This window comes from Tenrec ecaudatus, chromosome 2 (genome assembly GCF_050624435.1).
Source record: "Tenrec ecaudatus isolate mTenEca1 chromosome 2, mTenEca1.hap1, whole genome shotgun sequence".
NCBI lineage: Eukaryota > Metazoa > Chordata > Mammalia > Afrosoricida > Tenrecidae > Tenrec > Tenrec ecaudatus.
The window spans coordinates 154,314,571-154,458,749 of NC_134531.1; the positions used below are offsets into that span (position 1 = coordinate 154,314,571).

General features: G+C 42.2%; 2 protein-coding genes and 1 pseudogene across 9 annotated transcripts; 1 reads left to right on the top strand and 2 right to left on the bottom strand.

Moving 5' to 3' along the window:
• Positions 1-24,558: 24,558 nt before the first annotated feature.
• On the bottom strand, positions 24,559-25,883 carry LOC142440151 (heterogeneous nuclear ribonucleoprotein A1-like; annotated as a pseudogene).
• Positions 25,884-31,793: 5,910 nt separating this feature from the next.
• On the top strand, positions 31,794-89,722 carry TCERG1 (transcription elongation regulator 1). 8 transcript variants are annotated; one of them, XR_012782856.1, is made up of 25 exons: positions 31,794-31,898; positions 37,630-37,855; positions 40,979-41,131; positions 42,034-42,565; positions 47,622-47,864; positions 52,469-52,531; positions 53,791-53,991; positions 54,650-54,762; positions 55,797-55,885; positions 66,721-66,881; positions 67,606-67,692; positions 68,287-68,343; positions 68,466-68,532; positions 69,536-69,586; positions 70,943-71,078; positions 71,878-71,967; positions 75,823-75,941; positions 78,607-78,757; positions 83,577-83,741; positions 84,001-84,183; positions 85,490-85,669; positions 86,566-86,649; positions 88,239-88,339; positions 89,145-89,238; positions 89,512-89,722. XR_012782856.1 is itself a non-coding variant. In XM_075541773.1 (24 exons), exons 1-24 carry the CDS (start codon positions 31,840-31,842, stop codon positions 89,711-89,713), a joined length of 3,513 nt encoding a protein of 1,170 aa, XP_075397888.1. In that variant the 5' UTR covers positions 31,794-31,839; the 3' UTR covers positions 89,714-89,722. The 8 variants fall into 8 exon arrangements, 7 of the variants coding, with proteins under 7 accessions (XP_075397888.1, XP_075397890.1, XP_075397892.1 ...); XM_075541773.1 differs by lacking the exon at positions 89,145-89,238; XM_075541775.1 differs by lacking the exons at positions 69,536-69,586; positions 89,145-89,238.
• A 3,932-nt stretch (positions 89,723-93,654) lies between these two features.
• On the bottom strand, positions 93,655-94,923 carry GPR151 (G protein-coupled receptor 151). The gene has a single exon (XM_075543148.1). The coding sequence runs from the start codon at positions 94,921-94,923 to the stop codon at positions 93,655-93,657; it is 1,269 nt and encodes a 422-aa protein (XP_075399263.1).
• Positions 94,924-144,179: the final 49,256 nt, after the last annotated feature.

The window sequence follows — 144,179 nt, forward strand, 5'->3', positions numbered from 1 at the left end:
TCTGATTCATCATGGCCAAATATAGTTCATTTCAGCTCACTGACATGTAGAATATTGATCTTTATGTGTTCTATTTCTTTCTTTGGCAAATTCCAATTTTCCTAGATTCATACTTCTTGCATTCTATATTCTAATTGTTAATTGAGGTTAGCAGCTATTACTTCTCATCTTGAGTTGGGTCCCTTCAGGAAATGAAGATCCTGAAGCCTTTCCTCCACCCATGCCATTATGGTCAACTCTGCTTTCAGAAAGCAGCTCTTCCTCAGTGCTGTTTGGACGGCCGTCTGACCTGAGGGGCTCAGCTTCTGGCTCTATCTCTGACAAGGTTCTGCTTCTGTTCATGAGGCTTTCTGCATAGGACAACGTTCCAATGCCATCCACAAGGTTTGCAGGGCTCATTCGGGAGACGTGGAGTGTTTATTCCTTCTTTGTAGTCTATCATTGGTCTGGAAGCTCTGCTGCTTCTTTTAAATGACCCTGCTGTGATTTGAAAAACCCAGTGACAGAGCTTCCAGCATGACAGCAACATACAAGCCATCACAGAACAACAAACTGATGGACAAGTGGGGGGGGGGGGGTAGATCCTAAAGATTTAAAAAACTGAAAAAACAATGTTGAGCTTAATGGATTTATTGTCTATGGTGGTATTAATGTAGTAATCCTTAAATTGTTGGTAAGAAGCAAATGAGTAAACATGCTGTGTTTGTGAGAACCAGGATTCTTAATGTGGGAGAAAGAAGACACAAGCACGTAATTGGAGGCAGAAGGTTGTGGGGAAGATGTGTGTCACCTCTGGTGTTATAGTGGAGGTGGGGAGCAAGATAAATCTGTTCCTTTTAGTTAAATGTGTGGTCTGTCTATTGAAAGGGAGAAAGATGAGGCTTTCTCATCCGCAAAAGAGTTATAGTCTCAGCAAGCCACGAGGACAGTTCTATTCTGTCCTGTATGGTTACTCTAAGTCAGAATTGACTGACTAAGAGTAAATCCACTGAAATGGCAGAAACAATGAGCACATCCCCCCCCCCCCCGATGCAGACGCTTAAGAACTATTTACCGCTCAAAGGGAAAAAAAATTCTTGGAGAAATGGCTGATCTCAGGTCTGTGTCCAGGAAGGTGTAAGATTAGTCTCAAGTTCCTTCTGCTAGAGGACAAAACTCTGAAGCTAAATGCACTGCCATGGAGTAGAGTTTGCTCTATAGGAAATAGCTGGGAACGCTCTAAAGAAACCCAAGGAATGAATCAGACACAGGTATACTGAACTCTTTAAGTGGGGTTTTAAAATATGAAATAAAAATTAAAAGATACAATAAAATGAAGGTGAGAACGGTCGTAGCAAGAACACTTTGTTCTAATAACCTGGCACTCTGTCGATCTCACCTTCCCGACACGATCTCTGAAGATATGGGTGCATAAGCAAATATGGTGAAGATAGCTGATGGTGCCCAGCTATCAAAAGATATTGTGTCTAGGGTCTTAAAGGCTTGAAGATAAGCAAGCGGCCATCTAGCTGGAAAGCAAAAACCCCACATGAAAGAAGCACACCAGCCTGTGTGATCATGAGGGGTGCATGTGATCAGGTATCAGGCATCAGAAAACCCAGAACAAACAATCATATCAATGTGAATGAGGAGGAGGGCAGAGTGGAGACCCAAAGCCCACCTGTAGAAAATTGGACATTCCCTCACAGAAGGGTCACAAGGAAAGGACCAGGGTGCAGTATAGCATCAATGGAAATATAACATTCCTCTAGTTCTCTAATACTTCCCCACCTCTCACTATCATGACCCCAATTCAACCTTAAAAATCCGGACAGATAAACCCCTCAGGAACAAAAATGGGAGTAGTGATACCATGAGGATAGGGGGGAAGGTGGGGGGAGAAAGGGGGAACTAAGCACAATGATCGTCCCCCAAGGGGGACGAACAACAGAAAAGTGGGTGAAGGGAGACAGTGGTCAGGGTAAGATGAGAAAATAATTATGTTATAAATGATCAAGGGTTCATGAGGAGGGAGGATGGGTGGAGAAGGGAACAAATGAGGAGCTGATACCAAGAGCTCAATATAAAGAAAATGTTTTGAACAGAATCATGGCAACAAGTGTCCAAATATGCTTGACACATGGATGGATGGATGGTTATAAGAGCCGTCAAAGGCAAAAACCAGGGCAAAACAAAATAGACAGGGCATCACTCTTCTTTCAACTTTCCTGTAGGTTTACATTTTTTAAAAACAATACTTGATGGAGTCAGGTGGGTGCCCATCTCCAGGACAACCCTTCTATAGGCGGACCCAGGACCCGAGTGACCTGGCCTGGGAAGATGAGCTGTACTGTATCAGTCGGACGGCTTCATGTAACAGGATACCTGAGTCAAAGTGGCTTCAGCAGTAAGGACACCGAATTATCTCATGTAACAAGAAGTCCAGAGGTAGATGACTCCTGGGGCTCAAGGATGTCAACGTTCCCTTCTTTCAGTTTCTCTGTGGTTCTCTTGGCTTTACCGCACGGTTGTAAAATGGCTACAGAAATCTCTTGTATAATGTCCTCATATGACACATTCATATGGGTAGGGGACGGGCTCAGGCTTTTCCCTTGTGTGTTAAGACCACAGAAGGCTCCCCTGCCATCTCATTGCCCTTGCAAAACAACTGTTCATCACCTGAGGTTGTTCACCTGAACAGAAATGATAAGGAAAAGGAGCTGGTCAAGGATCAGCCAGCAGCAGTTGCAGAGTGAGCCAACCACGCTCACTTGCTCAGGCATTTGAGCCAGGAATCCTGGTCTGAGTTTACTGTTAACCATTAAGCCGGGGATGAAAGGGTTAACACGAAGCTGAGTCAGGGCCATGGTAAGGCAAGGTTAAGTACAAGCCAAAGTTATAATAAGGAAGAAATTCTGTAGAGTGGGAGAAGAAGCCATTTGCTGCAGCAGAGGTTCCCACACTGATTTAGCCCACTCCCTTTCAGAAAAAAACTACTCAGAGCCTCCCTGTCAATTAAAACCTTTGGTGAGTGTCAGCCAACCCAGGAACAAGGGAACAAGTGATCTAAAATTGATGGTGAGGAGGGTATAGGATGCCTGGTGGGGCTTGATCCAGGGCAATGTAGCCGAGAGGAATTACTGAAAACCTTTTGTACTATAGTCCATCTGCTTTTGCAGCCCCCAACCCCCAACCCCCAACCCCCACCCTCACCCACCGTTAGTTCTGGATTGTTCCACCATCACCCACTTTGGGAAACAATATGCTAGAGAGAGAAGAATGGAAGACAATTGAGGAGATAAGTGAGGTTCTTGATTGTCGGAGCCCCTGATGGGGCCTGGTCATGACTTCAGTGCCAGGCAGCCCATAAGTTATAAGTTACAGGAACTCCTTATTTGCCATCATCATCATCATCATCGTCGTCGTCGTCATCACTTGACATCATCTTACTGCTCTGCACAAACGGAATTAACTCTAAGTGTATAGGAATGGTGTAAACAATACAAGGCAGGAAGTTCAGCTCGGTCAGCGGTACTGGAAAAAGAAAGTCTTGGGAGCCAGGTGGTTTCTTTCTAAACTTGTATCGTTTGCAGAAGACTGTCTCAGCTTCCCGGTCCCCATGTTTTTCTACATGGATTCGTTTGCTTTGAAGTCGTGGCCCCACAAAGCACCTGCATGCCCTTTAGTTCCCAAGTGTCCGTTTCAAATTCCAGAGAAGAGAAACTGAGAGGCCTCAATTGGGTCAGGTGTCCAATCTACCAAGTCCACAGACTCAAGGTCACAAGCAGACAAGCAAGAAGTGGACAGGGGAAGCACTCCTGAGAAAGGAGTCGTAGAAACAGGGCTGCTAAGATCCTCCACCAGGTTCTACCACCATCTCCGTGACTCAGTGGTTCTCAAGAGAGATTTTGCTCTCTTGCCCCCAAAGGAAATTTGGCAATGTCTGAAGATTTTGGGTTATCATAGCTTTTGGGGCAGGGTTGGAGGGTTTTCGGGGAGAGTGTTGCTCCTTTTTAATGCGTAGGGGCCATGGATGGTGCTAAGTACCCTGCAGTGCACAGGGCAGCCCCACACAATGATTAATTTTCTCACTTTTATTACCATCAGGTTGATTCCAACTCATAGTGGCCATTTAGGACAGAGTAGAACTTCCCCTTTGGGTTTCTGAGGAAACACTGCAAATCCTTATGGCAGAAAGAGCTCTCCTCTCTTCTTCAATGCAGCTAGTGGGTTTGAACCTGCATTTGTAGCACAATGCAAGGGGATAAGCCACCATATCCCCTTACAGCGAAGAATTATCTTGCCCTAAATATCCATAGCATCATGTTGAGAAACTCTGCCCTTATTTTAAAGTCTACTAACTGTTCTGTCCCTGGTGTATAGAGGTTATATGTTGGGCTGCTAACTTCAAGGTCAGCAGTTCAAAACCAGCAGCTATTCCTCAGGAGAAAGACGAGGCTTTCTACTCCCATAAAAAGCTACAGTCTCGTATACCCATGGGGACAGTCCTGTCCTGTCCTAAGGAATCATCTCATGACAGTGATCTTAATTTGTTGTTGTTGTTGTTCTTTAGACAACTTGGAACATCTATGCCCCTGGATCATAAACTTGAATCTGATACATTGTGGGATTTGTCTGATCGAAGGTGAATGAAAATAGCCTTGTAAGGCTGAGTGGACAGTTTCCCTGGGTGATTACCTGGGCCAGTGAACCCTCCTGTTGAAGACGCCAGGGGAACATGAGGTGGCAGAAGTTAAGTTTCTTACCCTCGGGCGGGCGCTTGTTGAATACAAAGAGAAGATGGAATAAGCAGAAACAGATACACACAGAAGGCAAAACCATAAACATGCCCCCAACCTGCCCTGACAAACGCCAGAGACACAAACAGCAGCTGCGTAGCTGGTACCTGCTCCTCCTCTCACGCCAGAAGGGAAGGCTGTAAATCCTCAAGTCCCAAGCAGCTGTTGGACTTGATCCGGCAGCCTTCTCTGCCCACACGAACTCAGGTAGGAGGGCATGGGCTCCAGGCCATTGGCTTTCTTCTTGCTTTAGTCTGTACAACATCTGCTTGCATTTCCTAAGGAGTTTTTCCGCCTGAAACGTTTTTGTTGGTTTGTTAGATAACCTGTAAAGGTTCCAGGTTGAAGCCGGCTTTAGGAAGGAGGAGGGCGAGCGTGTTATGGTTGATTCCCCACCCTACCCCTTCCCTCAAATTCCCCCAAACCTGGAGTTCGCTACTGGCAAAGGGGGGTAGCAAGTCTTTCTGAAGTTTTCTTGAGAACAAAACCCAAGCAAAGTCAGAGGCAGTAACTCAGAGCCTCTGCTGCCCTCTACCGATCACATGAAGACTAGCAGGTGTTTTGAGAATGAGCGAGACATCCTTCATTAAATGTTTCCGTTCAGCTTACTGAAACTATACTGTGTGCAGGCTCTTTGCTAGGCATTCCGTAGAGTGGTGCAAAGCACAGACGAGGCCTCTCTTCTCACGAATCGTACAGTCAATGACAAGCTAAAACAACTTTAAGGTTTTCCAAAATGATCTGAAAATTGGTCCCCTCACCCATCTCCAGAGCAAAGAAGACAGACAAAATCAGAGACACAGGGAAAGCATCAGCCCAGAGGACTGGTGGACCACTGGGACATCCGTTTGCAGGCCGAGACCAGACCTAGAGGGCTCTCGACTAACACTGGCATTGCTTTGAAAGGGATCATATTAGAAGGTCGTGGGTGGAAGAAAATGGGGAGCAAAAGTTAAAATTACTAAAAAGAAAAAAAAACTACCAGGCTCACTGGTCAGATAGAGACTTGTGGGACCTCTGAGCCCCTGGCCCTTAGTCACCCCTCAGGAACTGAACTCAGCCCCATCGATCAACCCTCAAACAATTGACAGGTGAGCAGTAACACCAGCGAGGTATGTCCTCCTCAGGCTAGCCAACCAACCATCTGAGAGCAAAGGGCAGCATGTGCCCTGGGGCCAGGTTCAAAGGACGGGCAAGAAGAGCCAATGTACCAGGGGAAGCACAGGAAGGAACTGGGATGCGTGCTGCTGCTTGGTGCGGACTGCAATCGATGGCATGAAGCCAACTGTGTCTGAATTGTTGAATGGAAAGCGGATTTGTTCAAGGTTATGTGGAGTAGGGGCAATTGAAGACTTAGTCCGGGGTGCAGGCCAGAGGAGGGGTGTGGAAATGACGTGGGAGCAAAGACTAGGAGGATGAGACAAAGCCAGCAAGTGCTAAGTGCAAGCCGAAGACTTTTGCAGGCAGCAGGAAAGCCTGTGGAGCCCTGGTGTGTCCGGGCAGGGCTGCACTCTGCAGTGCTTTCCGAGGCTGGTTGTTCCGCAGCTGACCACCGGGTCTTTGTTCTGAGGCGCCTCTGGGTGGGCTTGAACCTCCAACCTTTCAGTTAGCAGCCGAGACCGCTGCAGGAAGTGAGGTGGCTTGTTAGCTCCGGAAACAGAGCCGAGCTTGGTGGGGGCACAGGAGTAAGCGCGAGAGCCGAGGGCAGTGTGGGGAGCAGGTCAGAGAGGTGACAGGGGTCAGGCCACCGAGGGCTCACATGCAGCCAAGGCGTTTGCCGTCCTGGGAAATGTTCTTCGGCGCAGGGAGCTACTGAAGAAGTAAATTTTGTTGGGGTGTGTCTCTGAAAGACTTCTCCACAGGACGTAGGTGCTCTAGAGTATCAAGAACATCTCGCTCACAGGTATCAGGAAGCTTAAAGAGTCGGTGGAATAAGTCACCTTGTGCTGGCTCACTCCTTCAGCCGTGCCCACAGTGGGATGGTGTAGGAGGTCTGCTGGTCAAGGTTTCTTGATGGGTGACTAATTAGTCTCCCGTGCCTCTGTTTACCTTGCAGCTGAAAGCATTGCTAGCTAGCTGAGTTCTTTATGACTCTGTAACCCTGCGTGTCATTGTGCTTATCTTAGAATATAGTGCTGGTATTAGTCAAGTGTTCAGACAGTATGCCGAGTTAAGCAATGTTTACATAGCTAAAAGGTTCAAATGTTTTTTGGAATTTAGTGCTTTAAGATTTACTTTGTAATCATTCCCTTGTAAGATAAGTATAAAAGCCAAGCTTTGAATATACTCGGTACTTCCGTCCATCAGATTGAAGTCCTCCCAATCCCACGCTTTGTGTGTCTCTTTCTTTCCCTTTCATCCGCACGCCTCAGTTCGGAGCCAGCTTGATGCGGGAGAGCTGGTCTAATCCCCCGCCGGCTGGAGGGCGGGAGGCGAGAGGACACGGAGCCACAGGGATGGGCAGGCCGGCCGGCCGGAGCGATGCTGGGGACTGAAGCACTGGACGCCCCTTGATGCCTAGCACAGGGCAGATGAGCCAGCAGGAGCTCCCCGGTCTATGGGGCCAAACCCACCATTTCAAGTCAGCTCTGAGAGGAGAAGGGCCATCTGAGGACACCTGGGCTTCTCACGCCGGCAGGCAAGGGCCTCCCTGTCCTCGTCAGCGGGAGTACACCTGCCCCAGAATACCCAGAATACATAACCTTGTGCTAATGTGAAGCAGCCCATAAACGTCAGGTGAGGAGAATTACAGCCCCACAGGCCCATCAAACTGTGTGCAAGCCGCGGCTTGAGGAAGCCGCAGTGACCGTGAGGACACCGAGCTTGCTGTCGCAGTTGCATTTCATTCTGTTGGAGGACGGCAAGGCTGGAGGAAGGGCCATGCTCCCTGAGGCCAACGCGGCTCAGAAGCGTTTGAGAAAGCCCAGGCACCAAACCTCTCAGCCAAGCTTCCCTTCACCTGGCTGGGCGTTTCTTCCAGGTGAAGTGGAGCGGCTTCCTTCTTATAAGAACGCTGTTTGGGATCTGGAAACACGGGGAATCTAGGACGGATGAACCCCTCAAGACCAGCGGTGAGAGTGGCGACACCGGGAGGGAAGGGGGTGTAGAAAGGGAGAACCGATCTGGGGATCTATGTGTGACCTCCTCTCTGGGGGATGGGCAGCAGGAAGGTGGGTGAGGGGAGATGAAAGGCAGTGTAAGATAAGATGAAATAATAATTTATACACTATTAAGGGTTTTGGGGGAAGGGGGGAGCGGGAGGGAGGGGGAGGGAAAAAAGGAAAATGAACTGATTCCAGGAACCCAAGTGGAAGGCGGATTTTGAGAATGACGAGGGCAACGAATGTATAAGGGTGCTTTACTCAATTGATGTATGTATGGATTGTGATAAGAGTTGTATGAACCCCAATAAAATGATTCATTAAAAAAAAGAACGCTGTTAGGAGGAGGTGATGGCTAGAGTATTGGGGAAGGTGACCCGGGGACCCTCTATTTCAGAAAGGGAAAAAATGCATATTGTGCTCCACCTTTTCTAATTTCAAACCCACCTGACAGCTCCTTGCTACACAGCATACAGGTGTTCCTAGCCGTTCAAGCTGCTCCCTGCTCACCATCTGTCTGGCAGCCTTTGATGTACCCCATATGTCTAACAGCCCCGGCCTCAGCTCACTCGCCTTCTTTCTTTCTTTCCCACTACTGAACACTCCACGCACAGTTAAAAAGTCCCTGGGATCTTATGATAAACATAGCATTGTGTTAGACTCCAGAAACAAGGAGGGGGAAGCACAGGAATATGATATGAAGCGCCATTCAGAAGAAATTACTAATCCAGCTGACTGCCAGCACATGAGCACTGAAAAAGACAATACTCAACACTTGCAGCTAATGTCGATTGCCGGCTGACTGGATGTTCTCGTGGCAGGCTGTGAGGTGGGTGCCATGGTGATTCTCATTTCCAGGTGAGGAAGTGGACGCTGCAGGAAAGGATGAACGTGTGCAGGGTCATACAGCTAGGAATTTCCCAAGTCAGCGGGACCCTGAAACTGACAGCTCTTTCTCTGGCCCGGCAGGCAGGATGACCAGGGATTCCAAATGCCATGGGAATGATCCACATGTTAATCCACTTCTGAGCTCATTCGGCCTCCTGTCTCTAACTTCACATTCTGCCCCTAAACTCTCTTCTTCTGACACATGCACTCACACACACATATCTTGATCCATTCCTGCTTCTCATTCTGAGTCTTTGAACCCTAACAACTATTGTTTTATCATTGTAAATGTATACGCAATGCAAAATTTGACAATCAGCCATTTTTCACAGGGGTCGTTTGGTGGCATCAATTACACCGATGTGCTCTGCAGCCTTTACCAGCAGCATTGCCAAAGTTTCTATCACCATAAGGAGGAACGCAATGCTTCCTCACAATGTGTAAGACGTTGACGCTGAACCTAAAGTAGACCAACATCTTTGCATACTCCTGGAGAAAGCATTTCCAGGTGCAAATGACAATCACTTAAAGTAATTCCTTGGTCAATTTTTAATTTGCATTTCCCACCAACCTCCCTTGCCACAACCCTATGAAACTATTAATCCAGTTACTGTCTCTATAGATTTACCTATTTGAATTTCATATAAAGAAAAATATACTTCCCCCCTTAAAAAAAACCCACAACCATAACAAAATATAACCGAGAAAAACCTCAACGGGAAAAAAAAAACCAAGAGCAGAAAATAATAAAAATTAAAAAATATATACAGTGGGTCAAAAGGATTGGAATCCATATAATCTGAAGTCGAAGGAGGGAGCAGTATCAGAGCCTCAGCTGTGAGCATCCGGTGTGCAGAAGGCGATGGACGTCAGTGGGAGCCCGATTCATTGGTGGAACTAGCTAGGAAATAGGCCTGTAGAGAACTGCCCTGTCTGCCACTGAGGGCAGGGAGGAAAGGGGCCACGTTAGAGAGTGCTGGAGAGAGAGCAGTACAGAAGATCAAAGGCATACATCTGACCTGATAGTTAAAACTTTGTCAGCAGACACACACACACACACCATGATGCAGGGGCTGAACCTGATTTCCAAAATGTTCTGTACTTTTGGTTTGTATTGTTTTCTTTGGTTTTTGTTTGTTCATATTAGAGTGTATCTCAGAGGTGTTATGTCACCTTCATGAAGCTGTGTTTCCATTATTCAGTATAGGAAACCCAGGATCAAGGAACTAGAGGAACAGTAAGTAGAATAAGGGGTTCAAGTGGGGGGGGGGGACACCGGGATGGAGTGGGGCAAAAGGGAGATGATGTCAAGGAGTCCCTGTAGAAAAGGAATGTTTAGAAACTCATTGTGGTAGCAATTGTACATTCTACTTGACGTGATTGAAATTTGAAATGACTTGATATAGTTGTTAAATCCCTAGTAATAATAATGATAATAATTTTAAAGGAAGAACAAATGATTAGGTGTTAAGATTTAACCTAGCTACTCTGCATTCTTCTAACTTCTGCCGCACTCTGTCTGATAGCAAGGCTGTTCACATCCCTAGCCAATGACCAGAGGGGATTTTCTGAATCCACGTGGGGACCCTGCAAATGAATTTTGGGCATTCACTTTCATCCATACCCTTCTGTAAACCAGGTAGTCAGAATTCAAACTCTACTACTGTTGTGTACTTCGGTTTGGGATTTAATTACTTACATATGAGTGTATGTCAATATAACTGTTTAAAAATTTTTAAGGAAAAGAAAACCTAATATCAAAAATGTGAAATAAACTTCAGATTTGGTACAGATCTAGATCTTATAATGTTATCACTACAAATTTGATACAACTTCATATATGTAATTACAAGAAAATGTTGCATGTGCGCTAAGAAAGAAAGAAGGTATTATATTGCTTTAAACAAAGTGGCACAGAATATTTCAAAGGTCATCTCAGGAAGAGAAAGTAAAGCATCATATGGAAATATGCAAAGATATAGAGTTAGAAAACCAACAGGGAAGAACATCCTTGGAATTTTCAAGGTAAAAGAAATGAAGAGAAAATCCAAGTCTCAAGGTGAGATAGTACAGGAATCTTTGGGCAAATAGTTGAATGGTGTAGGGAAGAAAGGAATATAGTGTCACAGTACCAAAAAGAATAGGTCAATATTCAACCAGTTCAGGAGTTGGCATGTGACTGAGAACTGATGGCCCCGAAGGAATAAGTTCAAGGCACAATAAAGGCATTGGTGACAAACAAAGTTCCAGGAATTGATGAAATATCAATTGACATGAATCAATAAACAGATATAATATTGGAAGTGCTTACTTGTTGATATCATGAAGCTCACCGGCCACCCTCCTGGAAGATATCCATATTTGTACTTCTTCTAGTGAAAGGTGAAGCAATGGAATGTCAACAATATCATTTATATTATCAACAATATCATTTATATTACATCCAAACAAAATTTTGCTGAATATAATAAGTGAAGGCAGCTGTACATTGATAGGAAACTGCCAGGAATTCAAGCTGGATGCAGAAGAGTCATCACGACTGACATCACGTGGATCGTAGTTGACAGCAGGGAAGGCCAGGAAAATGCTTACTGTGCTTGATTAACTGCACAGAAGCACTTGACTGTGTGGCTCCTAAGGGATTATGGTGATGTGAAGAATGGGATTTGCAGAGCACTGAATTGAGGTAGTCATTCAGACAGCAAGGGAATGCTGCGCTGCTTAAAATCAGCAAAGCTGTGTGCCAGGATTGGACCCTGTCACCATAGTTATTCAGTTTGTAATTCAAGAAACCGGACCATCTGAAGGACGTGGCACCAGTGCAGGAGGAAGACTCATCAGCTACCTCTGATTCGCACATGGCACAACCACCTCGCTTAAAGAGAACTTGAAGCACTTGCTGATAACGAGCAAAGACTACGGTCTCCAATATGGATTATACTTCACAACTGACCAATAAGTAACATCATGATAAATGGAAAAAATATTGAGGTTGTCAAGGAATTCATTTTACTTATATCTACAATCTGCCCATAGAAGCATCAGTCAAGAAATCAAATGATGTATTGCATTGGGCAAATCAGTTGCCAAAGACCTCTTTAAAATATTAAAAAGCAAACACATTCTTAGACGACTAAAGTGCATCAGACCCAAGCAAGCCATGGTCCTTCCAATTGCCTCATATGCATTTGAAAGCTAAACAATAAAAAAATTGAAGACTGAAGAATTGATGCACTTGAATCATGGTGTTTGCAAAGAATATGAAGGATACAATATCACGGAGGGTCAGAACCACTAACAAGTGTGTTCCGAGAGAACACAGACAGAAGGTTCCTTAGAAATGAAGAGGATGAGCCTGGTCGTGTTTACTTTGAACAAGTGATTAGTAAAGAGCAATCCCCGGAAAAAGATATCGTGCGTGATGAAGTCAGTGAGAAAGAGCCCCAAGTGGCTACAACAACAAGCTCAAGCATACCTACTGTGAGGCCGGCACAGGGCTCTGCAGTGTGCTGGGCTGTAGAATTTGCTGGAAATGGTCAAATATCTGTTACGTCTGGGGCTTCTGTCTGTGGCACACCCTTGCTCTCTCCTGGATGACGCATGCTGGAAGAACCACACTGCCATGCTGCATGTAGGGCAAGAAACGGATACACTCCGTTCCCAACTCACTGAGGAACTGACATCTGCCAATCATCATGTGTGTAAAATTGGAAGCACATCCTTCAGCCCGGTGAACTCTTCAGCCCTGGCCAACAGGTTGACTGCAATCCCATGAGAAACCCTGTGCCAGAGGCACCCAGCTAAACTACACCTGAATCCCTGACTCTAGACACTGTGAGATAGTACGCTTTGCTGTTTTAAGCCAAGTTGGTGTTCATTTGTTGTGCAGAAATAGGTAGTTCATACAGACGGGAAAGGAAAGGTGGAAGATGGCAGGAAGAGCACTGTAGGAGGCCAGAACCCCACAGGGGTCAGTGCCCGAGTGCGGAAGAAGGACTGTGGAAGACCCGGAAGAGATGGAAACTGAATGTGGGAGGTGAAATCGTAGGTATGGGTAAGATGTAGATTTTGAAGACTGCACCAGACCAAAAGATTGTTGTTCATCTTACGTGTAGTGTAGAGCCACTGCAAGGATTTAGGAAGGGAGAGCTTACCTTTCACCGAGAATAGATAAAGGGAGCAGGGTGGAAGCCAACATGGGCAAAGAGCTGAATCATCAAGGTGTGGTTTTCGAAAATAAGTGTTAGTGCCATTCTCAGCTCAGGCTCCAAAGGAGGTCAGCACTACTCTGTGGCAAAAACAAAACAACAGCAAAACTTCCACAAAACGTGGGGGAAAACTTCCACTCTAGTTACAAAAGAATTGGCGCCACACTCTTTTGCCTAATTAGCAATCAATCTCTGAAGAATTTGTATGTGCAGATAGCGAGAGACGTGGCGGAGACACTGGGAGCTGGAACGTGCACAAGGCACTGACGTAAGTCAGCATGTTACTTTAATGTCCATGTTGAACAGAATGAGTCAGAGCAGGACGCTGGTTTGCAGAAGAGACTGGAGCAAGTTTGCAAAGATAACTGAAGGCAAGAAGCCATTTGGCACCAACTGGAGAAGGAAGAGGGGCGGGGAGCATTTAGTTCCGCAAGTCCTGGCAACTCCCTAGATCCTAAAGGGCTCAGGCAATTAGTCTTCTTGACAGATTTTGGAAGGTCAAAGTTTCCCCTTCAATTTTCACTTCGCCTGTGCTCATTTAAATGGGTTTAATTTTATCTCCTAATAACAACAACAAAGTCTTGGCTAGAAGAGATTTCTGTACCACTCCTAAATAGATAATACGATCTCTATAGAGTGAGTGGGGAGATGGAGTGCACATGTCTCTCTTCTCTCGTGTCTAGCACGTGCATGCCGCTCAGAACATAACTTTGGACTCAGAGGGGTGACAAGCACAAGCTTGAGCATAACAAGCGTGCTCAGCAGTTTTCAGCTCTTCCTAGACAACCCAAATACTGAAACCATTGAAGGGTTGACAATACGAACACGATTCCTAGGACTCTTACCACTCTGAGATCCAAAGGAGACGGGGCGATAGATGAGAACCCCTTCGTCTAAATTCCTAAATTAGGTCTCAGGTCAATGAAGTTGGAAGGCATGAACTGAGATGCCACCCGAGACACCTCTAAGGGTGGCAGTAGTCTACGGAGACTTGATACTCTGATTGGTGAGTAGAAGGAGAGTGGTTATAAACGTGGGCTTTGAGGGTTAGGGGTAGGGGTAGGGCAGGGGTAGAGTTAGGGTTAAGGGTAGGGGTAGGGGTAGAGGTAGGGAAAGAAAAAAAGAGAAAAAATCAAGGAAAAAATTTTTTTAATTAAAAAAACCACGTGGGCTTTGTGGCTGATTGGGCTACACTTGACTTCTCCTTTTGTCACCCATGAACTGCGTGGCTCCCACTGCTTATCTGCCAGCTTGCCATAGTGTGGTGACGTGGTATCACTGTGATGCTGGAAGCTACACCAACAGTGTTTCACGTACCAACAGGATCCCCCACGGCGGACAGGGCTCAACGGGGCTTCTAGACTGAAATGCATTTGAATTACAGCGAAGAACACGGAATTGCCCATGGGCGGCCAGCAGGAAAAACTCAGATCTGTCTCAGGAGAAGTACAACCGGCATGCTCCTTGGAAGTGAGGATGGCAAGTCTTCCATACTTTAGATAAGGGGGGAAGGGGACCATTGCTTGGAGAAGGACATGCACTTGGTAAAGTAGAGGGAGGCCCTCAACAAAATGACTTGACACAGTGGGTTTTTAAATCATTTTATTGGGGGCTCATACAACTCATCACAATCCATACATCCATCCATTGTGTAAAGCACATTTGGACATTCACTGCCCTCATCATTCTCAAAACATTTGCTTTCCACTTAAGCCCCTGGCAGCAGCTCCTCAGTTTGCCTCCTCCCTCCCCACTCCCCCTTCCCTCATGATCCCTTGATAATTTATAAATTATTATTTTGTCATATCTTGTACTGTCTGCTAACTGAAAGGTTGGTGCTTTGAACTCTTCGGGAGAAAGAGTGCTAGTTTGCTTCCCTAAAGATTTACGACCTAGGAAACCTTTTGGGACAGTTCTACTTTGTTCCCTAGGGTTTCCTTGAGTCAGAATCTCCTCGGACTGTCGGCTTGTTCTCTTGCGGAGCAGCTGGTAGGTTCCGACCCAACCGACTGGTGAGCAGCCCAGGGCTTCCCCGCCGCAGCACCAGGACTTCGGAGTTGAAACCAAAGCAAACAAGCGGAAACCTCACTGCCATGGAGCCGATTCTAACTCAGTGCAACCCAGCTGTACGGTTTCCAACGGTAAAATGTTGTATGGGAGCAAACTGCTTCATTTCTCTCTCTCTTGGCACCTGGTGGGTGTAAACTAACAACTTGCAGCTACTAGTCCGGAATGCATCCCATGGCGTCACAGGATTTGTTTATTTGCTACCTGGGCCATGGTAATCAGTGTATGATAAAATTGCATTACAAATAAAAACCGAAAAACCACTGCACCAAGTCACCTCCAGAAACTCCATGTGTGTGAAAGTACATCTGTATTATATATGATTTTCTTTTTGTTGACAATTTTATTAGCTTCCCATGTCATACATTTCAAAAATTCAAACATATCAAAAAAGTTGTACAATTGTTGCTGTACTCAATTCTAGAACATTTTCTTCTACCTTATACTCATCGTTATTCATGGAATTTTTTTCTAACTGTGCCAATAACATACCCAACAAAACGTTCTTCAGTTCAACAACTTCTGCATGTACAATTCAGTGTACTCTTCATATACAACCACTCTTCATGTACAACCACCACGGAGAGCCTTTTCCAAATTTTTCACCACCATTGACAGAAAGTCAATGCCCCCTAAGCAATAACTCTTTCCCCTTTACCTATGGTAACGATTGGTCAATTTGGGTTTGTTTGTTTTTAGTAATTTTCTTGATATAGTGTTCACATATCATATACTTCCATGGTTAAATCGCTTTTAAAAATGAATTTATATATAGATATATATCATCACAATCAGTTCTAGTACTCCCTCCCTCCTTCCCTCCCAAGTTCATTGTTTGCTCTCCACATCCCCTCACCCCCTCCCCACCTCCCATCCCCCTCCACCTCTCGGATAAACCATTGCATCAGTTATTGGCTCTATACATCCACTCCTCTGTACTCCACAAACTGGGAAACCCAGCAGAAACAAAAACAAAACATCAAGAAGAAAATAATAGTGATCATATAAAGATAAAAATACAAATAGAGAGTAAGAAAGGAAAGACCACCATCAATATTTTAAAAGCCAGAGAAGAAATTTCTGTCATGGAACAAGCAAGAAAGACTTGAGCCTAGAACAAATTCAGGTTGGGACAACTGACCAAGTATCTTTTTCTTTCTTCAGTTCAAGTTTAATAAAACTACAAAAGATCAATGGACTTATGGCCTACTACTAGTACTCCTAGATCAATGGGCTCATGCCCGACTACATCAGCTGCCCTGCCCCAACCAGCTCAGAGGTTACTTTTTGCAGGGTGTAGAAAGACTGGTCTCTCCAGCCCCTGCCAATAAGCCTGTCATATTATCAAATACCATGTTCTCAGCAGAGTCTAAGGCCTTATGTTCAAAACAGGAAGAAGAATACAAAAGAGGATTGTTTGTTTCTAAACCTTACCATTTGCAGCCTCATACCGAAATGGTCCAGGGCTCACGTCTGCTTGTAGAAGTGCTCTTTGCTCTTGTGGACATCAGGCTCGATAGCATCACTGCCAGGCTTCCAGCCAGCTGGACACACTTGCCCATGTTTGTCTGTGAGCTGGAAGGCCTGAACTGGTCTCAGAGTCTCTTCCGCAGAGCGGCCAACAGGGAGGTCATTGATGGTGATCTGCTGAAGGCTGCCTTTATCATTAATGATAAAGAAGCCCCTAAACGAGATGCCTTTATCCACCTTTAAGACCCCATAGCCCTGAGCAATAGTGTGCTTGGGGTCTGATACCAAAAAACGTTCATGGGTTTTGGGGACTTGAACAGCTTGACTATCAGGCAGAGATTATTGTAAACTTGGGTTATGGTGGATCGAACATGGCATACTTTGGGCATTTTCTTCCTGGCTTGTATTCACGCTTTCAGCATGCAACTGCTGATAACAAGATGTCTTCAGGAACTGCCAAAACTGGGCATCCTGCCTCCAACTTCAAAGCTACGGCTATTATGCCCGAAGGTCAGTCCAAAGACATCAGCCTGACTGACTTCAATGATTTCACCATTGTCTGTCCCACGGAGATCACTGCTTTCAGAGAGCAGAAGAGTGTAAGAAACTCAACTGCCAAGTGCTTGGTGCTTCTCTGGATGCTCACCTCTGCCAACTGGCTCAGATGAACACACTGAAGAAGCAGGGAGGCCTAGGGCATTCTGGGGGCCCTTTCCCCTGGGCACCCACCGAGCAAGGGGAGCCACCCAAGATCTAATGACACCACTTCCATAGTCCCAGCACAGCCACCCTCTGTGTCCTTTTCCATAAGAGTATCCCAGTCCCCAGTCCAAGGGTATGGGCAGCTTTGAGACGGGGCTCAGATGGCTCATTCGGGCCTCTTCCAGGAGTCCCTCTCTTGGGGGCCCTGGCAGATGCCATGTTGCCTGCAAGGCCAGTGTCCAAGGTCATCATGGCGTTTAGTCCATGGCATGGTTCTCCAAGGTAGAAACATATTCATAGGGTCTACCCAGGAACATGAAATCTGGTCTACATGGGGGGTACCACCCTCAAAAACAAAACAAAAATAAACGGAAAAAGCTCTGCTGGGCAGAGCTTTTATGGTGCACATTTTTCCTGCTAGGCAAGCACTTCAGAGTAAAACTGATCTTTCAGCTTCTTCCATTTTTGGAGTTGTACTGTTACTGTAAGAGGTGGGCACAACCTCTGTGTGTATTTTTCCCCATGGACATGCTAATAGGCCTTGGAAATCCACATCTTGGCTTTTTTCAACAACAAGAAAAATAATGTGAGAAAGAAATGAATTTTGGGAGGTAGAGAAGATGACCATCGGGTATTTGAAGAACCATAGGTACATAGTGCATATTTTAAATATTCTTCAGGAAAACGTTCTCAACGTGTCTGTGAGGGCTCTGGAGCCCTGATCCTTGGCCACCACTGGGGCATGTGTGGACCAGAAGCCTCGTGATATGCTGGAATGTGGCCATCCCAGTTCTGAAGATTCCGCAACCCTCAGACCTGAGTCCAGGGGAGCGTACATCATGGAATAAGGCCAATGTGACATTGCAAGCCAATGCCTCGTAGGGAAGCAAAACACAAAAACACCTTCAACGGGTAGACATTCTACCTGTTAAGTAGGAAGTACATGAAGCGAAGGATCCCGCTGAGGACTTTCTGCCATAAAATAAAATACATAAAACTATTCACAGAATGGAGGAAAGATGCAGAAACAATATGCTAGCTACTTTCTAGGGTAGGTGAGACTTTGGCTTTACTGTGCCTGAATCCTGGCTCCTCTCTTTCTTTTTTTCTAGCTTCACCCTTATTAGCTATCTGAATATCACCTGGAGCCAGTCTGGTAATTTCTGTAAGCCTCAATTTCCCTATCGTAAAATGGGACAAAACATTACCTTCTGGAACTGTTAGTAAGATTAGAGATAATGTAGCTAGTGTATACAAAATACTTACCACGGATTTATCATAGGCATTCAAGAAACGCCAATGGTTTCACAAATGCCTTCTTGATTCTGCATGGAACTCAGTTCTCAAGAGTCGCTTCGGAAGAGTGACTTTACCACCAGGGCTTAGAGTCATGATATAGTCTTAAGCCACCCTTGTCTCTTCATCTTACTTCAGTTCACTACTTTTTTTGGCCTATCATTCGGTTGTGCCTAACTGCTTTTCTGTCTCCGATTGTTATGTACATGATCAGTATCCCGAGAGTTATCAATCTTGGCCTTAGGAAAATGTATTTCTTGTCATTTTCCATTAGTCATGCTATATATTAGCCAGGAGCTTGGCTGGCAGAGTGGCTCCGTGCTTAGCTGCTGCCTAAAACGTTGGTGGTTGAACCTATTGACCAAGATTACAGCTTTGAAAACCCTACAAACCAATTCTTCTACCTGTCCTTTAACAGGTTCACTATGAGGCAGAATAGACTCCATGTCAATGGGTTTGGTTTTGGTTTATAACTTAGCCATGGTTGGGTGTTATATTGTTGTTGTTTATTTATTTATTTATTTTTATATTTTTAAACATTTTATTAGGGGCTCATACAGCTCTTATCACAATCCATACATATACATACATCAAATGTATAAAGCACATCCACACATTCTTTGCCCTAATCATCTTCTTTTTATTCTCTTTTCTTTTTTTACATTTTATTAGGGGCTCATACAACTCTTATCACAGTCCATACATATACATACATCAATTGTATAAAGCACATCCATACATTCCCTGCCCCAATCATTCTCAAGGCATTTGCTCTCCACTTAAGCCCTTTGCATCAGGTCCTCTTTTTTTTCCCCCTCCCTCCCCGTTCCCCCCTCCCTCATGTGCCCTTGGTAATTTATACATCGTTATTTTGTCATATCTTGCCCTATCTGGAGTCTCCCTTCCCCCCTTCTCTGCTGTCCCTCTCCCAGGGAAGAGGTCACATGTGGATCCTTGTAATCAGTTCCCCCTTTCCAACCCACTCCCCCTCCACTCTCCCAGCATCGTCCCTCACACCCTTGGTCCTGAAGGTATCATCCACCATATTGTTGTTGTTATATGTCTTTGATGAGTTGTTGCTATATGTTTTTGGGCTTCTGACTCATTGTGACCCGATGCACAATAAAATAAAACACTGCCTGGTCCTGTGCTAACCTCTCAATTGCTATGTTTGAGCCCATGGTTGCAGCTATTGTGTTAATTCATCTCATTAGGGGCCTTCCTCTTTTTGATGACCCTTACTTTACCAAGCAGGATGTTCTTTTTCCAGGAAGAAGTCCTTTTAATAGCATGTCCAAAGTACATGAGCTGAAGTCTTGCCATGTGTGTTAGTCTGGGTTGACTATAGAATGAGAACAATGAACACCCATATGTGTATAAGAAAGAGCTTTATACAAAAGAGCAATTGTATATTGAGAAAACATCTCAGCCCAGTCTACATCAAGTCCATAAGACTGATATTACCTATATGTCCGATACCAATCTAAAAATTCCTTTTCAGACTCACTAAACACATGCAATGACATTAAATGCAGGACGATCTCAGGCCAGTGGTAGAAATTCTTGTGGATCCAGTGGTGGTGGAAGCATCTCAGTACTGGCATGGGTCTCCACATGGCTCCTTCAGCACCAGGGCTCTAGCGTAGCTCCATGTGTCTTGTCAGCAGGAAGATAAAACAGAGAGTGTGTCTCCCACCTGCAGGGATGAAGACCAGAGTTCCCAGAATCCTCAGGAGAAGACCATGCCCACACAGAGGCCTCATTGGCTATGATCTGATTGAGAGGCCAGATTCCACCCCTTCGCAAATTGGCGGGAGATTATGTGACTGCCATAGACCACTCCTTGTCAATTTGAGACTCTTACACAACTCTTTAGCCATATATAATTTAAAAACAGAACAATAAGAAAATGATATCTGTACCTAATAGGATAAAACTAAAATGCACACAATTAAACAATGTGCCACCCTCATTTAAACATAACATTCTATAAATGAACAAAAAAATATACTTATGTGAACACCTACACCATAATCCTATGAACATATTACCCCACCTATGAAAGTTTGTAAGATAGCCACTTCATGCTTTTATCCACTCCACTTGGGGTATCTAATTTCTGTACTGCCCACTTACATCAACCCAGTGCTCTGAGGAGACAATCATATTCTTTCACATGAAGAATCTTCATTCCAGTTGGAACTTTGTGAAGTCTGCATCCATAAACAAAGTCAAATCAGAACAGGTCATCCATAAAGTCAGTAGCAATATGCACCAGTTCAGAGACTCAAAAATCTTCTCTTCATCTGCACGGGTTCTGGTCAGCTCAATATGGGGTGCCTCACTTAGCCTCACCAAGGTGACCATTGTTGCTATGCCTTTAGACCACGAGCCCCATCACAAATTCTCAACCACCTTAGCCCCTTTGCGCTAGGTCATGAACTTCAGACCAGTCAACCCTCTCTTGTCTTCCCCTCTAGTCCTTGTGAACCATGTCCATGGGTGTGGCCAGGCTCAACCTGTCTCTTTATTGCTGAATTTCTCTCACTTCCACACAACAGGTAGATCCAGGTGGACACCTAGCAAGAATTTCAGGCTGCCCACTGGCTCCCTTTAACAGTCAGTCCTAGAGAGGAGAGTTTCTTCATGGCTCCAGATTTATCCAGTTTCCAAACCACTAGTTCAAACTTCAAAAAGCCAAAGTGTTTCATTTTTCTTCAGTCTGTCAACAACCCACGAGGCAAGTCTCAAGACACTGGGTGGGGTTTATCCTTTACAGCCTTCTTTGCAGGCATGTCCTAAATCCATTTAAGGATCCAATTTTAATGGCTGAAGACAAGTGGGCTAACATGCTCTCATTTTCATACTTCCCAATAATCATTTATATCAATAATAATAATAAGCAGAAGAAATCAGTATAAACAAAGTAGAATCAGATCCTAATCTCAATTCTTAAAACAGTCAAGGTCCTTATCTATTCCATTGATACAAAATATTGCCTTAGACCTCTGACTTCATTGTTTCAAGCCAGGGTCAGGCCTTCTATCAGCCATTTTCATTAAGTAGCACTGTCAAGTCTCTGAGAAATTCAAACGGTGATTTTGCCCCCTGAGCTCAAAATATACATTAGTCACATCCATTTTTGCCATTTCAAAAAGGAATAACCAAAGACAAAAACCAAACAAAATAATCAAAACTTTAACTTCCCATATTCTTTCCAGAAAACAACCCCGTAAACCACATGGATATATCTGACCTCTGGCTAGCCAAAGAAGAAAACTACCATGAGGCAGAAGGCAAGCAAGCCTCCACTCTCCATCTTTACTATTTGTTTCTCTAGAACCCCACTCCCAAGGTACCATAATGTGTTAGTCTGGGTTGACTAGACAAACAAATTCATGAACACTCATATGTGTATAAGAAAGGGCCTTACAGTGTAAGATATGACAAAATAATAATAATTTATAAATTATCAAGGGTTCATGAGGGAGGGGGGAGAGGAGAGGGATGAGGTATAAATGAGGAGCTGATTCCAAGGGCTCAAGTGGAGAGCAAATGTTTTGAGAATGATGAGGGCAACAAATGTACAAATGTGCTTGACCCACAACAGATGTATGTATGTATGTATGGATTGTGATAAGAGCTGTACAAGCCCCCAATAAAATTATTTGAAAATAAAAAGAAAGAACGAGTCTTATATAAAAGAGCAATTGTGTGGTAGCTACATAATCTGGTGTCAATTTGAGAGACTTAGGAGTGAAGGGGTAGAGTCTAGCCTGTCAACCAAGCTGTAACCAATGAGGCCTCTGTGTGGGCATGGCCTTCTCTTGAGAATTCTGGGAACTCCTGTATTTTTTTTCCTCCTTGGAGGCAGAATACATTTTCTCTCTCTGCTCATTCCCTAAGATGGTGTTCTACACTCCTACCAGCACCGAGATGCTTACAATACCACTGAATCCAAGGACTTTCTATCCATTGGCCTGAGATCGTCCTGTATTCGGCATCATTCCATGTGTTTCCTGAGTCTGAAGAGGACTTTATAGATTGGTATTGGACACATGGGTTAATATTGGATTTATGGGCTTGGACTGGATTGGGTTGGGATACTTTCTTAATGTACAATTACTTTTTATATAAAACTCGTTCTTACACACATATGCGCTTCTATGGATTTGCTTCTCTATTCTACCTGGACTAACATAAATTGTATATTGAGAAATCATCCCAGTCCAGATCAAGTCCTTAAGTCCAATTTTAACCCATATGTTTGATACCGATCTATAAATTCCTCTTCAGACTCACTAAACACATGCGATGACACTAAATGCAGGAAGATCACAGGTCAGTGGTGGAAATTCTTGTAGATCCAGTGGTGGTGGAAGCATCTCAGTGATGTTTGGGTCTCCATGTGGCTCCTCCAGCACCAGGGCTCTAGAGAAGCCAGCAGGAAGATGAAGCAGAGAGTCTGTATCCTACCTCCAGGGATGAAGATCAGAGTTCCCAGAATCCTCAGGAGAAGGCCATGCCCACACAGAAGCCTCGCTGGCAATAACCTGATTGGCAGGCAATGCGCTACCCCTTCACAAGTTGACGGGAGATGATGTAACTGCCACACCGTTCTCACTTCTCAGGAGCATTCTGGCCATATTTTTTCTAAGAAAGATTTGTTTGTTTTTCTAGAAGTCCATGGTAGTTGCTTGTTTGTATGTTAGGGATCCTACCCATAGTGGCCCTGTGCACAACAGCCTGAAACACTGCCTGGTCCCTCGCCATTTTCCCAATTGGTCCTGTGCTTGAGCCCACTGTTGATGCCACTGTGTCAATCCATCTTGTTAAGGGTGTTCCTCTTTTTCACAGCCCCTCCACTTTACCAAGCATGGTGGCCTTCTCCAGGGACTGGGCTCTCCTGAAAATATGTCCAAAGTATGCGAGATGAAGTCTTGTCATCCTTATCTCTAAGGACCACTCTGGCTGTACCTCTTCCATGGCATATTCAATATTATCTGCCAACCCCATAATTTAAAACACACTACACTGATCTTCTTTATTCATTGCCCAGCTTTCCCATGTTTGTGAGGTGATTGAAAATACCATGCCTTGAGACAGGTACACCTTAGTCCTCAAAGTGACTCTTTAAATAAACTTGTGCAGAATATTTGTCCAATTCAATATGCAGTTAGACTTCTTGACTGATACTTATATGAGTGTTGATTAGGGAACAAAGTAAAATGAGATGATTGATGACTTCAATCTTTTCTCTGCTTATTGAGATTTTATCTATTTGTCCAATTGTGAGGATTTTTGGTCATTTTGTTTTTTACATTGAAGTAAAGCTTTATTATACTGCAGGCTGGAATTTTATTTTTTTCAAGATTAAATCATCCATTGATTACACATGACAATGGATGAAACATACGTTCCAACTCCATCTATAAGTTTGTTTGCTACCATTACTCAATTTAGATGTATGGTACAGGATGTGCCAACAACTATTTTTTATAACCCAATGAACTCTGGTAACTTGCCTGGGTGACCATTTTAATAGTGAGCTACAGGGTGCACATCCGTAACGGGCAGTTCAAGCACCACCATGGTTTCTGCCAACGATGGCGCCTCTGCCCCCGCAGCCGAAGGTTACATATAAGCATATTTCACATCAATCCAGCATCACCTTGGACGAATTCTACACTTCCCACTTGACAGAGATGTTTTAAGAGTAGACTAATTTTACACAGCACATTTAAAAAAGACATATATTCAGCAACACGATCAGACTGTTACATGTAGCGATCAACAGCATGGGTGTACAAAACCAAATCAAACAAACAAAAAACCTACACATTAAAACCCTTTGTTGGAATGCTTTACGTGTTCCAAAGAACAGAAACTAAAATGACCTCTTATACCATTAGTCACAAATACAGTCCTCGGGTTCTTTTGCCCATACACATGAGCATTGTCTAAAACATGTTTTCTTTGTAGCAGCTGGGCCCTGCCACCACTGTGTTTGGCCGAGTTCACAAATCTGTTGTAGCTGTAGCTTCCCTGTCACTCCGCATGCTCTCCTCTCCTGCTTAGCTTTGTTTTCTGGGAGTGCTGAAAAGCCCGGCTACTGGCACAGCTACTGCTACAGCTTGAACCAACATAGCCCCTCTGCTCTTGTGGTTTGAAACGGGATTGACCTCCACTACCGTAAAGGCCAGAGCTTCTGCCTCCACTGTTTCCTCCCTTCCTCGGTCTAAAATTGGAAGATTAATTGTTGTAATTGCCAAAACCATTTCAGCTTCTGCCCCCTCCAAAATGACCAAATCCAGTTTAACCATCCCCACTGCCGCCATCCCCCCCACCACCCTGGCTGCCACCAAAGTTGTCACATCCACGGAAGTTTCCGCCGCCACCAAAGTTGTCATTCCCACCAAACCCACCTCCGTGGCCACCACCGAAGTTTCCAGAACTGCTTCGACCTCTTTGGCCGAAAGAGGCAATGGCCATCCTTACTTGACGGTTGCAGCCATTCACAGTCTGGTATTTCTGAATGACAATCTTGTCTACGGAGTCATCGTCATCAAAGTCACGAAAGCAAAGCTCCTCTTCTTGCCACAGCCTTGATCAATCACGATTTCAATTACTTCAATTTTCCCGTATTGCTCAAAATAATCTTGTAGGTGGTGTACTCTTCAGTGTCTTCTTTGATGCCACCGACAGAGATCATTTTCACAGTTAAATGGGCACCTGGTCTTTGAGGGTCTTCTTGTGAGACAGCCCTGTTGGCTCCACAACTCTTCCATCGACCTTGTGTGGCTCGCATTCATGGCTGTGTCCCCCTCCTCCAAGGTAGAGGAAGTGACAAACCCAGAACCTCGGGAGCACTGGGTGCTTGGATCTCTCATTTTCACACAGTCCATGGCGCCCCCCATTGCTCACAATGGCTCTACAGGGCTCATCTGTCCTTTCAAAAATCAGCCCTCCGATGAAGAGTTTCCACAGCTGTTCCGGCCTTTATGAGACTCTGGGAAATGGGGCGGAGAGCCCTAGGGATGCTTCCTCCGTGGCTTCCACAGGCAGAAAAGGCCAGGCTGTATGAAGTCTTTGAACTTCTGCAATAAGTGCTTTCAGTCCTGTTAGCTCTCCACACACACCACATTGCAGGCTGCACACCTGCAACCGTTTCCAATGATCTTCAGCAACATTTTACTTGAAAATAATATTAAGGATATAATTGGACTATTGCCAGCCTGTTGGGTCAATTTCGGGGGGATGGGCCCAAATTGGATCTCTTCCAGTCAGTTGGCCGGATAGCTGTCTTTCACACTTCCTGGCACAGACGAGCACTTGCCGCACTGCAGTGGGCTGTGCTTCACTTCAATGGGCATGCTATCGATTCCTGAAGCCTGGTTATTTGTCTATTTCCTTCACTGCAGAGTTCTTCCTTAGATACCTATGGTGCTTGATCACGTTATTCCTTGACACCGTTGAAGTGTTGACTTTTTTTGTTGCAGTGACTGTGTATTTCTTCCATCTATTGATGTTTCCTGCATCGTTTAATATTTTGCCATAAGATCCTTCAACATTGCAACTGAGGCTTACATTTTTCTTCAGTTCTCTTAGCTCGAGGAATGCTGAATGTGCCCTTTTTTCCCCCGCCCTGCCTTTAGGTCTTTGTGCATTTTTGAGTAGTGCTTTACTTTGCTTTCTTCAGCTGCCCTGTGACATTTTCTGTTCAGCTCTTTCACTGCATAATTTCTTTCATTTGCTTTGGCTAGTGTACATTGGAGAGCAAGTTTCAGAGTCTCTTCTGACATCCACATTGCCTTTCCTTTTTTTTAAATTAATAAATCTTTTTATTGGGGCTCATACAACTCTTATCACAATCCATACATACATCAATTGAGCAAACCACCCTTATACATTCGTTGCACTCGTCATTCTCAAAATTCCCCTTCCACTTGGGTTCCTGGAATCAGCTCGGTTTCCTTTTTCCCCCCTCCCCCTCCCTCCCCGCTCCCCCCTTCCCCCTGGTCCCTTAATAGTTTATAAATAATTATTTTATCTTGTCTTACACTGTCCCGCATCTCCCCTCACCCACCTCCCCATTGCCCATCTCCCAGAGAGGAGGTTACACATAGATCTCCAAGATCGGTTCTCCCCTTTTACACCCCCTTCCATCCTGGTGTCGCCACTCCTAACGCGGGTGTTGAGGGGTTCATCTGTCCTAGATTCCCTGTGTTTCCAGATCCCCACTGCATCGCGGTACATCCTCTGGTATAACCAGGTCTGCAAGGTAGAATTGGGGTCATGATAACTGGGAGGGGAGGAAGTGTTCAGGAACTAGAGGAAGATTTTGAGTTTCATTGTTGCTACACTGAACCCTGAGTGACTCATCTCCTCCCCACTACCCCTCTGGAAGGGATGTCCAGCTGTCTACAGATGGCATTGGGTCCCCATCACGCACTCCCCCTTATTCACCAACATGGGTGATCGTAAAGGGCAGAGGAGACCAGGTCTCAAACAACAAAGGCGGGGGTGGGGGGTGGGAATCACATCGCCTTTCCTTTCTTGTAATGCTCTTTTGCTTTCTTTGTGGACGATGCTCTGAATGTTGCCCCACAATCATTGTCTTCAGTGTTTCGTGTCCAATGAGTCAAATTTGTCTGAGCCGTTCTCTAAATTCAGGCTGAATTTTGGCTGTCAGGCACTTGTCTTAATCTTCTCCATCTCCACTCTGAACGTGCATATGAGCAATCGATGAGCGGTTCCACAGTTGGCCCTTTGTTTTGTTTGGGTTGTTGATGTTGAGCTTTTCCATCTTCTCTTCCCCCAAATGTCGTCAATTTGATTCCTGTGTATTCCATTTGGTGATGTCTGCATGCAGTGCTGCCATTGATGTTGTTGAAAAAAGTTATGTGCAATGGAGAAGTCATGATCCTGCAAAATTCTAACCTGCCATCTCCAGAGCTGTGTCAATAAGCAAGGCCATATTTTCCAACTGTCACATGCTCTAATCAACAGCAATTATCTATGCTGCTTGATTGAATTTCAGGTTGAAGAATTTGGTAGAATTCTTTAATTTCTTTCTTTGTGTTTGGTGCAGAAATTTGAATTATAGTTACATTAACTAGTCTGTCTTGTAGACATCTAGGATATTAACCTATCACAGATAGCTTGCATTTCGAGATGAATTGTGAAATGCTCTTTTTTACAACAAATCTGATGTAATTTCTCTTCAATTTGTCATTCTTGGTGTGGTAGACTGGGTTGACCAGGGAAACAAATCCTGAGACACTCATATATATGTAAGAAATAGCTTTATATCAAAGAGTAATATATACTAAGGAAACATCCCAATCCAGTCCGGATCAAGTCCATAAGTCCAATATTAGCCCATAAGTCTGGCACTAGCTCATAAATCCCTATTTAGACTAACACAGCACTTGCAATGATGTAAAATGAAGGAATATCACAGGCCAGTGGGTGCAAAGTCTTGTGGATCCAGTGGCAACCATCTCTGTGCTTACATGGGTCTGCACATGGCTGCTCCAGCTCTTGAGCGTAACTCTTCAACAGGAAGGTAAAACACAGAGAGAGGAAGTTCCCAGAATCCTCATGAGAAAGCCACATCCCCAAGGAGGCATCTTCAGGTGGTGAACTGATGACAGGCTTCACTTATCAAGTTGACATGAAATTATGTAACTGCCACACCTGGCATAGTAAACCATATGGTTGTCCAACTAATAATGGCCAATACCAATCTATTTCAGATTATGATGTTTAGGATATATATTTTAATATGCTGCATTGTATTTTGATTGTGAGGGGAGCCAGCCCCTACTAAGTCACGGGTCCAGTAGGCGCAATTGTATGGCTATAATATATAAAGATTATAGTAAAGTCATAGAGTTTAAGAGAGATAGAAGAGAGAGTAAAATAAAGGAGTCAGACACATTTCATGGTAGCATGCTCACCTCAGCCTCTCTTGATGGTCCAAGGTGGAGGTGTGGAAGGAGGAGAGCGAGGGAGAGGGAGTGGGGAAGGAGGGAAGGAGGGAAAGGGAAGGAGGACCGGAGGAGAGAGTGTCTATTGTTTTGGGGCTTTTATAGGTGGCCATTAGTCATGCATATTCAGGAGTTACATATGTCACAAGGTGCGTGGTAATAACAGTAAAGTCCCTGAGCTCACAGGTGAGGAAACCTAATACCTGCATTGGGAGAAAGCATTAGGGGGGATGGGTACCTCGGCAGGAGGAGATCTACAGGGAGGCAGAATCAACCATGTGCTTTAAAGCAGCATAGCTGTTAGGGGATAATCTGTGGGAATTACATTTGTTAGTTTCCCACATTTCCCCCTTTTGTTTTATGTATTAAATTCAAAAGAGCTACAGGGGCAACATGGTTATTTTCTATACATTGAAAGCTCTCAAGCCAAACTTAAAGACAAAATTAATGTAGCCAAGCCAAAAATTCAGGCTTATGGCAAACATTTTGAATCCAGGCTCTGGGGATAAAATCCCCCTAGGTTCATCTACAATTGGGAGAAGGTATGAAAGGGATTGGATACCTCGGCGGGAAGAGATGAAGCTAATAGAAATGTCTGCTTCTACAGGGAGACAGAGTCAACCATGCGCTCACTTTAAGGCAGCACAGCCTTAAGGGGCGAATCTGTGCAAATGATGGTTAATGCAGGAAAATGTGCTTGGACTTTATCTCTAACTTACCAAAGTGGTGGCTTTCCTCCCATGGAATACTAGCTTTCCAGATTCCCTCTGTACAAGTCAGGGAATAAGTGCCAGTCATATTTCCCTCAGGGTTAGTTTCCTACATTTGATGACTTCCAACTTTTCTAGCTTCAGACTTCATACATTACAGCTCTTCTTTCTCATTTTGAATCATGCCCCAACAGCAAAGAAGGTCGAAAAAGCTTTGCTTCATCCACAGCACCAAGGTCGACTACACATTCAGGAGACAGCCCTTCTCCAGGCTTCTTTTGAGTGCTTTCCAACCCGAAGGGCGCATCTTCTGGCACCGTATCAAAGAGTGTTCCATTTCCTTTCATAAGGTTTTCAGCGACTAATCCCTGCAAAGTGGACCACTATTCTTTCTTCCTAGTCTGTGTTAGTCTGGAAGCTCTGCTGAACTCTAACCACCATTAGTGACATTTCTACTTTTTGAAATACTGATGACACGGCTTCCAGGATCACAAGATGCAGTGAGCACAATATGACAAACGAACAGGTACAGAATAACCATGTATTTCATTCACTAGTTCATAACCATGTGATTATGAGGAGCCTGGATGGCATAGTGGTTGTGCATTGGGCTGCTCACCATAAAGGCAGCCATTTACAACCACCAACTTGTCCATGAGAGATAGACAGGGCTTTCTACACCAGCAAAGAATTACTATCTCAGAAACTCACAGAGGCAGTTCTACCCTGTCCTGTGGGGGTATCTTTGAATTGGCATCTACTTGATGGTAGTGAGGTTTAATTTTTTGGTTGTAATTATATAATATTTTTCATGTAAGTAAAAAAGTCATGGGTTAGATGGGTTCTAGTTTACCTGCATGGGTTCAATGTTTTAAGAATGAGATTTTGCTATCAGAATGCCTTGGGTTTAAGTGCTTTAGGATTTACCTACCTTTTTAGCATTTTGTAAAGTTTTGAAGATATAATATCCAAACCCAATCCACTGTTATGAGTTGGTTCCAGAAATATTTATAAAAGTGACTGGCATATATGGTTAGGACAGGGTACATTCTAACTATTATTGTTTATAAAATATTCTGAGTTCCTTAATGATAGTTTATCTTTATGGTGCCATGGGAACTCTAGAGTTCAACATTTTTTTTTCTTAAATAAGCAACAACAATTACCAAAACCCCACTGAAATAAATGTTCAGAAGTCTGGTATCAAAGTGCTAGCTTCTTTTATTTTCCAACAGTTTTATTGGCATGCATTTCATATCCATACAATTCAGTCGCTCAATCATAAAAAAGTGTTGTACCAATTGGCTTTGGAACATTTTCTTCGATCTTGTGCTCACTGTTATTAGCTCTCAACATGTCTCCCCAACTTCCCCGCCATACCAAGGGGCCATTAATCCAGTTACTGTCTCCACCGATTTACCTATCCAGGATTTCATGTACAGAAAAACATGAAAAACCAACCAAACAAAAACCTAAAAAGACCTGATGCAAAGGGCTTGAGTGGAGAGCAAATGCTTTGAGAATGATTGGGGCAGGGAATGGGCGGATGTGCTTTATATAATTGATATATGTATATGTATGGATTGTGATAAGAGTTGTATGAGCCCCTAATAAAATGTTTTTAAAAAAACCCTAAAAAGATTAACAAAGTAAAACAGATTAAAAATCTCAAATGAAAAGAAAGCAGCAATTGTTAAAAACTAGAACAAATTTAAATGCATCATAAGGAAGAGAAAATGATAGGGTGCTAAATTTTTGCCTAACTGCATGAACAACAATCCATTTTCCAAAGCATTATTCTGCATGTTAACAAGGCTGTTCGCGTCTCTGGTCCATGGTCAGAGGGGATTCCCCAGGGGCTTAATTCACGTGTATTTCCCCATCACTTAAGAAACAGCTTTATTATGGGTCTAAAGGGAGATCAAATGATAAGATATTGCATTTTGACTTAATTACGTTCTAACAGGTCCATGAGATTGAAGGATGCCTCAAACTCTAAGCTGCCTTCCCCACCTACCTTAATGCAGCTACCTGCAAAGATATTATTTAGTATAATTTGGCGGAGGTCTGCTTTAGTTAATAATGTATTATTTAATAATAAGGGCATAACCGGCTTGGTAATTTAAGATTTTCTCTTCCCGTAAAACAGGAAAATAGCTTATTTCCGCAACAACTATGTGATTCGTTCAGGTGCTCCTCTGGCCGAAGTGTGATTGGCTCAATCAATAGAGAAGGTCCCGGCCTGAGCCACTACTGACCAATGTGGGCCCGCTGCTGGCTCGCCGGGATGCCAGCAGACACGTGGCTAGCGCAGGCCCGGCCTGTGGACGGGAGGACCTAATTTTACTCACCGCGAGAGGGCGCCGGCGGCCCCTCGTTGCCACAGTCGCGTTTCCCATAAAGCCTCTGACCACCAATCAACAAGCTGTCTCCATACCGCTTTCAAAGTCGGCGGGTCCTTTGTCCAATAGAAACGCGGATATCGTTTTCAGCTCAAAGATTGATGCGAACGTTCTCCAATCAGCTGTTAGGTATTGGTTATCTCCGCCTTTCTCGCATGGGATTGACGCGTCTTCCGGCCAATAGAGGACGCTGGGTCGGCGGGTGGATGAACGCTGCTCTCTGTAATGGCGGAGCGTGGCGGGGACGGGGGGGACGGTGAAAGATTCAACCCGGGGGAGCTCAGGTAAAGGGCGCTGCCTTCCTTCACGTTTCGGCGTCCGGACTCTGAGAGGCTAGGCCTGCCTTCCAGGGATCCGGGACGGAGGGCGGGCAGCGCGGCGCCTCGGGGGCAGGACCGCATGGGGCTGGAGAAGGGGGAAGGGGACGGCTGCTGAATGAGAGCCGGGCCGCGGCCTCCAGCTCGCTCTCGGGGCGCTCCCTGCGGCTTTCGTGGGGCTCCGCCGCCCTCGTGATCCGCGGTCGGCGCTCGCCCTGTGGGGGCCCCGCCTCAGCCGCGTGCCACCTCAGCCGCCCCGGGCCGCCTCCGGCTTCCCGCGCCGCGGGCTCGCTTTCCTCCTCCGGCGCCTCGGCTCCGCAGTGAATTCCTGGCGCCCATGGCCTCCGCGGGGCCTTCAGGCTCGCCTCAACCCTGTGGGTCCTCACGTTCGTCCTTCCCGTCGTCCCCTAACCTTTGCCTCGCTCAACTTCGTGTGGCGTCTTTTTGGCTCTCCTTTCTTTAGTCCCTAGCCTGTCGCTGTGAATCATAACAATAGCTGCGACCGTTTGTCGGGGTTTCCTGTATGTCCGTAAGCCCATAGAAATCGGGTGTCCCACGTAAGCCGCACAACCTCTCCACGGAGTTGTTGCCACCCGCTCCCTCCTTCCCCTCCCCTCTCCTGTCCCCCTTTTTGCTCGCCACAAATCCGAGGCATCTTCAGTTCACCTGCCCATTTTACAGGCAGAGAAACTGAGTTCCAGAGAGGTTGCATAGGTGCAGTTGTGGCTCCAGGAAGTGGCCTGAACTCCTGCCGCCGAAGAGCTTGATGACTGCCACTCTTTGCCCGCTGCCTTTGCCCTAAGGGGTGCAATGTGGTACCCCCAACCTCTTGGCTTACTGAATATTCAGTAAAATTCGTTAGCGCTAAACCCAACTTGGGTGGGCAGGGGGGGGGCAAGAGGGGGAGAGAACTTTGTCAGTGGTTTTTGATGAAAGAGGCACTCTGCATTGCATACATTTTATTCTAGCATAGCTAAACGGTATTCCGTTTTGAATCGTAATGTCGCCAGCATTTAAGATTGAAAACGAGCAGTGGACGTTATGAGGGGGGCCGTGTAATAACGATGAAATTGTGGAAGGACATGGGAATTGTTATCCAAGGTTTTTGAAGAAAATACTTAAGATTCTGAATGGTCACACTCCCAAATCCTAATTTTGCCTGAGCCTCTTTAGAGATGTACCTCAAGTCCGCTATGCCCCACATAGACACTTGAGTAAAGGAAGAGTCCAAGTAAGCTTCGTTGTTAGGGCTGTTCTGTTTGCATGATGGAAAATTTAGTTTGGATTCCGATGGCAAGACTTAGGCTTTGTTAATAGTAGTTGGTCATTGTTGCAAAACTAAATTGAGTAGGGTTTTAAGGAAACGACAGCCTGCAAACTGGGACAGCTCCACTCGGCCCGGTAGGGTTACTGTGCATTGCAATCTACTCAGGACAACAGATTTGGTGTGAGTGTTGTTTGCTTTTGCTAGTCCCATGGACTGGAAATTGCTTCTAGAGAATATTGTACAGACTTTGATTTTAGTATCTGTCATGATTTATGTGAAACTAGCTATTTGCACGGTTTCTTTGATGGCAACATTTGGAGTTTAGTGTTCTGATGGTTTTCATGCTCACCCCCACCCCCAAACCACCCCCCCCTACAAACCAACCACCAAACTTGCTGTCATCCAGGTGATTCCAATGTATAGTGTCCCTATATAGGGTTCCTGAGATTAGATCTGTATGGGAGCAGGCTCTCAAGGAGCAGTTGGTGGATTTGAATGACTGATCTTTGGGTTACCTTAACCCACAACACCTCTAGGGCTCCTTGTGCCCATCTTAATGCCTGATAAATAAGATGTTCAGATATATAAACAAGACGTTCAGTCGATAAATGGTAAATAAATGAACATAGAGGTAAGGAATGGGGTAAATTTTAAATCAGAATTTATGGAGTGTGTACTATGATACTCATTGACCTAGGTAGGTGCTGACATAATAACCTTGAACCAGACCAAAAAAGCCCTTGTTCTAAAGGCTTCCATTCTAAATAAGATTGGTTTACATTCTAAATTAACCACCCACATAAATTGAAGAAATTATTTGGTTCTTTTGGTGACTTCACAAAGTTATCGTGTAGTTGGTAGGGTTTGGCCTAAAACCTAGATTTCCTCATAGTGTACTATGTAATTTACTTCTGCCTCCCATATAGCAGTAGATGAAACTAGAGGATCATATCTTTCAAACCCACCCCCCAATTAAAGTGTTTGCAGTCTTGCCTTTACTGTGTGGTGGGGAGATTGTATATCTGGACAGAGAATTATGTTACATTTGTATTTTCATGGTGTTTCTGCGATGACCCCAGCCCTGCAATGTTTGTGCTTCTGTTCCTGAATGTAGGGTTTTGTTTTTGGAAAAGGTTATGACCATTGAGTTGAGAACCAAATGCCATCCATATCTTCATGGTCGAGCACTGTTATGTTAACTTTTAGAATTAGATTTCTATAGATAAAGTACCTTTTTCTCTGAATCCTTAATAACTTATGATAAAGTACTTTTAGTAAGTACCTAGTGTGTGCTATTATTGTCAAAACACCATTTTAACATCTACAACCAGGCATTCAGGTGCAAGACTACACTGAGGAGAAACAATGAGTGGTTAGAGATACCCGAGTATAAACAAGTGAGTTACTTATTTATAGTTGTCATGCTAGCTAACATTGCATAGTGTGACAGAGAAGGGCTTGAGGTTAGGTGTTTGAGATGTGTAAAATGAGGCTGAGTAATGAGGCGCCAGCCTTGTGAAGAAGGGAATAATAGCATGCCAGACAGAGGGAACTACAAGTGCTGAGTCTTTGAGGGGGTTAGGAACTTGAAGCATCTGAACATCAAAGAGGGGGCTAAAGCCCTTAGGGCCGATATTAATGATTATGCAAACACTTAAACTCTGCCATCAAGTTGATTCTACCTCATGGCCCTATAGTAAAAGTAATAATAGCAAATTATAATATTAATAGGGTATTGGGATCCCTAGTGGTGTAGTGGGTTACTCATTGTGCTGCTAAACCCAAGGTCAGCAGTTCGAAACTACCAGCTGCTCTGAGGGATAAAGGTGAAGTTTTCTACTTTTGTAAAGATTTAGTCTGGGAAGCTAACAGGCATTTCTACTCTGCCCCAGGGTCATGGAGTCTGAGTCAACTCGATGGCAATGAGTTTGGGGTTTTATTTGTTTCTGTATTAAAATTATTGACATTATAAAAAATAATAATGTTATAAAACATGATGTAACTCAAGTCTATTCTGGCTCCATGACCTCAAGCGCAAACAGAACAAAATTCTGTGCCATCCTCTCAGTCACAGCTTAGGTTCAGGCCCATTGTTGTCACTGCTGTGTCAGTCTTCTCTGGGGATCTTCCCCTTTTTTTACTGACCCAGGTATGATGTAATACAATAATAGAAGACCTTGGTATGCTCAGTGTTCTTTCAAGTACTTGAGGCAAACTCATGGAATCATCATTGCAGGTGGTGTAAGGATGTGACAATGCAGTGTATATTAAAGAGCCAGCACTTAGTCCAAGTAACTGGCATCAGGAAACAGCAACTTTTGGCTTTAGAGCAGGAAGTCTATGAAATTTTGTCATCATCTTAGTGGCAGACTTTAAAAGACATGCAATTAAATTTACATAGTCCCTTTTACAGGTAAAGTACTAGGTTTTGTTGGGAATGAAAGTAAGAATAGTTGAAAGTTTACTGTGCCCCAGGTACAATCTTAAATGTCTCATGATTACTCCTTGAACACAGTCAAAGTAGCTTTATTTCTATTCCCCCTCATTTGCATCTGAGTTCACCGTCTTGACATCAAGTGACAGAGTCCTTACTTGGATTTTATTTATTTACTGAGCCCAGACTCCCAAGATATAAGCCAACCCAATGCTACAACAAAGCTACTGCTTGGAGTTGATTCGGACTCAGCCCCCCTGTAGAACAGAGTAGAACTGTTCAAGAGGCTGTAATCTTTACGGAGGCAGTCTGCCACATCTTTCTCCTGTGGAGTAACTGGTGGCCTCGAAATCTTTTCCTTTAGTAGCCAAGTACTTTACTCTTCCACTAGGCTCTATGAATTCCAAAGAAAGAAATTCTATCGTATTTTTTTAAGGGAGAGTCAGTTAAAGAAATCTAAAATTAAGGCACATTACAAACTCAGGACAAATCAATAACTTTAGTTAGTGGTTAACTCCTTTTTTGTCCTCCAAATTAGGACATGCCTTTCTTTAACAATGGCAGTGTATCTTTCAGGGGTGCATATAATTGGACAGAGACACTGTACTTATTTTGATACAATTAGTATCCATTTTTGCCAGTTGATAATAGTGTCTACCTTAGGGTTATGATGAAATGTTTTAATATTTAGAAAGCATTTAAGAGCACTGTCTTGCACATAGTAAGCACCTTAAAGGGTTATTACCGTTGCTTTCAATGCATTAGTGGAGGAGATAACAAGCCCCGAGCCCACTGCTATCTACTTGATTCCCACTCATTGTGACCCTGTGTAGGGTTGCGGAGGCTGCACATCCATATTGGATATGCAGATGGCCTCAGCTTTTCCCCTGGGAGTGACTGGTGCTTTGATCAACCAACCATATGCTTAGTATTCCAATGCTTACTTGATAGTGCCACTGGGGCTTCTCAAACCCAAGACAATACATACCATGTGATGTAATATTGCTTAATTGCTAAAATGCCATCGATATTTAGCTATAGAGTTAGGGTAGGGTGGAGGGTAACATTTCCCCTTGAGGGAATACTACTAATCTCTTAAACTGCTATTTTAAAATACTGAATTTGAGATCATTTTAAATTATAAAAAGTTGTAAAAATACAGTGCACTTTCTAACAATTTACCTCATTTGCTTTATCGTTTTCATGTATGCTGTCTGTTGTTCTTAATCACTTGAGGGTGAGGTATGTAAACCATGGCCCTTAAATACTTTTTGTGTTTTTGAAGAATAAAATTACTTTTATTTAGCCACAGCACAGATGTCAACTTCATAAATTTACACTGATACACTACTTTCATTTCATCTGTCCATAATCCATTCTCATCAGTTCATCTAATCTGCAATGGGACCCCTTGCCCCTGTTTTAGGATCTAGTTTAGAGTTTTTATATTGTCATGTCTGTCTCTTTAATTTCGAACATTTCCATGTTTCCCTGTAGTCTTTCATGACATCAGACTTCTGGGAGCTCAGCCCCATCCCTTTGGAAAAGATCCTTCTTTTGTAGTCATCAAACATTTTTTATTGCCAGATTAAGATGATGTATGCTTGTCTGGGGTACTACATAGGTGATATTATGACCTTCTCAGGTAACAGTGTCCATCTGGCCTTCTTAACATTATAGTAATTTTGATCACCTAACCATAGTGCTGTCCTGTTTCTTGTTAAGCACGTAGTGCTTTTTCTCTGATCCCTCCTTGCAACTAACAAACACCATGTGGGGAGATACTGCAGACAATTCAGATAGCCGCCTCATCAAAACTTCCTCAGATTAAGCAACCGTAGGTCATTCTGATTCAGATTTTGCCATTATGACTTCAAAATGATGGCTTTCCAACTATTAAATCATACGGGCTTTTATGGTGTAATGTAATTGGAGCCCAAGAACTGTATCTTTGGAACTTTGAGAAAGAAAAATTTCTTCAATTCTTTATCTCACAGGATGGCTCAACAGCAGGCTTTGCGGTTCCGAGGACCGGCTCCCCCACCAAATGCAGTTATGCGAGGCCCACCTCCTCTCATGAGACCTCCTCCACCTTTTGGGATGATGAGAGGACCTCCTCCACCACCTCGGCCTCCCTTTGGGCGTCCTCCTTTTGACCCTAGTATGCCACCCATGCCACCTCCAGGGGGGATTCCACCACCTATGGGCCCTCCACACCTCCAGGTAAAGAAATGTAGACGTTATTTCTTTGTTGACATCAGCATCACTGCTATAAATGAGTTTTGCATTAAAAATGTGTGTTCTGTCAATGTTTTAAGGGGGGGTGATGAACAACAGAAAAGTGGGTGAAGTGAGATAGCAGTCGGTGTAAGACATGGAAAAAAAAGATAAATTATCAAGGGTTCATGAGGGTGGGAAGGAGGGTAGGGAGGGAGAAAAAACATGAGAAACTGATAGCAAAGGCTCAAATAGAAAATGTTCTGAAAATGATGATGGCCACATATGTACAAATGTGCATGACACAACGGATGAATGTATAGGTTGTTATAAGAGCTGTAAGAGCCCCCAATAAAATGATTTAAAATTTGTTCTGAAACAATTTTAGCTTAAAGAAAAAACAGGAACAAAAGGAAAGCAGTAACATATTGCTCCCAAAGTGGTGGTAGCATTAATTGCTACAGACATTCAGGTTTTAGATGGTGCATGCATATAAAATAAAATTAGGTCATTTTTACCTGACTTTAGTAATTTGCTTTCTTTATGGGAGGTAAAGTTTGAAATGCTAAGGTCGTGTGTGTGAAATGTATTTTTTGTGACATGTTACCAATAAGTATAAATGTGTGTGCTCATGTGTATTCTGGCTTTCTACTCCTGTAAACAATTACAGTCACAGAAACTCACAGGGGCAGTTCTGCTTGTCACTGTGAGTTGACATTGACTCGGTGGCTATGAGTTTGGGCTTCCTTTCCCCGGGGGCAAGAGGGGAACAGAAAGTAGGATTATCTTACTACTTTAGAAAACTTTCTCATGTAATTTCTTTAAATAGAAAACTTACCTAGTGTTACAAATGGGGCATTTTACTCTCTACTGAATTTAGATTTACTGCTAGAAATGAGGCCATAGAGGTATCGGTTGACTTTGCAGTGTTTACTTCTGGGATTGTATTTTTTTAATATCTATGAAGGGGATATCTCAAAAAACCCGAATCACCCCACCCCACCAAAGCTATGTATTAAAAATTTTTTTTTACAAAGCAACTTTACCACCTTCAAAGTACTCTCCATTACACTTAGTACATTTGTCAAACATGCAATTCCATTCTTGGAAACATTTTTCATACTCCTCTGTTTCACAGCGCCTCCTTTGTTTTTTTCTTCACCTCTTTTATGTCATCAAATCGTTGTCCTTCCATGTCCCTCTTCATTTGCATAAACAAAAAAGTCACATGGAGCAAGGTTTAGGTGAGTCATGTGCGTGGGGCAAGAGAGACATGTTTTTTTTGCCAAAAACTGGTCACTGAGATGGCTGCGTGAGCAGGTACATTGTAGTGGCAAAACCAATCCCCCCCGCCTGCCACAAATCAGGCCTTTTTGTCACACACTGTTAACGCAATCTTTTCAGACTTTTTGAATAGAAAGTTTGATTAATTTGGGGAACGAACCCCAAATTAACACTCCCTTTCACATAAAAAAAACAAACAAATGAGCCTCATTTTGATCTGTGATTTCACTTGATGAGGTTCTTTTGGGCCAGGGGCAGACGACCATCTTCCACTGGCTCGATTGATGTTTGGTTTCAGGGTCGTAAGGATAGCACCGTGTCTCGTCACTATTAATGACCTTGGGAAAAAGTCGGGGTCAGCTTGGAGCTGTCTGGGTCAGCTCGGAGCCGTTCTTTCAAAGCACAGCATGTTTCCACTCGATGCTCATTTTCTTGGTCAGTCAGAATCCAAGTCACAGATTTCGCAGTGACCCTTCTTATTCCCAGATCTTCAGTGAAAGTCTCCTGAACCGAGCTCCAAGATAGTCCAGATAACTTCCCCACGTCTTCAATGGTCATTCGTCGGTCTTTGAGCACAAGTGCATGGATTTTGTTGACATTTTTGTCTGGGAAGTTGACGGAAGTCCAGAGCGAGGTTTGATATCAGTTGACATTTCTTTTTTTGAAACAAGAAAGCCACTCGTACACTTGAGCTTTTCCCATGTTTCTGTGGCATTTTTCCCAAGCAGGAAACAAATTTTCACAGCTGCATGCTATTAAATCAGCCATTACAAAAAAACAAGGTTGGAGTGAAACTTTAAGAAAAAATGTACTGTGACCAGAGAGTACTTTCATAAGGCGATGCCACTGGGTGCACTGACTCAGAGTGAGTTGCTCCATGCTCGCCTAGTGGGGAAATTGCCTACTGCAAATGATCCACCCAGTGGAGCTTTTTACATAGGTGTGTGTGTACACACACACACACACACACACACACACACACACACACACACACACGGTTATCTGCCTACCTAGCTTAGATAATTAAGAATTAACTGTGCTGAAGATAGAAGATGATAGTGATGTGCTATTTCAGTAGTGTTCTTGGTAAAGACATCAGATTTTAATACTTTGTGTAATAATTTTAATGCCTTAGAAATAAGCAGCCCCTTTCAGTTTTTAAAAGAAATTATTAAATGAGTCTATATTTTCTTTAAGGTAAGAATTAGTTTTTTGATCTACTGATTTTGGGATAGCCTGAATTTGATCTAATCTGTATTGCTAAGAAGTAAATCTGCTTTTTAACCCTTCAATAAAAATTTATCAGGTGTTATAATGGGTTCCTCTCTAATATGATGTTTGTTTGGGGGTGTGTGATAGATAATTGTGTGGCTTTGTATTAATTCCAAGTTATTTCCAGCTAATTAATGGTGCACGAGACATGTTTGAGTTTGCTATTTTAATAGAACATGTGCTGATATTTGAAAGATACAACGGAATTTTAAAAATATCGATAAAGCTTTTAGCAAAAGGAGACAGGTTTTTACATTTTTTGTGTAGTATCAATTCCATGATCCAGACCGAAGTATTTTCCATCATTTTAGTTATTGTGTTAAATGTAGGTTATAGAAGAGTCTTTAATCCTGTTTCAAAACCTGTTGGATTTTTTTCAAAATGTTTTTAAAACCTTTATTTGATGTATTTCTTTCAACAGTTTGTTAGTAATATTGAAAAACTTTTATTTACACTTATTTGAATAGACTATGCTACTGGTTTTGTTTATTATTTTACTTTGAGTATAATTCAGTTATAATTTGAAGGGAAAAAGGTAAATACAAGTAACTATTACTGTTCTTATGTCTATAGAGACCACCTTTCATGCCTCCACCAATGGGTACCATGCCTCCACCTCCTGGTATGATGTTTCCACCAGGAATGCCTCCAGTGACTGCTCCTGGTACTCCAGCATTGCCTCCAACTGAGGAAATATGGGTTGAAAATAAAACACCAGATGGGAAGGTAAGTATGTTTTGGTTGATGTTTTTCTGTTGATAGTAAAATTTAAGGAGTTCTGTGAGATTGAGGTTTCAGTTAAAGCATAATTATCAGTTAAGAGGATGGGATGTAGAGCTGACTAGATTGGATTTCTGAATTGATAGAAGGGAGCACTAATGTACATTTGTTTGTGATTTTGTAAGCTTGTTCTTTAGATAGGTGACGAGTACTTCAGGGCTACTCTGAGGCTTGGTAATTCACTGGGCAGACTCGGGATTCAGCATAAATCGTACTCACAGCTAGAATTGATGATCGTGGAGGGCTGCAAAGAGCATAAGGGAAAGACAGAGGAGGAGATGCGCTATATGCTTTCAGAAGTCTTCTACTGGAAGCACACATGATGTGCTTAGTTCCTCTAGCATGAGGCTCAGGCAACAGGAGGGAAGTGTTCCTTGTCAGGGAAGCTCACTTGAACCTAGGAGTAGGGGATTTTCAGTGGAGACTGGTCATGCAGACCCCTGCTACAGGAACATGTACCAAAAAGGTGATCTGCCTAAACACATTGTTAAAGAAGCATTTTAGGTATTGTGACCCATTGCCACTTCAGGGATGATGCTAATAACCCTCTAGCCATCCAAGTTCCTAGAAGCAGTCAAGGGCCAGCTTTTAAACCATCCTTTCCAAGCATAACAGTCTGAGGCCTGAAGGGTTAATTCTTCTCTGCAGAAAGTAGGACATTGGTTTTTCTTTTGCGTTTATGTGTGTGGGTTAAAAATGTGATATGTTGACTATAGGAAAGTAGAGGAAGAGAAGGAAGCTAGAATTATAACTTTCTGTAATATATGAACAAGTAATTTTGATGTGTTTTTTTCTATTTTTATTAATAGCAATAGGTAATGAAACTAATAACTTTGCTTCCTCTGCAGGTGTATTATTATAATGCCAGGACACGAGAATCTGCATGGACCAAACCAGATGGAGTTAAAGTTATTCAGCAGTCAGAACTGACACCTATGCTTGCAGCCCAGGCTCAAGTTCAGGCTCAGGCCCAGGCTCAGGCTCAGGCCCAGGCCCAGGCTCAGGCTCAGGCTCAGGCTCAGGCCCAGGCCCAGGCTCAGGCCCAGGCCCAGGCTCAGGCCCAGGCTCAAGCTCAAGCACAGGCTCAAGCACAGGCCCAGGCTCAAGCACAGGCCCAGGCCCAAGCACAGGCCCAGGCACAAGCACAGGCCCAAGCCCAAGCCCAAGCCCAGGCTCAGGCACAGGCACAGGCACAGGCACAGGCCCAGGCCCAGGCCCAGGCTCAGGCTCAGGCTCAAGCGCAAGCCCAAGCAGTAGGAGCTTCCACTCCTACGACCAGTAGCCCAGCACCTGCTGTGTCCACTTCAACATCATCATCCACCCCATCCTCTACCACGTCTACTACAACAACAGCCACTTCGGTTTCACAGACAGTATCAAGTGAGTACCAGTTAGCATGAATTTTTACTTGCAGGATAGTGCCGTGAGCAAGTAGGAACTGTAATTTCATTCTTCAAGCTTTTGGTATCCTTGATGTTTTTAAAATAACATTTTTATAGAACTTTTGGATGTACATTTCTAGAGGAACAGATTTGCAGGGTTGCAGTTCATGAAACTAAGCCAGGGAAGTGCAGAGTTAGCTATTCAAATTGACCAGCAGTAATGCTGAGTGCTGCAGGTTTCACAAAATATGTGTAAGCCTTGGCCTTTGGTCTAGAAAAGCTTCTGGTTTTTCAAATTGAGGCAAGAATACTTGTGAAGCAATTAAAGGGTATAAAGTCTTAAATTGACATTGACTTAATGGCAGTGTGTAGAAAAATCAGTGAAAAAAGATCTTAAGGATTTAAGGAAACAGCAATGATTGATCATGGAGGATGTAGTAGGTTAGGATCTTAGTGGACCAATAAGTGAGGGGAGTTCTTTCTGGTTATGAACAAAGGTCAGGAGTTGAGAATAACGTAGTTTATAGAATTGTATAGGAAACTCTCCTGAGGAACAAAAATATATGTTAATAGATTGGATGAGTTTTAATAGGTCTAATAAGCAAAATGTTGAGGCAGGCAGTAGGGAACCTGTATACATGCAGTCATCTGAAAGGTTTTTTGTTCTGTTCTAATTTTGTGGGAAGCATTGAAATTGAAACACTTAACTAGGAACTTTTTGGTACTTTTGCTTATGAGTAAGTAGAGTTTAGAGTGGGTTGCAGGCTATGCAATAAGAGTTGAGATAGAGGCAGTCAGAATTTTTCATTCACAAGTCAGATATTTTCTAAAATGATGCGTCAATTACCAGCAGATTTCCTTGTAAGAAGAAGGAAGAATGTTTCTTAAAAAGATAATCAATTTATAATCCAAGAATTATAAATAATAAAATCCAAGACGAGAGGAGGGAACTGAATTAGAACTTAAATTCTATGGATGAGAGTGGAAGCCCTAAGTCCATTTGTAGGGTTCCCACATGGTTAAGCCTCTGGTGACCCCTCTGACCTTTGAGCTCAGATGTGAATAACCTTGCAGTCAGAGAGAGGGCATTGGAAAGGGCTAATGCAGATGTAGTTAGGTTAAAATTGAACACCTCACTGTTCTCCCTTTTGACCCAGTTTAAACTTGTTCTAATTTTTTGTTTCCTACTTCCTTTTTGAATTTGGTTTTTCCTGTGTTTTACTATTGTTGGGTTTTTTTTGTTTTGTTTGTTTTTGGTATGTTTATCCTTATGTGAAATCCAGGATAAGTAAATCTATATAGATAGTTAACTAGATTATTAGTTTCTTAGAGTTATAGCCGATGAGCTTGGTGGGAAATGAATAAGAATAAGAAGTATAAGAAAGAAAATATTCTAAAATTGATTGTGGTGATGAATGCAGAACTATATTTAAGCTGTTGAATTGTATGATGTGTGAATTATGTCTTTGAAACTCAGAATTAGAAAAATGTTTATCATTTGTCTACACAATTTCATAGTTCTCTTTTCTATGGGTTCTAATTATTTTACAGGTTAAGGCAGACCACACATATAAATAATGATTTATTTGTATTTTGGTTTGTTTTAGTTGGGTAACTCAAGGACCTTGGGAATTTTTCATTAGTACATATTGTTTATTTCCCTGTGAGAAATGTATATGTGAGAGAGATTTCATTATCTCATTGCCATTGAGTCGATTCTGACTCATAGCGACCCTATGGGTTTCCAAGACTGGAAATCTTTACAGGAGTAGAGAGCCTCATCTTTCTCCCATGGAGTGGTTGATGGTTTGGAACTGCTGAACATGTGCTTAGCAACTCAGTGAATAATCCACTCTACCACCAGGGCTCCTTGATTTCATCACAGTTTATTTGAATTCATTGTAATATGAGCAGCTGAAGATGTATGATGAAGGTAATAAGGACTTTTTTTTTAAGACTTTATGTAATATATTTTAGACAAGTTGAAGGGAACTACCCAAATAGAAAAATTGGCAACATTAGGTCTGTTTTCTTTTGTTGCTAAGGTAAATTTTGATGTGAAAATATAACAGTGATAACCAGCCACTGCTTGAGGATCTCTCTGCCTTTTTATAGGCTTGTTTTAACCTTTCAAAACTTGTATGGCAAAACAGCCGCCAGCTTCCGTGGGGTAGGTGTGGTAGTGATAGGAAATGGGGTTTAATAAAAGCAATAATTGGTTTACATGGAAACTTTGTCTTGCCTATATTTTGTTCCCTTCTTAAAGGAGCAAACCCACTGCCATTGAGTCAGTTCTGACTCTTAGTGTTTCTGTAGGACAGAATAGAACTACCTGTACCATAGGGTTTCGGTGACTATCCTTACAGGTATAGACAGCCTCATCTTCCCCCTATCTTTAAGTATAGCTGGTAGGTTTGAACCACCCAACTTTTCAGTGACTGGCCTAACCTCATTGCATCACCCACAAGTGTTCCTTTTTTCTTAGGAGGTATAATAAATGCTGGCTTTTGTGTTAAGGAACGTGAGTAGCCATATACTTCAACTGTCCTACACATACTCCTCTTTATCTGCATTGTGTGTCAGTAGCCCCAGGTGTCTTGTATCTGCTATATTCTAATCAGAAATCCTACTCACTATTTTCCCCCCAATTGTCCTTTAGGGATTAGGAGGTTTTTAATTATTCTAGGAACAAAATAGCCAAATCATGATTTTCTGAGAATTTTTGACATACATTTTTAATTTAATTTGATTCAGTATCATGAAGTATTACTATACTGCAGTCTTAATATTCTTGTCTATTAAGATCTAAGACTGGATTAATCAAAAGTAAATTTTAAGGCCTAGCTATTTTTAAGGCCCACCAGTTATTTTGGCAAATGGAATAGTAGGAATATACTTGGTAAAGTCCTAGACACCATTTGCTCAGTTTGCTGTTCAATTCTGTGATTCTTCTTTTCCTCAGGCTCACTAAGCAAATCCAGAAAACTGATAAGAGAAATGGGTTAAATAAGTACCCTTTGCCATCTTTTATCCACCTGAAATTTGATGCCTTTGTAACTCATTTTCCTTTAGTAATTTTCTCCAAATACTGTGATGTAGTTTAAGAAATGTAATTCTGTGAATTACAATGTAAATCTCAGAGTAAATGGATCTAAAGAATAATAATTTTTATATTTTAATCCTACTGGGTCTTAAACTTTGTACAAATTTATGGAAAAGATGCAATCCTAATTCTCAGGAAGATTGTGGAGAATAATTAGATATATTTTCATCCATTTATGTAGATAATAAATGCTAAGTGGTATATGTCTGGGTTGGGGCAATTGTTGCATGTAATTTGTATATTTCACACTGTTGTAAATTATATTAATGTGATACTGTACCCTAAGGCTAGGTCTATGCTAGACCAACAATTCATTCCTGGGCCCCTGAAGATACTTGTTTGGCCCTGCTGTCTATTTAGCCAAGGTGAGTCCCTTATTAACAAGTAATGAAATTGCTCACGTCTTTCCAGCCTAAGTGAGTTTTTCATTATTAGCAGCTGGAAAAAAATTCAGATACTGACATAATTGTGTTGTCAGTTTGGATTAGTGGGTGATTTACATTAAAATTTCCCTTAGATTGAAATTGGAGCACAGATGTGGAAACACATAATTTGTATTTCATTTAATTTGGTAACATTAATTCTTAGACCAATACAGGTAGAGTTTGGCACTTTGTGTTCTCTACATCAAGGAAAATAATGGAGTGTTAGTTACCATTGAGTCAACAAAATGAGTTTTGCTTTAGGACAAGATGGGTTATGGACAAAAACAACTTTCATATAAGGCTTGAAAACTGAAAACTACATTCTAAAGTATTCAAATAAGATTAGATTTTGGGGGTGGGTCAAGTTTAATTTTAATTTTTTTGGGGGGGGTTGTCTATCCCTAATAGGAGATTATTAGGGATGAAATGTTTTTGACTTTTATAAATTTTGTCTTAGGAGAACCTAAATTATCCTAAATTTCACATTCTCCTGGAATTACAGTAGAGACCTGTGGTGGTTTTCTGGGGTGTGTGTGGGGCTGGGGGTGGGTGGGGGTGGGTGGGGTTGTGTACTTTGAATCCCATTGTTTGCTGGCAATTTTAGAGGAGCCTGAATTATTTCTGTCTCCATTTGCTCACATCCAGTCAGTTATCAGTTAGTTAATTAACTTTTCTATCCAGTTAGTTATCAGTTAGTTAATTAACTTTTCTTTCTGTTCTTCCTTGCTTGGATCTTTCCAATAATGTGGCAGGTTAATTCATTAAATGAACACTAGTTATTATTCTTCCAAGTAGAGACTTGAGTCTGATCTTTCTATTCTTTGTATAAAATCACACAAATGCATTCTTAAAAATACCAAACACTAGCAAAGCATATAAAAGGGGGATTCGAAAAGTGTGAGAAAATTCTATTTTTCTTCCACAAACTTTCTGAAACTCCTTGTATAGTAAAAAGTGAAAATTATGTGCAGTGGCAACACCTGAATTATATTTTAGTGTGTGTTCTTCTAGATAATTTTCTTTGTACATCATGCATTTTCTTGGCTGGTCAAATGCCGTCTCCTTAGGCTTCTCTTTGTTCAATGCCTTTTCTCTGCCTCTGGCCTTCCTTTCCAACCCTAACTCTGGTTCTGTTGGTATCCTGTTCAGTAATTAATTCACTGCTTGCCCTCATTTAACAATAGTTCTTTAGTGTCCTCTTGTCTCATTTACTTTTTTAAAAAAACCACTTCCCTTATTTTTGTTGAGATCCTGACCTTTCAAGGTCCATAATAATCTCAGCATTAAATTTTCTGTGCCCCTTTTGGTCTTGATTTATGCTTATTTATCACATTTTTGCATTTATATTATTTTTATGTATTGAACTGATTTATTTTCAAGATTCTGGAAGGCAGGCATTTGTTTTACAAATATCTTGTATGGTATGTATGGTCCCTTAAATACACTTATTGAATGAGTGAATGAATGAATGAAGTAAAATGGTTTGTGAGGGAATGATACATGCTTTTTGTTTTGTCTTTTATCAGCACCCACAACACAAGATCAGACCCAAAGTTCTGCTGTTTCAGTTGCCACGCCTACAGTTAGTGTTTCAACTCCTGCTCCTACAGCCACACCTGTGCAAACTGTTCCCCAGCCGCACCCCCAGACGTTACCTCCTGCTGTTCCTCATTCGGTACCTCAACCAGCAGCAGCAATACCTGCTTTTCCACCAGTAATGGTACCTCCATTTCGTGTTCCCCTTCCTGGCATGCCAATTCCACTTCCAGGTAAACTATGAGATGATAATAGTCTTTCCAGCTGTTTTCCACATTGTCAGCTAGTTTGTTCTCATGTGTCTGTTACATTTGAAACTTGCCGTGAATCTTATCTGTTGGAAATGTTTTTGGAAGATTCATGGCTAAATGCAATATTTTCTCTTACGTTTTGGCAATTGTCCTTTTTTGTTGTTGTTTACATGTCTTAAAACTAGAGCCACATTTAAACTACACTTATTTTGGATAATGACCTCAAAGAATTAAAATTTATTTTTTTATGTAAATATGTTCTGGGTGAAATAATTTTAAGGGCTTGAGTCTATAGTTGAAAAGTCATAAGTCATAACTAATACAGGTGCTTACTGTATATGGTTTTAAACACTTTACATATATTAACTCATTTGATTTTCAAAATCATCTCAGGAGGTAGGTACACAGATAAGTAGGTACACAGATAGATTAAATGACTAGTTCAGGCCACATAGTTATTAAGTGCTGGGATTTAAGCTGGTCTATCCAGATACCGTGATCTTAACAATGCTACATGGGGAGGAAAATGTGAGTCACTGAATTAGTAAAAATCCTTTGAAAAAGAGGGTAACTTTGTAATGATTGTGAAACACTGATTAGTTGAACATACACCAATTTAAAGTTCACATGATTGAGGTGATTTGTTTTATTGCCCAGGGGAAGTCATTTTAAGAGGAGGAAAGGAACTGAACGCATGAAATAGAATTCTTTATACAGCGATTAAGGAGCCCTAGTGTTGGGCATCCTAATTTAAATGCGTTTGCTTTTGTCAGACATAATATAAGTGATTGTTTTATTACTGTAAGGATCTGTTGGCCCTTTCTCCATTTTCCATTGTGTTATAGATGAAGCATTTAATACCTTAGACCACAGAGTTAGTTTGTAATGAAGGTGAGTAGATTGAGATTTGTTTCCTAATTTTGCATTTCTTTCACTGTTGCCCCTTTTATTCCACTGATTTCTTATTTAAGAAAGGTGGCTTCAACAGATTGGTGGAAAATTCCATTATCTTTTACTTCCTTCCATTTTTTTAACAGATTTTTTGAAGCCCTCTTGTACACTTTCACTGTTTCCCTTGTTTTTCTCTCTTATTTTGTGACCATTTTAAAAGAACATTTAGATATACTCCCATGGAAAAGGAAAAAACTTTTACACATTGCTGGTAAAATGTTACATAATTTACAGTTCCAACATTGTCATGTTATTGAAAGTAAAAAACAAACCAAAAATGTTTCCCTAAAGCTATGGGTTGACTGTTCCTATAAGACAAGCAGCTGGATACTTTTTGGAGGCCATTAAGTGGTAAGTGGAGAATAGATTTTCATATATTGGTCTACTATAGGGTCAAGGATATTGTTAAGACTAGCTTCTGGATTTCGAGTGATACAAGAGAGTTAGAATTGTTAATATAGGGAAGACTGAGAAATAATATGAAAACACGGTTCATTTATTTCAAAGAGTATCATTTAAAATGCTGGTTTTAGAGACTATGTATGTAGTGAATGAAAGGTACCTAGCCAATCCCCTGCTTAGCTAATCGATTCCAACCTATAGCGACCCTATAAGGCAGAGTAAAACTACTCTGTACTATTCCTGAGGTTACTGTGCTACCAGGTCTCCTTAATGAAAGATTAAGAGGGGCAGAATTCATTTCTATAGCAAATGTAACTCAGACACAATGACATTTTTCCAGCTATAATTTCATTTTCAGAACATCATTTTCCCTGATCTTCACCACTGTTACCAAAAATTTTTGCACAAGTGGTGGTAGATCGCCAATGAAGTGGTACCAGTGTGTGTTAGTCTGGGTAGACTAGAGAAATAAATTCATAGACACTCATATGTATATAAGAAAGACCTTTATATACAAGAGCAATCGAAAACTGAGAAAATAGCCTAGTCCAGATCAAGTTCTTAAGTCCAATATTATAGCCCATATGTCTGGTACCAATGTATAAAGTCCTCATCAAACTCATGAAACATGTGCAATGACACCGAATACGAGAAGATCACAGGCCAGTGGGTGGGACGTCTTGTGATCCTGTGGCGTTGTAAGCGTCTCAGCACTGGCAGGGGTCTCCATGTGGCTTCTCCAGCTCCAGTTGGCTCTGGCTGCTTTAGAGTAGGTTCATGTGCCTTCTCCTCAGGGATGTCTCGCAGGCAATGAGCAGAGAGTGTGTCTCCCTCCTCCAAAGCGGCAATACAGGAGTTCACAGAGTCCTCAGGAGAAGGCTATACCCACACAGAGGCCTCATTGACTGTATCTTGATTGACAGGCTAGACTCCACTCTTAATCCTCAAATTGACATCAGATTATTTAAGTGCCACACTGGAATGTTTGACCTTCCAGGGTATTCAATAAATGGCAGCCACTAATGACAGTTGGTGGGGTTAGTTTGAAGAGAATCCATATGATTTTATCCAAGATAATCAAGATTTATTTGGAGGAGAAGCTATTAGTAATAAGCATCTTTGATATGAATATTTGTATATTAAAACACTTGATAATTATCAAATCTTTTTCTCATTTTCCCTTCTAATTCAGTCTTCCAAGATGGCATTAGTCAAAAAGAAAAGAAGAGTTGTTTTTCTCCTCAGATCTTCATTAGGCTTCGTATACATTGTGATCCATTTTTCTGTTTTCCCGGCTTTGGTTCAGTTTAACAAGGTGAACAGTATCAAGTTGCATGTAAATTATGTGGGAGCCTTAGCTTTTATGTGACATAAAATTGGCTCCGGTGAGGATGATTGAGCAAGGGATAGTCAAACAAGATGAAGACGAAAAATGGAAGAATTAGGTCAGAGGTGGAGATTAGATTAGAGATAAATTGGGTTTCCTTTCTAGGATTTCTACTTTCAAAAATATTACTTGGAATTTTATGCGGCTTAAGTGTCAATAAATGGCATTCGAGTTGTCCAGAGTCCTTAGTGGAATTTTCTGATTGGCTAAGAGAACATAGAAGGACAGTATTGCAGGACAGATTCTTCCTTACAGAGAAAATGATTAAACAGTGAAGTGTGCCTGTTTTGTGGGTCTTCATGGTAGGCATTACAACCAGTCACCCACGAGAAAATCTGAGGGATTTTTTTAGCATAAAAAGAAAGCTATAAGAACCTGTCTGTCTGGTTTATATGTTGATGGACCCAAAAAAAGTTCTATGTTGGCCCAATTGATTTAAATAATGGTAGTTGAGTGCACATAATAATAGATTATCTTCTCTAGATTTTTAAAATTTTCTGTACGCTGAATTGTGGGAACAGTCTTTGAAAGAGAAAATTCCTATAGTTTAAGGATGGCATTTCTAATCCTGCAGATGGCAGTATTTCCTAAATTTATTACATGCTACAAACTTCCTTAAGCTAATGGGTCCTCCCATTATTTTAAACATAAGAGCTAATAATACTTTACATAATATTCTGCTGTTTTAGCTTCAGAATTAATACGTTAATTTTAATAGTCACTATTTAAAATAATGAAGTACTTTCAAAATGTCAAAAATTGAGAGGTTTTATGTGTTTGTGTGAACATAGTTACATTATTTACAAATCTAGAATTTTAAATTTTAGATTTAGTCTCAGAACTAAGAGATAGAGACTTCCTGTTCTATAATAGGAAGATAATTATTCTTGTTACTTGTTACTAAGTTTAGTTTTTTGAGCCAAAAAGTACAAACTATTTCTCCTGCCCTTTCTTCACCATCAGACTTTTTTTCCTTTGGCTTTTTCAGATTTGCATTCTCCTTTTAAAAAAATCTGCAATGCATCACAAGGAGTTTTTATTTTTCTTTCGAGTTTTTATTTTTCAAATAACTGCACATACTTTATACTCTTCACTATAAGTGCTACTCCTTTAGTCAGGCTAGCTAATGGAGATTTCTGCAGACAGTCGAGCCCCTTTATTTACCAAATATTTTTAAAGGGACTACAGTTTTCTTAATTTAGCCTGCCTCCACAGTGTACCAGCTTCATGGGATTCTATACAACAGGCGAACTAATCGTTGACATTTTGTTGTTAGCTTAAGTGCTACCTTTTCTGGAATATTTGGCTCTATTTCATAAGACTGCAGTTTCTTCCTTTCCCTTCCACTCCTCTTTGCTGTCTTTCCTATCTACTCTGCATGGTTGTGGTCGCTTTTTTTTTAGCTCTTGCATGTAGTTCCAACTTAGTAGCAGGGTAAAGAAAGATCATTGCTTTTGTCAGGGTCGTGCTGCACTTGCCTTTCACTGTTACCCAAGCAACAGCAGCATGGGTTGGATTCCTGTGAGGAATTGCCTCACATGAGAACTTGTTAAGTACATGTAATGAAAGGAGGTTTCCTTTATTTCCTTTAATGTAAACTCCCGAGACTCCTTTAAACATTGTCATAGCTGGTTTGATGAAAAGGTAATTGATATATTTTAGAATTAGTATCATTGGATTTGACACCACTTCCCACAGAATGTCAAATAGAAAATTTACCCAGTCTTTGTCTTTTTCATTGGAAATAGTATTCTAAATGGTAGTTGTAAATTCCTTCTCTGAATCCCAGTGGTAGCTGACATACAATGGCAGCTTTCCAACATATGCTTGCTTATCCGTTTTACAGGTGTAGCAATGATGCAAATAGTCAGCTGCCCGTATGTAAAGACAGTCGCTACCACCAAGACCGGTAATTTTTAAAACCATCTTAGTTTGTTTTGTCTGTAAGTTGGCATGGTAGTGAATGTTGTTGTTTATCCTTTTATTTATTTATTTTGCCCAAGTGAGTGGATTTTTTTATATTTTTCTTTTTAACAAGCAGTATAACTGCAGTTGTCATATTTGGCCAACACTTAATTTTTTCAATTGCTGGTAGTATTAGCTTCTTTGGTTCACAAAGCAAAATAAAGTCAGATCACTTTATATATTAATTTATGTAATAATTGTAAACAACTTCATTCTCATGATCATGACATTTAATTTACTTTCTAATGTGTTTTTAAGTTAAATATAAAAAAATCATTTCCATGTGTATAGTGATGTGATTATGCTTGCATGCAAGTGAATCTCTGTGTGAAAATTTTTGTGTGCAGTATAATTTATGTTTTAAGATGATTGAAGTAAGATAATTAATTACCAGAGACATAATTTTTAGTACCCAGTTTGGTGGCTATTTTTTTCCCCCTCCCAATTTTGATTTGTCTATCTTCATAGTACTAGCTTGTGGGCAGTGGGGGGGGGGTGGTGGGGAAGATTTACCTTTTTGAAAAGTAGGAAGCAGTTTGGTTTTCTCTTTGTAAAGAGGAAACTTATTTAAAGAGATTTCATCATTTACTTTAAATTTGATCATTTACTTTAAACCTGAGAATTTTACATTTTTTGGTATGTTATCTGAATAGTAATTTTACCTTAGGAAATACGTTTGTTCATCATACCCTTGATTTCATGAAATTTTGAGGAGTTATATTTATAAAAATATATCGATCACTAAGTAAATAATACACCATAGTTTTGGTTACTTAGTGTAGTAAAACTGACCATTGAGATTTTAGTTTGTTTCCCCTTTTTTTCTCCCAAGTTTCTGATCTTTCTTGAGGTACCGTATATTCTCGTGTGTAAGCAGAGTTTTCCAGCACATTTTTAATGCAGTTTTTGTGGTAAAATTAAGTGCCTTGGCTGATACTTGGGTCGACTTACACTCGAGTCTATACAGTACTTGTGTTTAATCTCTGAGGCTAATAGAGTTTAGATACCCCCTCACCCCTCAAGAAAAGAAACAAGGAAATAGAACTAAGTATTTAGGTCACCTTTTCCAAAATTTTTATTTGTTCCATCTGATTCATTTGTTTATGAATAGAATATTTAATTAGATTTAAGATCCTATTTTAAAGTATTATTTTGCATTTCAGTTTGCTATTTGGACCTCGTTTTTTATTACTCCTCTTTTAGGTGTATTGCCAGGAATGGCACCTCCTATTGTACCTATGATACACCCCCAGGTTGCTATTGCAGCTTCACCTGCTACCTTAGCTGGAGCCACAGCAGTTTCAGAGTGGACTGAATATAAAACAGCTGATGGGAAGACTTATTATTACAATAATAGAACATTAGAATCAACCTGGGAAAAGCCTCAAGAACTAAAAGAAAAAGGTATAGTTTCAATGACTTAGGGAATATGAACAATGATTGCATAAAAAGAATGCAATTTGAAATTCTTAAGTTAATTGCTTTTTAACACTTTTGATGGATTTTCTAATTACATAGTTCTCGTGTTGTTTCTACTGATTTGATTGTATATATTTGTTTAGAAAGTCATTTCAACTTATGTTTGAACCAACACCTCATTGGTTGTCAAGTTGTTCCCGATTCATAGTGACCATGTAGAATCGAGTAGAACTTCCCACGTACTGTTTCCAAGGCTTTAATCTTTTGAAGAAATCTGCCTCTGTCTACTGTGCTGTGGCTGGTGGGGTAGAAATGCAATCATTGACCCCCGCACCACTAGGACTCTTTCTGCTTGTGTCATTGTTTTGTTCATCTGTAGAATTAAAAAAAATTCAGGAATTACGTAGTTGTTTTGATAGTGCTGACTAGAGGCAATGCGTGAATCGTGTTCTGGAGTCCTAGATGAAAAAACTCGTGGGCTTTTCTTTCACAAATCTGTTTTGTACCATTAGGTTGAAATTGCTCTTATAAGAAAGGATATTTTATTTTTATGTTTAGTAACTAGAAACTAGAACATCTTCTCTGCTTGTCTTGGAGATTTTTATTAAAATCAGTGGATAATATTACTTTAACTTTTCAATAGAAAAATTGGAAGAGAAGATTAAAGAGCCTATCAAAGAACCCTCTGAAGAGCCGCTGCCAATGGAGACGGAGGAGGAAGATTCTAAAGAGGACCCTATAAAGGAGATAAAGGAGGTAAACGGCCATGACCTGCTAACTACGGTGCCAGCATTCGTTGTGAGGTGTACTTTAGTGTAACTGAAAATTCATTTGTTTATTTCTATCATTGTCATAAATTTAACCTCTGAAATTTTAGGGTTCCTTGGAGTTTCTAAGATAATCTTTCCTTTGAAATTTTCACTAAATTCCGTCTTATAGTAAATTGAAGTCCATAGAAAGGAAAGGCCTAATTCATAGTCTGGACTTGATCTCTATAGTCTTGTGACTTTTAGACTGGTACATATTAAAATTTTAAATGCAGCTTCATATTTGGGGAATGTTGATTACATATCATTGTCTGTATCCTCTTCTACCATTATGTCCGTATGTAGCCCTAAGAAGAGCTGTATTTTTTGTAAACTTACTTTGTTCATTAAAAGACCAGTGGCTGCCATGTTTCATTAGTAGCAGTTTGCATAAATTAGAAACATCCTAAAATGAAGAGGAAGGACCCCTTTAATTTTCTATACTTAGAATTCTCAGTCTTCCTAAGTAGTGAGTCTGTGATAGAGCCAGCTGCTTCTGGGACCTGATGCTGCGGAATTAGGCTCTGTTGTTAGGTACTGTTGTGAAGATTTTGACTTACAGCAATTTGTGGGACCAAAAAACACCTTCCAGGGTTTACCTGTCTGTAATTTTTTCAAATTACCAGGCCTCTTTCCTGTGGAAACACTTGGGACAGTGGGTATGGTGGTGGTGGTGTGGTTCAGTGGGTATGGTGGTGGTGGTGTGGTTCAGTGGGCATGGTGGTGATGGTGTGGTTCAAATGCCAAGCTTTTATTAGTTGCTGAGTCCTGAACTGTTTATGCCATCAGGGCTCCTCGGGCTCTGTCTCAGGGGTAAACATTTATAAGTCTAGTGGCAAGTCTTTCTTCAAATAGTTAAAGATGTCCCTGTTCTATACCTTGATCTCCCCATTCTAGCAACAGAACTTATGTGGACGCACTTTGTGAGGGATTTCAGGTCAAGTGTTATGAGCTTAATTAAATGGTAGTAACATTTGTTCATAGGAGCCTAAAGAAGAAGAGATGACAGAAGAAGAAAAGGCTGCACAGAAGGCAAAGCCAGTAGCTACTACTCCTATTCCTGGCACTCCTTGGTAAGTACTTGACCTTAATGGGTGAATTGTTTCTTTGTTTTTTTCTCTATGTAGGGCTGCACTTAATTGTTGAATGGTGTTCTTATAGAATGAAAAAGTAGTTTTAAAATGTATGTCTCAAATTTATGGGGTTTTTTAAAACACAATTTAATAGTTTAACCATATCAAGAAGAGTTTTACAATCTACCAAAATCAATTTGAGAACATTTTCTGTTTCCCGTATTCATTGTTAGTCATGCAATTTTTTCCCCCTCAATTTTGGCAAAAGTTTGCACAACAAAATATTCACCAATCCAACCACTTCTACATGTGTAATTCAGTGCCATTGATTATATTCTTGGTGTTTTACAACAATGTTGATATCCCTTTCCAAATATCACCACTGAAATGAACTCAGTGTACCCCTAAGGCAAGGAAAAACTATTCCCTCTTCCACCCTTACGTAGGTCAAGTTTAAAAAAAAAAAAAGTTTTCTGGATTTCATATCCATATATTAAATTGCTTTTTTAAAAGTTGTGTATACATCATCACAATCAATTCTAATGCTCCTTCCCTCCTCAAATATATATTTTGTTGTACATCTTTTACTACTAAATATTTTGGTTCTTACTACTACATTGTCTTCCTTAGTGCTGTTTTCATTCATAATTACAGATCTGAACTGTTCCAAGTTGTTTAAGTTAGGTTTTAAGTATTCTTTATCATTATTTAAATTTGTTATTTGTGTATATACCCAGATACATAGTACATTTTTAGAAACTATGTGAAGTTCTTAAAGCTTTTAATTAAAATACTGAATAAGCAAAATCAAAGCACAAAACCTAACCCACTTCCACTGAGCCGATTACAACTCATAGTAACTGTGTATAGTGTTTCTGAGACTTTTAATCCTTCTCAAAGGAATGGATAATGGGTTTGCACTGCCCCCCTTGGGTTAACACAAGTGCCTGTCCTCACCACCAGAGCTCCCTAAATATTGAGTAGTCTACTTACTTTGCTTTGTTCTTGAGTACCTCCTCTCCTGCTCTAATCTCTCTCTCTATATATGTATATATGAATGACACGTATTACAGTGATTTTGCTTGCTCTTAAGTCTTACAGAGTATAGGTTTTTGGCCAACTCTTTTTCCCTCCTTTCCCCTTTGTTTTTGTTAATTGAAGAAATATATTTGTCTCATAGAGTCCCACAATTTCAATTTTACTATTGTATCCTTTTGATGCTCAATAAGATTTAGATTTGACCTTTTTGATAATACCATTTCTTGCCTTCAGTTACTTAAATGATAGTGTGCACGTTCTTTGGGATGTGTCTAGTTTCTCTTTGTGACTGTAGCAACCATTGATGACTTTCATTCCATATATGAGTGGTTTTCAACCATTGGCAATTTTGCTCTTTTAATGAATACTTTTCAGTTCTTTGTATGTTTGGGATGTGTCCTTTTAGGAATATACAAGGAGTCTTTAAAAAGTTGGTAGGAAAATGGTATGAAAAGATAATGGAATTCTTTCATGAACTGGAAGCTCTCATAGAGTGAAATTATTAGTGTGTTAAAGTCACTTGGATTGTTTTATGTCTAGTTGTGGTACCAACTTGATAAATGGTTCATTTTGTTTAATAATTAGAATTTTGAAAAGATAATTAACTGACTGTAGAGTCAAAAAATTTTCACTGTTTATGACCTTTTTGAGAATATCAGTGAAAAATCACTATCTACCCACTGTCCATTTTCCCCCTCTAGTCAAATATTTTTAGACTTATTGTTCCCAGGTTAGCAAAATTTTCTTTTAGAATTATTCTCTTCATTTATTTCTTTTACCCTTTCTGGATAATCTATAGTTTGCATGGTCTCTTAGATTAATTTTCTATGCCACTTAAAAAATTATATACACAAGTAAATCGAAAAGTATTGATACCGTGATTATTTCAAATAAAACATGTTTAGGCATGTTTCTGTAATCATTGAGTGGCTGATGAAAAGTTCTCTCAGTAGTAGAATTGCCTTAGTCTCATTCCCTTAGAAAAAATGGATACTTAAAAAAATCATTAGGAGCTCATACAACTCATCACAATCCATACATACATCAATTGTGTAAAGCACATTTATACATTCATTGCCCTCATCATTCTCAAACATTTGCTCTCCACTTAAGCCCCTGGCATCAGCTCTTCATTTTCCCTCATCTCCCCCCTCCTCCCTCCCTCATGAACCCTTAATAATTTATAAATTACTATTTTGTCATATCTTACCCTGTCCGACGTCTCCCTTCACCCACTTTTCTGTTGTCTGTCCCCCAGGGAGGAAGTCACATGTAGATCCTTGTAATCGGTTCCCCCTTTCCACCCCTCTCTCTACCCTTCCGGTCTCACCACTCTCATCACTGGTCCTGAAGGGATCATCTTCCCTGGATTCCCTGTGTTTCCAGTTCCTATCTGTATCAGTGTACATCCTCTGGTCTAGCCGGATTTGTAAGGTAGAATTGGGATCATGATAGTGGGGAGGAGGAAGCATTTAGGAACTAGAGGAAAGTTGTATGTTTCATTGTTGCTACACTGCACCCTGTCTGACTCATCTCCCTGTGATCCTTTCATAAGGGGTGTCCAATTGCCTACAGATGGGCTTTGGGTCTCCACTCCACACTCCCCCTTCATTCACAGTGATATGATTTTTTTGTTCTGATGATGCCTGATACCTGATCCCTTCGACACCTCGTGATCGCACAGGCTGGTGTGCTTCTTCTATGTGGATTTCGTTGCTTCAGAGCTAGATAGCTGCTAGTTTACCTTCAAGCCTTTAAGACCCCAGGTGCTATATTTTTTGATAGCCAGGCACCATCAGTTTTCTTCACCATATTTGCTTATGCACCCGCTTTGTCTTCAGCCATCGTATCAGGGAGGTGAGCATCATCGAATGCCAGTTTAATAGAACAAAGTATTCTTACATTGAGGGAGTACTTGAGTGGAGGCCCAATGGCCATCTGCTACCTTAATACTAAATCTATACATATATGCACATAGATCTATTTCCACATCCTCACATATAAATATATTTACATATCTACCTGCCTTTATTTAGACCTCTATAAATGCCCTTTAAAAATGGATACTTTTTTGTGCTATGGGTAGAAATGAATTTAAGATTAGGAGTGTTTGCAGCTCATCTCATTCACTGCCTATGTACCCCTGTGAGTTGATTTCAATTCACAGTGACCCTATAGGGTAAGGTAGAACTGCCCCTGCGGGTTTCCAGACTAAGTCTTTTTTAGAGAAGGAAATCTCATCTTTCTCTCTTAGAGTGGGTGGTGTTTTTGAACAGCTAACCTGTAGTTAGCAGGCAGATACATAACCCATTGCACCATTGGGGCTCTGTCTCCAACCCTAGGCAGCCACTACTCTTCTTGATACATTTAGAAACTTGATAAGCCAGTCATAAAATGTCACGTAGTGTACAATTTTATTTACTTGAAATATCATGATAGGTAAACAAACTATAGAGAAGTCGTTACAGATAAACCTATCCTGGTATTTCATTTAAATGGAATAGTTCACTATATGGCCTTTTTCTGATTGGCTTATTGAATTTCTATTGTGTGTACCAAAAATGATTTTGAAATTAATCCTATCAGGCATTCCTTTTTATTGTTGAATAATATGCCTTCATCTTAGTGTATCCGTTAGTTTGTGTACTCATTTATTGATGCACATTTGGGCTTCTTATGTTTGACCATTCCACCCAAGAGGAAAAAAAAAATCTTCAAAAACACTTGTACAAGAATGTTCACAGCAGATTAAGCTATAATAGCCCCAAATTGGAAACAACTCTGAAAATTATAAATAAGCTGGTAAAAACATATAAGCAGACCTATCATCTGTTGTAAATGTTTCCCCCTATCCTCTGGTTTACCTTTTCATTTCTCTCATAATGCCTTTCAAAGAGCAAAGTTTTTACTTTTAGGGCAAATATATGTCATGTTTTTTCTCTTCTTCGTGCTTTTGTGTTTCTGGAAAATTTGGCTTTCCACTCTTGCATAGATTCCCTACTCCCCCGTTTCCTGTAAACATAGTTTTAGATAAAAAATTGAGGTCTTTTATCAGTTCACGTTAATTTGTTTAGTAAGTGAAGTTAAGGCTCATTTTCATTATTTTTACTCGGACTGCTGCCCTGTTGATGTAGCTCCTCTTGTTGAGAAGACCTTTTCCCGTCTGAATTGCCTTTGTACTTTGTCAAAAGAATAATAATAAACAAAGTAACTTGATTAATCTGTGTCATCCATATTTCTCTGTAAAATTAAAAATCAACTTGTGATTTTCAGTTTCCCATACCCCCCAAAAAATACCTAGTAATGTTTTGATTGAGATTGCAGTGACTTTATAGATGAAATAAATAATTCTCCAATGGAATGCTGCTAATATCTAAGGATAAAATGGATTTTTATATTAACAATGTATCCTAGAGTGTTACTGAAGTTTTCAGTTTTGGTGTTATTGATCCTGGGGATTCCGGTGTACATCTTTTTCTGGAAATAAACTCTCAATGCCACCAAGTTGATTCCAACCTATAGGACAGAGTGGAGCCTGTCCCCTGTGGATTTCTAAGACTAAATTTTTATGGGAGTAGAAAGTCTCATCTTTCTCCTGCAGTACAGTTGGTGATAGGTTTAAACTACTGACCTATCTATCTTCAATGGCTACACTCTTCAGAACAATACTAAATAGAAAAAATGAAAGCGAACATGCTTGCTTTGTTCTAGTACTAGGGGGAACAGTTAGTTTTAGTATTTGCCATCAAACATGACATTTACTGAGTTTTCCATTGGTACTCTCTTTCAATTTAAGGAAGTTGATCATGTTCCAAAGTATGTGAGATGAAGTTTTGCCATCCTTGCTCCCAAAGAACATACTGGCTGTACATCTTCCAGAACAGATTTATTTGTTCATTTGACCAAAACACAAACTCACTACTATGTAGGTGATGCCAAGTCACAGCAACTCTACGACAGAACTGCCGCTATGAGTTTCCAAGCCTGTAGGTCTTCAGAGAAGTAGGAAGCCTTACTTTTCTCCCCTGGAGCCACTAGTGATTTCAAATTGCTGGACTTATGGGTTCCAGCCCAACTCAGAACCTCTATGCCAGTAGGGCTCCTTGTTCTTCTGATTGACTGCCGACTCATAGTGTGAACCTATGAAGCAGGGTAGAATTGTGAGGTTCTGAGACTATAACTCTTTATGGTAGTAGAAAGTCCCACGTTTCCCCCTCCCCCCCCCCCCAAGGAATGACTGGTGGCTTTGAACTCGGCTATTAAATTGAAGTCCTTTTCTCAAAGTCCGTAGGTTCAGAACAACTTTATAGGCAGCCCGCACTTGCTCTTGAATGTTAGGTAAATTTGCTCTCACTTGGAAGCATTTGAACCATCCCCTATTCATAAATTCTTGACCACAATCACTTTCCCTTTCTGGGCTTTCAACTTTTAAATAACTAAACAGGATAGGAGATGCTTTTCTTGCACTTTCACTTTTTCCTGCAGAGGGGCTTGTGGATTTGAACTGCCAAGCTTGTGATCAGCAGCCAACACATAGCCTGCAGTGCCACGCTTGTTTTCTTGCACTGTAGTAAGCCTAAATAAAAGCCAGCTTCTCTACAAATGTTGACTTGAAAGGAGAATCAACTAGATGGCACAGATATACTGAGGTACAAGATCCGTTCCTAACATGAAGTCTACCTGTAACCCCCCCTGCTCCCTAACTCCCCCTCCAAAAAAGATTCAAAACAAAGATTATAAGCATAGTTGGTTGTAGCTTACTCTGTTATATGTAAACTGTAGTTTCTCCAAGTGTTTGACCAAATTTGGAAATGTTTCGGTTATTATATCTTCAGATTTATTTTCTTTCCCAAAACTTTTTCTATTCGTGTGAACCCCCATGATGTTTTAGGTATTCTGATACCGTCACATAAGTTCTGGAGGCTCTGTTCATTATTCTTGTTTCCTCTTCTTAAGATTAGATAACTTCTTTGCAGGGCTGGATAGGGCAGAGGTTGTACACTGGTGCATATGGGAGCTGGAGGTACAGGGAATCCAGGGTGGATGATACCTTCAGGACCAAGGGTGTGAGGGGCGATGCTGGGAGAGTGGAGGGCGAGTGGGTTGGAAAGGGGGAACTGATTACAAGGATCCACATGTGACCTCCTCCCTGGGAGAGGGACGGCAGAGAAGGGGGGAAAGGGAGACTCTGGATAGGGCAAGATATGACAAAATAACGATGTATAAATTACCAAGGGCACATGAGGGAGGGGGGAATGGGGAGGGAGGGGGAAAATAAAAGAGGACCTGATGCAAAGGGCTTAAGTGGAGAGCAAATGCTTTGAGAATGATTGGGGCAGGGAATGTATGGATGTGCTTTATACAATTGATGTATGTATATGTATGGATTGTGATAAGAGTTGTATGAGGCCCTAATAAAATGTAAAAAAAGAAAAAAAATGATTAGGGCAAAGACTGTACAGATGTGCTTTATACAGTTGATGTATGTATATGTATGGACTGTGATAAGAGTTGTATGAGCCCCTAATAAATTGTTTAAAAAAAAAAAAAGAAAACCCTATATTCAAGATTTTTATAAATTAAAATTATTTACGTGGAAAAAAAAGATTAGATAACTTGATCTGTCTAGTAACTGATTTTCATTTTGTTTTTAACCTTTTCAGTCAAATTTTATTTCCATTACTATATTTCTTAATTTTTTGCTAGATTCTGATTTTCATTTTAAATCATTTTATTGGGGGCACTTACAGCTCTTATAATATTCCATATGTCAGTTGTGTCAAGCATATTTGTACATATGCTGCCATCATCATTTCCAAAACATTTTCTACTTGAGTCCTTGTTATAAGCTCCTCTTTTTTTTCCATTCCTTCCCCATCCCCCACCCTGGTGAATCCTTGATAAACAATATATTACTATTATTTTGTATCTTACACTATCTGTTGTCTCCCTTCACCCCCATTTCTGTTATTTGTCCCCTTTCGGGGGGAGTGGGGCTATATATCCAACCTTGTGATGGGTCCCCCTCCCCACCATCTTCCTACCATTATGTTATCACTACTCCCACTACTGTTCCTGAGGGGTTTATCTGCCCAGAATTCCATGTGTTGAGAGCTCTTAACATGTACCAATGTGTATTCTCTGGTCTAACCATATTTGTAAGGTAGAACTGGGTCATGGTAGTAGGGAGTGGAGGAAGCATTCAGGAACTAGAGCAATGATCTGTGTTTCATCGGTGCTATGCTGCACCTTGGTTGAATTATCCCATCCTTACAAGCTTTCTGTGGGGGGATATCCAGTTGTTTACACATGGACTTTGGGTCTCCACTCCAAAACCCCTTGTTTGCATCAATATAGTTGTTTGCTTGGAATCTTTTGATACCTGATCCTGTCAACAGCTCATGATCACACAGGCTTATTTGCTCCCTGCTGTATGGCTGCTCGTTTAACTTCAAGCCTTTAAGACCCCTGGCGCTGTATCTTTTGATAGCCTGGCACCATCTGCTCTCTTTACGATATTTGCTTATACATCCATTTTGTCTTCAACGATCATGTTGGGGAGATGAGTATCAAAGAGTGCCATGTTATTAGAACAAAGTGTTCTTTTGGTAAGAGAGGCCTTGAGTAGAGGTCCAAAGCCCATCTGCTGTCTTAACACTTGACATAAATATATGTACATTGGTCTCTATCCCTTTCATTATAAATTAGTATATTAGCGTAATTATATGCCTATAGCTATACCTCTATAAATAGCTTTTGCCTATTCCTTACCTCTGTTTCCTTTTACCTTCATCCTATCCCACTATCATGCTCACCCTCCATTCAGCTCTCAGTAAGTCCTCTCGGATACATTGTAGTTGATTAAACCCCACCAGGCATTATATACCCTCCCCACCATCAATTTTAGATCTCTTGTCACTGGTTTTGCTGGCTCTCCACTCCCCTACCTTGCCTCATCTCCCCCACCCCCCACCCAACATGTCCCCCTTGGAATCACCGGCTCCATTGTTTCCCACCCCCGAGGATTGTTCGTCCTGTCTATCTTATATACGTAGACGTAGGGCAAAAGAAAAACAAGAACAAAAACAAAGTAAACAAAACAAGGGAAAAAAAAACTCCGAAAGTTCCAGGTCGGTTTGCTGGCCCTTAAGTATGTATTCTGATCAAGTGTGATGAGGTGCCAAGCCCTGTCCCCCAAGTCTATTTTCAGGATTTCTCCGGGACTTGATTACTCTGCTCCCCTCGCTGCCCTGTTGCACTCTTTTTGCATTTCACCCAGTTGTGAATGGGGTAGACCCAGCACACTTTCCACAGTGTCTCCAGTGCTGTCCCCTGTAATGCTGTGGTTCATTGAAGGATTGTCATGTCTCGTGGTAGGGCTGGCACTGGCTGCCCTGAGCAGGGATGTTGTCCTTGGGACTTGATGAATGACGTCAGTGGTTCTCAACCTTCCTAATGCCGTGACCCTTTAATACAGTTCCTCCTGTTGTGGTGAGCCTAACATAAATATATTTAATTGTCATTTTCCTACTGTTATGAATCCGGCGACCCCTGTGAAAGGGTCATTCAACCCCAAAGGGGTTGCATCCCACAGGTTGAGAAACGCTGTTCTAGGTAGATTTCCCTCTCTCTATGCCTCTTAGTCGCTCTTGTTTGGTCTAGACAGATTTGCTTCTCTTCCCGGGCTAAATCTTGAGTGCTATCCTCTGTATTGCCTTCTGGGGAGGGAGGTCAACATACCTCCACTTGGACCCGGCCCCATCATATTCTCTGTTAGTTTGCTGCTCCATGCCAGTGTATTGCCAAGAGCTTTTCATTCCAGTTTTCATTTTATGAAGCTTAGGTGATATAGTTAAATTTATGTTAACTTTAACATTAAAAGTCTTTGACTCATAATGTCAATATCTGGAGCATTTTGGGCGTTGCATCTGTTAATTGACTTGTTATCTAGTTTCTTTGGCGGCTTGAGCTGCTGCTTCTAGTACTATTATGCCACTGTATCTGACTATTTCTTCCCCTTTTTAAAAATCATTTTATTGGGGCTCACAATCCATACATACATACATTTTGTGTCAAGCACATGTGTACATTTGTTGCCCTCATCTTTCTCAAAACATTTGCTTTCTACTTGGGCCCTTGGTATCAGCTCCTCATTTTTTCCCCTCCCTCCCTGCATTCCCCCCCACCGCCCCCATGAACCCTCATTATTATTTTGTCATGTCTTTCCCTGTCCGACGTCTCCTTTCATCCACTTTTCTGTTGTCTGTCCCCCAGGAGGAGGTTATATGTAGATCCTTGTAATTAGTTCCCCCTTTCCAACCCACCTCCACTCCACCCTTCTGGAATTGCCACTCTCACGACTGGTCCTGAAGGGATCATCTGTCCTGGATTCCCTGTGTTTCCAATTCCTATCTGTACCAGTGTACATCCTCTGCTCTAGCCAAATATGTAAGGTAGAATTGGGATCATGATATTGGGGTGGGAGGAACATTTAAGAACTAGAGGAAAGTTGTGTGTTTCATCGTTGCTACACTGTACCCTGACTGGCTTGTCTCCTCTCCCTTCTGTAAGGGGATGTCCAATTGCCTACAGATGGGCTTTGGGTCCCTACTTCGCACTCCCCCTCATTCACAGTGATTGAGTTTTTGTTCTTTGATGCCTGATACCTGATCCTCTCGATACCTTGTGATCACTTAGGCTGGTGTGCTTCCTCGGTGGGGGTGGGAGGGCGTGTTGCTTCTAAGCTAGATGGCCGCAAGCCTTTAAGACCCCAGACGCTTTAGTTTTTGATAGCCGGGCACCATCAGCTTTCCTCACCACATTTGCTTATGCACACATTTGTCTTCAGCAATTGTGTCAGGAAGGTGAGCATCATGGAGTATCTGCCTATTTCTGTCCTGTGGAGAAAGCCAGGAGTGGCAGAAGTGGGAAATGCACATCCTTGTAATCCCAGCACAGATTTTGATTATTTTCCACTTTTTTGCCTATTCTCTCTCACTTTCCTCACCGCTTTAGAAAATCCATATCTAATCCTCAGGAAGGACGTGTATGTGCTTGTAAGTATAAGCAATGGGCCTTAGTGGTATACTGTCAAATTGTCACCAATACTTCTCATTACTTATGGTACCACAAAGATGAGGCTTTCTACTTCTGTGAAGATTTTTACATTTTTGGAAGCCCACAGGGCTAATTCTATTCTGTCATACAGGGTTGCTGTAAGATTTAACTTGATGGCAGTTAATTTTTGCATTTGAGTATGGAATATGTGTTGGAACTGCTTAATATTATTTATTTCTGTTAAAATTGTTTGTAGTAGTTTATAATTTAGCACTCCCAAGTTGACCGTGCCAAACTAACTTCACCTGAACTCTGATTTCAAATTGCTTTGCTTTCCTCTGTTGTTACCTTTAGCAAGCACTTTCTTCTACTCTAAAATGTGTTTGATCCTGTTTGATTTTCTGGTGGCATCGTGGGTTACACATTGGGTTGCTAACCAGTAGGCCTGTGGTTCATACCCGTGGGAGAGCAGTGAGACTAGTCATTCCGTGGGAGAGCAGTGAGACTTTCTGCTTCCATAACCATGTACATACAGCCTTAGAACCAACCCCACAGGGACATTTCTACTCTGTCCTATAGCGTTGGTATGAGTCTGAATTGGCTCACTGGCAGTGAGTTTTTGATACAAATATCAGTAATAAGAATATGCCCATCCTCACTGCTTTTTGACAGAGTAACAATAAAGGACGTAGCTGTAAATTCTGTCCTATAATGTAAAACTGTTTGGAATTGATCCTTAGGTGTGTTGTATGGACTGGAGATGAGCGTGTCTTCTTTTATAATCCCACCACTCGTCTTTCTATGTGGGACCGACCTGATGATCTGATTGGAAGGGCAGATGTTGACAAAATTATCCAGGAACCCCCTCATAAAAAAGGAATGGAAGAAGGAAAGAAGCTGAGTAAGTCCTAAATGAGACATTTTATCCTTTATTTTTAACTTTTTGATAGAAAATATGAGGGCTATTTAGGCTAACCTTTATATTTCAAGGAATGTGAGGAATTTGTGGTATTTTGGGTTCACTAGTAGGAATAAAAAATATACAGCACTTTTGGATAAAGTTTTCTTTTAGAAAATATATATTTAAAACTTTAGCTTCTTTTATCTAGATTTTCCATTCAGATATATTAGTACTGTTGATGCTTGTTTGTTTGATGTTATTCGTAATATTCACAACACTCTAAAGTAAGCTTGCACTGATGCTTGTGACTAGTCGCAGTCATACTTTTTAAATCATCAAAATTCTATGTTATATTTTATTAGTAAATTGTGGCATTGTCCAACTAGTAAATATTAGAGAAGACAAATAGAAATTACTTCTAAAAATATAGAAACATGGAAACGTTTAAAAGAAATTATCTTTTAATTTAGCTCATTTTCAGATGACCTTATATGCAACATTCCAATATATATACAACCACAATATCGGTACATAATTTTTTATTGCATCCTTATTTTAAATTTGACATATTCTTGACATGCTTGTGTTTTATTGAAACCTTTTTGGTAGATGAGCTATTTTTGATAAGTGATTTATTTAAGAAGCAAATCATATATATGTCATTTATAATTGAGAAATTTTTATGGATTGTATATATGTGGTACTAACGTTTTCTGCTTACAAGTGATTCCCAAGTCAGTGAAACTTTGCCTTTCGGGTGCTGAAGGTTCTAGGCACCAGTTTTTCCCCTTCAGCAATACCTGTTTTATAGGTACGATATTAATAATATTTTATAATCATAGTATTAAATGATGCCAAGAACATAGTGTGATTTTGTTTTTTATAAGTATGTCTTCAAATATCTGGTCCATTTGTTTGATATAGATACAACAACATGTATTGCTAAAAAAACAAACAAAACTCAGGCCATTGAATTGATTTTGACTCATGGCGAACTTGCAGGACAAGGTTGAACTGCCCTGTGGGTGTCAGAGACTGTACATGTGTATGTACTAGAGTAGAAAGACTTGTCTTTCTTCCTTGGGATGGCTGGTGGTTCCGAGCCGCTGACCGCTTTGGTTGGTAGCTCAATATGTCATCACTATGGTGCCCGGGCTCCTGGCACCACAAATAGTGAATCAAGAGCTTTATGTCATGTTTTAGTAAGTTTCAGGTTTGAGTAAGAAAAATCTCAAAATGAAGTGAAAATTTCATGTAAATGTTGAGTAAATAGATGCTATGTTTTGTTGAATGTTTTATAGATTTATGGGCTTTAAGGGATGGGTATTTTAAGCACACTATTATTTTTTAAAGGAGAGAATTACAGTGTTAAGTTTCTTAACAATATTTGAAATATTTTTGCCAGGGCATCCTACCCCAACAATGCTCTCCATCCAAAAATGGCAGTTTTCTATGAGTGCAAGTGAGTGAACTAATCAATAATTATATCGTCTTTTTAATACTACTAAGGCAAATGTTCTGATAGTATTAGCAGACAGGTTTTTGCTTAAGTATGATTGTTGCCAATCTAACTTTATCCTACAGTTAAAGAAGAACAAGAATTAATGGAAGAAATTAATGAAGACGAACCTATTAAAGCAAAAAAGCGGAAGTAAGTAATACTTAGAGTTTGTGTAATTCAGGTAGATTTGGTTGATTAGATTATAGTTAGTTCATCATTAGAAGAGATAGGTCACCTAGATACTAGGAAATAGTCATGCTATCTCACTTTTAGGGCTGACAAGATTTTTAACATATAGCGCTTTGGAACAGATCTAGTGTCTCCTTTTGCTACATTTTCAAAAATATATTGGTTATTCAAATATGTATTATAAAGCCAAATGACATTTTAGGAATTATTTCCAGAAAATCATTAGTTCAGAACTGGGAAAAAAGAAACCAACCCAAAAATCCTTTCTAACCACTGATACAGACATCTGTTTTTATGTACTAGTCTTGTCATTTACTTAGTGCTTGAATCCATGGTCACTACTGTTTGGGGGTGGGGCTCGGGGAGAAGGGAATAATTCATGAGCTGAGAAAGGGACAGCTCATTAGCCTGGCCATTGTTCTAGAGCAGGGTAGAATGTGAATGTGACTTGTGCTTTTATCGTGGGACTTGGAAGGGTCAGGCTGGGAGGGGTATGTCTGGGGAATGCGACCATTATTTAGCAGCTAAAATGAAAGTCTGAAGACACGAACAACTGGTTGATCATAGTCTACCTGAAATAGACTGCTTGTGAATGCAGCCTAATTATGCCAAAGAAAAACAACATCTGTAAAGAGAGTGGTTTCTTTTTAACCTTGTCAACAACATCAAAATACATATTTTAGGGAGAACCACTCATAATCTAACAATGTATTATAGCTGTTCTCGTTTTTGCAATTGACTTTAGTTCTTGACCAAATACAAAACTATTCTTATTAGTTGTAATAAAAGTGGTTTTATGTTGTTTTGTAAAAAGTAGTCCCATTGAAAATGACCTTTGCTTGCTTAATTACTGTAACTGTTCTGTTTATAAGTCTGGCTATTCTTATTATGTTAAACTTTTAGGTTGTTTTTAATTGTTTGTTCTTGTAGACAACTTTGTAAGGTTTTTAACTGCTTTTATCAGGAGAATGTCAAAGAAGTCCTTTATGTGGATTGCCCGAGCTTCTCTATTTAGGTACAAAGCTAAAAGCCTATTTTTCCTGGCTCAGTTTTCCTTTTATATCTTTTATTCAGATAGATAGTGATAGTTTGTAATGTGGCATTTTTATTTAGTATAATTCTACAAAGCTTAATTGTTTTCATTAGTTATTATATTTATGTGATGTCTTTTAACTCTAAATAGTTCTTAAATTATTATAAGAGGGAGTTATTGTTTGGCAAATTGCTTTTACCTGTTTGTTTTGTGCACATCTTAGGTCACAGACTATCGCTAAGTTCCTGCAGGTCACGGATATATCTTCTGTTTCTTTTGATTCATTCCGTACCAGTTAATTCTCACGCATCATATTTGCGGGTTAGCCTTCGTTCCGTTTAAATCACCTGGGCGTCTGGCTACCTCCACCTTCACTTGCTTATGTGGCATGCTTTGAATTTCCTGATTTCTCTATTTGTATAGGGAACACGAGCCAATTTTATTATATTTAGCAGGTCATATTTTGCTAAGGAAGAGATCTACTCAAATATACCTGTTACTGAATTTCCTACTTTCTTTTTTGGATTATTCACATGATTGAGCCTTCTTCATAGTGCAGATTTTGAGAAGTGCCTCAATTTTATATTTATAATTGCGTCTTAATTACCACACAGCAACAGGGTTGCCTCTCAGCCCTGACTTGCATTTTTTGGAAGAACAATAAGTAGTGTAGACAATGATGAACAGTTCTAAAGCAATCTTACTACTCCTGGGCCCATGTTGTTCTCTGGGACCTGTCCTTCAACTTAAATCTCAACCTATCACCCAGAAAGTGAGTAATTAAAATGTCAGGTAGGTAAGGTATGTCTCACACACACACACATGACCAAGTGTGCAGGTATTTTATTTTTCAAAGCAAATAATCAATTACTATGACTCAAAGGTATTCGATTTTTAAAACTGTGCATTTATAATACAAAATCCTTTGGAAAATACTGGATTCCTATTTTCATTTCAAGAACAAAAATTTTGTTCTTTTTAATGATAACACGTAAGCATTTTATTGTAATGTTAGGTAATTTTTTTAAGTGTGATAGTTCACTTTGTTAAATAGCTAGTGTTATTAGGAGGCAGCATATTTAAGGTATTTCACCCTAATTATAACTATTGCTTCAAGTTTTGCTACACTGTTATATTCATAACATTATTAGAGGCTCATAATTTCATTACAGTAATGAAAGTGGCTTGTTCCCTTGAGTTAATTGGGAACCCAGTATAGTTTGTGTTAAAAATATGCTGCTCAGTAGTGATTCTTAAAAGTTCCATTGAATTATAAGATTTTAATAAGATCTATTAAGATTTTTATCAGTTGATGCCCTTTGTTTTATTTTTTTATAGGAGAGATGATAATAAAGACATTGATTCAGAGAAAGAAGCTGCCATGGAAGCTGAAATTAAAGCTGCCCGAGAAAGGGCCATTGTCCCTCTGGAGGCCCGAATGAAACAGTTCAAGGACATGCTGCTAGAGAGAGGGGTCAGAAAACAATCTTTGGGGGAGATATTTCTGTTTTGTATAAGTAATATAAATATGTCTTGCTAAAAGGTCAAATCTAAGGTTAGTGCTCATGTTTTAGGGGGGAAGACAAGGGAAGCCTTTCATTATTGTACTTTTTTTTAAACAGCATTTTCCTGGGCTAATTATACCATGCTTAACTAAATGCCATCTTACTACCTTTTAAGTACAAATAACGTTTAACATTTATTGGGTCATTAAATTTTGGTGAGTAATATAAGACGAGTTTTAACATTACAGAATGGCGGACTGCTTGGGATAGGTAAAGTATATAAGATTCTTCCTTTAATATCTTCAGAATGGCTTCTGGTTAAAGGAGAACTGGTATTATAATTGTTAATAATGACGCTTAACCTGAGTAAGGCTTTCTACTTTTTATTATGTGCACCCAATTCATTAAATAAGCAAAATCGTTCAATTTTAAATCACAAGATTGGTGCACGCCTGGGAAATCAAATGCAGATCTTCAAGGCCTCTTCTGATGTACTGGTTTGAAAATGTCACACAGTAGTGGTTATTTTAATGAGTAATTAAGTATGTGTTATTTCTATATAATATAGAAATGTTCAGAGCCAATTAGTGTGGAAGTTTGCTGTTGCTAACCTCCCACTGCTTGTCATTTATTAGTGATGGAAACTTCAGTATGATATTATTATGTCTCCTTTATAAACAGATGTCCTGTAGATTTCAAGTAAAATTATATGACCTTTAGGTTTTTAAAGCAAACGTAATTATGCGGCATTACATTTTTATTTTAAAGGTGTCTGCCTTTTCAACATGGGAGAAGGAGTTGCACAAGATTGTTTTTGATCCTCGATACTTGCTTCTCAATCCTAAAGAAAGAAAACAGGTAACACGGAAATAGCACTATTTAAGACATGTCTCTATACATTACCAGGATGATTTTTGACCTGTAAGGGTTAGATTGCCTTTTTTTCCCCTTCTTGAAGACAGCCCTTCAGATAGAGTCTCACAACAGGAACAGATTCACTGCTGTTGAGTCAATGCCGACTTGTGGCAGCCCCACAGAGTAGACAGCCTCATCTTTCTCAGAGCGGCTGATGTTCGCAGCCCAGTACATAAAAACTAACCCATGGGGATCCCTCTGTAGACATTTCTGTCTCAGACACATTGCGTACTTTTGTTCTTATGCCCTGTACACATTGAGGTTATATCTAATAAGCTTTCAAAATTAATTGCAAACCCCGCACAACCATAAAATTACTTTTGTTGCTGCTTCATCACTGTAATTTTGGTACTCTTTTGAATCGGGCGACCCCTGTGAAAGGGTCGTTCGACCCTCAAAGGGGTTGTGACCCACAGGTTGAGAACCGCTGCTCTAGAGCATTACTTGCCAATGCCAATATATACAAAAGTGTGTGTGTGTGTTGTATACAGACACAATTGAAGACATACTTAAGCCTCACACTCCACACGCAAAATTCCTGTCTAAACCAACAGCATTTGTTAAAATGTTGGTTTTCATTGTAAGCTTGGAGAAATAGCAGATATTTCAGAGTGTTCGCTGATGGGGTCAGCACAGATGTGATCGCCCTGTTCCTGAGGTACCATTTATTCCCATGATCACTCATTGACACATCTTGTTGTGATGATTTCTTCTTTCTCTAAAGCATTGTAAACTTCCAATTTTTATAATTTCTGCGTGGCCTGGACCATTTCAGCACTGATCTATAAAATGGTGTATATGTTGAACCACTTGCTATGGTGCTGTGCTGTTGAGCCATGAGGTTTCATGTCTAGCAGGGACATGGCTAGATAATTAAAGGTAATTGAAGCTGTAAGTGGTTTCTGCATAACTCTTAAGGATTGGTGTGGATATATTTGGACTTGCCTGGAAAGATATCTTCAAATACATTAAACTTTTTTAAAAATGTCACCTTTTTCACATACTTGTGTACATATTTAAGGTACCACCTAGTCTTGTTAACAGTGTTGTGAAAAATACTGAAGTGCTGCCATAGCACTTTCTGGAGAAATTTCGTTCACATCCTTCTGACTTGGCTCAGTCTGGACTGACTGGCTGTCACAGAAATCTGTGGAACTTCAACTGCTAGCTACCTTCCTTAGGGCTCGGAGACTATACATCTCTCCAGGAGTGTGCAGCCTCAATTTGCTTCCCTGCATCAGCTAGCTAGTAGATTGAATCAGACCTTGCCAGGGAAGTGCCATTCCACAGAACTCCTTTTCCTTTGTCATGGCCTTTTCTGAACTGTCACTGTGATCAGAGTCCTGGTGGAAGGAGTGCCTATCTTGTTGGCCACTTACTGGCCCTTTCAATCTGGAAATTCACTTTCTTTTCCGTACTTGGAGATCCTCTTATTTTGATTTGATCCTAGCCATTTCCTCTTAATTCTGGGACAAGATTTGCCCTCAGGGTTGGTCCTTATATCTTCTTACCGTTTCTGCTTTCTACCTTTATTTTTATAAACCTTGTAGTGATTTTCTCGTGTTTTCTTTTGTCCATCAATTTGATGTTTTATTTCTGCTATGTTCAAAGTTTTTAAGTATTACTATTTAATTTTTGAATATTTTTGTTTTATGGTTACTTTGTTCTCTAATGAGGTTGTTTGGGGCTTTTTTTCCTTTTAGATTTATTTTCTGGCATAATCTCTGTTTCCATTAATTCTCTTTCTAGGCTTTATTTTTCGTGCTGCAGGAGTTTTCTGGTTATCAGTGAGGCACTAAAGTGCTATCTGGGTCCTCTTGCGTCTGTGAGTGGCCCCTCATGATTTGTGGGAGCGTTTTTTTGTTGTCAGCTAGTGCTGTGATTACTTAATGGATAGAGGCAAGGGTGCCACTAGAAGGCGAACTGTGAACACTAATTTTCCTTCTTTAGGCACAGAACTATGAGATTGAGAAGCCCTGCTGAGTTAATTTTTTTAACCTCTCACTATAAAACTTTATGCAATTTGAATTTCATGATAGGCATGCATTTTTTTCAATTACTCCAACCACTTGGTTTTTTGTTGTTTTGTTTTCTTTTATTGCTTTGATTTGCTTTGTCTTGTTTTTGTGCATATTATTATCACTGCAGGTCTACCTAGATAAGTGGACTGGATAAACAATCTGGAGGAGAAAACAATGGGACCGATGGTTCGGGGGGGGGGGGGGGGCGGGGAGGATATGAGAGAGAGGTCGGTGGTGTTAAGAAACCCAGGGACAAAGGACCAACAAGTGATCCAAAATTAGTGACGAGGAGGGTGTAAAGGAGGCCTCGTAGGGCGTGATCAAGGGTAATGTAACCGAGAGGAATTACTAAAACTCAAATGAAGGCTGAGCATGATAGGTGGGCCAAGAGGAAAGTAAAAGGAAATAGAGGAAAGAACTTGGCAAAGGGCATTTACAGAGATTTAAATAAGTATCAACAAAAATAATTTTGTGGTTGGGAGGAATTATATTAAAGGGTTGGGTTTTAGGAAGGTTGAGAATCACTGCTCTAGTAGAAAACAAAATTAGTTACTTTGTTTTCTTTACTGCTGTTTAGGTTCAGTCTTGCCATATATTCCAAATTATTGCAATGCCTGTTTGCTGATCAAATTCATGAGTTGCTGTTTCTTTTGCCCTTTCCCTTGTTGGTTAGTGACTTAAAAGACATTCGTCAGCTGTCTTTTCATTTGGGTTTGATGAAGATGAGAGAAATAGATGTGTATACTTGCCCACTTTATCTTTATTAAGTGGGCGAAAATAAGATGAGTGGTTATATTTTGGTAAAAATTATGTCTTACAGAAAACGTAGTCAAAACATAGATAACATATTGACATTGCTTTTTTCTTTTATGGAAAAGGATTACTGAAGACTGATTTATCTCGTACATTTCTCAAATGGTTGCTTTTTTTTGATCATTTTTTTAAATTTTTTTATTTTTTATTTTAACAATTTATTGGGGCTGATACAATTCTTCTCACAGTTCATACATATACATACATCAATTGTATAAAGCACATCTGTACAGTCTTTGCCCTAATCATTTTTTTCTCTTCTTTTACATTTTATTAGGGACTCAAACAACTCTTACCACAATCCATACATATACATACATCAATTGTATAAAGCACATCCATACATTCTCTGCCCCAATCATTCTCAAGGCATTTGCTCTCCACTTAAGCCCCTTGCATCAGGTCCTCTTTTTTTTTCCCCCTCCCTCCCCATTCCCCCCTCCCTCATATGCCCTTGGTAATTTATACATCGTTATTTTGTCATATCTTGCCCTATCCGGAGTCTCCCTTCCCCCCTTCTCTGCTGTCCCTCTCCCAAGGAAGAGGTCACATGTGGATCCTTGTAATCAGTTCCCCCCTTCCAACCCACTTGCCCTCCACTCTCCCAGCATCGTCCCTCACACCCTTGGTCCTGAAGGTATCATCCACCCTGGATTCCCTGTACCTCCAACCCTCATATGTACCAGTGTACAGCCTCTGTCCTATCCAGCCCTGCAAGGTAGAATTCGGATCATGGTAGTTGGGGGGGGTTGCTATTTTTTACAATAAGCATATATTCTGGAAATTTAAGATTTAAAATGAGAATTTTCCATAGGCTATCTGTGTGTAATTGAGTTACCTATAATTTTTTCCTAGTAGAATTTGGTACAAATTGATTATTATTTTCAGAAGTCTTGTTTATTTTTTTAGTTAAAATACCTTTATGAATGACTAACTTGTCACTCTGGTTTATTTCTTGTGGTAGGTGTTTGATCAGTATGTAAAGACCAGGGCAGAGGAAGAACGGAGAGAAAAGAAAAACAAAATAATGCAGGCCAAGGAAGATTTCAAAAAAATGATGGAAGAAGCAAAGTTTAATCCGAGGTATGTGGTTGATTATTACCAAATAACACCAAAAATCTTTTCTCCTAGCAATAGACTAAGTAAATATAACTGATATCTGGATATTAAAAAACCCCTTACTGATGTAGACTCCATCAGGAATCCATATACTTTATACAGAGTTATCCTTTTCAGGAAGGGCGCCTTTATTTTAAATGCTTCCTCAATGTTTCCTTCTCTAGAGACTGGAATGATAGAAAACTTGTCACTGTCTTCTTATAGCTTATATTTAATGAGTTGCAGGGGAAGGAAAATTATTTTGATTGATTTAAAGTGGTGAAAGATGTTTCATTTCTGAATTTTTGACTATGTCCAAATTAGGGTTTTGTCTAAAATTTTCAGTTAATTATTGTATGTATTAAATACAATTCTGGGTTGTGTGTCTAAAGCTCCTAATAATAATATGGTTATTAGACATTTTATATGCCTATGTGCACTTCATATGTATTGTGTTATTCAATCCTCAGAACAACTGTGATTTAGCTACTCATTTTTTACCTAGCGCCATTGTGAATGGCAGTGGATTCTGGCGCCTAATGAACAACATGATAGGGAAAGTAAAACACAACAAGGTAAAAAGTGTTTGTACAGGAAGCAGGAATTCCATCTTGGTTCCAGGATTGCCCAATGAGAATTACTTACCCTACAATTAGTGTGGCAATAACAGTCCTAGATGGTTATAAACACCTCAGAGATTGCAGATTTTCCAAAATTATTGGATAGAATCATGGGATCCCTGGATTAAATGGTAATTTAAAAAAAACTGATCTCATTTAAATACTTTTGTTATTGAAGGTGGAAAAGAATGAGAAAGCTGAAGAACTTATTCCAGGTGTCTTGGGTTTTTTCTTAAGTCAGAAGTGAGTGAATGGATCATATTGAGACTGGACTAGGTTATTTGTGAATCTTTTGAGGGACTATAGCCCCACTCCCTTGATTGATTCTGGCTCATAGTATATACTACAGAGTAGCGCTGTTCATGGAATTTCTGAGGCTGTAAATCTTTAGAGAAGTAGATTGTATCTTTCTCTCCTGGAGCAGCCTACTGTTCGGTTAGCTACTCAACCCTTAACCCCACCATGTCACTAGGGCTCATTTGAGGGGAGCCGATGAGGAAGTCTGACTATACATTTGATAGTAGCTACTAGGGAATTATTTTCTCGGATATTATAATGGTTGAGGAAGACTGCTTCCCAGGAGATGTTTTTTGAAATACAGATGAGATCTCATGATGTCTGCAACTAATTTTCAAAAGGTTCAGCAAAATATATCTGTTAAAACCTTTGTTTTTGGAGTAATTGACCCCAAAGAGAGAGATTTTTTGTCTTATATAGATCTGACTAAATAAGAGTCTTCAATTTTACAGTACTATACTGATGTTCTTTGGAGCAGAGCGAATTGGAGTTGTCTGCTCTATAGGGTAGCTGTGAGTCGAATTGATGGCAGTGAATGTGGTGTTTGGATACTATGCTAGTTTCTACAGAAAATAAAGCCACCAGACCATGAATTGGGAGTCTTAGTGATTTGAACATTGTGATGTATTGCTATATTGTTACATTTAACTTTTGCATACAAACTAGGAACTATTTTATATTAGGCAGTACAAAACCTCAAAAGTAGGATGTGTGATTGTTTTTAATTATTTTCACAGTATATCTATTTTTAAATAAGTTAACATTCTATCTGAAAAGCTAAAACATATCAAGTCTTAGTGAATATCAAGTATTCTTAAAACAATTTAAAATACAGAATATATCACCAGCTGATGTTTGGCTTGGGGGAAGACAGCTACCACAAAGCTCTTTATCAGAGCATTGAACTTTGTTCTGGGAGAGAATGACTTGAGTAAGTGGAATTATATAAGTTTAGTACCTGTCTGTCTCTTTTAATGGGAATTTCAGACTTCATCAATCAACTCTTAGTCACTTCTACCCATCTCTTACCACTGGTGTTGAGTATTACAAATGGTTAAGTTTTCAATTACTGATTAATTGGTGGTTAAATCTACCCATCGGTACCCCAGAAGATAGGCCTTGACAGTCTGTTCTTAAAAGTTCACACCCTTGAAAAATCTGAGGCAGCTCTGTTCCGTAAACTGGACTCAAGTGCGACTTAACAGCCCTCATTCTGTCACCCCCCTTCTAAACGAGATGCTCCAGACTCAGCTTCATGTAAAACGAGTGAACATGTATGGACTCTCCGAGTGGGGCTGGGGGATAAGCAGTGGGCTCCTCCCCATAAGGTCGTGACTCAGGCGTACCAGCCGATCAATCCACAGGACAAAGATGGGACTATCTGCTCCTGCAGAATTCAGTCTTGGACACTGTGGTATTTCCTGCGAGTGGGAATTAGTGCTAACTCTCCTCAAGCACATACATTCTTTGCTTTCTTATTTCTTTCCTATGGACAACAAATACATACATCCTTTGGATTACATTTATTCACTTCTACCATAATACGCATAATGTGCACATTTCTAACCACATTTTCATTTTACATAGTTCTTTCTCTAGCGTAGTGTTCACCGTGTTAAAAAATAGTGTGTCTGACGCATAATCTTAAAGGAAGAAATGATACTTTTCTACTACATGATTTTCTACCATCAGAAAGGTCTCCACCCAAGTGAGCACATGTCATTTTGTTACAGAGCGACTTTTAGTGAGTTTGCAGCTAAGCATGCTAAAGATTCAAGATTCAAAGCAATTGAAAAGATGAAAGATCGAGAAGCCTTGTTTAATGAATTTGTCACAGCTGCACGGAAGAAAGAGAAAGAAGATTCGAAGACCAGAGGTGAGAAGGTAAGTGGTTGTATAGCATCAGTGATGTAACATGTGAGCATGTGCATGTGAGAAGGCCTAAGCTGGCGCTGCTTGTCAAAGCTCCCTTATGGGCTTGAAGAAACGGGATTCATATTTATTGTTTGGCCTTTTAAGCTGGTTTTTGCCATTGCTCAGGTATATATTTTCTGTCATGATTTCTGTAGTGCTCATATTATTAGCTTCACTTAACTGTAGAGATTTGCACTATATTTTATTAATAGTAATTTTTAAAAAGGTACCTGTTAAACTCTAGAATGTTAGGTCTGCCTGCTCAGTGGTAGTAATAAGATTTCAAAGTTTTTTTTATAGCAGGTACCATTAAAATTTCAAAGAGCTTCCTTATCTTTTTTTCCTTCTAAAAGATAACATTTAAGTGATTTTCTAATCTTTCAGTAAGCATAACTTACCTATAAATTACTGCTATCACAATTAAAGGTCAGCTATTAAAGATGAATGAATCTCAAATGTCACTTAGTAGCAGTGTTGGGAGTGGAGTGCTCCCATTGGGGAGGCCGGCCGGCGGGGAGATGGCACCGGCGTGCAGGAGCCATCAGAACACACAGCTCTTCTCCTCAGTGCCCGTCTGCTTTATGAATGGAGAAAAGCCACCCTTAGGAGAGCCTAATCGTGCCTGACATTTCAAAGTGCCTCTTATTCCAGAAAGTCATGTATCACAAGCGCTGTTAAATGTTAGAGTGAAACCAATAAACAGACTCTTGTCGGAAAGGCACCTCTTTACTTTTACACAGGGAGTGAGCTGAAATAGTTTTTTCCACAATTATTTTATTGTTAATGTTTATTTGGGGTAAAATACACGACTCAGAAGAAATTAGGTTCTATTTAAGTTTTTATGTGTTGGAATAGAATCATTGATGACAGACACTGTACTTTTGACTGAAGGAAACCAAAAACTAAATGATGACTCAATATTGTGTGATTGTTTTCAGGCAATTTGATGCACCTTTTTCTGCATTAGAAACTTAATGTTCATGTTCTAAAACCATTGTTTTGGTGTTAACTCTTTTTTGCTTTTTAAAAATTATTTTTAAAGGATCATTTTATTGTATCAAGCATATTTGTACATATGTTGACATCATTATTTTCTAAACATTTACTTTCTATTGAGCCCTTAGTAACAGTTCCTCTTTTCCCCGTCTCCCTCCCTACCCTCATGACCCCCTGATGAATTATAAATTATTATTTTCAATATTTTACACCATCCGCTGTTTCCCTTCCCCCATGGTTTCTGTTGTTCGTCCCCTGGGGTGGTTGGTGGAAGGTGGGTTATGTGTGTATCATTGCAATTAGTTCCCTCCTTTCCTCACCTTTTCCCCTACCCTCCTGCTTATCGATACTCCCATTCCTGTTCCTATAGTCTGTGTGTCCTGAGCTCCTATCTCTTATCTGTACCTGTGCATGTGCTCCAGGCTAGCCCGCAATGAATGGCAGGACTGGGGTCATGATAGTGGTGGGTGAGGAAGCCTCAAGGAACCAGAGGAATATTATGTTTCATTGGTACTACACTGTACCCTGGTTGACTCATCCTTTCCTTGTGACCCTTTTCTATGAAGGCATGTCCCATTGTGTACAGGTGGGTTTTGGGTCTTCTGGTGCTTGTCACCCGATCCTGTCGACATCTCATGATTGCACAGGCTGGTGAGGCTCTTCCATGTGGGCTTGTTGCTTCTCTGCTAGATGGCTGCTTGCTTAACTTAAGGCTTTAAAACCCCACATGCTATATCTTTTGATAGCCTGGCACCATCCTCTGATCACCACATTTGCTTATGCACCCATTTTGTCTTTAGGAATCGTGCTCGGATGATGAGCATCACAGAATGCCAGATTGTTGAGCAAAGTGTTGCCTAGGACAATACCTGTATTTTTATGAATTAATATATTTACATATGTACACACCTATGTTTAGACTTCTATCCATAGCTTTACTTCCTAGATCTTTCCTCTGTTTCCTTTGACGACCTCCTGCCACACCATCGTGCTCATCCTTCTTCTGCCTCTTTGTAACTCATCTCAACTAATTTACTGTTGCTGCCACACCTGGTGGAATCTCTACCTCTTCCTCATTGTTGATTTTGACGTTAACTTTTATTCTGCTTGGAATTAGATAGACTTGACAGTTTCAGGCTGCTCCACTTGTCAAATCAGTTCATTGTGACAACTGTCAGTCACTGACATGCAGAGTAGTAAGGGAAGGGATTCCCTAGAGAGGGACAATTACTGTCTATGTGATTAGCCTCCCACAGTTCCCATATTTAACGTTCATTTTTCAGTTTTATTTCATTATATAATAATATAGTTACAGATAGTATATAACTAATATAGTACTTTTATTTTTATTATAAAATTTAATTTTCTCTGGATTTGGTTTTGTACCCTTAATTTATAGAAAGGCAGAAAATAGCTAAGTGATACTTAATTCGGCTGATTTAAATAATGAAAAAGGGATTACTGGTTAGGTTATCAAAGTAGAAATTTTTAAAGTGAGAGTTTAAATCAAATAGACTATATTCACATTCTGGGAGGTGCATGGTCAAGGAAGTTCTGTTCCTCATGACTTTGACTGTATGTGTCCTTTTGAACTGTACTGTCTACATCTAGCAGTAGTAGGAACCCTGTGTTTTAGAGGTTTGTCCCCAAGCCCCCCCACCTTGTGAATAGCTGGACTTTGTAGCATTATGGTATTTAATAAATAGCTGAATAATAAAGGTTAAAATGTACTTTATGAGTTAAAAAAATCAGTGAAGAACACCTGTTTCTGGTGAAATACCACCACCACCCATTTTTTTCTCAGTAATTTTCAATATTTTCATGTTACTTTTGTATTTATATAATACCGTTTAAAGTGTGTTTGTTAGATTTGCATTTGTTTTAGTTCCCAAAATAACCACCTTAAAAATCTTACTCGCATAATTGCTGGTGTTAATCAAATTGAAATCCAAATAATCTACTCTTTAGAGTAATAATTGGAAACTGCATATAATGGAATTCATCCATTTATTGAGTTGGCATTATTTAAATTTCCTGCTAAGCAATTTAAGTTATTGTTATAGTAAATGAGGATAGACTCTCTATTGAATAAAACAGCCAACATACATACTTTCATTTTTGGGAGGCACAACTTTGAAACTGGAACAAGTGGTAAATTGACATTTTTGAAGTTGTCAGATGATCTTGTCGTGTAAATAGTAAATACAAGTATAAGTCACTTATAGCTTTTCATGGTAATAACTACCATGATAAAAAATGGGTAGTATTTTATTTTATGTAAAACTTACTTTTTAATATATCACACTTTTTTAAGCCTATATATATCTATATATAGATAGATACATAGATAGATATCTATATATATAAACTGTGAAAAACACAGTTTAGGGGGAAAACTGTAGAACATAGGTTACAAACTTTATTGCTGTAAGTACTTTTTCTTACATATCAGCGTACAAACATTGTGGTTTAACAAATCATTTTTTGGGGGAGGATGTTATTTTAGACATGTGACCATATAGTTTTAGATGTGTAATAATTGACGCTCACCTACTTGTTAAAGTCCCATTTAATTTTACCAAACAAAAATTATGACAATTTATAAGGCTGAGTCTAAAAATAAATGCAGCTCAATGCAAATTTATTATTTCCTTGAAAACATGACAGTTCTGAGACAGTTCTTAAAAATCATGCATGTGTGCACACACAAATTTGAGTTATTTCTTTGAAGAATATGCTTTATCTTGAGTGTGGCAAATTTTCAATAACCCTTTATGCTTGGTTGTTTTTAGATTTTTTTTTTGGTAGTTCTCATACCTTTTATTCACGGCTCTTTGAGCTATGTCCCTACAATAGCGTATTTTTAAAAATCATTTTATTGGAGGCTCATACAACTCTTATCACCATCCATCCATCCATCCATCCATTGTCAAGCACATTTGTACATTTGTTGCCATGATTTTCAAAACATTTTCTTTCTACTTGAACTGTTGGTATCAGCTTCTCATTTTTTCCTCTCCCCCACCCTCATGAACCCTTGATAACTTATTTATAAATTATTATTCTTTTTTTCTTTTCTTACACTGGCTAATGTCTCCCTTCACCGCCTTTTTTATGTTGTCCATCCCCCTAGGAGGGTGTTATATTAGACCATTGTGATTGGTTCTCCCTATCTCCCCTCACCTTCCCTTTAGCCTCCTCATATGGCTAATCTCAATATTGGTCCTGAGGGGTTTATCTGTCATGAATTCCCTGTGTTTCCAGCTCTTATCTATACCCTGTGTACATGCTCTGGTCGAGCCAGATTTGTAAGGTAGAACTGGTATCATGATAGTGGGCGGTGGGGGAGGGGGAGCATTAAGGAAGTAGATCAGCGGTTCTCAACTTAGGGGTCTCCTGATTCATAATAGTAGCAAAATTACAGTTATGAAGTAGCAAGGAAAATAATTTTATGGTTGGGAGGGGGTCACCACAACACGAGGAACTGTATTAAAGGGTGTTGGCATTAGGAAGGTTGATAACCACTGAACTAGAGGAAAGTTGTATGTTTCATCGGTGCTACACTGCATATTGACTGGCTCTTCTCTACCTTGTGACCTTTCTGTAAGGGGATGTCCAATTGTCAACAGATGGGCTTTGGGTCTCCACTCACTCATTCCCGCTCCCCTTAATTAAAGAATTCTCTTGCTCAAACTGACTCCATTCTAAAGTGCATTGAGAAGTTGCGTCCCCTTGGAATTTCTTATGATACATTATTCCTTCCCATCCCACTACCTGTCAAAAATATATATAGATTAAATCGGACTTCTTTGAACTGTTATCGAATCATCATTTGGACAGTCAGTCTCGATGGAGCAAAGTAAAAGATAAAGTGGAGAGTGACCCGCGGTACAAAGCAGTGGATAGTTCTTCCATGAGAGAAGACCTTTTCAAGCAGTATATTGAAAAAATAGCCAAGGTAACCATTTGTCTTTATTCTGATTATAGCTATGAAACAATAAAAAATCCTTAATTTCTTTATAAGGGATTTTGTGGTTGTTTGAAGTTCTTCTTGTTGACGTTTCTTGTTAGCCCTAGCTGTTGATGTGGAGGTAAGGCACAGTGTGGGTTGTTTTTGGTAAATATCAGATTTCAAATTTTTTATTTGGCTAGCTATTTTGTAAAGAGGTTATTTTGATGGTGTTGGTAAAAAGGATAATGTAATTTTACTTTTACAGAATTTAGATTCCGAGAAAGAGAAAGAGCTTGAAAGGCAAGCCCGCATTGAGGCAAGCCTTCGAGAACGAGAAAGGGAGGTCCAAAAAGCTCGTTCAGAACAAACAAAAGAAATAGACCGAGAGAGAGAGCAACATAAAAGAGAAGAAGCTATTCAGAACTTCAAGGCTCTTCTGTCTGACATGGTGAATATTAATCTTTTACTTTATTTCTCTACCCAGCTAGATATTAGAAATCCATTTTGGACAGTTCCATGTTCTCTACGTTAACCGCAAGAGGTAGTCCTCCTAAGGCACTGTAACATGGGGCACCTGATGTCAGCACGGTTAGGGGAGGGATAGCCCGTATTTGGCTTATTCAGAAGGCAGGTGTTCTGCACACAGGAAAATTCAAAATCTTCTGCATCAAAACTTTTTAATGTTTTTTTTTTTCATGGAAATCATTGTAAATACACTGACCTGGCATTAAACAAATGTGCTTAAGAGGGGTACCCCCACAAACAAACAAACAAAAACAGGAAAAAGCTCCACTGGGTGACAGAAACGTCCTGGTTTGTGGCAGATGGGACTATCTTGCCACCACGCAGCCCTCTCAGTGCGCCAGTTTTTGGCAAAAAGCAGCACGCCGCTCTTGCCCCACGCACCTGACCCAGTCTTTCGGTCTCTTTGAATGAAGAAGGACCTGAAAGGACAGTGATTTGACAGGAGATGATGGGAAAAAAAATGAGGCAGGTGCTGTCAGCCATCCAAAGAGATGAATTTGAAAAACGTTTCCAAGAACGAAATCACAGATTGGACAAATGTATTAAGTGTAATGGAGAATACTTTGATAAGGTTGTTTCGTAAAAAAACTTAAATGCATAGCTTCTTGGAGGCGTGGACTTTTGAGGTTTTGTGGGATACCCCTTTGTAATGTAACCCTTGATGATTTAGGGTCACCATTGTGATGATCTGTGACTAGAGAGGGTGTGAGACTGCTAGTGTGCTGATCCCAGGAGACTGAAACTAACTGGAGAATCCTTCACAGTACCCTCAGTGTTGCTGAGTTATACAGGGTTTTTGGTCCCTGCATTCAATGCCCAAGATTGCTGTGTTGCGCTGCTTGTTGCTTCTTCTCTTTTCCTGTGTTACAATCTTTTTTTTTCTGCATTGATTCTTTCTTCTTAATTCTCTCCTCCTCTCTGCTTCTTTCTGTTCTATTTCCTTTTCTCTCTGGGCAATTATAGCAGTATACCAATTTCTCTCTTTCTCTTAGTTATATCTCAAGTTTATTCTCCCATTGCAGCCACAGAAATCTTTGTTAAAAAATCCGGACTTGTCAACTTCCTTCTTAATTACTCAAAAGCAAAGTTTTACAAGTCAATTTCAAACTCTTTAGCATAATATGAAAGTTCATTCATTTATTCTTTGACTGACTCTTCTCACCTTATCCCTTATTGTTTAACTATGAAAAGATACATCTCTGATCATATATATGCTCATTTGATTTTAGGTACGTTCTTCCGATGTGTCATGGTCTGATACTCGGAGGACTCTCCGAAAAGATCACCGCTGGGAATCTGGATCCCTCTTGGAAAGAGAGGAGAAGGAGAAGCTCTTTAATGAGCACATTGAAGCACTCACCAAAAAGAAGAGGGAGCACTTTAGGCAACTTCTGGATGAAACTTCTGCGGTAAAAATCTTTTTTGTCCCATTTTGATCTAAGACAGTCTTCGTTAGTGTTGCGCAGTAAAACGTTAGCATTCCTTTTAGTGTTGTGGTCTGCACGATCAGAGCGCCGCGGCGGTTTGGCGATTACAGCACTTCACTGCTAACTAACTGAGATACTGGCAGCTTGAATCTGCCAGCCACGCCATGGGAGGAAGACAAGTCACTCTGCTTCTAGAAAGATGTACAGCCTTGGGGGCCCTGTGGGTCACTTCTCTACTGTCCTGTGGGGTCATATGAGTCAGAATCAACTTGACAGCAGTGGGTTTGGTTGTTTTTTTGGTCTCTAGATTCATTACTGAGATTCCCAGGGTTTTTGTGTCCCTTCTGATTTTTTTTTTTTTTAAGTAAAAGGTTGCCATTCTTATCTATTTAGGAATTGCTTTTTTTCCATTTTCTGATTCCTATCTGTTCCTCTTATAATTAAATGTCTCTTATTGTGTATGATCGGTGATTTTCCTCCTGATGATAGTTACAGTTTGCACTGTCCTCAATTTGGTACTGTGGCCCCTTCTTTGGCAATTTGTACACTTTGTTATTCAGGTTTTGTGCCTACTTATCTGCTCTCTTTTTGGTGATGGTTTCTTCCGAAGTTATGATGTTTGCCCATGTAAATACAGGGTTTGCAAGTGATTGTCTTAGGCCACCTTGAAAGTATGGCCATGAAAATAACTCTTGTGGCAAGCCAACAAAAAGAAATTGCATTAAGGCTGCTCCCTGTCCCTAACTAGTCCAGTTACGCTTGGGCATTACCAGAGACCGCAGGTCAGTGTGTAATATTCTGTACCATATGTGCTCCAGTTTGACCCCCCAATAAAACTGAGTTATATTTATCTTTCTTATTACATTGTCTTATCCAAGATTACCCTAACATCCACGTGGAAAGAAGTAAAAAAAATCATTAAGGAAGATCCTCGGTGTATTAAGTTCTCCTCCAGTGACAGGGTAAGAAACTTTTGTGTCTGTGATTTACTGTCTATTTATAACTATTAATTGGGTGCTTCTACTATCTTCACCAAAATGAAATTGTGCTTTTTAAGCAATTGCTTTTGAGTGTATGAGAAATGAATATGGATTCTAAGTTTGTATGTGATGTTTGAATGAGACAGCACAATGCAAAGTAAAAAAAAAAAAACTTAATCCTTGAGGTTAAACTTATGTTTTGGAATCTAAGAGAGGTAATGAAGCTATTAACTCCCTGGGAGTCAAAAACAATTAAGCACTCTGCTGTTAACCAAAAGTTTGCCAGATTTGCCTCAGAGCCCAGGGCTAATAAACTGCTTTGGAAAGGCTTAAAAATTCTGTGGAGTAATTCTGCTTTGCACACCTGGGATCATCAGGAGCTGAATCGAACTCAATGACAATTGGCAGCACAGGTCTGTCTTAATTACTGTATAGCCTGGTTCCACTTTTCAGGCATACTTAGGTCAACAGTTGAGACCAGGCTGTCGGGCTGACTCTAAAACCACACTAACAGAACACTATAAGCTGATACTTCGTGTCTGTTCCAGAGATTTTACCATTGGGAACAGACTCACCTAGGGTCTGGAGTAATTATTGAAATCAAGGAAAGTATTGTTTACTGTATTCCTTTTTATCCACTGGCCTTTTACTTGTTCTCTTTCCTATTCTTCTCCCTCTCCCCCCCCCCCCCCCGTTAATAACTCTAGGTTTAGAGTCTAAAAACCTATATTTTTCTCACGTTTGGGACATTGAGGCTAGTGAGCGTGCATAGCTAGTAAGAGTGGCAGACTGAGAGGTGAGATCCAAGTCTCACTTTTTAACTTTTCTGAGTATTGATATTAACTGTCTTAACCCAAATAATTTATAGCTCTTGTACTATCTCTTTATAGAAAGCCAAATGGCCTGTATAATGGATTTAAGTTTTGAGTGTTACAGTTGGTGTATGTATAAATTACACCACATTGCCATCTTTGTGAGTAGCTCCAGTGGCGCAATAGCTAAGTCGTACTAGCCTGATGCCACCTCGGGACTCCAAGGGAGAAAGACCTGCTGATGTGCTTTGAAAGTGACATCCTACAAAACTCTGGGGCAGTTCTACTCGGTCACCCAGGGTCACTTTGAGTCAAAAGTAGACTCTACCCCACAGCACCTAGCAACAGCACTTAACCCGCAAGTTTCTTTTTAGGAGTTGGTCTTGAGGTTAGGAATATTAAAGGAGATGAAAGTTTGAGCTACTATTGGTACATTAGATGGAGTCCTAGTGGCACAGAGCTTGGCTTATAATTGGAAGACCAGCAGTTTAAACCTACCAGCCTCTCGGGAGGAGTAAGAGGTGGCAATCTGCTCCAACGATTATGGCCAGGGCAGTTATACTAAGAATATACAGAAGCACAGCAATACTTGTGTTTACATTAATTATATGGTTTCTCATTGCTTTTTCCTTAACATTTCTTTTAGCTTTTTTTTTTTTTTGCTTTATTACACGATTTATAAACTCTGTCTTAATAGATAACTGATGTAAATTTTGGAACTGTTGGATCTTCCTCCCTAACTGTACCGTTTTTTTGCAGAAAAAACAAAGAGAATTTGAAGAATATATCAGAGACAAATACATCACCGCCAAGGCTGACTTCAGGACACTTTTGAAAGAGACCAAATTTATAACATATAGGTATGTGTGACGAAATGGTTCATAGTGGCAGTCAATTGTCTTTACTAGTCCTTACTCTAATGGTCAAAACCTACTTTGCATTCACACACATGTTGACATTATTAATTTTTAGGCATAAGAAGAAGCCAACTACACCTCATAACTGTCTTATCTTTTTTTTTCCTCTCGCTTTTTTAAGAAAGGGCCCAGATGTCAATTCTCATTTTGTGTTACCCACCCATCCAAATTTTTAAACACACTTTTGTTTTCACTTCACTGCTTTTTTTTAGGAGAACCCTCAAGTATATAACAGTTGTATTTCATGGAGACTTTAAAATCCTTCACTATCAAATTATCTTTGCCTTCTCTGATGACTGACTACTCAATGTGGTTGAACCATTCTGAAGCTTGAAATTATTTATTTAAGCTCAGCAAAAAAAAAAAAGCCGTGTTTTTTTTTTTAGGGAAAATCAGTTTGCTGGATACATTCAAATTAAAATTTTTAATAATCAAATAAATCTTAAGATTGCTCTGTAGCATATCCAGTTGTTTCCTCCCCAACTTAATTATCAGGAAAACAGTTTTACATTGCTTACCAATCCTTATGCAGGAAACCATTTTTGTTTCGTGCTACAGCTTTTCTTCTTTAAAAGAAAACTTTGACGCATCTTAATGAATGGTATGTGCACGGGAGGATAGAGAGTGCTGAGGGTGTGGTTTTTAGGTATTTTGTCATTTGGATTTTTGGTCAGGATCCTTAATGTTTTGCATCAGCGTGGGCTTTTAAATTAGATGTGAAGTAAGACTTCTTTCTACATTTTTATAGTTAATTTAGTGAAAGATGTGAAAGTGAAAGCTTGTGAAAGATGCTGGGATTGGCAGCCCTGCAGAATGAAGTCCTCTGTTCATCCACAGAACAGGTACAGCACGGGCAAGATTTACCCACCCGCCCTCAGCCCTGATCTGGAGGGAGCACCAGTAGGGGAGGGAGGGTAATTCAGCTTCTGAGGCCCTTTCACTCCTTGGAGTCTTTGCTGAGGTGACTTACAAAGGTGATCACTGCAGTGAAATTTTTCTTAAAAAAAAAAAAAAGTGGAAACACAATTAGGAACTAGATGGACATTTCCAGCTCATTTCTGAAAAGACCTCTGAACAGCAGTCAGTAATTCTAGCTTTTCTTTCTCTGATTTCAGATCTAAAAAGCTAATTCAAGAATCTGATCAGCACCTGAAAGATGTAGAAAAAATTTTGCAAAATGACAAACGGTACCTAGTGCTGGACTGTGTGCCGGAAGAGAGGCGTAAACTGATTGTGGCATATGTTGATGACCTGGATCGCCGGGGCCCACCCCCACCCCCCACAGCCTCAGAGCCCACAAGACGATCAACAAAATAGTTCTTAATACTCTTCCACAGGGGTATCTTATCAATTTACAGCGCTTGCATGAACCAATTTTCAGACTTTTACATATATGTACATTAGTCAACCTATTGCAAAACCGTCTGACGAACAGGAGGAGAAGCATTTGTGAACAGTGTCTGAATGGAGAACACTTTGGAAATATTTATGCTTTTCTTTGTGTGGCATGACTGACATACATAATCAAATATATGCTGTCTAGTAAATTTAAACTCTTGAAGCTAAAAATCATCCTATGAGGTGTGGAAGCCAGTGACTTGGTGACGTTCTTCCTAGCAGTGTTACACATGCAAAATGTAAAAAAGCATTCATAGTTTGAACTTGAAGGATACACATACCACAGACTCCCAAGAAAACCTTAGTTTGGGTTTGTTTGTGTTTTTTTAATTTTTTCTGGTTTTTTTTTTTTTAAAGCGGGTAAAAGGGGAAACACTGAAAATTGAATTCTTCCAGGGGCTAAGATGATTCTAATGAACATGCTTTCCCTTTGTCTCCACCAGACTGTCAAGTTTGTTGTTCACTATGTGCTCCCTTCTGAATTACAGGCCAAATCTTGTTTAGATTAAGAGAAGAATTGTTTAGTGATTTCTTCTCAGGTATTGAACCACAGTTCAATTAACAGGTTGGCCAGAATAGGACTGCTGGTTAAACACGTTTTAGTCACCATTAAGTGATCTTTATGAATATTCTGGAGTAGACATACAATAAATTACCTTTCCGGTTCCCTGTAAACTATATTCCTGTTTAAATGTTAAACTTTTGTTCCTAAAGTTTAAATCTAAGATGTTTGAATGTTCAGTTTTATGTATTTGAACTACAATAAACCAACTCTTTTCTATATGTGGATTGCATATGATTGTTGTTAAATAACTTAAAAGCTTATTTACTTAAAACCTATTCCTAAAAGAAGTAGCAAATGCTATTTGGCACAAAGGAAATTGGTTTTAAATCATGAATAACTGCAGTTTTAAAGGCTTACATGTAGTAATAAATTATTTGCATTAAAGGGAAGACATTTGTAAAGAAGCATTTGGCACTCATTCTCTTAGCAGTATATCATTGCTTCGTAGCTAGAAAATGCTGGTGTTTTTCTTTTTGTTGTTTTCTTGGATTTGTCATTTATCTTGATAGCGATGCTTTGTGCCTCTTGGCATCTTTTCCATGTGCCGTGCACAGTGCATATCACGCTGTGAAACCTGGCTAGGAAGTTGTTGTTCAAGCTTTACCTCCCACGTAAAAAAGATTCCTCTATTTTATCCCTTCATAGATACCTACTTTTTGAGTGCTGCATAAATAAAATATTTAAAGAAAACATTATATGTTAACAGAATTTCGTTTTCCCTGTTATGTGACACCTGCCATGATTCCAACAAAATGGCCAGCAGGGACGCAGTGCATGTGTATTTGGTACATCTGCACAGTCATAAGCACAGCTACATGACTTAATACTTACACATGTTAAATGCTACAGACATGACGTGACACTGTCATAATAGAGACTTGGTGGTAAATTACCAGCCTACTCCCTAACCTGTAAAATCTGTAATTAATAGATGCTCTGGATGTATTTTTTCTTTAAAAAAAATCATTTTTATAAATCTGTTGAGCAGTTTATAAATTGTATTAGGAGTGAAAGTGTTTTGTAAAAGGGATACAGTTATGGATATAAGACTCCCTTCTCCCTTCAATGCTATTTTTAGAATGCCTATTTTGTTACCCCAGATTCCACATAGTGTTGCTCGCCAGTACTGTGTTTCTCACAGAGAAATGTGAAGAGAAAGGTTTTAATGATTACTAATCTGACTTCCATTTTCCCAAGAATATTTTAGTTTGAGTATTCTCACAAGGAATGAGTCAACTTTATGCAGATTTTTCTCAGGCATCCAGTGAGGACTTTGTGTTATCGGGGTCGTAATGAAGGGTCTAATGTTAACTATACCATTCCAGTATTTGCATCTGGTTTGGAGCAAACTCATGGATGATCCGATTTACCCTGAGCCCTGTGCTATTGCTCAGACTCCCCATTGTGCCAGCGAGGAGTTTGAAATGGTAATTCAAGACAGAAACAGCATTGAGCTTCCAAAAACCATGTGAAGTAAAACGAATGATTTTATTTGTTTACAAGGTAGCTTTAAACATTGGCAGAATAGATGCTACGTTTATATAGTGAACATAAATCTTTAATTCAAATTGTTAACCACAGACAATTTAAAAGGTAATCCTTAATGTATCTCATCAGAAAACAATACTTGGGATAAATATGAACACCCGTGCCACTGAGTCCAGTTTTGCCCTGTAGCAGCCTATCATAGGGTGGAGTAGAACTGCGGGGGGTAGCTTCTGAGGGGACAGATGTTTTGTGGAGCAGCCAGCTCATCTTCAGAGCAGCCTGTGACTTTGGATAGCTGACCTGCAGTTAGTGGCCCAACGCTAACCATTGTGCACCCTGGCTCCTTGGACTTGGATGAACTTGCGCTTTCATCTGAGCCTCAGAATTTGTAATGAACCTAGTAGAACCTACCTTCTATGTTGAGAGAGATTTAAAAGTCCACAGAAGGAACATTTTAAACAATCTTTCCACTGCACCTTACCAATATTCCAAACTGCAATGTGTACCCTGAACGCCCTCTTTTCTGAGGGTTCTCTTGAGTGGAAATATCTCAGGAGCCCCATTATTAGCTAACCAAGGGTTATGTTTAAATGTCTGGCATTGTTTTAGTGGGGAAGATTTGTAGCATAATCATTAAATTTTATTGGGTCTGTTTCGCCTTGCTAGAAAATCATTATTGGCTAGTACTCAAATTTTGTTTCGGACAAAATTTAACCATTGCTTTCCTGTTTGCATTGCCTTTGTGCCTTTTATTTTCAATCCTTGATAACCAATTGTCTTGAGGTCATTTGAATTTCCTCTTATTAATCTTTATTATTTGTCTTGTTCATCATCACTTTCATACCCATGTGGTAGTCTGAAAGGTGAACAGGGTTAGGTTCGTGGCGAGGAGTAAGTTTGACGCCATCTAACAACACACATCCTCTTCTCTGTTCCCTCATTTATACTTGAAGTTTTCCTTAATCAGCGAAGCCTGTACCACAAACCACCGTTTACAGCTCATCGTGAGAGAAAGGAGATAATGGAAATAACCCGCTTCAGCGTGTACAAGAATTAAGAACTCCCCAGCAATTTGAAAGAAGAGACAATTGGGAAGAAAAACGGAATTTTAAGATTTTCCTCTATTCGAATAGACAGTACCACAAAATCTTCACACTGGAGATGCATACCGACGACTTTAGACAGATCAATAAAGTAGGCTTTAGCATAAGCAAGAATGAATTTACTCAAACAACCCCATAATAACTGGCTTAAATTAACCTAGGACTGGACTAAAATATTACTGCTTATTCTACAGCATTGTGGAAAATTGAATATGAATTCTAAATATTGAAGATGACTTACTAAACAGGTGAAAACTCTCTAAAATTTGTTCAGTGTGTGGGAAAAGTCTCAGTAGATTTTTGAACTGGGGTTATGTGAAATAAAATGAGATTGGTGAAGGTAGGGCCGATGGCTTCAGGAAGGTCAGTCCCCAGATAGTGGCTAAGTTTAAGCCCCAGTACAGGTTGGGTTGTAAGGGAGCCCCATAAAAAAGCTGATGTGCATGTATAACAATGTGGACTTTCTAATCATTTATGACAGCTATCCTCACACATAAAAGTATTGTAAATGAATTCTGTGGACATCCAGGTTATAATGTGAAAAAGTTAATATTCCTAATAGTGTTTTACTTGGCAAGTTATATACATTTTGAAAAATACAGAGCACAAAGCATTTTTCCCCTAACAATAATACTTTTTGCTATAAAGTGGTAAACTCAGCAATATTAATAAGCATTTAATACACAAAATCAACCATAAAAAGTCTATTTCTCACACCGCTCTGTCTCTTGATCTTCATGTTCCCAAGGGGTAGGGTCATTATCTTGTGCAGAAGTAACCGTGTCCCTCTCGTGCCAAAACTGCTCTACATCAGGGAGAATGGGCATGTCCGCCTTCTCGCCTTTCTCTCTGCTGGTGGTGGGAGCAGCAGGACTCTCTCTCTCTGCTCTGCAGCTTGGAGACTCCAGAGATGGGGCATTATCAGGAAGGACCTCTGAGTTACCACCTGGTATTTCCTGCGAGTCTGAGGCAGTTGGGTTTTTGGTCATTGTCCATTTCCAAAAGCCTTTCAAGCCTGTCTTGAACTCCTCTGACATTACTAGGAAAATGAGTGGATTTGCTGAAGAGATGGAAAACATTAGGACTTGAGACAAGGCTATGAACCCCTGTGGTGGGGCCGGACCTCCGGCCTTCAGGTGCCACACCCACAGCCAAGCGATCCATTCCGGGAGCCACAGAACAGCAGAGGTGAGGGCAATGCTCAGCAACATCACTGTGAGTTGCTTTGAGCGGATCTGATTTCTAAGGTTTTGAGTTTTAGTTCCTCGATTCTGACATCGGCCATAGGCTCTCCAGAAATAAAAGCAGGCAAAGAGTAACGGAAGGCAAAACACCAGGAGAGGGTAGAGCTTACCAAACATAGACATGAACTCTTCGGCTACAGCTGGTACATCCATGATGCACATGTCCACACCTGCATGATGTCTAGTGGTGCTGAACAGCCATTCGGGCAGGGGCAGCAAGCTGGCCACGGCCCAGATGGCTGCCACGATGGACCAGATGGTGCAGTTGTGGAGACTTACTTGCTTGGCTGGGTTGCTTGCGTACATGAAGCATACTTTGGCCACTGCAATGATTGTCAGGCTCTTGGCTGCCATGCACGTGTGGATGAACCAGTCGGAGGACTTGCAGACAAACCAGCCGAGATCCCATACGCCTTTGGAGTATGCTATAGCTCGGGCCGGTGCAGAAAACAGCAGAAGGGAGAAATCCGCCAGGCTGAGATTCAGAATCAGAGAATGGATCATGGATGACCTTCCTTTCCAAGCACTGTGAAGGAGAATGCCAATCACACACAGGTTCCCCACGAAGCCCACCAGGCACACAGCCACCAAGAGAGCCGGCACTATGGTCCTCCAGTCCTTGGAGTCAGAGGGCAGGTAGCCTCCGGCAAAGTGCAGGTGGGCAACGGACACATTCATGGTGTTGGAGTTGGAGTCTGCGGAGGGAGCTGCCTGCAGCACCTGTCCCATCCAGCTCCTTTTTTTTCAGAAGTCAGCGTCTTATGTAGGGCTGGTCTTTTGTCTAGGGAATAAGCACACTGTCGTCAGCCAGTGTCAAATGACAGTGTCGGACCCTCCCATTTCTCCTGAGAGCACCGTGTGGAAGAAGGTTAGATGTGACGCTGCTGCAGGCCCAATATCTGTGACGAGCTGGTGACAGCAGGAGCCTGAGCTGCCGCTCATTAGCAGGACTCAGAAGCAGATTGTCAGCCTGTGGAGTTAAGGAAATAATACACTCATGAATGATAAATGAAAGGATGTGCATGGAAGTGGGCTACTTTAGAGTCACTAGGGTCAGTAAATGGAATTCATTTCCATCCATTTCTAAAATTCTGACCGAGGTCTGTAATCCAGTAAATGCTACAGCTAAGCCTCCAAGTTCTTTAAGTGTCAAAGTGTATCAGGGCCACTTGGATGCCTTGATCCAGCAGATCTGAGCAGGGGCCTGGGAATTGTGTTTCTCCTAGTTCCCAGGGGATGTTGATGGCTGTATGTTGGGACACTGAGAAATATGTGGAAATCCATACTGTCTTCCCCTGTCTCTGGACCCCCTGCAACTCTCATGCTCCACCCTCAGCCCATCACCAGCTGGCGGAGGCTGGACCCCAGTGAAGAATGCAAGCGAGAACTGGGAAGACGTCATCATTTAACAATCTAATTGTTGGTGACTGCTTAACCACTGTGAGTTCCCTAGAGGTAACTGTAGAGCTTGCAACTAGAACAGGCCCAGCACGCCTAAGACTTCTCAACATGTGATTGTGACGAAGGCAACCAAACGATGAATTAAGATGCTCTTCAGGGAGACTAATTCCACAAAGATTGACAAAGACGAGAAATCAATGTGGAAAGCATGTAAGAGATTTTTTTTAAAGGAAATCGACATTTTGAAGTAATTTTATCACAAAACAATTTTAGGACAAGTTTTGAAGTTTTATAATGGGCGCTGGAGACAGCGAGTGAGAGGAAGAGGAGCTATAATTGTTCAAGGGAAGGCATGGGGGTTGGCATGAAGACCTGTCCTGAGTGTGGTGAGGTGAGTGACGAGGTGAGGTACGGTCATTAGATTCTGGGGCTCCCTCTGCTTTCACCAGTTTTTCTCTGAAAAGTTGTAAAACATTAAAATAAAAGTCTCTAAGCCTCCGACCTCAATAAAAAACACTGACACATACAGTTATAGGTAAAGCCAGTGGTGGTGGTTTTTCCTCCTTCCCCTTGCCCCTCTCTCCATTCCCTTTGCCCCCCCCCCCCTTTTCCTTTTGTCTCCCTGTCTTGACTTTTTTTCCTCTTTTCCTTCTGGGATGTAGCAGTACCTCAGAAACAAAATCAGAGGCAATACTATGTGCCCAGAAAGGCTATACCCACAGCGTAAGTATCCCGATTATGCAACAACCCCCAAGTTCAAGGCCATTGCCACTGAGTTACTCTGTACCCATCTCAGATCAGGTACAGAGAAGAACTGCCCGAGAGGGCTCCAGAGGGCCATGATTTCTCCAGCAGATAACGTCTTCCTCCCGGGAGAGGCTTGTGGGTGCTAGTCGTCAGCCTGAAGGTTAGCAGCAAGCACATCACCACGGTGCGGCAAGCAGGGATTCCAGATGAGGCCTGCAGACAAGGAAGTGCCCTTCACCCTAAGCAGCCTCCACTTCACTTCGGGGATGGATTGGAGGAGAGTTCATCCTTAAAGGGCAGGGAGGAGGAAGGAAGCCTGTAGAGAAGTATCTTGAATGCATCAGTGAGGAAAGGAATGCTTTGCCAATTCCCTGGAAGAGATTCCACCTGGTGTCTGCGGCAGAGAGGCGTCCAGCGCCAGAGGTCAACACGGAATCCTTAACACTTCTCATTTATCACCGAAGAGGATGAAACAGAGACCCCAGTGAGGGCGTATCACTTGCCCTAACTCCCGCAGGGAGGAGGTGACGGAGCTGGGTTGGGGATCTCTGAACCTCTGACTGCACAGTTGGGGGCTGCCATCCCCAGTGCTCCTAAGCCATGTGCCCTTTTGTCCCACCAAAGGAGTAGTTGTGGGCTACTAGGTTTCAAACAAGATTGGGAAATGGGGGTCGTCCAGTTCAGCAAGCATCTATCAAGTCCTTTGGCATGAGGAATCTAGGGGTGAAGAAAAAGTCAGTCCTCCCAACGAGCAGCCAGGCCATGGTGGGAAGCTCACTCCAGGTTCCTGGAGGGTATGCCCTGAAGTCCTTCCTCCTCGGTGCCCAGCACAGCGCTAGATACTGGGCCGCCAGCGATCCCTGTCTTGAGAAGTTGTCATCTAGTGGGACAGACTGCAGTTCCATAAGGCTCATTTGCTAACCTGCTGACTCTCGCTTCTGTATTTCTCTATCGCCTAAGCTTGCTATTTCTGCATTACTTTTGTCGGTGGGCTGCTGCCATGTCCATAAGAGATCCCAGTGGGAAGTTCCCTAGTTGTTCTACCCCTAGTCAGTGTGTGCAGTTGTGACTGGATGGGGAACGTCACCCCGCTACTCTGGGTGTGCTGCTTTATAAACAGAGAGGAGACATTGAGGCATCTCTGACTCCAGGTTGCCAGCTCCAATCGAGCTTCTCATCAGGCCAGTCTGGGTGTGCCCTGCTGTGTTGGAAACTGGGTACAACCAGATGCAAAAGCAAACAAACTGTCAGTGACTGCGCTACAAGAGTGCTTTGAGGAACTGCACCTGATCCAGTTGATCCAGACCAGTGCTTGCGGGAGGGGGGGGCGGGAGGGGGGAGGGTAAGGGTGTAAGAAGGGACTGTCAGGCAAAGGGCTCCTTGGAGAAGTGACAGCCCAGCCCAGGCTGAACCTTAAATGTTTCTGATTTTATTTTCTTGGGAGCTCTTCATGTGGCCTTGGTAAAAACAGAACTTTAATTGGAAAGCTTTCGAGAACAGGGATGTCTCTCTCTCAGTTCAGGAGACCACGAGGCTAAATTCAAGATGTGCCTGCAGGGCAAGACCTCCCTTGGTCTCTTTCATCTTTTAGAAGCTACCAGGTGTCCTCAGGCTTGATTCAACTTCTGCTCGCATGGTGACGCCTGCTGTGTACGTGTCCATCTATTCTGTTCTTTTTAGGAGAAGGCGGCTCAGAGGGATTAGGTCTGGGATCCACCCTCCTCTGCTGTGATCTTATTAACACAGCAAAAGAACCCTCCTTTTCCTTTTTATTGTGACTTGGACGAAGGTTTACAGAGCAGAGCAGTTTGCCATTGAAAACTTCACAGCCATTTTGTCTCACCTCAGTGGTTGCAACCCCACATTTCCCATCCCCCTTCCTCCTCCCCTGACCCTCTGAAATTTGTCCTGGAGTAAATCCTGCTCTTTGGATCTCGAATGCTTACTGTGTATACTCGTGTATAAGCCGAGATTTTTTAGCACACTTTAAAATGCAGTTTTTGTGGTAAAATTAGGTGCCTCGGGTGATATTCAGGTTGTCTTAAACTCCAGTATGTACGGTAATTATTTCAAGGAGGGTATGCCTCCCCAGTGTTATTGTCCTGGTATACACTTTTCTGAAGGACCATGAACGGCTGAAGAGCAAACATTTCTCTCTCGGAGGAAGTGCATCCAGAGTGCTCCTTAGAAACCAGGGTGTCAACGTGGTTACTTACTTCGAAGGGCCCAGACCCAGAAGGACATGGTTGGGAGAGGGTCACGGGAAAAGAGGAAAGCCCTCGATGAGATTTATTGACACATTGGCAGCGACAATAGCCCCACGCATCCCAACACTGGGCCATGTGTCATTCTGCTGTGCTGCTGAGTGGGCGCCCACTAGACAGCACCTGTGAACAACTAACCTAGACGTGGCTACTGTCTGGCTGAAAATTGAGACAGGAGAATGAGTTCGTTTACAGACTAAGCCTGTTTTGAAACAGGGTTATATTGACACAGGGGTGATGATGTCCACGCTTGGGAGTGGGGGTGGGGTGGGGAGAGACACCCTCCAAGCCAAGGAGCCCTTGTAGTGGAGTAGGTGACGGAGGGGGCTGCTCACCGCAAGGTCAGCACTGTGAACCGTTCTCTGCAGGAGAAGAAAGGGGAGGCTTTCTCCTCCCATCAAGACGTACACTTTCTAAAACTCACAGGGGCAAAAAGTCAAGAAGTTGCTATGCGTTAGAAATGACTCAATGACACTGAGGGATTTCTCCCCTGACAACTCAGCACAATGGTTAAAATGCTCAGCTGCTGATGGGTGAATGGGTCAAACCCACCAGACCTGGGAATCTGTGTCTGGGTGGACTAGAGAAACAAATCCAGAGACACTCAGAGGTGCGTAAGAGAGAGCTTTATGTACACGAGCACTTGAATATTGAGAAAACATCCCAGCACGGTCCAGATCAAGTCCCTAACTCCAATATTAGCCCATAGGTCCACTACCAATCTATAAATTCCTCTTCAGACACACACAACACATTCAATGATGCAGAATGCAGGAAGATCTCAGGCCAATGGCTGGAAAGTCTTGTGGATCCAGTAGCGGTGGAGGCGTCTCAGCGCTGGCAGGGGTCTCCACGTGGCTCCTTCAGCTCCAGGGCTCTAACGTAGCTCCATGTGTCTTGTCAGCAAGCATGTCTCGCATGGAGTGAGCCCACGTCCCGCCTCCAGCAAGCTGTTTATCTTCTTAGTGCCTCTAAATGAGGTCATTACGCTGCGTCCTGATTGACAGGCTGAATTCCACTCCTTCACTCTTACTACTCTCAGATTGACAACAGATTATGTCATCACCACAGGACCTGCTTCCATAAAGATTACAGCGAAGGAAAGTCAGTTTCAGTTTGTCACATTGGGCCACCACGAGTCAGAACCACTGGACGCCGTGCAACAATCTCCCGTCCAAAATAGCGTCCTCGCATTCGACACCCCAGCAGAAGGTTGCTTATCAAAGACGTTGGCTTTGGTAACTCCAGGTCTCCGAGAGGTTAACTTCAGGCTGAGCTCCAGGTGGAATGGAATGGGGCTGAGGCGGGGCTCTCTCTGACCAGCTGCAGCTGCAGTGAGTTAGCAGGCAGGTGAGCTTGCGAAGGATGCTCAGCCTCTCTCCACGTGGGCACAGCGCATATTAGACCTCAGCTTCTCAGTGTTCTTAACTAGCCCCTTCACTCTCACCCCCAAAGTTAATAGAAAAGCCGTCATAGAGGGCTGGCGTTTCTTTCTTCGTTGGCTGTCTTTCGTGGCTGTGACTACCTTTGACCGTGTGCTCCTAGCTGGGTTTTGGTGGAGGCCTTTTGACGGTGGCCTGAGTGAGCACCGTGTCCCATGGTTTAGTATCCGGTGTTTGGGCCGCACGTGCAAGCTGACGGGGAATCCATCTTCACCGAGGTGAGTGTTTGGGTCTGTGTAGCTGCCCATAAAGAAAAATCCCAAACACTGATTATGATTGAATTTCCCTCCTCTATCTCCCCAAATGTGTTGGCATCCTAACCTCTGGTATCTGTGAATGTGCCTCTGTTCGGAAGTAATGTTAAATAACTATTGTTAAAGATCTAAAGCGTTTCCCATGACCATTGCAGTCACAGACTCTCCGAAGTTATCTGCCCACCCGCATTGTTACATACGGCCCCTTACATACTGCGCTTTCTTCCTGTAACTTCCTCCCTCCTCTGTCCCCTGTTTGAAGGCGTGTATTCTACTGTATATGAGTGGTTGGTTTAGTTGTTTTTCAGAGAGCTGAACTTGACTCTAATCTTTTTCCTTTTTCCGTTTTTATTTCTTTTTATTATTTTAAATGTGTTGCTATCATTGAGAGTATCCGCAGCAAAACATACACCAACTCAAACCATTTCTACATGTTTGATTCAATGACATTGATTGCAATTCTTTAGTCTGTAATTTTCTGAGTTGCACCTCCTCTATTACCAACCATGAATTCATGGCCCCTCAGTTTCATATTTCATCTTTTCAATGGCTATATCAGTTTGACCCCATGCAGATAAATTCTTATAAGAACAGACTACTCAAGGCAGACATTTTTAACTAGTGAAGCTTATTTTATTTTATTTTTGGTTTTAAGAAGACTTCTTGGTTGTATTTTTGGCTTAAGGTTCAAAGGTGGTCTCAGGGTTCAACCACCCCTCATGGTTCCAGGTAGTCTAGAATCCACAGAAATTGGAAATTGTGTTCTGTATTTCCCCCCTTCTGGTCAGGATTCTTCTATGGGCTCTTTGATAAAAATGTTTAGTGACGGTAGCCAAGCAGCATCTGAATTTTCTGATCTCATGGCCAAGGCAGCAGTTCACCGAGGCCATTAGCCACATAATAGCAATGATCCTATTCCTGATTCTGCTCCTGAGTCTCCGTCTTCCCCTGTTGTTCTAGGTGAATAGAGACCAGCTGCTGTGCTTCAGATGGCGGCTTCTGAGCTTCACAAGGTCTTAAAGACGCTGACAATAGAGCCTTTGAAGGCGTTATAAGTTAGTTCAGCAAGAGGCGATCATGGATCATGGTGCAGCCTAATCCAGTGTGACTGCTGTCCCTGTAAGAGGAGCGGAAGCCCAGAAAGCAGGCAGCTGTGTGCAGATGAAGGCAGAGCCTGGAGGGATGCACTGAGGAGCCAAGAAATGACAAGAATTGCCAGGAACCTCCAGAAGCGCGGAAGACCTCCCTCTGAAGTCTACAGAGAGAGCACGGCCACCGACACCTTGATTGGGGGTTCTACTCTCCAAAACTGTGAGTTGGTAAACGCTTTCAGCCCTCCAGTTTGTGGTACTCCTTTAAGGTTGCCCGGGCCACAATTATGTAGCCTTTCTCTCTCACTGTTGGGGGTGATGGAAGAGATGCTGTGCTCTTAGTTACAAAGCGGATATAAAGTTTGAAACAATGATGATATTGTCCAGTTATATAGTATCAAATGGCCAGCTACACTGTATTTGCTAATGCTTCCAAGTTTGGTTGCCATCTGGTAGAGTAGATACCTGGCGCCAGGGTCTCTAAGCTCTTCCTCTCCGCTCTCCCAAAGAGCGTCAGACACGGAAGAGGGGCTTTCGGGTGGTCTCCATTAACCATGCATTTTCCAGACATGGAAACAGATGCTCAGAAAGTGTAAGTGCCCAGTCTTCGGTCCATTGGCTTTTAGGTAACTGTAGTCTAGGAATCTGGCTGCCTGATGGCTATTGTCTGTTCTCCACATGGTCTGGCACTTTTTGACTCTCCCTAATTTTGCCGTTGTTACTCACTATCTGTTTTGACTCTATGGGGGATAAATTTTGGACATAGGTCTGTGGACTTTTTCGAACGCAAAGTAGTTATAACAAAAAGAGGCAGATGCATTGTGCCATTTTAAGTAGAATTTTAAGCTTTCTTTTCATGAAAACATTGCTCACACCTCTTTCCGATCAGAACTATAGTTAATATTTGGATGCTTTTTCTTCCTTCGAAAGAGGGTGTTTGCTTCCCACATTGCTCTCACGTCACTGGCAATGGTAGCCAGGCCTTTTCTGTTATAAGGTCCTGGGAATTCACTTTCCCACGACGAAGGCGGTGGGTGGGGTTTGCGACTGTCGAGTTTGTTCTCATGGTGACCCTTGTGTTACAGAGTACAACAGCTCTGTTCTTCACTGTCATCTTGGCAGAAACTGCGCCAGGCCTTTTTACCACGGAGTGCTGGGTGAATTTAAAGCACAAAACTTTGGGCTAGCAGCTGATCACAAACCACCTGTGCTGCCCATGCATTTACAATAAAGACAAACCATCACCCAAGACCTCCAACCCCCCAAAACACGAAGCTTATTGCCATCGAGTTGATTCCAACTTCTACCTGGTCCTATAGGATCACTATGAGTCAGAATTAACCCAATGGCAGTGACCATGAAGACAGGGAAGATAACATACCCACATGGCACCAAGTGGCTATAACCATGCTTTCATTGGAAGCCCTCTGGGGGTGTCCTCTAGAGTTACTTTGAGTCAGAGCAGTTCCATTGGATCCCGATGCGTCAATTAGATCTGTCTTCTCCAGAGCTCTAAGAGTACATGGTTGAGAGCGTGTGAACCCACCAGTCTTTTCTTCATCAGCAGCTAATTCGAATCCTCTTCAGTTTCGGCAGCAAGGTTGTGGCATCTGAAATCACAGGTTGTTAATGAGTTTTCCCTAAGCCTGGTGCCATGTTCCTTCTGAAACCCAGTTTCTCGGATGATTTATTCAGCATGCAGATTGGATAAGTATGCTGAAAGGATGCAACCCTGATACACACTTTTCCTGATTTTGAACCAGAACAATATCCTGTTGTTCTGTTTGAATAACTGCCTCTTGCTCTGTGTGCACGTTCCACACGGACAGTGGAATTCCCGTTCTGCACAGTGTTACTCATAATTTGTTATGATCCACAGTCAAAACCTTTGGACCATCAATAAAACACAAGCAGCTTTCTGGTGTTCTCTGCTTTCAGCCATTATCCATTTGATGTTTGCAGTGATATGCCTTGTTCAGTGCCATCTTCTGAAGCTAGCTTGAGTTTCTGGCAGTTCCTGTTGATGTATTTCTGCAACCAATTTTGAATTATCTTCAAAGTTTTACTTGCATGTGATATTGGTCAGTCATTTTCAAATTACTTGACATTCTATCAATTCCTGGACCTCCTTTGGGTTGGTTTTATACCGTGATCTAACCTTTTACATTTTCTGTACTATGTGGATACAATGATTACTCCAATAACTCAGTAATGTTGACTTCTCAGTTTCTTCACATCAACCATTGAAGTTCCTTTCCACCCAATCTTGAGCAAAGTGATAAATGCAAGTTTTTGTATTTATTGTTGTGCAAGTTGTGCAAGCATTTTAAGAGGTCTTTCAGCTGTCTCAAAATCATTAGGGTTCTTCAAGTGGAAATTATAATAAAAGCAGATCTATGGAGTGTTAATTAAGTGCCAGGAACCTCAAATTTGTTTTTCCCTGAGATGTGAATATTTTTTAGGTGTGTTTATCCTTGTCCATTTTTGCAGATGAAGACAGCAAAGTCAGAGAAGTAGGAGACACCAGGCCAAGTGGCTAGTAAGTGGTAGGTGGGGAATTTGGAGGCCAGAGAGCAGCCCGATTCTGATGGTTGCACTCGACAGCACGAACTTGTCTCCAAAATAGGATTCCCCCTCCCCCCAATAGCTGTAATATTAGGTGGCGAGTTACCAAAGGGAGCTGTGGACCCAGTCATTGGTGAGTGGTAGCTACATATATAACAGGACACTATCTTTGTGATGTGAGGTGGCTATCAGGGGGCTGCAGAAAGTTTGTGAAACAATAGAATTGAAAGAGAATGGAATTTGACTACACATATAATTGAAGATGCTGCCTTGATCCCAGACATCTGCTCACTAGAATCTCCTCGCAGCAGCAGCTCTGCTGGCTGTAACAATACTTTTAAAAGAATGCATTCATTTGTTAATAGTTTGGCAAATACCCTTCCAGATATATATTCTTTCTAATTGGGAATAGATTCTTCATCTGTGTGTAGTCCCCGTGTTCTGGACCAAAGGAGCAGGCGTCCTCTTAAGCAGGCCCCTTCCATCTGCTTCTGCAACACATCCGTTGTACCTTCATTCTCCAGTTGTGCTTCCGGGGCAGGTGTCTCTTTTCATTAATGGACTGCCCAACAAATCTGAATTGGATCTGTCTCCTTGACAATCCCTGCCAGTCAGCCACAGTCAGCTTGTATCTTACCCTTCCACCGCACCTGAGAACCATCCTGCCCCACCACCTTCAGATGAATAGGATTGCTCTTCTCAGACTTGGTTTCTTCTTTGGCTTTTGGGTTTCTCATTGCCCTTGGGGAACTTTGGAGTCTCTTAGTTGCAGCCTCACAGAAGCGGTGCCAGGTCTGCACGCAGTGGGCACACGGGCAACACCTGGAGCGGTGGAAGAAGGCAGTAGTGATGGTGGGGCTCCCCAGCAGTGCTACAATCAGATGATCAACTTACGCAGGAATGCCTGCTGGCATGTTGCTAGGGATTGTACGAAATCTAAAGATCAATTTGGGGGCGGTGCCCTCTTAATGATAGCATGTCTTACCGTTCCATGCGCTTGGCTGCTTAGTTACTCCTGAAGTTTCCACTGGTTGTCCTTGATATTTTCTACTGTTTGCGGATATTGTGTGTGTGTGTGTTTCATTGGTTCAAGTGCATCCTCATTAAAGCATTTTCCTGACGGCTGAAACCCCTCGTCACAGCATTCCACTCTCTGGGTCATCTTGGTGCTTGTTTGCTTGTTTTTCTTTCACATTGTGAATTCCCCCCATTCTTAGTATTGTGAGTGCTGTCCCGTTGTCTTCTGATGCTGTGGGTAGTGTGTTATGACACTCTGGTTTTCTTTTTAAAAAACTCTCCCTGAGCAGAGAGGAGACCCAGGGGCTTGATGGGGTATAGAGCGCTGTGACTTTGTAGATAGTGTAAAATTCCCCATAATAGCATCTCTTTAGGCTTAATATTTGATCTGTTTCTTGGGATCAAACAGGTTCTTAATTTTATTTTTGTCTTTCATAAGTAAGTCTAGTTGGTTGCCATAGACCTTATTATGGCAAAACTGTTGATTTTCCTTTCATTTTGGCATGCTGAGTAACGGTGAGTTTTACCATGTTCTATCTGAGACCCATACTTCTTTCATCACATGTGCATTTCCCGAATTTCTGCAAATGTATAAGGAGTTGGTGACTCATTCAGAAGTGATGTCTAGCAGACAATGCCCCCTTGTGGCAGTTCCAAATGCTAGTTGTTTGGCTGATGGGAAAAATCACTGCTAGACCAAAGGTAGTTTGTGGTTGTCAAATAGCCAAAAAATTGGATGAAGGTCAAGGTTGATCATTATGAAGAACATAGATGGGGCTATTGGCTTTAAAAACAATGATGTGAACGAATGCTTGGAGCTAGTTTGCTGAGTTTATTCTGATTTCTCTCAACCCTATGAGCCAAATAGAACTACTCCATAGAGTTTTCAAGGATTTAATTTAAAAATATATTTTTTAACTTTTTAAATTCAGTACAAGCCAGAGACAAAACATTCATCAACTGGAGATGACCACATTACAACCCTACACCAGATGCAGGATCTGTGCTCACTCTGCTCTCTATAGGGTAATCAGAGGGATGGGGGTGGGGCGGGGGGCTGAACATGGGAGCATTTGGTGACTTTTAAAACTGATGGAAAAGCCCCACCTCTCATAGTGGCATAAAGTTCTCATTTGGTCTTATGACTGATGTGCAGAGAGCCCAGAGGAACAGACCCATCTGGGGGTCCAGAGAGGCCTCTGTATTTCACTCATGCCTCTCTCTCATTAGCTAAGGGGCTCTAACAATCACTTGCACGCAGAGGTAAGAGGAGTAATTCTCCAGGGAATATGGACAAAACTGGCAGACATAAAAAGCGGGTACAAAGAAGTTCAGTCTTGTTGCCTGAAATTGCTGTGCAGCTGGTGGCTTTGAACCACTGATCTTTTGATTTGCAGTCCTTGGAACTCCACTGAATGCTTAGGACAGAGGAGAGTGAACATACAGGGGTGGGGCGGGGAGGAGGTTAAAGATGCCTGAGAGAGTCTTCTTTTGTCGTGTGGTCCAAGAGTCAGCAGCAGCACACACTTGGGAAGTGGTTAGAATTGCAGAATCTCAAGCCCCTTCCCAGCCCCCTGGAATCAGCTTCTGCATCCGAGCCAGAACTTCTGCTGGTTCCTTTGTACCGCACAGTGAGAGCAGCTCCGGTCAGGGCAGTGTGACCGTGGGCTTTCGCTTAGGCAGGATGGGCTTGAAATCTGCTTTTGCCACTTACCAGCAGTGTGAACTTGGGTGAGAAATAACTGTGCGCCTCAGCTGTCTCGTCTGCAAATCGGGAACAGTAGGGCACCTCTTGTGGGATTACTTTAAGGTACTCCACACCAGCATCGCACACCTTCAATGAGGGCTTGCCGTGCCTCAGGCACAGTTCTAAGGGACAGTCCAGTCACTCATGAGATAATGCAGGATACAGACCTGGCAAATAGTAAACGATCATTACGTTTACAAAGTGGTGGCTTTGACTGTACTCGTCCCAATCAAGCAATGTCGTTGAGCAAATGGTTGGAGTGAAATGCTTCAAACGGAGAGGCCGGTGGATGTGGCAGGGCAACAAGTGGAGCTGGCGGCTGAGGTCTGGGGGCAGTGGCAGCCTGAAGGGGAGGATTCTGAACTGTCTCGTGACATGAGCTTTGCGTTATTGATGGAGCAAGGATTCTGTAAGATGAAAGCACTTTACAGAGAACTTGCTTAAGCTGGTAGACAGCAGGAAACGCCACACCAAACTCCCTGCCATCAAGTTGATTGGAACTCATAACAACCATATAGGATAGAGTAGGGCTGCCCCATGGGTTTCTGAGGCTGTAAATCTTTACAGGAGCGGAAAGCCTTGCCTTTCTCCCTCAGAGTGGTTGCTGGTTTTGAACTGCCAACCTTCTGGTTAGCAGCCCAATGCGTCCCTACTGCAGCATCAGGGCTACAAAGGGTTGTAAAATCCTGGTTCTCCAACACTTTGGTCTGAGGACTCCTTTATACTCTTACAGATTATTGAGGATCCCAGTGAGCTTTCAGGTGTTATATGGATCACTTGTTACCTTATTGCAACATTAAAACTGAGCAACGTTCAAGGTATTCACCTACCCAGAAACAACAACCAACTCATGTTAATAATATATATATTATTTAAAAATCATTTTATTGGGGGCTCGTACAACTCTTATCACAATCCATCCATCCATCCATTGTGTCAAGCACATATGTACCTTTGTTGCTATCATCATTCTCAAAACATTTGCTTTCTACTTGAATCCTCATTTTCCCCCTCCCTTCTCAGCGTCCCTTCTCACGAACCCTTGATAATTTATAAATTATTATTTTGTCATATCTTTTTATAATTTTATTGGGGGCTCATACAATGCTTATCACAATCCATCCATCCATCCATTGTGTCAAGCACATTTGCATATTTGTTGCCATCATCATTCTCAAAACATTTGCCTTCTACTTGAGCCCTTAATATCGGCTGCTCATTTCCCCCCCTCCCCACTCCCCCCTACCTAATGAACCCTTCATCATTCATATGTTATTATTATTTTGTCAGATATTACACTGTCCGTTGTCTTCCCCGCTTCTTCTCTGCTGCCCCTCTCCCAGGGAGGAGGCTATACATAGATTCTTGTAATCAGAAGGGGGAACTGATTATTTTGTCATGTCTTACACTGTCCGACGTCTCCTTTCACCTACTTTTCTGTTGTCCATCCCCCAGGGAGGGGGTTATATGTAGATCCTTGTGATCGGTTTCCCCTTTCTACCCCCACCTTCCCTTTCCCCTCCTGGTATCGCTATTTTTAAAAGTAAGAATTAACTACTTTTTCTAAAAGAAAATTAGGAGACTCATTTTGTTTCATATTTCTGCGCATCTCTTTCATGCCTGGCTGCATAGACTTGAGCTGGACCCTGACAGCCATTTGTGTAGGCGGTCTTTGGCGCGATCAGCCGTTGGGACCCAGCACCGTATGCTCATGAGAGGACACAAGCAGCAGGGCCCCTGTAAAAGGTCTCGCGGGCTCCTAGAGATCTCGGCTGACTGTCCTCAAGTCAATTCCGACCCAGAGTGACCCTATAGGACAGCTTAGAGTGGCCCTGGTGGGTTTCCAAGACTTTAACACTTTACAGAAGAAGAAAGCCTCCTCTTTCTCCCAAGGAGCTTTCTTTCCAAGGAGCAGCTGGTGGTTTGGAACTGCTGTTAGTAGTTACAGAACCCAACTCGAACGTTGCTGTGCTACCAGGGCACCCAGAGAACGCGAGCTTTCAATGAGCAAAGCGCATTTACCGCAGATGCGAGGGCAGAGGGGGTTCGGTGCAGAATGCTCCCTGCCTGGCCAGTCACCTGTGTCTGTCAGTAGAGACTTGGGGGAAGGCAGGCTGGTGATGAGCAGCGCCGCCTCTAGCGAGAGCAGCAGCGTGGGACTCGGACAGATGCAGCCCCAGAGGCGCTGCTCGCTCTCCCACGTCACTGAGAACACTTCCGGGCAGAGAGCTGATGGGATGGTATTCCACAGGGAACTGGGAGTGAAGGGAAGGTCTCTGAGATATAGACTGTTATCCATCGTCTCTATTTGGAACAGAACAAACCTGACCGCGAAGAAACAAGATGGGCAAGCCGTCCTCTCACGTGCTTTAGAAAGGCTGTCAGGAGACCCCAGGCCTTGGAAACGGGCCCCAGCTTGGTCAAGGAGAGGGCAGGACAGGGCAGGGGAGGTGCCTGGACAATCCGAGCTGATGGACACCGGGGCTACAGCACGGCCCAGGCAGGCCAGGCGGTGTGGCCTTCTCTTGTGCACAGGATTGTTGGGACCCAAACCGGCTTGAAGGCACGTCAACACCACCACCATCCCCCTTACCCCCAACCTCCACCAGCCCACCACCCACTCACCACTCACCACTCACCACTCACCACCACCACCACCACCACCACCACCACCACCACCACCACCACCACCACCACCAACTCCACCACCACCAACTCCACCACCAACACCACCACCACCACCACCACCACCACCACCACCACCACCACCACCACCACCACCACCACCACCACCACCACCACCACCACCACCACCACCACCACCACCACCACCACCACCACCACCACCACCACCATTACCACCACCATTACCACCTCCAGCACTCACCACTCACCACTCACCACCACCACCACCACCATCCACCCCCCCACCACCCCCCTCACTCACCGCCCCCCCCACCGCCACCCCCCACCACCCACCACCTACCACCCACCACTACCCAGCACCCACCACCCACCACCACCCTACAGCCCTTTGCGTTTCCCCAGGCACCTACTGGAGTCTTTGATTACATGCACTTGGAAAGCAACATCACGTTTTCATTGTGTTGCAGGATATTTGGTGGGCATTTTGCATGACCCGTCCCCTCTTGTTGCTAGTTTGGGGATATGACAATTAGCCTGCAGGGACGATTAGAGCATGGCATGGTTTCCATGTCACAGTCTAGCTCCTAGATAGGAGAGCAGTTACGCAAACAGAGCAGATCTGTCTTTAACCAAATACATGCCTTTAAACAGTGCAGCTGCCAGGCTGCATTCAGTCAGAGTGGACTATACAACCCTTCCTGTGTGTTGGGAATGGCCAACGAGGGGACGATTTCCTGTGGGGATGGCGGCGATTTGTAGCAGTTCCGTCAGAAGAGTTGCCTCTTTCATTTTGACCCCTGTGGTAGCTAGTGTGGACGTCATGTTGTGACCAAGGAGTTTAATTTAACGTCACAGCCTTTGGGCTGGGTATACACAATGTAGCTCGTGGACAATTCAGGACCAAAGCAATAGACGTTCATTGTATTTAACCATATGGTGGTTCATTACTATAGACATAGACTACTGTGGAAACACCTGAAAACTATGTACATGGAAAGGGGCCCTGCTGGTGTAATGAGTTAATTAAGAGTAGGACTGCTAACTGTAAGATCGACGGGGACAAGGATGAGGCGGCTGCCTGCTACCATGGGGTCAGAATCAACTTGAGGGCAGTGCAGATGAAAATCAAGCACTTCCGAATTCTTTCCATTGAAAAACCCATCTGTAATAAAACAATTTTTTAAGCATGGAAAGAGGTGTTTATTTGTTTATTTTTTAAAAGACATCATTTTATTGGGGGCTCATACAGCTCTTAGCACGATCCACTCATCCATCCCTTGTGTTAAGCACATTTGTATATATGTTGCTGTCATCATTTTCAAAAAGAAATTTTAACTGGATTTTTGGCACCCTCTCACTTTCTGAGTGGTGATCTGTTAAAACAAAGTTCAGCTTGCATTCTTCTTTCTTTTTTAAAGAAGAGACTGTTTGTAATAAACATCACTGAGAAATGCTCCACATTGTAGATGAGGTTGATGTGACTTTTAAGAATTACAGTGTAGATAGATTTCTCGTCAACTGAATCAATAGTAAATATTTGTTATTAATATTTGTGTGGCATTATGTGGAGACCAAAATATATTCTTCACCCCCTCATGGAGAAAAAAGAAACTATAGTATCTTTAAATTTTTTGTGAAATGTACCTTGTAGAAGAAAGAAAAAATGATTACCTGTGGATACATTTTTTAACTGAAAATAAGATTTTTGTAGTCAATTGAAAAGCCACATGAGAAACAAGCATTGACTTTTTTTTTGGCTTGGTTCCTGGTGTTGTGAGTTACTTGTTGGGCTGCTAATCACAAGATCAGCTATTCGGAATCAAGGCCCATTCCCGGGGGAAAAGATGAGGCTTTCCACTGCCATCAAGGGTTGACCGTCTCAGAAACCAGACTCACTATGAATGACGAATGAGTTTTTTTTAGTTGAGATGCATTTCTTGAATGCACATCAACAGATGATGGGAGAAGGTCAAGAAGAGATCTTCTGGGTGAAGACAATTTTGTTTTTGAGAGGCTGGCATTCAAAGTTTATTTCCAATATTCTTTTGTATTAAATTATAATACACCCTGGTAGTGTATTGTGTGCTGGGCTGCAGTCCACCTGGTCAGCCATTGGAAACTGCCAGGGGCTTCTCGGGAGAAGATGAGGCTTCTGCTCCTCCTCTGAGAGTTGCCGTCTTGGAAACCCACCGGGGCAGTTCTACTCTGTCCTCTAGGACGGCTGTGAGTGGGCAGAGAGTTTGGCTTGGTTGGTATTTTATGAAAACAGGTTTCTGCACGTGCACGACTTTGGCCGGCAGGGGGCGACAGAGTAAAGTACTTGCGGATAGGTGCGGTGCAACCTGAGCGTGCAAGTCAGGTCTTGACGGGGAGTGGCGGCGGCGCCCCAGTCAGCTGGAGTCAAAAGGGGCCGGCGGTACTCAGTCCTAGCCGGTGGTGGTTGCTTTGGGGAAAAGAAGACGCTTATGTTGCCACCCCCGCCCCCTTTTTTTAAAGCACCTCTCAGATCAAAAACAGAATGAAAAGGAAGAACACGTTGGGCTGAATTTGGACTCTGGAACGCCAAGACCTATAACATCCAAGATTACACATGCGCAGATGCATTTCTCTCCTTACAAAAGGAAATGCCCATAGACTTTCTTTAACAAGGAAGTGAGGGGAACGGGGAAAACAAAAGTAGAGTGGCTTTAATATTTATTTGGGCGGGGGTGGGGGTGGCGGTGGCGGGGGGGGTGGGGGGGTGGCGGCGTCATACTGTCTCTGTGGGATTAGGATGCCATGGCAATGATAACGCTTTGCTTTGAAAGTGGAAGGTAGGAGGAGCCTGTCTGCGGATGAGACCAGGCAAGTGCTCCTGCAAGCAGCACTGCACTTTGTGTTTGAATATCTAGTCTAGCCTCCTACCTGTGCCACCTGTTGTGGGGATGGCGACACACTCCAAGCCTTGTGGGATTGTTTGGATTTCAAACACATGTATCACATTCACCCCTTTATCTTTGTACTTGACATACTTGCCAGTCTAGTGTCTTAACTTTTGCTTCAGAAAATAGAGTCTCTATCTGGACTGCGTTCTCTAAGGTGACACTTGAAATGCGACCACTGCCACACACGTGCCATTCTACAAACAGCCGCATGCAGCTGCTCTCTTGACCGCACGGCGAGGCTGAGGAGTGAACATATCTGAAAGACTTTTCCTCAGAAACGGACTTCTTTTTCTCAATCACATGGGCAATTCTCCCTTTTTTACAGGACTTATGATGCACATGTATGTCCTAGTCCAAACTCCCACACTTCCGGTCTTGACACCATTCTGACGGACAGCGACCTTCCAGGGTAGGGAAGAACTAACTGCTCCTTAGCATTCCTGGGAGCACATCACCTTATCGTTCTTTTGTGGCTCATGGGTTTGAACGGCTGCGCATTTTGGTCAGTAGCCCAATGCTTAAGCCAGTTTGCCACCAGGGCCCTTATACAAGCCTACGATCAGACTATTCTCTTTTCCATTCTTCCTCGAGCTAACCCCTCCTCATCCTTCAGACCTTTGCTCAAGCACGGCTTCCTCTGGGAGCCCTTCCTGGGTGTATCTCCTAAGATCGCATCTCTCCCAGCACCATGTCCTCACCCTTCCCTAGTATGGAGGGAATGCTGTTTCGGAGGAGAGACTGAGCATCCAGTGATGTGGCCATAACTTGAGGCGTGTCCCTCACTCTAGGAAGGAGAGGCTGTGGGTCACAGCTCACGCATGCCGAGATGGGGCTGAAGTAGGCAGAGGGCATTCCCTGGTTCTGATAAGCAGCAGGTGAGGACAGAAGCCGAGAGGCTTCTTGGGAAGTGGCTCCTGTCTCCTTGATTAAGCGTGATGTGAGGTCATCATGTAACAGGGTGGCAACAGGTGGAAGGCTTGAGGACTCGCAGCTGGTGACTCTGGGGCAGCAGAATGACTGGGTGCAGTTGACAGCAGTTACAGATGGTTGCTGTTAGGTGCCGCTGACTCAGTTCCGACTCATAGCGACTCTTGTACAATGAATGAAAACCCAGTGGTCGGGCCTGTGCCGGCTCACAATTGTCCTTATGTCTGAGCTCACTGTGACAGCCACTGTGTGATCCATCTTCTGAGGGGCTCTCCTTCTTTTGCTGCTCTTTTGGGTTAGAGATGAGGACTCCTGATTTAGAATGAGGCCCACCTGTCCATGAAGAAGGAGGAGGCTGTCCACGTCAGAGGGACTCACCTCCCACTTGGGCAGATGATGGTAAGGCATGGCCTACGGATGCTGGCACACAAAAAGGTAGTGGTCGGGTACTGAAGGTTGCAGGTTCCCCAAATCTGGGGCTAAATGAGGGCAGGTATGTTGAAATCAGAAATGTCTCATTTCTGCCCCATTGTTGACACACCTGTGACTTTTTTGCTCATCTGGGCCTGGTGGATGCGAGTTGAATTTAGACTCAACTTTAGTCATATGCCGCCTCCTCCTGATGGCCAACTATCTCCCCCTTCCCAGTTATTTTTTGGAGATGCCACAGGGATATATCCATGAAGCTGTCTTCCTAGGCCCTTAGCTGACACTGGATGGTAGTAGATGATGTCACCCTTCCACGTAGTAGAATGTCAATAGCGGGATTGATATCCCTTCTCATCCGTGCCATGGCCGGACAGCTCCCTCCTGGCAGTGGTCACAAAAGAGCAAACAATTCTCTGTCAGAGACAAGAATGGAATGTGTCACCTCCTGGGGTCCAATGATTCAGTGATGATGGAGCCTGAAAGTACCTCCTTTAGCTGGGCTGCCCTTTGGGCTGGAAGCACCAGGCTTAGTGCCTGCTCAGTGGCCTCTCGTGGTTAGCCCCCAGGGGAAGTACGTCTGCTGGAGCTAGCTATCTGGCTGTTGGTCTGGATCAGGGTGTCCTGGGAGGCGGCTGTGAACATGGTGTACAGTCCTTACATCCCTGCACGGAGGGCGCATGGTGAACGCAGGCCGGGAGCCCTGCCAGTGGCTGCTTTGTCCGACTTTATGATTTCTATTTAAAGAGCATTGAAAAGGGATGCTCTCCTGTTATCATAACACTCACCTGTTCTATTTGTTGTTCGTTGCCATCAATTCCATAATGGGTAATGTTTCGATGCTCTCCAGGGGGGTTTTGGTGACTAATTCCTCCTTTGTGGTCTGTTCCTTGAATGGAAGCTCTCCTGAACCCTGTCCTGCAGCTGTTTAAATACCAGTGACCCAGCTCTCAGTGTCACGGCAACACCCCAGCCACCGCCGTACGACGAAGTGACAGGCAACGGTTGGGGAAAATATTGAATGATGCAGGAAGGATGAACAGCTGGAACGAGTCCACAGAGTCACTGTACCAAGAAGAAGTCATCATATTCAACCATTTCTGGAGCAGCATGTGAGCAAGAAGCACTGGCACTGAAGGAAGACGTTCAAGCCCCACTGAAATTATTAGATAAAAACAGTGCTCCAGGAATTGATGGAATACCAGTTAGAATGTTTCAACAGGCTGAGGAAACACTGGAAGTGCTCACTCATCTATGCCAGGAAATTTGGAAGTAGTTACTTGTCCAAGTGACTGGAAGAGATCCATATTTGTACCCATTCCAAAGGAAGGTGACCCAACAGAATTCTCAAACTATAGGATCACATCATTGAGAATGCAGACAAGTAACATTTTACTTAAGACCCCCATCGAGATGGAACTGCTAGAAGTCCAGGTCCGATTTAGAAGTGGCCGTGAAACCAGGGATGTCATTGCTGATGTCAGATGGATAATGGCTTAGAGCACAGAATCCCAGAAAGCTGTTTTTCACTTGTGTTTCATTGGCTATGCAAAGGAGTGTAACTGTGTAGACTATGGATAACCTGGAGAAGAATGGGAATTCCAGACCGTTGCATTGTGCTCATGCAGAAGCAGTTGTGCAAACAGAACTCCTGTTTAAATACTGTTTAATACTCCTGTTTAAATACTGTTTAATACTCCTGGTTTAAATCAGGAAAGGTGTGCGTCCGGTTATATCCTCTCACCATACTTATCCAATCTTCCAATAACTAGAGAAACTGCCTTATAGGGAGAGGAATATGGTATCAGGAAGGCCAATTGACAAGCTGCAGTATGCAGCTGACACAACTTTGCTTGCTGAAAGTGAGGAGGCCTTGAGACACTTGCTGATGATGATCAAGGATCAGAGCGTTCAGTATGGATTACAACTCAATGTAAAGAAAACCAAAATCTTTGCAAGTGGACCAGTAGCTATCATGATAAATGGAGAAAAGGCTGACGTTGTCAAGAATTTCATCTTGCTTGGATCTACAGTCAGTGGTCCTGGAAAAACAGCAGTGAAGAGATAAAATGATGTACTGCATTGGGCAAATCTGCTGCCTAGACCCCTTTAACACGTTGAATGGCCAAGGTGTTACTTTGTGGACTAAAGTGTACCTGGCCCAAGCCAGGGTCCTTTAAATTGCCTCATAGGCTTGTGAAAGTTGGACCGTGACTAAGGAAGACCAAAGAAAACTGGATGCACTTGAACTCGGGTGTTGGTGAAGAATATTGAAAACAGCATGGACTACCAAAAGTACCACCAGAGCTGCCTTGGAAGAAGCCATCCAGAGTGTTCCTTAGAGGTAAGGATGGCAAGACTTCATCTCAAGTGCTTTGGCCATGTTATCAGGAAAAGCCACAATGCTGGGGAAAATGGAGGGCAGCACAAAAGGGGGAACCCCTCAGCAAGATGGACGGACACGGTGGCACACCCTCCTGCCTCTTGCTGCGTGTGACAGAGAAGGCTCACTGAGTAGCGTAGTTTGGGGTGGTTTGGGCTGGTATGGGTGGTTAGGTGGTGCAGGAGTAGGTAGGGACCTTCGCCTAGGAGGGGTCGCTGAAGGAGGTACAGGGGTGTCTAACTTGCATGGACATGATTGCTCCTGTCTGGTGGGATCAAGAATTAAAAAGAGTAGAGAAATAAACACAAATTACTGCAAAAAGAATACAGTAATTTCAGAAACAGGCTGGAGGAAGCAGGAAAACAATAGCCAGAAAGAAGTAAATAGCTAACAATGACAGGAAAATAAGAACAATGGAATAGAGAAAAATGAGGAAAAAATACAAGCAAAAGTAGGGAAGGAGGAAAATAAGGTGAAATGGAAAAGATAATAGTAAAGAAAAATGTAGAGAAAGAAAGGAAGGGAAAATAAAAGAGAAATAGAAAGAGAGAACACAAGAGAAATAAAGGATGAAAAAGGAAGGAAAGAAAAGGGCTGGCAGGGTTGGAGTTCTGGAGACAGTTGTGAAGGACGAGGACCTGGTATGGGTTGGTATCATCCACCAGCTGAGGAGCCCAGGGGGAGAGCTGACGGGGCAGGGAGGAAATCTCACATGCAGTTCTGCAGGTCTGATTGTTGTCTCGGGTCAGAAATAATTTGTGCAGACTCAGGGTGCTTGCTCCCAGACGGAACTCTTTGGGGCCCAGGGCGGATGGCTCTGGAAGGAGTTCTTAGGTACCCAGTGTGGCCAGCAACAGTCTGCTTGCCTGACCCTTTAGTTCGACTGGTCTGATGAGGCAGAGCCTACATGGCTCAAGCCTTTGGGTGGTATCCTAGGAGCCCCATCCGCTTGGACATAGCTCCTACCTGAGGTAGGGCAGGGGCTGGAAGGAGTGGGATGGAGCTGTACCCGGCCTCTACAAGGGTGAGGGTGAATGTTGGTCACTCCTGTGGTCACCAGGAGGGTGTGGGGAGTCAGGGCAGACCCATCTTGCTGCCTCAATTGAATGCTGTGTGGCTCCAGGCCAGGAGACAATTCACCGGCTTCTCTCAATTGCAAGGTCAGAAGTTGGAACCCACTGGCTGCCTGTTGGGAGGAAGTTGGGACTGTCTACTCCCATGTAGAGGGACAGTATCAGAACCTCACAGGGGCGGTTCTGCCCTGTCCTCAAGGGTTGCTATGAGTTGGCAGCCACTCGATAGCAGTGAGCGTTGGTGTGTCTCTTTTCCTCCAAGCATCCAATCCATTTTTCTAACCTTTCCTGTGGTAGTGACAAAATCTGGTGTCAAACTGGCACTTGAGAGGATTAAGAGTGAAGGGGTGGAGTCCAGTTTGTCAGTTGGATCATAGCCTATGAAGCCTCTGTGTGGGCATGGCCTCCTGAGAATTCTAAGAATTCCTGGATTTCCTCCTCGGAGGCGGGAGACACTTTTTTCTCTCTGCTCACTTCCTTGGGAGACTCTCTATTGACAGGGCTGACTCCCTGTGAGACATCCCTGAGGAGAAGGCACATGGACCTACCCAGATGCAGCCTGAACCCTGAACTTGGAGAAGCCACGTGGAGACCCCTTCCAGCCTTGAAATGCTTACAATGCCACTGGATCTATGAGACTTCTCCCCCACTGACCTGTGATCTTCCTGCATTCGGCATCATTGCATGTGTTTTGTTAGTCTGAAGAGGACTTTATAGATTGGTGTCAGACCTATCGGCTAATGTTGGATTTATGGACTTGATCCGACTGGGCTATGATGTTTTCTCAATATTCAACTGCTCTTGTAGATAAACCTCTTTCTTATATACATATGAGAGTGTCTATGGATTTGTTTCTCTAGTCTACCCGGGCGAACACATTTCCTCTGAAGCTCAGGGTTCCCGGCTCCATATCTGTTTCTGGGTCTCTCCTGTCTTTGTTGCAGACCAGTGGATCTCAACCTTCCTAATGCTGCGCCCCTTTCATACAGTTCCTCATGTGGTGGTGACCCCACCCCCAACCCCCCGGACCACAAATTTATTTTCGCTGCTACTTCATCACTGTCATTTTGCTACTGTTATGAGTTGAGCGACCCCTGTGAAAGGGTCGGTTGACCCGGAAAGGGGTCGCGACCCACAGGCTGAGAACCATGGCTGTAGAAGGTCTGCATTTGCCTAGTTTGCCATCTTGCCGGAAGTTATCAGTAACTCTGCAGAGGACGAAGCCAGACCTAAAGAAAAAGAGAAAAATTAAAGGCTTCCTCCCTGCTACTAACAATGTTATAACTAATATGTTGTAGTGCAAGGTGGAAAGATTTTCAAAACAAAATTGGCTGTTAGTAGTAATATGATAAATACAACATTCAGAAATGTATAATTAGATGAGGCTGGCTCTTGAGAGTTGTGAGAAAATTCCATTATCATATAATTACATCTTCCCAGAAAATTTCGGAGACCCACTTTTAGCGATGATTTATTATCCGGTGATAATATATGTTAAGGACTGGTAGTGTTCCCATCTGTTGTGCCTCGGGTTGGTTTGGGTTGAAACTGACTCGATGACACACAACAGCAAAACAACAACAACAACACCATCCTGTGATTGCGAGAGACCATAGAGACTCCTGTGGAGGGCAGCGGAGCATGCCATCCTGGGTTACCAGGCCAGTGACACCAATTCCAGTGCCTCCTGCCGTTTGGGTTATGGCTAAGCAGGGAGTCAGTTCTGCCTTTTAAAGGAGTACAGGCAAACCTGGATTCTGAGCCTGGTTTCTTAGCATGTTCAGAGTGGGTGGCACAGGATCTGCCCAGCTCAGGTCTCCAGGTTGTCCTATTTGCCACTAAATAATTGTTTTAACGCTAGCCCAGCTTGGCAGGAGATCACGCTTGTGTTATGCCGGTGTGTTTCAAAAGTGGGCAATTCATTTGTTAAATGAATACGGCAATTATTAATTTCAATTTATCCTGTTTATTGGGAACAGATGTTCATTAACATTTATTTAACTGCTAATTCTAGAGCCAAACTAATTACCTCCAACACACAGCGCCGTGGTATCCTGTACAGAGACGCTCTCTAACTGCCCTGCGCCGGAATATAAAAATAGCTTGCTCTCCATGGTGCTGTTTTTCAGGTGACCAGGTGGGGGCTCTGCTCACTCGGAATTCAGCTCGCCGTTGGCTGCGAACCAGTTCCTCAGCACAGAAAGGCTCTCAGCGCGGCAACGTGTGGGGGCGGGGGCGGGGAGGTAATGAAAGCCAGTGATGTCATGAGGCTTAGGAACACACACACACAGCCTCATTGGCCTCTCTGTGGTTTGACACTCTGGATAATATTAGGAGCTGTTGAATTGCTTCTGCCTCTTGGCCACCTCTTGTGGCCGAGTAGAACTGCCCAATAGAGTTCACTTGGCTGTAATGATAAGCGTCATGGGAAGTCTTTTTTGCGTTGTTTTGCTTTGATTAAAAAAAAATTTTTTTTCTGTACATGAAATCCAGGATAAGTAAATCTTTGGAGATGGTAACTGGATCGAAGTTTCCTTGGGAGTCTGGCAGGGGAGGTTGGGGGGATTGGGGAGCTAGTAACCATGAGTACAAAAATGAAGAAAATGTTTAAATTGGATTATGGTGATGAGTGTACAACTTCTGGATGTAGCTGAACTATTGGGTTGTATGATATGTGAATTATATGTCAATAAAATTGTTAAGAAAGAAAAACATTTCTGAGCCCAGTGAGAAATAGCCTTCTACTATGAGCCTGGAATTCCTGCAGACCGTGAGAGGAGTGGTAAGATGATAGCAACCAGAAGAGCAGAGGTGCCTCCTCCCCCAGCCGGATTGGTGATTAGGCATTGGACTCGATCCCAAAGGTCCACAGGTAAAAACAACCAGCCACTCCTGAGGTGAAAGATGGGCTTGTCTCCTCCCACCAATAGTTAAAGTTTTGGAAACTCCCAAGAGCAGTTCTACGCTGTTCTGTAGGGTCACTGAGTCGGCACCAACTTGATGGCAGTGAATTCATTTTCCCCAGAGAAGCTGAGCTGGGAACGTAAACCTAAAATGGTTAGCGGTTCTAATGTACTTGAAGGAATCCAGGTATAGGTTTTCCTGTAAACTCTCTCAAATGTTGGCTAGAAGCTCAAAAGTTAGAGGAGGGCCGCTGCTCAGCAGTCTGCATGTGTGGCTTGAGGGTTCTTCTTTGGAGATGTGTTTTCCCCGTGAGTGCCCAGGTAGCACTGCCAGCGGGAGAAAGCGGTCGGCCCCAGAAGACTGACCGCCGCAGGAACCTGGCCTCTAGCATGGCCAAGAGTTGAAGCCCCCTCAATGGGTGTGGGTTTGGTTTTGGTACTTATTGTTTTATGAATAGTCTTGCCTTTTGGGGGTCAGTTATATTTGGTTTCCAATGTTCTTTTGGCCCGTAAAATGATCTCTCATTAAAAATATTTACTCTCAAGCAGAGTAACCTTAACCTTCCTGGGTTTCATTTTCTTTATTTTTAAAATGAGGAAGTTGAATTTTATTTGCCTTAAAGGCCTGAGTCACTTTTATGATTCACAATTTTGACATGACTTAAAATCATGCAAGAGAAGCAAAATGTATGTTCTCCCAAGGCGGGGTGCTAGAAATCTTTGGTGAAGCACATGCATACTGCTAAAGAAGTCTGGAGGTAGCCTCTTCAATTCCATTAGTTGGTGCCAGTGATTTTGTAAGCACCTAATCCCTAAATTAAGCCCCACTCTCTTTGAAATATGTGGAGTGGTGTCCATTTTCTGAACTTAGTAAAGAAACACTACTGTAGACCTACCTCCATTTTTGTTTTGCTATATATATCTTCAGTAAATTGATTTGTATCAATATAGTACCTTAAATTATGTTCTTTGAAAATGCTTAATAGGGTGGTCTTCTAACCCATGACTCACCTTAACTCTCCATTAATGAAATACTGCTCTCTGTATTGATATAATTATGGGTATCCACCACACAGCAAAGCTCTGTACTTCCATAGACTGCCTTTCTATCCATAAGAACTTCAGTCCCTGACCTGGTCAATGAATCCTTCAATGTCACCTCACAGAGATGCTCCACACTAAGCCATCCCATGTAATTCTCTCTGGCCAGCTTGTACGGGATTCTCCTTCATGTGTGCCCTCTGGGGATAGGCTGGCTGGGTTTCAATTGCAGCTCGACCATGTTCTGCTAGGCTGAGCCAGGGACAGTTCTGAACTTCTCTTGGGGTCAAATTTTCTCATCTATAAACTGAGGAAAATAATTCCCATCTAATAAAGTTGCTTTGACATAAAGCTCAGTTAATTTTTTAGCCAGTTATATCCTTTCCAGTGCCAAAGCATAGAACCTGTAGATGGGGTTCGTGGCATACAGACCTAGGATTAGACAGCATGTAACGCATACAGGCTATGCCCCTTTCAGTCCTCTCTCATCCTTTCAGCATGAAGTCCAGGCTAGTGATCAGTGTGTCTCCTAACAGCTCTTTTACAACACACTAGTGAGAGTTATATCAATGGATGAAATTTGGAAAATTAGGATTCAGTTAATAAGCACACATTTTCTTTTTTTTGTAGATAATTTAATTGGAGGCTCTTACAACTCTTGATACAATCCATACATCAATTGGTTCTGACATATTAGTACATATATTCCATCATTCTTTTATTTTTTAATCATTTTATTAGGGGTTCATACAGCTCTTATCACAATCCATATATACATCAATCGTGTAAAGCACATTTGTACATTCATTACCCTCATCATTCTCAAAACATTTGCTCTCCACCTAAGCCCTTGGCATCAGCTCCTCATTTTCCCCTCCCTCCCCTCTCTCCACTCCCTCATGAACCCTTGATAATTTATAAATTAATGTTTTGTCATATCTTGTCCTGTACGATGTCTCCCTTCACCCACTTTTCTATTGTCTGTCCCCCAGGGAGGAAGTCACATGTAGATCCGTGTAATCGGTTCCCTCTTTCCAACACACCCTTCCTTCCACCCTCCCACTTACACCACTGGTCCTGAAGAGATCATCTTCCCTGGATTCCCTGTGTTTCCAGTTCCTATCTGTACCAGTGTACAGCCTCTGGTCTAGCCAGATTTGTAAGGTAGAATTGGGATCATGATAGTGGGGAGGAGGAAGCATTTAGGAACTAGAGGAAAGTTGTGTGTTTCATCGTTGCTACATCAAACCCTGCTGACTGGCTCATCTCCTCACCGAGACCCTTCTGTAAGGGGATGTCCAGTGGCCTACAAATGAACTTTGGGTCTCCACTCCATACTCTCCCCCTCATTCACCATGATATGATTTTTTTTCTGATGATGCCTGATTCCTAATCCCTTCAACACCTCATGATCACACCGGCTGGTGTGCTTCTTCCATGTGGGCTTTGTTGCTTCTGAGCTAGATGGCTGCTTGTTTACCTTCAAGCCTTTAAGACCCCAGACTCTATATCTTTTGATAGCCTGACACCATGGGCTTTCTTTGCCACATTTGCTTATGCACCCGTTTGTCTTCAGAGATCATATCAGGGAGGTGAACTCACAATGATAGGATTTTTTGTTCTTTGATGCCTGATACCTGATCCCTTCGGCACCTCTTAACACAAAGGCTGGTGTGCTTCTTCCATATGGGCTTTGTTGCTTCTGAGCTAGATGGCCGCTTGTTTACTTTCAAGCTTTTAAGACCTCAGATGCTATATCTTTTGATAACCGTGCCCCATCAGCCTTCTTCACCACATTTGCTTATTCACCCACTTTGTCTTCAGCGGTTGTGTCGGAAAGGTGAGCATCATGGAATGCCAATTTAATAGAAGAAAGTATTCTTGCATTGAGGGAGTACTTGAGTAGAGGCCCAATGTCCATCTGCTACCTTAATACTAAACCTATAAATATATGCACATAGATCTATTTCTCCATCCTCATATATAAATATATTTGCATATGTATATGCCTTTATTGAGACCTCTATAATGCCCTCTGCCTCCTAGCTCTTTCCTCTATTTCCTTAGACTTTCCTCTTGTCCCACTATCATGCTGAGTCTTCATTTGGGCTTCAGCAATTCCTCTTGGATACATTACCCTTGATCATGCCCTACCAGACCTCCTATACCCTCCTCGCCACCGATTTGGATCACTTGTTGTTCCCTTGTCCCTGGGTTTGTTAACACCACTACCTTTCCCCCTACCTCTCCCTCTCCCTCTCCCATGTCTGCCCGGAATGTTGGTCCTATTGTTTTCTCCTCCAGATTGTTCATTCAGCCTATCTTATTTAAACAGACCTGTGGAGATAATAACATGCACAAAACAAGACAGCAAAACAAAGCAATAATACACAACAAAACAACAAATCAATGACAAACAAAACAAAACACAAGAAAGAAAAGCTTGTAGTTAGTTCAGGGATCGTTTGCTGGCCCTTAGGAGCGTTTTCCAGTCCAGTCTGTTGGGGCACCACACCTTGGCCCCAAAGTCCACCTTCAGCATTCCCTGGGGACCTCGCTGCTCTGTTCTTCTTGCACCTCCTTAGTGTTTTGCCTCAGTGTGGCAGGATCAGCTTGGGCACAATTCCCACACTCTGTCTCTGGTGTTGCCCCTGTAGGGCTATGGGTCAGCGAGGGACGTCATGTCTCATAGTTGGGCCGGCCATGTGCTCCTCTCTGTGGACTGGCTGCTCTAATCAGGAACATCATTCTCAAGGCCTGGTGGGCCAGGCTGTGTTCCACTCTCTCCTCCTCCCCCTTCATCTGCTCCTGTGTGCTCTGATCAGATATGTCCCTCTCCTGGAGCTCTAGAGTCAATGCTGTCCTTTGAAATAAATTCTTCTGTGGGGAGGGGCTCCATAGTTCTTTTCTAGACATTTACCTTCCATTGAGCCCTTGGGATCAGCTCCTCTTTTTTGCCCTCCCTCCCCCATCCCCCAACCCTCATGGCCCCTTGATAGATTATATATTGTTAATTATTTTCAAATCTCACACCAACCACTGTCTCCCTTCCCCTCTGGTTTCTGTTGTTCTTCCCCCTGGATGGGGGTGTGTGGTTATATGCCGTTCATTGCAATCAGTGCCCCCCTCCCATCCCACCTCTCCCACCCCCACTCCCTACACTTTTGGTATCTCTATTCCCATTCCTGTTCCTGGGTTCCATGTGTCGTGAATTTTATCTCTTGCCTATACCTATGTACATGCTCCTGTCTAATCCAGAGTGGAAAGCGACACTGGAGTCATGGTAGTGGGGGGTGAAGAGGCCTCAAGGGATCAGAGGTAAATTGCATGATCCATAGGTGGGTGCTCTACTATACTAATTGACTAATCCCTCCCTGCGGCCCCTCTGTGTGTGTATGTGGGGGGGTGTTCCATTGGCTACAGATGGGCTTTGGGTCTCTGCTCCAACCCTCCTCCATTCTCACCAATGCAATTTTGTTTGTTTACTGCTTGTTCTGAATCTTCTGATGCCTGTTGCCTAGTCTCGATGACACCTCACGATCACACCAGCTGGTGTGCTTCTTCCATGTGGGCTCGTTGCTTCACTGTTAGATGGCTACTTGTTTAACTTTGAGCCTTTAAGACCCCAGGCACTATATCTTTTAATAGCTGGGCACCATCGTCTGTCTTCAGCACATCTGCTTATGCACCCATTTTGTTTTCAGCGATCATTAAGGGGAGGGCAGTGAGCATCACAGAATGCCAATTTGTTAGAACAAAGTCTTCTTGTATTGAGGGGAGGTATGAGCCAAAGCCCAAGGCCCATCATAAGCAGACATTTTTGTTCAGTCAGTTTGCAAACTATTCTCCACACAATGTAGGCTCTTCAACGAGAATTTACTCCTACCTGTCCAAAGCAGCCTGGATTTCTGGCTTTCTTTAGCAAAGAGAGAATGTTGATTAGAGACACGTGGGATGGACCCTGGCTACTAGCTGGACTTGACCAGCTTGCTCCTAGATACATCCTTTGCAACAAATCCAACTGACCTCGTTCCCTTCCAAGCAAGTCAGATTTCTTTACTGCTTCTCTGTCGCTCTTCATGCTGCTCCCGTTTTGCTGGCACCACTGAGTTCTGAGAAACGATGCTCTTTGTGGCGTGCCATTCACGGGCACTCAGTCATCACGTCTTACTGTCTGGGCCACTGCCTTCCCCCGGCTTCCTTCTCACTCTCTGCACACCAGGTGAATTAGGACCAGCTGATCTGCGTTCATTGTTGGGAAAGTCAAAAGCCTCCAAAATCATAGTCTGAAATAGATGGAGACAATGTATTTCCCTTGATCCACCCATGGTATGCCAACAAGCCCAAAGAATAAAAAGATACCAATGAAAACACTGTTGTTTAAGCCTCTGGGGGAAAGCCAACAAGGATTATAGTTAGAAGTACAAAGTCTCATTCGTTCCTTCCCTCAGTAATATATGCTTTATGCATATATTTGGTATGCTTGTTTTATGTATATAACCATAATTATGTTTTATAATAATAACATGTCTTATGCCTCACTTATTAAAGTTGCTTCCAGAGAGACATCTCTGCCTCTTCCTTCTTTATTTCTTACCAACAGTCTCCATTCCTCCCATCCACAGACTTACCCATTCTTCTGACGATATCCCTTTTCTCTTGTCCCAAACCTTTGATCATCTACAGAATAGGATTTTATCAAAGCCAGGGATGATCCATATATCATTTCACATTTCCTCTTTTGCCCCCCACCCCTTAACCATCAAAGTTAATTTCTTCCCACAGGAAACCTTTCATCTTGAATTTTTTCTTTTATAACAGTCGTCTCACACAATATTTGTCTTTATTCAATTGACTAACGTCGTTTGGCATGATCTCTTCCAAATCCATGGCGCAGGTTAATGTATTGGGAGTGACAACCTGGGGAGTGGTGAGAATGGCTCAGAGGATCTGGGAAGAGTCGTGTGACATTAGGTCAGTGGTCCCTGCCTCGGATGCTGAATTATAGACTGATGTTGTTGGATTGCATGATCACGGGTCTGAGTCCCTTGTTGTGACGATCGGGCCATATGTCATTTCATTTGCCTTCATGGTGAGTCTTAAGCATTTGTGTTTCCTGTCGCATGCTGCCTTGGGTGGATTCTAGCTCACAGTGACTCACCTGATGGAGGAGAGCTCCGCGCGGGGTTTCCTAGGCTCTAATCTTTATGGGAGCAGGCGTTCTCCCGCAGAACAGCTGATGGGTTCAGACAGTCAACCTTTAGGTCAGCAGCCCACTGCTTACCTGTAGTGCCACCAGGTATCCTTAATAAAAAGTACTGAATGAATAAAGGAAGACTTGTTGTTGCCTTAAATCAGCGGCTCTCAACTTTCCTAATGCCATGACCCTTTAATACAGTTCCTCATGTTGTGCTGACCGCCCCCTACAACCATAAAATTATTTTTGTTGCTACTTCATTACTGTAATTTTGCTACTGTTATGAATTGAGCGACCCCTGTGACAGGGTTGTTTGACCCCCAAAGGGGGTCCCAAAGGTTGAGAACCGCTGCCTTAAATAGACCAGCTTTTTTCCTCATTCATTTATGGATTTGTCTTCAAAACTAGATGGAATATTATTGAAGGAGAGAATGAATTGGACTTTGTGCTTATGTATGTAGCCTTTGTTAGCCTGCCCATAGATGATTAAACAAGAGTGGTTCTTTGGCATACTGTGGGTGGGTCTATCTAGCGAAATATATTGTCTTAACCTGTTATCAACTATGATTTTTGCGACCTTTGACTTTCCCTGCAGGAAATGAGGATTAGATGGGTGAGTGCCTGACAAAACACCCTCTTTTGCATCCATATCTATATCCATATACAACTCTCCTTAAGTACCAAGTTTCATTCCTGGGTCTCAGGTTGATTACTACACCTCTTTTGAGAAGACTTCTTTGTTTTCTTATCCCATGGATAATTTGTTTATGTGATCCTGTCTGTTTTTTCCTCTAACTTGGAAGCACCCTGAGATCCCAGGCTCCTTTTCTTGTATTGCATCCTGGACCTGCACTTGCACTGGACCTGCATCTTGCACTGCTCCAGGCATAGAACAGACATTTGATAAGTATGAGTGGAGGACCTCTGGGGGTGGAGTGGGATGCTCATCACAAGGGGCAGCCATTTGAATCCAGCTCTTCTGCAGGAGAAAGGTGAGGCTCTCTGCTCTGGTAAAGATTTCCAACTTGGGAAACCCATGAGAGCAGTTCTGCTTTGTCCTATAGGATCACTAGGATTTGGAACTGATGGCAGTGAGTTTGGGTTTTTCTTTTTGGATCGGTATTGTGTGGATCAAAGAATAATCACCCAGCTGAAAGGTTAGTGGTTCAAACTCACTAACTCCTCCTTCTTCTATGGGGGCTCTATTGCTTCCCTGTTAGATGGGCACTTGTTTACTTCAACCCTTGAAGACCCCAGACACTGTATCTTTTGGTAGCCACGCACCATCAGCTTTCTTCACAGTTGATTATGCACCCATTTTGTCTTTGGCAATTGTGTCAGGAAGATGAGTATCATAGAGTGCCAGGTTATTAGAATGAAGTTTTCTTTTGTTGAGGGAAGACTTAAGTAGAGGCCCAAAGTCCATCTGCTACTTTAACACTTTAAAATATAAATATATGTACTTAGATAAATCCTCCTTTCTTTATATATGAATACATTTACATATGTACATGCCTATATTTATACCTCTCTCTATGGCTTTTGCCTGCTATTCTTTTCTCTGTTTTCTTTTACTTGCCTCCTGTCCCACTATCCTGTTCACCCTTCATTCGGTTCTCAAAAATTCTTCTCGGCTACATTATGATTGATCACCCCCACCAGGCATTCCACACCTTTCTTGCCATTGATTTTAGGTCCCTTTTTGTCTTGTTGAGTGTGTTGGCTCCCCAAAGGCAGCAAACTGTCATCTTTTAACAGTATCATTATCACAGCATGGAGCACAACTTGAGTATGATATAGCTCAAGGACTCAGTGTGTCTGGGAGGATGGAATAGGGAATGTGAGTAATTATATATACTAGATTACGGAAACCCAATATGGGTCAGCAGTGGGATTCAAATAATTTAACAACTGGTTTGCTGCCCTCACGACCATTTTAAGTATTAAAAAAACCGATATACTGAAAGGTGGCTTATGAATTCATGCAGTCAATACTTGCATAAAAACAATAAAAGACATACACAAAAGTAGATTATAAGAATATTAAAAATATTAATGAGAAATGTTAAATAATACCTGATAAAAACAATAAAACTATTAAAATATTTCATATTGCTTTTTGCATGGCATCCTCATTTGTAATATTCTTTGCTTTTATCAGAGCCTCATTGACTGTGTGACTTATCCTTAACCATCTCTTCACTGTAGGAGTAGGACCCTTTCCTTGAGAGGAGCCAATTAGACAATAGTCGTTGCGTTTGATAGATTAGAAACAGGCGACTTCTCTGAACATACTGCATGCCATCTTTGAAAAACTCCTTTCTGCTTCTGCTGAACTTACAGTGATATTTTTCTGACAATACTTTGAGTTCTTTGAACACTTCCAGGGATTGCATAATTCACTCGTTCTACCTCATGGGAATTTGGGACATACACAAAGCTGGAACGAATGACAGCGTGTCACCCTCTGGGTGTTTGGCACTTTTCCCTCTATGTATAATGAGTTTAATGAACTGGATAAATACTACAAGCCTTGTTCCATCTAATTTTTTATACCTATGGCTATTTATAGTATGCTGTTGCACAGATGAACATTAAAAAAAGAGTAAGGAATAGAAATGTGTGATTTCCGCAGTGGACCACTGCCCGGCTGCCCACCTTAGCGAGAGCCTGATTACAAGGACCACTAAAAATTTAGGTATTGGTTCACATGAGCTGGTGCGACCTGGCTGAATCCCATTCCTGGTTCAGTGGAATACTTTTCCCATCCATATGGGAGACCCGGTGAGATTCCTGGCTAGTACACTTCAGCTTCCACTTGTGAATGTCGCTGTGGCACAGAGTAGGTTTCAATTGAGTTTCCAGACTAAGATCAGGAAGAAAGACCTGGTGCTCAGCTAGCAACCAGCACAAGCCAAGACTAAATCTTCTCTTAATTTCACCCCATTCTGATAATGGCTTTATTTCTTGACTTTATTAGAGACCCTAGACCCTTTCTTGCCTCAGGTTCAGTTACACACCATCATTTGCCTTGGCTCTGTGGGGAAATTGAGCTGTAGGAGAGCAAGGTTCAGGCTGCCAGAGGCAACACAGAGTGTGTCTTTTAAAGAGAACGACTCTCTCTGCCGTATGACAGCAGAAGGACTTCAGGAGCACATTCCCAGGATACAACGTCACTTTTAATATTCGTTGTAAATCACAGGCATGCATTGAACCTCTGATGAGAATTCTGGCCTTTAAAGAAATGTCCTCATTGTACACAGTAGAGAGATACAGAGAAATAATTGCTATTCCAAGCTTCATTTACTATATAGTTACATGGGGCTAATATTTAGACGTGAGCCGCATTTTTGATGCAAACCATGTGCAGGCATGTCGGTGTTCTTTGCAAACACAGGGTTGAACCCGCTAAGCCTGGGAGGACCTCAGATCTATTTTTCATTCTGGAGGACTGGGGGCCTGGTATTAGAGTGGGGACATGTGCAGGCCAAGGAGCCTGATCCTGGAATGATTGGGGAATGAATGGGTGGTACCATTCTCTAGAAGAGCTCCCATCCTGCTCTGGACTTCCCAGACATTCAGGCTGACAGCGATGCCAAGGATAGTTCCAGGTGGCCTGGCTATCCCGACGTGTCATCTTTAAGAGGTATTGGGCCTTCCTTTTCAATGTTTCTTATTTTTCCCTCCCCCCTGTGACTCCTCATTAGGAACTCTTCTAAATGGAGTCTATTTATATGGTCTGCCTGCATCTCCCCTGGTGGCCAGAGTGGTGGCTGTTAAAAAGAACACTAATTATGGCAATAATAATCGCTGTTATTTCCTGGCCATCTGCTACATTCTGGTAGGTTGCTAAGGGCTGTAGGTAAGTATCTCATTTATCCCTCATGGCAAATCTATTGTTGACATTCGTCGCTTGTGGGCGATTGCCTTTGTGCGTGTCTTCACGCAGCCCCCCCCCCCTTTGTGTTGTGGACTCTTTAGTAGTGCTCAAACCTCCGGGGGCCACATCTTCATCTCCCTAGACTAGTCAGACACTCGTGTTGGGTAATTTAGACATGAACCTGTGCCAAGAGATAAATGGGAAGGGAGAGAGATAGCAGAATCCATTGTGCTGCTGACAACAGGATCCTGGACAGAGGGTGTCATCCCTCATGACTCCTGCTGCCTTTCCATCTATGGGAATTCTGGAGAGTCTACAAATACCCCCTTTTCTTGAACTCCGTGGCCTTCACTGGAGTGTTCTGAGTGTTACGTCTATGAATTGGGTCTTATCTGTATCCCTACTTCACGGAACAGGAGGGTGGAACACAGATTAATTCAGAAACTTGGTTCAAGTCCTCTACCAGTATGTAGCCGGGCTGGGACTCAAACCCAGGGGTGTCAGAGATGAGAACATGTTTCTCCCGTCGGCCATCTGTCAAGGGAAAGACTCTCGGTTCATCGTTTGTGGTGGTAGCTTCCGGGGAGATGATAGACTTGCCAGTCGTTGGGTTCATTCGGCCCATTCGGTTGATGCTGGCGGAGCCACCTGAGCGGCGGGAGGGGTGGAACTCCCCCGCGCGGATCCCTCAGCTGTAACCCGACAGAAGCAGGTCGCAGCGGAGCAGCTGGTAGGCTCTCACCACCAACTTTTTGGTTGGCAGCCAAGAATTAAACCCTTGCACCACTGGCTAGTCTTCTGAAAAGACACCCTCTTCAGTCTGTTTTCATAAGAGCTATTGGACTTCACTCCGTTTGCTCTCCACTTTCTCCTTTAGCTCCATCTTGTCTCTTTCAATGCACAGAAGTTGCAAGTTCATGGATTTCCAATTAAACAGCAATTCTCGTTTCTTGAAATCTAAAGCAACATGCGCGCGTGCGCGCACACGCACACACACACTGCATCAAGTTTATCGTTTGAGCCCCCAAACATGAAAGAGCCTCAGTGGCACAGTGGTTAAGTGTTCAGCTACTAACCACAAGGTCAGTGGTTTGAACCAGCAGCCGCTTAGAAGGAGAAAGGTGTCACAGTTTACTTCTATCAGGATTACAGTCAAAGGAGCCCCATGGGGCAGTTCTTTTCTGTCCTGTAGAGGTGCCGTGGCTCGCCATCAACTCTGAGAGTTTGCCAGCAAATGGAGCTGGGTTTGCTCATGGGATTCACCCTGGGGTCTAGAGGACCGCATCCGGCTGGCTAACCGTGCAATTCATTCACAGGACTCAGGCAAGGAAGGGCTCCGCATCTAGATCTGCTGGGAATCCCTCGGGAGCAGTCGAGTGTGTGCATGTACTTGGACACGACTTCTGCAGTGGAGTGGCCGTGAGGGGGTCGGATTAGAGTGGAGACTTCTGGGAAAACAGGACCGTGATGGTCTGACCACAGCAATGAAAACGAGCCGTCTCATTTACTCCACTCGGGACTTTATGGCTTTGGGTAGGGGGTCCTTGAGCTGACTCTTAAAAGAAGCAAACATCTTTTCTCGTGGATTAGGCAAAGGCTTATAGAGCAGACGATAGTTTTATGTTCAACGGTTCTCACACATTCTGATTCAACTCACCAATCACAGTCCCCTGGCAGCACCATTGCTTGTTTCTATGTCTGTGTTGTCTGTTACCAGTCCTCTATTTCCGAATCCCCTGAACTTTGCCTAGAGGTAAGCAGTCCCCTTTTGGTCTTAAATGATGGATACTTTTTCATCTTCTTCTTCATCTCCTCCTCCTTCTTCTTTTTTAACATAGAGACATTTTATTAAGCATCTTCCAGGGGAGAGAGAGAAATGATCACACCAGCCTTCCTGACTGACAGGTTCCCTGGAGCTTCTTCTCTGCCCGCTCAGTGGTTGATTATTCTAATGGGCAGGTGAATTCAGTTCCAAACTTGAAGACTATGGACCATTTTCTTGGGGGTTCCACCAGGTTCCCTCTGACCAGTGTGCCGGGTATCTTTCATGGTTTTGAGATCTGATCTACATTATTCTCCCACTCCCATTATTCTCCCTTCTAAGGTGATCCTTTCCAGAGAACTTGGCAGTGGGAGCCGGGCATCATCTGGTTTTCCTGGTCTCAGGGTTGTGGAGATGGTTGCTTGCCTGCTCTGTTAGTCCATGGAGCTAATTATTTCCATGTGTCTTTTCATTTGCCTCTCCCTTTTACTCTGGATGGGAGAGACCAATATTTGCACCTTACCTGACACCTCATGAGTTTTTAAGACCCCAGTTGCTATTCACCAAGTAGGATGTAGCACATTATCTTGATGCATTCTATTACCTTAATAGAAGTTGGTGTCCCCTGAGACTGTTGTCCTGGTCCCCCAGGCCCAGCAACTTAATTCCCTCAAGGTGCTTGGTTATGACTAAGATCATTACTTGTCTCTGATATGCTTTAACCACATCCATGGATATATTTGCAGCCAAAGTAAATATACATATACAAATAGCCTTGGTGAAACTTCTGCATGTTTGTGGGCATGCTCCCAGTCTTCCTCTCTTACTTGTTTAGTCTGAATGGCTATCCAAGCACCCACTGTAGACCCCGTTGTTGCAGGGTTTTCCATATAAAGTAGTTGCCTCTGTTACTCAAGACATCTTTCTATGTAAGCACTATTATCCTCATTTGGCAGGTGAGGCTATTGTGATTCAGAAAAGTCAGTTGTTGAAGATCACAGAGGAATCATTAGGACTTGAATCCAATTCTGACTCCAAAGGTATATCCTGTGAACTTAGAACCCCTGGTTGTTGTGGGGATATAGTGTTTATGTGTTGAGCTGTGATCTGCATGATCAATGGTTCAAAACCAACAGCAGCTCCTTGGGAGAAAGATTGGGATTTCTACTCCTGTCAACGGTTGTTCTTGGAAACCCACAGGGGGTCACTATGAGCCAGCCTGGCCTCAATGGCAGTGAGTCATGGAACCGATTCTGACTCCAGGTGCATCCACAGTGACTAAGTAGAAGTATGCGCCAAAGGATTTTCAATGGTGACTTTTTATTTTCTTATTTTCAATTTTTACTTTTTTCCTGTGAGGAGATATTTATTTTATTCCATTAAAAAAATCAACAAAAAATACCCACCCATGTCCCTGCCCCGCCCAATCTCATCGCCATCGAGTCAATTCCAGCTCATAGGGACCATACAGGACTGGGTAGAACTGCCCCCTTTGGGTTTTTGAGACTATAAATCTTTGATTGTTTTAATTTTAACCGTCTTATTGACATATAATTCACATACCATATGACTCAATGGTTAAGCATATGAAACAGCTGTGTAATCATCACAACTTTAGAACATGTTCTTCACATACTTGTTGTCTGCTCCTCATTTCCCTCTTACCCCTCCCTGTCATGTTCCTAGATAATTATTAATCTAATTACTGTCTCCTTAGATGTACTTACCTTGGATTTCATATAAAGAAAAACATACCAACAAATCCCCAACAAAAGTAACAAAACAGAGAAAACCCTCAATGTAAAAGAAAGCAGAAAATAGTAAAAATTAGAACAAATTTAAAATGGTATTAAATTTTAACCTAACTGTATCCGAACGAATCTATTTTCCAATACATGCTGTCAGATAGCAAGTCTGTTCACATCCCTGGTCAATGGCCAGAAGGTATTCTATGGAGGCTTGATCCATGTGAGGACTCTGCAAATGGACTTTGGACTTTCACTGTCATCCATAGTCTTCTGGAAAGCAGAATCTAAGCTCTAATACATGTCCCTCCTCTAGTCTAGGCTTTTATTATTTACAATCCATGGAGCACGTAGGCTGCTGGGCTTCTTCCATGTAGACGTACCTGTAGCTAGCTGTATGTTGTAAGATAAGCCTTCAACACCCCACATGCTCTTCTTACTGGTATCAATGGCGATTTTTAAATGTAGATGGTCAGACCTTTCTTCAAGGCATCTCTGGGTAGATTTGAACCTCTAACCTTTTGGTTAGCAGCTGAGCACATTAACTGTTTATACCATCTGCAAAATTCCTGTCACCCTAGTGGGTTGCTTTACCTTATTGGGCCAGTTTTCTGAAAGTAAAGGATCTCAGATAATCAGGATTCATTAGCATGGGTTTTGAAATTGGGTACACTGGTTTCAAACCTCTTTGTCTTATTGACTGAATAAAGTCTGCAAATTGACCTGAGTATCAGCTTCTTGCTATCATGAGGCTAATAAAGTTGTCCAAAGACATCATACGATTACACCAATATGGTGCGTTAGTCTGGGTAGACTAGAGACACAAATCCATGGGCATACATATATGTATAAGAAAGAGATTTATATACAAGGGCAATTGAACATTGAGAAAACATCCCAGCCCGGTTCTGATCAAGTCCATAACTCCGACATTATCCATATGTCTTACAGCAATCCCTGAAGTCCTCTTCAGACTCACGAAACACATGCAATGATGCCGAATGCAGGACAATCACAGGCCAGTGGGTAGAAAGTCTTTGGATCCAGTGGTGGTGTAAAACATCTCTGTGCTGGCAGGGGTCTCTATGTGGCTCTTCCAGCTTCAGAGGTCTTGTCAGCTGCAATATCTCCCAGGGAGTAGTAGAGAGAGAGAGAGAGTGTCCCTCCTGCCTCCACGAAGGAATGACCAGATTTCCCAGAATTCTTAGGAGAAGGCCATGCCCACACAGAAGTCGCATTGGCTATCTCCAGATTGACAGACTAGACTCCACCCCTACACTCTTATCTTTAAATTGACACCAGATTAGGTCACTACCACATATGGCATAATTTAGAACACATATTGACTAAGTGACTATTGATACTGTTATTATTTTAAAATTAATCTTGCCTTTTAGGGTTAGAAATTCCTTGAGTGTTTATTTCTCTCAGCAAATCTATAATACTGCATGTCTTCTTTGTCCTGGCTCCGTATTTTTCACCTGGTCATCCTATTTCGTAAACACTTCTAGAGCCTTCTCTTTTTTTTTTAAGCAAAAGGGAAGAAATTTATTGGAGCCCATATGGGAAACCCTGGGGGGGGGGCCCTGCATACCCTACTGTGTAGGCATACCCAGCAAAGAGTCATACCATTCACTGTACCCCCTTGTCCCAGAGGGACTCCCCTTGAGCCAAGCCCCAAGGCCCTAGGACTGGCTGGGGGTGGGGACGGAGCCTTCTCTTTTTAATGTCATGGTGTGGCTAGTGATACAAATTGGAATGGGCTTATTTTTTATCGAACATGCTAGAAAACATAATCCAAAACACATTTAAGAAAAAAATTACCCCACGGTTAGGTTAGAAAATCCACAAAAAGAAAAGCCCAAGAGTGGAGCTGGCTTCAGGTGCTGTGTGATCCAGTGCCCAGTGTTCTCAGTACCTGGCTTCTCTTTATGCCATGTTTTATTTCCCTTTGTGTTAGCTCAGTTCATAGATGTGCTTTCTCTCAGGGAGTAAGTAGTTCCCCTCCTCGTCTTCTCAAGTTTCCTGTCTTGGGGAAAAGTGAGAGAATCCTGAACATCCCCGAACTTACTGTGGACATCTGGGCCAAGTGCACATTCCCCTATTGACAACTCATCTGGGTCAAGTGCACCTCCCCCTATTGACAACTCGGGGGAGCTGTGGTGTTGAGTAACTCACAGAGGTGGGTTCCACCCGAGAATTGGACTGAGCCTGGAGACATTTTCCTCCCCGAGGAATCAGGGCACCTTTAAAAGAAGAGGGATGAATCTGAGTAGCAAAAATAACACCAAATTGGCAGGAGGGTGGTCTATGCCTTTCAGACTTTCAGAGTCTAAGTAGGGTTAGCAAACCTTTCCTACAAAGGGAGAGATTGTACATGTTCTAGATTTGTGTGTCTTGTTTACATTTTGTCAACTATTCACATCCGTTATTGTAGCCCAAGGATGGTCATAGCAAACTGTAACCAAATAAGCATGGGTCCCTGGGTGACACAAATAGTTATATGCTTGATGACTGAGTAAAAGGCTGCAGTCGGACCCATCCAGAGGTACCTCAGAAGAAAGGCCTGGCAATCTGCTTTTGGAAGTTGTCAGTCTCAAAAGCCATTCTGCTCTGCAACACAAAGTTGTCATGAGACAGCTGAATAAAAGGCAACTGATTAAGATTTGTGTGCATTTATATACACATGAATCAAATGTTATTTATAGACATTGAAATTTCAATGTCATATAGTTTCCACATGTCATAAATATCTTCATTTGATTTTTTTTCTTTTTCAACAACGAAAAATGTAAAAGCTCTTCTTAGCTCAGGGCTGTTAAACAGTCAGCAGCAATTGGACATCCCTTACAGAAGGGTCACAAGGAGGGAACAAGTCAGTCAGAGTGCAGCATAGTACTGATGGAACACACAACATTCCTCTAGATCCTTGATGCTTCCCTTTGCCCCACTATCATGTCCCAGTTCTCCCTTACATAGCTGGCTAGACCAGAGCATGTACACTGATACAGAGAAGAGCTCTCAACACATGGAATCCAGGACAGATAACCCCATCAAGAGCAGTAAGGGGACTAATGATACCATGAGGGTAGGGGAAAGGTTGGGGGAGAAGGAGGCAAGAGATCACAGTGATCAAGGCATCCTCCCTCCCTCCAGGGGTCAAAAAAAGAAACATGGGTGAAGGGAGATAGTGGATGGTGTAGCATATGAAATTAATTATTTATAATTTTTAAAGGGTTATAGGAAGGGGAGAGGAAGGGAAAAAGAGGAGCTGATACCAAGGGCTCAAGTTGAAAGAAAATGCTTTGAAAATGATGATGGCAACAAATGCACAAATCTGCTTGATATAGTTGATGTATGGATTGTTACAAGAGCTGTAAGAAAAGTGGGTAAAGGGAGACACCGGGCAGTGTAAGATAAGATAAAATAAAATAATAATTTATAAATTACTAAGGGTTCATGAGGGAGGGGGGTGTGGGGAGGGAGGGGGAGGGAAAAAAGGAAAATGAGTTGATTTCAGGAACCCAATGGGAAGGTGAATTTTGAGAATGATGAGGGCAACGAATGTATAAGGGTGCTTTACTCAATTGATGTATGTATGGGTTGTGATAAGAGTTGTATGAGCCCCAATAAAAAGATTTTAAAAAAAGCTGTAAGCGCTCTCAATATAAACTGAAACAAACAGACAGTGGACAGGATTTGGGCTGCAGGCCACATAGCCTTGTGCCAATCTGTTGCACAAGACCTAAGTAAGATGTTACTTTGAGGAATAAGGTGGATCGAGCCTAGTTCTGAGGGTTTTAATGGCCTCATATGCATTTGAAAGCTGGACACTGAGTGAAGGAGGCCAGGGAAGAGCTGAGACCTTTGAATGTCGCTGTTGGGCAAGAATAGCAAAAGCCCCAGCAGAGCAAACAAGGCTGCCTGGGAGGAGGTACAGCCGGACTGCCCCTCACAAGTGAGGGTGGCGAAATGTCACCACACACAGCGTGGACACGTGATCAGAAGAAACCAGTCCTTGGTGGACATCGTGCTTGGTAAAGAAGAGGTCCGTAAAAAAAAAGGACGACCTGGACAGGACGGATTGACTGAGTGGCTGCAAGAGTGGAGTCAAATATGATTGAGTTGTGAGGAAGGTACAGGATCCCAGATTGTTGGTTCGTTGTACATCAGGGCGGTATGAGTTGACTCCTTACAACCTTAAGTCTAAAGGGAAAACCAAAACTCTTCTCTCCAGCGCCCTCCCCTTTTCTTTCCAATTGTCACTTCAGTTTATCTCACGTATTGCAGAATCGTCCGACGAAGCATTTGCAAGGTGCAGACACTGCCCAAGTGTTTCCTAGGAAGTTACACTCAGTGCCATTGCAGTGGGAGTAATTGTGTGTCTCTGGGTTTTGTGGGCACCTGATTGTTGTGACGGATGTACTTGCGATCTCCCTTTGTGTAGTGTAAGTCCTGAGAGTTTCTTGCTGTCAAATTGGTCTCTGAACAGCGCATCAGATGAAGAAAGGACAAGAACACTTAAATACACCCCACATTTATGGAAAACAAGAGCAGTTTAATGTACTCTAGCTCTGGAATTTCAGCGGTAGCCAAAGTACAATTTTCCCTCTTCTACAAGAGAAAATCAGTATTTTACAAATACCCGCCAGCCAGCCAGCCAGCCCAAGGAACTTCTTAGTCTTTTTTCCACATCATGCATGTGGTGGACAGGGTCCAGATGTCAGGAAGACCATTGTTTACAAATATGCCCTGGAACTCCTCTGCAAGGAAGATTGTACTTCCATCGTGGAATCTGGAAAATAAAACCTGGATAATAAATTATTCAAGATACAAATGTACAGTTTTGAAGATTTAAAATTTTTTTAGAGGTTATGGCATTCTTACCTTTGTTATCTTGCTTTTATGAAATTAAAGTAAAGATAAATGTTCCCCTTTTTAGGCAAAAAAAGAAAAAGGAAAAAAAAAACCCCAAATCCCCTACCCAAAACATGCGTCTCCATTATTGAGGGAGGTTGGGAAGGGAGAAAGTTCCATAAATTCAAAAGTCTGAAAAACAGTGGTACAGAAGAATAATCTCCACATGTTGAAGATCAGACATTCTTTCTACAAACAAAATTTGAGCAGGAAATCCTAGTTTATGTACATTTAAAAATTATTGATTACATAGATTAAGTATCAGTGAAGCAAATGCTAATTTTATTTTTACATTTTGAAACAAACCTCTTATTGTAGTTAGGATGAAAGGATACGGAGCAGATAATCAGTTGCAAATCCGGCAGTTCACACGCATTATGTTTCAGCTCACGCACTGCAGTCAGTCCCCTTAATGCTCCATCGCTTACCCACGTCCTCCCTGGATCTCCGGTCTCCATTCCTCCCTCTCTCCTAGCTCTCTGAGCTTTGGCCTCAGGAAAATATGGCCTTCTGATATTAAATGGTTGATAATTCCAACACTGGGAGTGGGCGTTCTGTTTCAGACCAGAGGGTGACTAAGTGCCATAGTCTCAGGGGTCCCACCTGACTCTATCTGACCAGGAAGTCTCTTCTTTAATTTTGAGTTTTGTTCACGTCTTCTCCCCCACACTCTTATTTAGGACCTTCTAATGTGATTATTTTCAGAGCAATCGGTAGTGGTCACTGGACAACATCTAGCTAATTTTTTGGATGAAAAGAATAAATACTTCCATATTTCAAGATTTAAATGTTCATTTTTAGAGGCTATTGGTTTAGAAAGTAAGAGTTTAGAAAGGAACTTCTAAGTTTAAAGGAAGGAGGCCACAACTTAAAAGGACCGTGGCTGTCCTTCAGATGACTGAGAGACTATGCTGCTCTGAAAATTGTTTGCAAAATACTATATATGTGTTCCCTCCCTGCCCTCCCCTTTACCCCCGCCCCCTGCCAGTTTGGGTCCATAGCTTGAATTACATCCTCAAAAGTTAAGATCTGTTAGTTAAATATCATTCTGGGCACTCAGCTGCTTCTAAGACATTGCTGTTAGGTGCCAAGAAGTCTGCTCTGCCCCTTAGCAGCCCTATGCACAACAGAAGGAGACACTGCACAGTCTGGTGCCATCCGCATGATTGTTCCTGTGCTTGAGCCCATTGTGACAGCCACTGTGTCAATCCACCTCCTTAAAGGTCTTCCCCTTTTCTCTGCTCCTCTACAAGCATGATGTCCTTCTCCAGTGACTGATCTTTCCTGACAACAAATCAAAGTATTTAAGATGAAGTCCCGCCATCCTTGACACTAAGGAGCACTCTGGCTGTACTTCTTCCAAGACAGATTGGTTTGTCCTTGTGGCAGTCCCTGGTACTTTCAGAATTCTTTTTAAAGTCATTTTATTGGGGGTTCTTACAACTCTTATCACAATCCATATATACATCAATTGTGTCAAGCACATTTGTACATTTGTTGCCCTCATCATTCTCAAAACATTTGCTTTCAACTTGAGCCCTTGGTACCAGCTCCTCATTTTTTCCCTCCCTCCCCGTTCCCCCCTCCTCATAAACCCCCGATAATTTATAAATTACTATTATTTTGTCATATCTTATATTGTCTGATGTCTCCCTTCACCCACTTTCTGTTGTCCATTCTCCAGGGAGGGGTTATATGTAGATCCTTGTAATCGGTTCCTACTTTCTACCCCATCTTCTCTCCACCCTCCCAGTATCGTCACTCTCACGACTGTTCCTGAAGGGATCATCTGTCCTGGAGTCTATGTGTTTCCAGTTCCTATCTGTACCAGTGTACATCCTCTGGTCTAACAGGATTTGTAAGGTAGAATTGGGATCATGATAGTGCGGGGTGGGGATAGCAAGCATTTAAGAACTAGAGGAAAGTTGTGTGTTTCATCGTTGCTACACTGCACCCTGACTGGCTCATCTCCTCCCTGCAGCCCTTCTGTAAGGGGATGTCCAGTTGCCTGCAGATGAGCTTTGGGTCCCCACTCTGCACTCCCCGGCATTCACAATGATATGATTTTTTGTTCGTTGATGCCTGATACCTGATCCCTTCGACACCTCGTGATCACACAGGTTGGTGTGCTTCTTCCATGTGGGCTTTGTTGCTTCTGAGCTAGATGGCTGCTTGTTTACCTTCAAGCCTTTAATATTACAGACACTATATCTCTCCATTGCCAGGCACCATCAGCCTTCTTCACCACATTTGCTTATGCACCCATTTGTCTTCAGTGATCATTTCAGGAAGGTGAGCATCATGGAATGCCAGTTTAATAGAACAAAGTGTTCTTGCATTGAGGGAGTCCACTTGAGTGGAGGCCCAATGTCCATCTGCTACCTTAATACTAAACCTATAAATATATGCACATAGATCTATTTCCCCATCACCATATATAAATATATTTATGTATATACATGCCTGTATTTAGACCTCTATAAATGTCCTTTGCCTCCTAGTTCTTTCCTCTATTTTCCTTTACTTTCCTCTTGTCCCACTATGATGCTCAGCCTTCATTTGGGTTTCAGTAATTCCTCTTGGTTACATTACCCTTGATCATTCCCTAACCAGTTTTCTTACACCCTCCTTGCCACTGATTTTGGATCACTTGTTCCCTTGTCCCTGGTTGGTTAACACCACTTCCTTTCCCCCACTTCCCCCTCTCTCATGTCCCCCCACCCCCGAACCGTCAGTTTTGTCTCCTTCAGATTGTTTATCCAGACTATCTTACCTAGATAGACATGCAGAGATAATAATATGCACATAAAAACAAGACAGAGCAAAACAAAGTGACAAAAAACAACAACCCAGCAACAACCAAAAAAACAATGACACGAAAAGCGAGAAAAGCCTGTAAATAATTTGAGGTCTGTTTGTTGACCTTTAGGAGTGTTTTCTGGTCGAGTCTGATAGGGTGGCAAACCCTGACCCCCAAGTCTATTTTTGGTACTCCCTCAGGACTTCCTTGCTCTGTTCCCCTTGCTGTTCTGTTGCACGCCCTTATGTTTTGCTTTGGTGTGTTGGGGTCAGAATGGGCACAATTCCCACACTGTGTCTCCAGTGCTGTCCCCTGTATGGCTATGGGTCAGTGAGGGATTTCATGTCATATAGTGGGGCCGGCCATATGGTCTTCTCTGTGCATTGACTGCTCTGAGTGGAGATATTGTCTTCAAGGTTTGGTGGGCCAGGATGAGCTCCACTCTCTTCCTTCCCCCTCATTTGCTCCCATTTCCGCCTGGTATGGTAGGTCGGTTCCTTTCCCCCACCAGAAGATCTGGTGTTCTCTGTGGCACAAATTTCCGGAGTCGGGGTCAGGCTGGTTCTGGTTGGGGCTGGCCAGTCTTTTCATGAATTCCTCCACATGTTACACTGACCTCTTGGTTTGGTGCATCATGGTGGGGTCTGTATGCACACTCCCATTCTGTGGAGACACAACCAATAATCTCCCCCTGGGTGGGTTAGTGCCTTGTTCCTCCTATGTCATCTCAGTTTCTCCCCACCCTGATTCTCCATCTTCCTTCCCCCTGCCCCCTTCTTTATGTTGGACTCATGTGTACCTCCCTGGGTTTGGTCTGACCTCCTCAACTGTCTATGCGTCCACCCATGTATTGTGAGATATGTATCCTTTCTTCTATTCCTGCTGTGCTTATTGTACTTATCTCAGGGGACTCATGTTATACTTGTCCTTTTGAGATTGGCTTACATAGCTTAACATGGTTCCTTCCAACTCTTCCCATGAAATGATGTGTTTCATGTGATCGTCCGTGCTTTTCAGTGCGGCATAGTGCTCCATTGTATGTATGTGCTAGAGTTTACTAATATATTTATCTATCGATGGAAATTTAGGCTATTTCTGAGTCTTTGCAATTGTGAATTGCACCGCAATAAACATTGGAGTGCAGATGACTGGTTGTGTTTTATTTCTTACCTCCTCTAGGTATATGCCCAGTACAGGGATGGCTGGGTCATCAGGTAGATCAATTTTCATTTTCTTAAAGTATCGCCAGATTGCTTTCCACAGTGACTGTACATATCTACACGACCACCAGCAGTGGAGGAGGGTTTCTCTTTCATTGCATTAGGGGTCCAGCATTTGTTGCTCTCTGATTTTCTGATTTGGGCTAACCTCAGGGATATTAGATGGTATCTCATGGTTGTTTGAATTTGCATTTCTCTTTTGGCTAATGAATGGGAACACTTTCTCATGTGCTTGTTGACCACATGGGCCTCCTCCCTAGTGAAAATTCTTTTCAGTTCTTTTGCCCAGTTTCTTTGGGGGCTAACTGTTTTCCTCTTTTTGCAGGTCATGATGGTGTTGTAGATTTTAGTAATGAGGCCTTTGTCCAATGTGTCACTACTAAAAATCCTCTTCAAGTCTGTGGGTTACCTTGTCACCCTCTTGGTGAAGTCTTTTGAGGTGCACAGGTATTTTATTCTCATTAAATCCCATTGTTGATTTCTAGTTCACCTGTGTGTGTACCCTTCTATATTGTAGTGAGCCTATGAATTCCCTGGGCCAGTGCTCTGAGGTTAATCCCAATTCCCTCCTTGATGGTTCTGATGGTTTGGGGTTTAACTTCTTGGTCTGTGGTCCACTTTAAGTTTGTTCTTGTGCATGGGGTGAGGTAAACATCTTGTTTCATTTTTCTACATGTGGATATCCATTGTTTCCAGCAGCACTTGTTAAAAAGGGCATCTGCTTCCCACTTGGTGTTTTTGGGACCCTTATTGAAGATCAGTTGTCTATATGCTGATGGTTTTATTCCTGGGCTTTCTGTTCTTTTCCACTGGTCTGAGTGTGTGTCATTGTGCCAGCACCACACTGTTTTGACCACTGTAGCTGTATAGCAGATATTCCAATCGGGTAAAGCGAGTCCTCCCACTGTGTCCTTCCTCTTGAAGAGTTCTCTGCTAATTCTGGGCTTCTTCCCTTTCCATGTGAAATTGGTGGTGAGTTCCTTTCAGGAGTCTTTGCTAGGACCACACCAAAGAGAATGAATTCCCAGGGCAGTCTTCACTGAGGCTGGAGTTTTAGTTTATTGAGTGCCTATTTTGATGCTTCAGAATCACCCCACTTCTCTCTGAGCCCATCCTCGTCTGTAGGCAGAGTTGTTAGGTGCTGCTGAGCTGATCCCAACTCACAGCGCCCCACCCCTTTACAACAGAGCAAAACTCTGCGGATCCTGCACCAGCCTTCCAACCATGGGCTCGAGTGTCCAGCCCTCAAGGTCTTCCTCTTTTTCTCCGACCCTGTACTTCATTAAACCTGATGTCTCTCTCCAGTGGCCGGTCTCTCCTGATAACATCCTCCCTTGCAAGGAGCATCGTGGCTCCCCTTCTTCCAAGACAGGTTTGATTCTTTATTGTCCTTTCAATATTCTAAGGGCATTCGAGACTCATAAACAAGACTACATAGCACATTTCTTCAAGTGTAAAAAGAATTGTTTGTATATTAAAATTGCGATAATATACTTAGTTGAGGAGCAACTTAAATAGAGCCAGATTTGAGTGTTTCATCTGGTAAATTTGGACATATATGTGTAATGAGGCAACCATCCCTCAGATTAAGATGTACAACGTTTCCGCCACCC

Coding starts and splice junctions, on each gene's coding strand:
- TCERG1 (XM_075541773.1), top strand. CDS start 31,840: ATGGCGGAGCGTGGCGGGGACGGGGGGGACGGTGAAAGATTCAACCCG. Junction 71,079..71,877: donor ACATGCTGCTAGAGAGAGGG/GTCAGAAAACAA, acceptor TTTATTTTAAAG/GTGTCTGCCTTTTCAACATG. Junction 78,758..83,576: donor CGAAGACCAGAGGTGAGAAG/GTAAGTGGTTGT, acceptor AAATATATATAG/ATTAAATCGGACTTCTTTGA.
- GPR151 (XM_075543148.1), bottom strand. CDS start 94,923: ATGGGACAGGTGCTGCAGGCAGCTCCCTCCGCAGACTCCAACTCCAAC.